The following is a 137,750-nucleotide window of genomic DNA, read 5'->3' as shown; positions in this document are numbered from 1 at the left end:
CGATTGTCCCTGACCACATTTGCAAAGCAGTTCCAGCCTTGCTGAGGGCTCAAAATGGGGTTGAAGCCAGTGTAAATCATTGCAAAGGTGAGAGCTGAAGTGCCTGTTCCAGGATAGGGTGAAGGCAGAAGAGCAGCTGGCCCACCAAGGCCAGTTCTGGAAAAACAAAACCAAAACAACAAACAAACAAAACCCCAAAAACTTATTTGCACAGAAAATGCCCATGTCAACAAAGTCAGCATCCTTACCAGTGTTAAAATCATATTTAGAGCAAAAAGAAATCCTCACTCTGTCTCTGAAGAAGAAGCAGCAACCCCTGATAAGTGAGGAGGGAGGGGAAGAGCAGTTTATGTTCTCATGGCTCCTTGGCTCACTCCAGCACTGTTTGATTAACTGGGAGCAAGATTTATGTGCTATGAAGTGCTCTTGGGAGGTTGCTGATGCCAAAGCTTTGCACCTGGGTTTTGAGAGCTTCTCTAAAGTGACGAGAATATCTGTATATTCTCATCTAGGAAAAGAAAGGCGCCCTGAAAACCAAAAATTACTACTGCTTTTTGGCAGAAGAATGGGAGAGTACGATTTCACCTAGAAGGGAGATTTGCAAAGATACCAACAACCACTAAACGCTTTGGTCCCACAGAAATTGGATGTAAGCTAGCATTTCATGTCCATTTACCCCTGGGGAGAGATGTCCCCTTACCCCTGATTAGTTTGGATTCTTCCATACAAGGAAGATTAAAGAAATATCCCATTAAAAGATTTCAAGATTGTTATTTTTTTTTTTAATCTTAAATTATTCTACCCAGTATAATCCCATGGAAACTTGCTTCAGAAGACAAAGGAGCTCAGTGTCTCTTAATGATTAGTGAAGTCACATTTTTATGTGACATCTGTCTCTAATATGATTACTTGAGATTGAGCATGCCAGCAGGACTAGCAGAGCAACCAGGGATGTTATCAGCCTCTTAACAGACTCGGAAACTGATTTTCATCAAGTATTGTTTAAAACTGTATTGTGCTCAGCGTTGAAATTGGCCCGTCTTACGAATAATTATGCTGTGCTGATGATGTTTTCACCCCTCTCCAGAAGCCATCAACAGTCTTCAATATCTGGCTGTTGTGCAGTTTTTGCCTGGAAATCGCATCCAGTCTGCATGACTTCTGGAAGCTCTGACCAGGAGGAGGCTTCTTGAGGCGACGTGTTAGCACCGATTCCCAATGAGCAAGGTTTACTTCAGAAATGTGCTGCTGCCTACCACCAGTTAACACCAGTTAACACCACATGTGATTGGAGTCCTCATTTGATTTGATTCCTTTTTCAGGTCTGAGTGCCATGGCCTGGGTTCAATTCTACAGTCTACAAGAGCTGTGGTGACTGCAGATCAACAATGAATGAAATGGGAAAGGAGAAGAGGTGTCTGCATCTCAACAAATGGGAGAAACAGCAGAAGGAAAATAGCCTTGATGAGAGGAAGCTGAGAAAAACTGGATGCCCAGGCTCATCTCATCTCTGCCACCGCTGAGACCAAGAAGACTTCAGCAAACTCTGGAGAGCAGTGGCCTTGGGCAGAGAGAGGGAAGGGAGAGATTATACTTTAAATGGAAGAGATGCATCCCAGGGCTTTCCTTGCCCTCTCAGTCGTGTCTCTGCCTCTGTGCCTCCACGTCACTGTTCAGTATTACAATTTTAGCATCCCATGCCTGGGTGGCTGTGGGGCATAGCCTGTCCTCATGCACTCCAGGAGTGAAGATGGCACCCAAGGACATGGCTGTTGAGTGTCAGAGTACTGAGAAAGGCAGAGGGTTCAAGACGTGAGAAGATGCCTTGGAAGAGATGAGGGCCTTTGAATTTGGGGTGGAAAACAAAATTATTTTTTAAAAATCATTTGGGGTGTCACTTCTGGCCCTGCAGTGTCTGAGGCAGTCACAGAATCACAGAATCACAGAATCACAGAATCGACTGGGTTGGAAGAGACCTCAGAGATCATCGAGTCCAACCCTTGGTCCAACTCTAGTCCGTTTACTAGATCATGGCACTAAGTGCCATGTCCAATCTCAGTTTAAAAACCTCTAGGGACGGCGAGTCCACCACCTCCCTGGGCAGCCATTCCAATGCCTGATCACTCTCTCTGTAAAGAATTTCTTTCTAATATCCAGCCTAAATTTCCCCTGGTAGAGTTTAAGCCCATGCCCCCTTGTCCTATTGCTGACTGCCTGGGAGAAGAGACCAATCCCCACCTGGCTATAACTTCCCTTCAGGTAGTTATAGAGAGTGATGAAGTCACCTCTAAGCCTCCTCTTCTCCAGACTAAACAACCCCAGCTCCCTCAGCCTCTCCTCATAGGTCTTATGTTCAAGTCCCTTCACCAGTCGTGTTGCTCTTCTCTGGACCCGCTCCAGCACTTCAATGTCTTTCCTGAACTGAGGGGCCCAGAACTGAACACAATACTCCAGGTGTGGCCTCACCAATGCAGAGTACAGGGGAAGGATCACTTCCCTTGTCCTGCTGACCACGCTGTTTTTGATACAGGACAGGATACCGTTGGCCTTCTTGGCCACCTGGGCACACTGTTGGCTCATGTTGAGCTTCCTGTCAATTAGCACCCCCAGGTCCCTTTCTGTCTGACTGCTCTCCAGCCACTCTGCGCCCAGCCTGTAGCACTGCAGGGGGTTGTTGTGACCAAAGTGCAGCACCCGGCATTTGGCCTTATTGAACTTCATCCCATTGGAATCAGCCCATTTTTCCAGTCTATCCAGATCCCTCTGCAGAGCCCTCCTGCCTTCCAGCAGGTTGACACTCCCTCCCAGCTTGGTGTCATCAGCAAATTTGCTGATGATGGTCTCAATCCCCTCATCTAAATCATCAATAAAGATATTAAACAGGACGGGACCCAACACTGACCCCTGGGGAACACCACTAGTGACTGGCCGCCAGCTGGATGCAGCCCCATTCACCAGCACTCTCTGGGCCCGGCCCTCAAGCCAGTTCTTAACCCAGCGTAGAGTACACTTGTCCAAGCCATGGTCCTTGGACCATGACAACAAATCCTGCAATAGCAACGAGCAAGACTTTTTCCCTTCTGTACTTTTTGTGGCAAGGCACTGCCATTAATTGCTATTGATCCCTCAGACAGACAGGCAGTGATGCCCTAGGTACCTGTCACCTTCATACTCATGAGAAGCCCTTCAACCACACAAGGTACATGCACAAAATTTGCATTCAGTCTTTGAAGCAAAAACAGTATCTCAAGGGCTGCATGTGGATCAGGTCATCAGACTCCTCCTGTTGGACAGGAGCTCTCCGAAGAGATGCAAGGAAGAAAATGCTGTTTTGTCTGACTTTGAAAGAAGTCAAGAGCCATGTTATCTAACTCCCACTTGATCCCTCCAATTCCTCAACCTGGTTCAAATATAGAGAGGACTCGAGGAAAAGAGAGGCTATGATTCTGCATGCAAGCTGAAGAGACCTTCAAACCAAGAGGTATTTGAAAAAGTGAGCATGGCGATATGGCTGGTCCACCAACACCTGCAGTGCCTGTCTTGTTTCTGAGTGTCCAGGCTTCCTGGGACTCGATGTTCATGTTAACAATGAGTACATAAATTCTTCAAATGCCAGGCACTTCCTGGCACTTAAGTGTACTGGATGCCTTGTTCTCACTGCACAGCTCACTGCTAAATGATGCTTATGCCTTTGGAAATGTCTGCAGCCACCTCCAGCCTATTATCCAAAGGTGTGATAGTCACCTCACCTGTCATCTGAAATGTTTTCCTGGAGAGGTGGTTCACCATTGTTCAAAGGCATGATGGAGGAGAAAAGAGAACCATGTTTACCACAAGTAGCTCAAGACCTTTGCAAGTTCTCCTCATAAGAGCAGAGCTAAATTAGCAGCAGTATCACAAGTACTGGTAGACTCCATGGAAAAAAAATCACAGTCTTGTTAACACTGGCACTGCTGTTTTGTTTTCTATCCAAAATGGTTCTCCAGCACAGAGCTTGTTCTCCAGTCTTTGGAGGTATCAACTGTCCTCTTTCTGATCCTGAAGAAAGGCCGATTTTTTAATTTCTTATGGTGCTGTGCATATACCTCAGGACCATTTTTACACATAAGTGGTCCATCTCATTCTGAAATTCAAAGTAGATAACTGTACATGTAGAAGGACTTTTCTAGGTTCATATGTAACCAGCTGCTAAACTGCAATGATCCAATACAACACTATCCCATAACCATGAAGTCTGAGGAGTTAAACGTGCTTTAAGAGATGACTGATCTGGGGAACAGACATTTCTGATGATGAGCTGATGGAGCCAGTAGGCCAATTTGGTCCTATGATGCTCTTCTTCTGTCAACATGTTAGTCATTAAACTGTATCCACATCCATACACACACTTTAGGACATGTATGTGTATTAATCTCCCATTTGGTCCGTAAAAGGGATGAAGGTACTATCTAAAAATGGGACATAGTGCATACTGGGGAGTGCAGGGATTTTATCTGGAGGCTTATTTCTAAAAAGATGACATTTAAATTAAAATGCAGTTCTTGTTTTTTGTAATCTGGATCCCCAGCTGGGGACAGATTGTAGTGGTACTGCTGATGGCAATGGAGCTTCAGCAGCACAGATCAGCAGAGGACCCAACCCATGCAGAATAATATAAACACCAATTCCTCTGTTTTCTTGTTTCCTTGTGAACATTGGTGTGATTTCTCTCTATGATGAAGTGGCAAACCTGTCTTCCAGGATACCAGCTGGAGTAGTGTAAGTCTGTACATTGTTCTCCCTTGATGGTAATTTATGAAACTTTCACAAGAGGGGTTTTAACTTGTGCTGGAGACCTTGATTTCTTGAAGTTCAAATAAAATCTACACACATCCAGAGAAGGCAGGCTATAAATAATCTTATAGTGTTTTATAAACTATTCTAAGTAGCAAATATCATCTGTTAAACTTATTTGCAGTTGGTACATCACACAGCTAAGGGAAACAAATGAACTGCTGCTGAATTAATTTGCAGCCCATCCAGAAACTTTTTTGCACTTTGTCTGGAGATCTTCCAGGCAGTGGAGCAGCTGGCATGCAAAAAGTGAGTGGCTTCCTAGGAAAGAGGGTTGGCTTATTTTCTTTTAATATAATTTGTTTATAAAAATAGCCACCTTTGGTCAGATTTAATTCTGCCAACCTGCCTGGAAGAGACAATTTTAGAAGGAACACGTTGAGTCAAACTTTGTCTATCTCTGATGGGGCAACCCATCTTTCTCCTCTCCCACATATGAGACCTAAGCAACTCCCTTAAACTAAGAGCTTGAATTTTTCACAGTCCCTGGGAGAGCAGAAGGATTGCATGGTACTTTTGGGGGGTTGCTGGTGGCTAATGGTGAAGCTGGACTCAGCGTGTCTCTCCCATGGGCCAGCGGTCAAACCTCTTCTGGGCTACGGGCAGAGGTAAATCTCTCTAGAGGAGAGTTTTATAAGTAAACTCCCTTTTTTCTAGGAACCTGCCCAGCTTCTTATGACAGCTGCTCCACTGTGTTTGGGCTCATTTCTGAGGTGAATGTGAAGGATTTGCCCCCCTGACACGTGTCCCCAGAGGCAAAGAAGTGCCAGGCAGAGCGCTGGTCCCATGATGCCCACAGAAGTGAAAAGTGTATAAGAGAAATAACAAATTCTTTTTCTAACTCCTTCCCCAAAAAACACTTCCAAAAATGCAGCTACCAGAAATGCTCCTTCATCTCTCCCATGTGGGTTTGTTTGCTGTTGCTGGTCTGGGCGCAGGCTGCAGGATGTCACCCTGATCCTTTCTGCTTCCATGGCCCTGAGCTCACACGCGTTTCAGCGATAATAACAATGCTGGCAATAAGGATAATGACTGCAGAGCTGTAAGAGTGTATCTGATGCTTTCACAGGTGACGTAACTTTTTGTGATATGTAGATACTGCTCAAAACCCTTCAGCTATACTTTTTATTACACTCTATTTTCTTTTATCAACCTTCCCCCCCGCCCCCCCTTTTTTTTTCCCTTTAAATAGCATTCTGATTCTGGTGTAAAACAGCTGACACACACATATACAGACAAGTTTCCACAAGCAATTAAAACTTTGGATGCAGACACTAGTGTCCTATAACTGACATTTCTTTTGAGGAAGGGAGGAAACACAATGGGAAAGAAACTGTTTTAACTTTTAAAACAACAACAATAAAAGTTTGAAGTAATTTCCGAGAAGAGAAAACAATTAAAAGCCAAATCACCACATTAAATACGATATAAATCCTTCATCGGTAATAAAAATCAAACAAAATATCTTGAAAACCCTGGGAGGATAAACAGACCCTCAGCTGTGTGAGGATGAAGATGGCGCCAGAGGGAAGAAGGCGCGGTTGCCATGCGTGATCCTCTCCTGGTGCCAAGGTGCGCTGCAGCCCTGCTATTGAGGCTGCTTGGAAATGTGTTAGGCTAAAGTGTGATCTCAGTTACAGCAGCACAGAGCTGGAGCAGCTCCATTGACTTCAGCTACAAATGCTACTCCAAAATTTCTCGAGCAGGAGCCCATACTGTAACACATCACCTGCTGCCTCTAAAGAAATAAGAGGAACATGCACGTTCTGCAAGTTTTTATGAATGTTGATGAGACACCAATTTTCGTGACCTCATGAGGTCAAAGATTTGGATATTTGATCAAAAAGGTTTGCACTGAGATCTTTCGCTTTCAGAATTGGAAACAAAACAAAATCTTTATTCTGTCACCTATAGAAAGAAATATGCTCCCGAGGAGCTGCTGGAGGGAGTAACACAGAGTAGAATCCCTTCCCATTTGGACCCAGGGGTAAGGCTGAAGTGGCCGCTCTGAAACTAACAAGATGATTCCATGTCATCCTAGGATGAAGGAGAGCCAGCTCGGAGCTCCAGCCTGCTGAGATGTCCACCAAGGCGACTGCCCTTGGGTCTGTACCTCGGAGCCCGAGCCTCTTTGGGGATGTGCCACACACCTTTCATAAAACCATAGAATCATTTCAGTTGGAAGAGACCCTCAGGATCACCAAGTCCAAACATAACCTGACTCTACCATTTAACCATGTCCCTAAGAACCTCGTCTAAACACCTTTTAAACCCCTCCAGGGATGGTGACTGCACCACTTCCCTGGGCAGCCTTTTCCAATGCCTAACAACCCTTTCCATGAAGAATTTTTTCCTGATACCCATCTGAACCCTCCACGGCACAACTTGAGGCCATTTCCTCTCGTCATATCACTTGCTACTTGGGAGAAGAGTCCATCCCCTGGGAGCCCCCGGGGGATTGCACCCGCTGTTTGGCACCATTGCTGGTGCTTGCAGGAAGTGCTCGAGACAGCGTGGGCAGGCGGCACGGGCCGGCACAGGAGGGAAGGTATGGCCCCCACAGAAAAGGCTGGAAAGGTGCCCTGGCATGTTGGGTCTGGGCATGCCAGCTCCCTGCCGGGCTGGGGCTTGCTGAGGGCCATGGGGGCTCCTGGGAAACCCCATGGGAAGTGCTACGCCACCACCACACCATGCTGGACCAAAGCAACCATATGTTCAACCTCCACATTTCCACGGAGGGGGACATTTAACAGCTTTGCATGGTGCTCTGCCTGTTCACAAAAGCCTGACTCTTTCCCTGGTTCAGTGTTCACCCCAGGTAGAGCCTGAGCATTGCAGCTGTGGCAATGAGCTGAGCAGAGGCAACCCATGTCCCTGCCTCACCAAGGGACGCTGTGGCCATCCCTTGGACATCATGTCACCCCGCACCAGCATGTGCGACTGCTACCAGCATTGCTTGGGCCTCACTCAGAAGCAGCCAAACCTGTGCCCTGAGGGAGCCCATTCCTCCTGTGAGCTCCAGCCAGCTGAGTAACCCCGCAGGAATCAGGCACCGGGATGTCGGCAGAGCTGCCGGGCACGCGCCGGTGCCCTGCCAGCACCGCGGTGTGCAGGGCCCCTCCCAGGCACCCAAGAGCTGCGGAGAGGATGTCCCCATGAGAGCCAAGAGTGAATACCAGAGGCATGAATCCTGTCCTAACAGCTCTGGGTTTGTAGAGCTTAATTAAAATGATAAAACAGCTGCAAGGCCGGGCAGGCTCGCTGGCAGGCGGCTGGCGGCAGCGTCGGAGTGATTGGCTTGGCTGGTTTCTCGCCGCCAAGGGGTAAGAGTTGGAGAAGGTCTGCTCGTGCCTGCTCCTCTGATGTGCATGTCTCTGGAAGGAGCTCATCTCCCAGTGACAGAGAAGGGTTCACCCAGTGCTCAGTTCTCAAACTTGCCCAGAGCTCGTCTGAACAGATATTATGGGTTTAGCCCTGTTTCTATAAATGCATCTTTGCTCACATGCACATCTATTTGAGAGATCCACTGTGGTCTTCACCAAGGAACACCATTGTCATTTTTCTCTTCACTTTAGGAATGGCCAACTTTTGATGTTGCAGGTGCAGGCCATTGTTGTGGAGGACAATGCATCTGAGGGATTTGCCTTTTTGCTCATCCAACACCCACGGCTCCGCTGACTGAAGGGATTCAGCTCATCTCCCTTTGGTTTAGAAAAGCCTTAAGATCCACCTCTCCCCTTCCACCCAACCCATCTGCTACACTCACAGAGGTCCTACCCTTACACACTGTGCCTCCAGTCCCCCAGGAGAGACCCCTTCCCTGGCCATGGCCTCCACAGCCAGGAGCAGCTCCTCTCAAGTTCGATGGCTCTCCCACATCCGAGCTTAAACTCACAGCCTGTTGCATGCACAAATACTTCTGTCCACACAAAATACCCACAAAGTAGTCCCAAGGAAGAGAAACCTTTCACAAATCTGAGTGCACATTGCCACCAGGTGAAGGTGCTCCTCTTCCACCTTTCCCATAGGAACTCCCCTCCCCTCTTCTCATCCACGCTCATTTGTAGGTTTAGGAAATCAGGAGTAGATGCCATAGGAAGCATGCTCATGTGGCCAGAATATCTCTGTGAGTCCTCAGTGACTACTCTCTTTGCTGCCTGTCTATAAGAATAAATGTTATTAAAATGCAGGTGATTTGCAAAGAGCTTGAATTGTTACTCATTTTGTGTCTGGATCCTTTGCCGTTCTTAAAACTTGACTGTCTTTCTAACATCTAGCAAGATGTCACAGGAACCACAAAAGCACACATTTCAGTTTCCTGGAACTCACTATCTCTTACAGTGCCCTCAGATATTCTTGCTGATCTTCCTCCTTGGGGACATAGCTAAGCCGCTTCAAGGACAAAGATTCCAATTATAGATAAAGCAGAGAGCTCTGAGAGGCAGGTGTTAACATTTAGCTTATAGCTCTGACTTTTCCAGTGCCTCTTTTGAGTTTTCTAGGCAGCAGATATAATCCCCTCCAATTTCTGTCTGCAGGTCTCCTGGTGTTCTGAACACACATCGCTGTCACCTCCTGGTAAAATGGGAAACACCCAAATGACACCTCTGCAACATGAGAGAGGAGACAGAGACATGATAGGTGTGTGGAGCACCCCAAGTTCACAGGAGAGCAGGGGTGGACACCCCAAAACCAGCCACCAGCTGAAATAATGATAGGATTGCAAAGCTGGCAGCTGGGCAGTGCAGCCAGGGGACTTGCTCTTTGTCTCCTTCTCAGCTGCCACATAACATTCCTGCAGCACTGGTCTCCACTCTGCCACAGATGAGACAGAATACCATGGATTTAGCACTCCTACCTATGGGACAGCAATAGGATCTATTAATGCATCAAACACTGTTGCAATGAATCTCCCATCCTCTGCAGGTAACTACCATTTCTCAGTGACAGAAGAGAGAAGATCAAAATGGTATAAACCTGTTTTCATGGAGCAGAGAAGCATAAGGATTAGTTCCTCTATAATAACTACTTCTGTAAATAGGCATCAAGTAAAAGCCATTATCATTCATCAGTAACATTCTGTTCTGCCGTATTTTTCAGTTAACTTTTTCCACAGCCAGGAATAACAGAGCATCAGAACTGAGTGGACAACATATCAGACACGGAATGGGAGATCAAGAGAGCCAGTTGCAGTTTTAATGCTATGACCTCAGGTAAATCTCTTATCTGCCCCACTGTTTATCCTTCCACACTTTGTCTGTCTGTCTGTCCAGACTCCAAGTGCTTTGGGACAGACACCACCTCTCAAAATGTGTTTGCAACGATTTCCCTTGGAGGGCAACGGAGAACATAATAAGTGCTTAATATACCATAAAAATATTTAGTAAATAACAGGCAATTGTGAGTCACTGGCCTGTAACTCTGTGTCTGGTTCTTGGTAAGTATTTTTATACACAATTAAGAGATGTAAGGACCTACACCTCCTCTTCAAAAGAAGTAACCTAAGAGTCTTGACTCACGTGGAGTTAAAAGTGCAACGGCTGAGGCAGACAGACATCCTGCTCAGCCTCTGCAGCAGGAACACCTGTCTTGGATGGGAACATGAAGAGGACACTGGGGAGCAGTTCCTGGATTCAGGGGTCCCATTGTGTAGTGGTAACCACAAGACCCTGAGCTCCCATTATCTCAATCTTTTGAGTCACTTCTGAAAACATAGCTTCATTTCTTGACACTTAAGAATTTACTGGTCTCTTGGCATTAAAATATGTACTTATTTTGATGTGTTTTTTTCACCTTGGTTCTTTACCAGCATGTATGCAGGACTTTGTCTTCTTTACAGTCTTCTTGAAAAACACCCAGCTGTGGGGACAGCTTCATCTGTCATCACCTCGTAAGGGAAGAGTCCCATTGCCCCTTCCTTTCTTCACCTGCTGCTCAACTTCCTTCATGAAGCTACCTGCTGCTTTCTCTTTATTTCTCTACAGGATCATCTGGCTCAGCAATACTGCAGAGGACGTACAACTGGTACAGTCATGCCAGCTTCGGTGCTCCTGACCCATGCAAAGGAGAGCTCATATTGTTGAGGATGTGGCTCCCCACCTCCAAGCCCATCCACCCCTCCACTGCTTTGACTGCTGGTCAAGTTTTTTCATAGCCCAGTGAAAAATCTCATGCAAACTTGTCAAATGCACATCACAATAAGTTGGATGAGGCCCAGATGTGTCAGAAAGACTGTGCGGGTACAGCTGATCTTTGGGTTTGACGTGCTCAAGAGCCGTTTCCATACCTGATAATGTTGTTGGGTCTGTAGCTCCTGCTATCAGGTCTCTTTTCCTTTGGTTGTCTCAGCAGTGCAAGTGAAACTGCTGCCAGCTGAGACAGCAGGAGGTGGTGTAAAGCAGCAGGGACTTTGGTTTGTCTTGATAAGCACAAAGATCTGATGAGTGTAGCAGCTGGATCAGCCAGATGTTTAATCAGGTTCGGGGGATCAGTAGAAGAAGTGCGATGAGAAAACAGTATGTTCTTTCTTAAAAGAGCTTTGCATGTATCCCCACAGATAAGGGAGCAGTATTAAGCATTTACCTGTGATAATCTTGTCTGGTCAATAAAACCAACCACTAGTTTTTGTGTCCCCCGCTAGGAACTTCATTGAAATGAGGACATCTGTGAACTGTGCCAGCAGGAGGAGAAAAGTCACTACTGCTTCTTAGAAATGCATGGAAACCTATGATCCAGTGAAAAAAAAACAAGGGTATTCAGAAAGGGCCTGAATCCAGGAGAAAGCATGTGCTTCCTAGATCTGATCTGTACTTTGTCCTCCAAATATCCATGACATCAAATCTTTGATGTAGACCAGTCCATAGGGACGAATTTAAGAGAAAAATACTGCCTATTGCAGGTCTCTGCTTCTCTGTGATCCCCTTGCAAAAATGTTTGCAGAGAAAACTACAGATCCTGGGCCATCAGGTACATTTTATTCGGACAAAACCAACAGGGCTGTTCATCCTGGGTCCCAGTGTGTTCCTCCTGCTGCTTCTCCTTAAATGGCATCACCCACCTGGTCTGGTTGCGAACATGAACTAAGCAGCCTCGCGCTCACCCTTGCATAGCAACTGCTGAGTAGTGACAGATTTTAAGGGAATTGGTGGTTATCTGATACATAGTTGAGCAGCCACGTTCAAGGCTATAATTGATCCATGCTCTCCTTTCTTTGCCACAAGCCCACCTGCTAAACTGCAGCTCTTTCCATCAGGTTGTTCCCTAAAAAAAGGGATTAATCTTGTAGTGTAGCTCAAATTACACAGGAGTTGTTTGACAGTAATATCTGTGCACTGACCTAAAGAACTGACCTGGGAGTGAAAAATTAAGCAGGGCTGTTCTCTTAATGTTTAAAGCCTAGAGACTGGACTTAACTGGTGTAACAGAAGATACAGAGGGCAGATTGCATTTTTATTTTCATTTTCAAGGAGTTCTGTCATGCTGTGACGTGCTCCCGGCTAATGCTGCTTTACCTTAAACTGCTCCCCTTGGGTGAATTTAACAGCTAACAACTTACATGTTATTCCAGCTGTAGGTAAAATGTGTGGCACTGTGCTTTTTATTTGAAAGCCAAAGTCACATTGATGCAAATAAATGAGGCTGGAATCACTGATGTTGCTGATTATTTGCAGCTTGTGAAGTATATAAGGCTGAAAAAATACCTCATTTGTGAGCAGGTTGATGTGACGGTAAAGATGTGAAATAGAGTCATTTGCCATGTCCTATAGCTATGTTTGGTAATGTTTCTTGAATTACTCTTTCTAGAGATAAAAACACTGCATTCTTTTCTCCCTTTTCTGGTTTTACGATCACAGAATACATTAACATTTACTTTTTTTTTTTTGCACTTCTATAGTTGCCTTTGCATGTTTATGAACATTAGTACAAAGGTGCTTGGAGACAGAAACTCATTGATTTACCAGCTTAGAGATGAGTAAAATGACCTGGAGGTATATAGCAGGAAAGGAAAAAATGGCTGGAGGCAGCTGGGAATACCAAAGACTTGGAGGATACAACATACTTCACCGAGCTGCTGCCAGGATCTGCTGGTCACCAGCAACTGATCATGAACCCTGATGTCAGCACCAAGGGAAATCCTTTGTGAGAGAAAAGATCACGAAACCATGGCCTGGGGGGTCATAATTACTGCTGGGCTGCCAGTCCTGGCACACCCTGATGTCAGGGCAACACAACCAGGGGAAAAAATCCCTTTGGCTCTGGCTTGGACCACATTATTGCTCTGTGCCTCTGTTTCCCTATCTGTAGAATTCTTCTTTTCACAGGTTCTATCTCAGAATCTTAGTTAATACTCACAAGGGCAAATGAACCTGGAATAACAGTGACCCAGGTACAACACAAGGATAGCACTTTTTGAAGAAAAATGTACTTCCTTTTGACAACCTTACCAACAAATTCAGACCTGTTTGTTGGACAGGAGCTTGCAAACATTAGAGCCTGACGGTCATGAATATACAGGACACTGGTGCAGTTAATATCACCACAGTTCACAGCAATTGGAAAGTAAATTAGTTAAACCTCTGTTTGCAGAAGGGGCTGTGAATTTGCATGCCCCTATGAGCCAGGAAAATACCAGTTTTCCAGGTGGAGTAAATTACTACTGAAATGAGAAGAAAGAAAGTTGTTCCCATTCGGTGAGATTGCACACTAACGCTGTGGCTCAGCTGGTCAGCCCGGATCTGCAAGGTGGCATTACACAAAGCACCACTCCAGGGGAACCTTCTCCAGATTTTGAGGATTATTGCAGATCAGATCTGCCCAGAAGAAAGCAGAAGGGTGTGTGGTCTGAAACCCTGTCCTGAACACCCTCAACAAACCACCTACAGTCCACATCTGGCCATGGCAGCACCTTGCAGTAGGATGCATCAAGCACAACCGGGTTTTCACCTCCCTGCAATGGCATTCACAAACATTTGTGCAAAACAGTGATAGAGCAATGTGACTGGACAGGTTTTAGGTGGCAGAGCATCCCCATGGCATCAAAATGCACATGGCATAAGCAGCATTTATGCATTATCCATCATTTGTGGATTTTTTTTTTCTAACATTCCTTTTTTCTTTTTTTTTCAACTTCATTAAGTAATTTATGCATGTGTGAAGAGACAGACATTTAATAGTATGTTGGAAAAAGGGAATTAAAAATTTCAGCAAGGAAAGTCATCTGGAAAGTTACATTTAATCTTTTAATTGAGACAAATGGTGAGAAATTAAGAGATGTCAAGTGATGGTGTGAGGCTGACAGGGAAGTGAAGGTAAAAGCACTTAAATATCACATAAAGTTTTACAGATTTGCTTTTCTTTGAAAAAAGAAAATACTGGATTTTTTTCAAGTTTAAGATAATTTCCTGATAAATGTAATGCCTGATTTAGCTTTAGAGTTTTTTATAGTCTGCACCAGGCTTTGAGATAAAAGGTGTTGCTGATTCATGTGTTGGGTTCCCCCACTGGTCATTGCAGCAGCGCAGCCTGTGATGTTGTATATGCTACATCGCAGAACTCATCTGCTTCACGGTCTATGAAAAATTCACTTGTGACTGCTTGGAGGTTGTTCTTGCTTAGAACATTCTCTTATCATTTGTAAAGTACCCAACTACATCCTGGAGAATTTTAGAGAAGTATTGTCTATAATTTTGCTAAATCTGATTTGTAATTTTTTTGCTTAAAATGACCTTTCTGCCCTAAATTTAGAATTTCCATGTAAAGTTTTAGATTTTCCTAAATACAATATTTCTCAAAAAAAAAAATCTCATTTTCTGAGAAATGTGGACTTTTGGGTTTAATTTTTTTTCTTTCAAATTATAGCTTTTTTAGGTTTATTAATTCTTTTCTCCATTTAAGTCTGGTACCACGCAGTTATCTGGAAGTGACAGATGATGGGACTTGTCACCCTCTTTCTTCACTGTCTTAGAGGTAGATGTCTAGTGGAAGCTAAGCTCAGCCTTTTGCCCCTTCCTAGAGAGTATGGGATAGACTGCCAGCTGGGTCTCTCTCTGCCTTTGGTAAAATGAGCCCAGAAGATGAGCTCAAATAAGTAGCTAACTCTCAAATGGCTAAAATTGCGTCAGATGATTTGCACCCAGAGTGACTAGAAGAGAAATGTGACACGGGCAAACAGATGATTGTAAGAAAGCTGAAAAGAAAATACAGCCTCAGATATCATAAAATCTATGTGACATTGAGTGACAAGCAAGGAACAAAGGCAATTGGAATGAAGAGTAAAAGGGGAAAAATAAGGAAAAAGTTGTACAAGCATTCTAATAGATCAATATCAGTATTTTAAGTGACATATTATTTTCAATACAAAACTCAATATTTCTTATAGGTCTATCTTCATCATTTTGTGTCTCATTTCTAGTTTTTTCCAAACTCTTACATTTGTTGCTAAAGAAAGGAAACTCCTGTGTCTAGCAGAATAGATTCTGGCCAGCACAAAACACTTCCCCCATCTTTCTCTGCTTCCCTTTTCCAGCTTCCGCTGTTATCATCTGCCTTCACACACACTATCTGCTGCTTTTCCTAATTCCAGATGGCCAGAGAGAAGAGACTCGGCCAACACAGTGTGGGCTCTATAGAAGAGACAATCCATTTTTACCTTTCTGGGATCGCCCTGTTACGTGTCTCCTGACCATGCAGGACAGGGTGGCATGGTGTAGCTGGTACTGATCCTTATATGAGGAATTACATGGATAACACTGTCCTACTGCTTATTCCTACCATGCCCTCTCTTTGCAGCATGGAGCATGGTCCCATATACTTGGCTTCTTACCAGGACGCGCAATGCATAACCTCCATTGCAACCATTTCTTGGTTTCCCTAAGGTTGCAGTAGATTTTCAGGAAGTCACACCATTTGGAAGGGTCGTAGGAGTAAATGTTCAACTTGTAGATCTATATTCAAGTCTGGAAGACTCCTAGGCCCATATGGAAAATGTGAGCAAGATGGACATGATTTCATGTTGTGCCAACAAGAAAGAAAAATCCCCCATTGGCGTTCTGACTTGCTGTCCTTCACAATACAATGAATTTGGAAGCTGAAAGAAAAATAGGGAACTTTGGAAATCACTAATAGCTGTTATGGGACGTGGTATAGCTGTAGTCAAACATATGTGTCCAAGTTCCAACATTCTCATGTAGTTTGTGATTTTTCTAGAAGAGCCAAGAGAAAATAATCAAAATCAAGTTTTATTTTCTGTTGTTCCTTTCTATCGATTCTAGAAATATCTGCAGAAAACCCACTAAACCCAGCTACATACCCACACAGAGAGCTGTATTGGAGGTTTACTTAAAAATACTGCAAGTCAACCCACAGGTTACATTGCACTATGATATCTCCTACAGACACGAAAATTGGGCACATTGGTGTAGCCCTTCAATAAGTGTGTGTTGAAAATCAGTGCTTGTGCCACACAACTGGCAGCCCCAGTGCCCAAGAAAATCTAAATGTGGGAAAGGATTAAGAAGCAGTGTCCAAACAGGAGGCAGACAGTGTAAAGAGATTAAAACAAAATTCTAGTCTTAATACACTGGGCTAAATTGCCTACTCTTATATTGGTGTTATATGCCAGTCTGACATAGAGTGCTTTATCCACATCTTCTTGCCTTTGAAATGGATATAAACCCAAGTATCAATGGACCCCTGCAAAGGATCTTGAGGTGTTTATGCTGGTTTAGTAGCTTCTTCTGATGTATCAATGAGAGCAGTGCATGACTGGTTTGATTTGGTGCTAACACGTTGCCACGACTTTTAGTTTCTCAAACTCTTTTCTTCTTTTCCCAAAGTCAAATATGGAAAAGCTGTGACAGCAGCATGAGCAAAAGGATATTGGAAATAATCCTCTTCATTCGGCTTGCATGCAAGATTTAGTGGTGCGGTAGCATTGCAAGGATGATTTCCACGCATCTGATAACACTGTGACACCCTATAATAAAACGTATACCTTCTGTTTCATTTTATCCATTTAAGCCCTTTGAGCAACCAGCAGTTGTTGAGTTCCCCACTCCTACTATTAATAGTCAGGGCAGACCATGTCTGCCTACTTAGATTTATTACATTTTAACTAATCTTGATTGAAGTCTTGGTGTGTATAGGCTCCAGAGCAGTCAGTCACCAGGGTTACACACAACATACACACACACTGTTTTTCCTGAAATTAGCTCAGTAGATCTCACGTAAAAACCATTTAATAAGGAAAAAAAAAATAAAATAAAAATATTCCCTCTTTTGCTTGTGAAACCTGGACAACTGAACACAAGAATCATCTCTTTCACCATTATGGATGAATTCTGAGCTCTCATCCATGTGAAAATTCCACTGAAGTCTATTGGGAGATTTCCCTGAGCACGGAAACTCGTGCGACTCCACAAGTTTTGCCTTTACTGAGCAGCCATGATTCAAAAGAGATTACATGTGAGAAGACAGACACATCTTTTTCTGAATATTTTCAATAATAGACTTCATGTTGAGGGATTTGTCAATGACATGTGAAAATCTGCCCAGGGGAAAATTTGTGATGCAGGTTCTCAGCTGCAAGTATGAGCTCTAACAAGCCCCATGTACACGTTGCACAGGGGTGTTGCAAAGGGCAGTGCTCTCCTTATGGCTGAGAGAAGGAGATTTGGAGGCTGCCATGTCCCTGTGTTCCTCTTTCGTCCCACAGGCCTGCAAAAGTAAGCTGGGTGCCTGGCTGAAAAAGGATGTCTGAAGACACTGAACAATTTCGTTTAAAGGCAACCTTGCAATCCCTGTAAGTCAAAGTATTTTGTTTAATTTTCATATTTTGGTTTCTATTACTCTGATAAAAAAGCCAGTCATGCACACTTCCTAAATGATATGTCACTTCAAACAATTATCTGAAAAATGTCCAAAACCTAAAACTAAATTAAAATAAAAATACTCCCAATTCTGTGAGGGAGCAATGTCATTCGACCTACCATGAGTGGTTCAGGAACTGAATTTTACGGTGAACAAGCTCTGGATGATCTGGGCAACACTGGAAGCTCCTGCCCTGGGAGAAAAGGCAGTGTCCCTTTCGTAATCCATCAGCTACCATTTTTTTTTTGCTTGAAGGTGATAAGCCCTCAGGGCAGATGTAGGTGCAGCTGCTGCTGTGCACGGTGTTGGATGAGAGCAGGGTGTCAGCGCCCAGACCCATGGAGGAACCGTGGAGCCATCTCCTGTTCCCCAGACAAGGGAATACTCAACTGAGCAGGACATCTTGCTGCAGAGATCAAAAGTTTCCTGAGGCAAAATTCCGGGAAATCTGATGCCTTCAGCACACAGGGAGATTCCTGAACATGTACAAATCTCCTTTACTATTTGTGCACAGCAGCTCCAACGTGTCCAGGTTGCACACAACACATTCACTACGTGCAGCATGTACAGCTTGAAGGTGACCAAGGCTAGCCCGTGGGATCTGGGGTTGCTGTCAGGACACTGCAGGGCCCTATGAGAGGGTGCATATGGACTGCAAAGACCTTCTTACCTATTTTTGGAAACCATGGGGAGAAACTGGGCTATCACCAATACTCTGCATTTGGGGAGGGGCAGCAAGAGACTGATAAGATGTTGTTTTTCTTTCTAGTTCAGTGAAAATCCCATGGTGAATGATAATCAGGGATGGGCTTGGGCAGCCTGAGGTTTGTTAATAGATGTGTCTTGGAAGGGACATTTCCACCTATTAAAGCCCTCCTACTGTCTGGGCCCAGGACAGAGGTGATAACGGGTTTCCTCTTGTTTCCTTCCTCTGGCATGTTTGGGTTCCTAGTCTTCCACTGGACACATGTTTTGGGTATTGAGGACAGCCTTGACTGTGCTTCATGGCTGGGGCATGGACAGGTGGTACTACAGAGCTGAATGATGCTCATGCAATTGTGGAGGCTGGACTAGATGGTCCCAAATGCCTTCCCATCCTGTGTTGGGTGACCTCCTCTGCTTTGGACATTTGCTTTGACCTGCGAGCTGAGGGGTGAACCTTTGTGCTGCTCTGATGTGGCAGAGAGGTCCCTGATTGTGTAAGGTGCCTCTGCCTGCCTAGCCTGAGGAGTGTTTCAGGAAGAACTGGTGGCAGGTGGCATTTATCTTCAAGAAAAAAGTAAAAGGGAGATGAGAGAGTCAGTGTTAGGTGTGGAAAGGTGATGTGGTCGTTGTTCCAACTCTAGCATGGATTCTTTAGAGAAAGCAACTTGGTGGTTCAGTGATTTCTGCCAGGAGTAGTACAGTGTGTTTGGCTTGTGACAATGGCACATACCATATGTAGCTAAATGGACCTCTGCAAACCCACTTGAATCTTAAAAACATCAACTGCATTTAATGTCTTTCTTGGCTCAAACAGATGAACAACTCACCACCATCAGGGAAACCTAAACACTTCTATAAGCGATTTAATAAAAAGATGCTTCTCTGAGCCCACATACAACAGAAGCTGGAACATGGAGATACAACACAGTGAGGAATCCATCCATCACCAGCAATGTATTTGAGACATTTCATGTCTTTTTCTGCCTCACACACTTCTTGAAAAACACTGTATTTAATCAGTTGTACTAAACAGTGTCCAGATTTACTCTGTAAATAATGTTTAATTCACAGCCATCACTTTGTTGCTGCTAACGACATTATTCACAAGACATTTTTATAAGTACCAGCAACTTGACATATATATATAATATATATATATATATATTTTCCAGGGAAAAACTAAGTGAACAGCAGATGAAAACGTGGAGATTAAAATGCCATTTTAAGAATACTGAGGCACAAAAGTGGAAGAAAGTGAGAAGCTCTCAGTGACTGTTTCAGAGTAAAGACTTGGGGCTGTGACTGTGTTCCCTGATGGGGATGCCATGCTGGGGAATGAGCTTTGCTGTTTTCAGCTGTCCAGGAAACCCTCTCCTTTTCCCTTGGTATGGATTATCCTGAAGCAAGCCTTTGTGAATACAATCTGTTCTCCCAGGTGTTTGCATCGAAGGCGGGAGCCCATGAAGTGATGCTGGCACTGCAGCCCTTCCCCAGCTAATGGGCTGCCCCTGGACCCAGTTTGGGACCAAGTGACCACCCCGACCCCAGCCTGCAGGGACTCAGAGCAGCACAGAGCCCATGGGCAAGCCAGACCTTGCTCAGGGCTGAGCTCAGCGAAAGCCCTGCCTGGAGGTACATTCCCAGGCTGACCTCAGCACACAGTAAGGAGATGTGCCTGGAAAAGCAGAAAGGAAAGGGAGCCTACCTGTGAGGAAGGGGAGAGGCTGAGAAAGCAAAATCTGGGAACACCAAGAGCCTGAAGGAAGAGCCCCACTGGGAAGTGGTGGGAACTGAAGTGCGTAGGCAGGACCAGATCCTGCAGACGCCACCAGGGAAACCCTGTCACAACCCAGGGAAAAGTCCGCCAAGACCTGGCAGAAGTGTTGGCTCGAGCCATGCTTCTCTGACACTGCTATGGCCAAAGTGCATAGAAATAAAAAATCTCATTTAAAAAAAAGCAAAGGGTTTAACAGAGCGTATCAATTCGGAAATAACAACACTTACAAAACCCTCCACTCTCTGCTGGCCTCCAATGCCTTGCTTAGTTATGAGCAATTAGTGCATTTTGCTTTCTAAGTAGCAAGAGTCTGTCACAGAAAGCAAACTTGGGGCTGTTTCTTGGGAGAAGCCAATACAGAATGAACCAAAAGCTCAATTGCTGAAACCCCTGCCATGACCCAGCACATTGGGGAATGAAAGCATTTCACTCAGCTTCTCCTCCCGGGAACCATTTCAGAGGAAGCCTTCATCACGAAGCCGGAGCGTGCCCCCAGCTTGGGCCTGCTCTTTTTGCACGTCACCTCTTTCCCCAGGCTTTGCAGTGGGGCCGGGTGGGCTCAGCTGGGCCCGGCATGACAGGAATTCCTTAAAAAAATGATCTGCATGCCTTCCTTGAGCCTCCTCATGCTCCCCCAGCCCTGGGGAGGCAGAAGGACTTTGTGAGGCTGCCGTGGTCCAGACAGACTTGAAGCAGCCCCACAGGCGTGATTGATGGGCACTCTGGTGATGGGAGTGCCGAAAATAATCCCAACACATGTTTCCCAGTAGCACCTGGCAGCCAACCAGAAGACAGCACTAGCATTTCCTAAATACTGAAAAAATGACTGTCACCGCAGATGCCTCACTAAATATAACCCTGGTGAGGTGGCAGCCTGTGAAAGGTTGGAGAGGGGCAGCTACCCGGGATGTACGTACAACTTTGGTCTCATCTGAGCCCTGGCTATCATCCCTGGGCTGTGAGATCTTCAGCACCGTTTGCTGCACCATCTTTGAAGACCCAGGCTTGACAGGAAAGTGTCTCTCAAGGAGCAGGTCCCAATAGAATGTTGAAAATTGGAAATCTGGAGATGTCTGAGGAGATAAGGCTTTTATTGTCCATGGGCAGGAGACAGGATTCTGGGTGTCCCTGCATCTCTGGGGCCCTCTGGGAGGCGGTTTCCCTGTTTGACACCAGGCACTTGGGGCAATGGGGCAAGTGGTCCTCCATGGCACTTGCTCTCTGTTTCTGCAGAGACCCAGGCAAGCCCCTTCACATGGCACCTAGCTAAGAGCTGGGGGAGCTTGCACACTTAAAATTTCACAGTTTTTGTGAATGTTTCACAAAGTACAACCTGTTGTTGGACCAGTGGAACATAGCTTTTAATTTTTAAAGGAGATGGGGATTATTCTTCTCAGTGTGCCCCTCTCCCTGTTGCCCTCTGTCCTGTCCTCAAGGATTAGTTTACCAGCAGAGTCCAGTGGTTCCTCAGGTGACGGCACTGCAGAGCATCAGTCCTCAGAGCTGCTCTTTATTGTGTTACAGGGGGAGTCAAGGCATAGTGCTGCCAGTGTTTGCTTTAGCAGATTGCTGGGCCACAAAATGCATCCAGATATGTGGTTCTGACTTCAATACATGTGCCATTTTCCAAAATCACCTTTTGCAAGGGCAGTAGGGTTGAATGGACCTCTCAGGTAATTCTTAAAATCTGGTCTCTGGCACAAAGCTGTTTCATGCTTCTGGGACTCAACTGTATAATTTTAAGAGCCAAACTGTTAATTAATGTGCCTACATTCATGTTTCTAATACAGAAGAGTTTGTTTTCAGAAGTTTCACTTACTCTTCAGCCTACTATCACCCACCAGCGTGAAGTGCATAAGATCAGCCCTGGGCACAGCTGCTCATCTGCAGACACAACCTTAAGGGGTTGTGTCATGACTTCTACCAGGACACAGCCAAAGGGCAGAAATGAGAATTTTAAACAAGTGGTATTTTTCTTTGCCTCTTATTACCTCCATGGGGTTTGTGAGCCATGTGGACTGACAAGTGGAGGAGAGCCTTCAAATCAGGTATCACAGAAAACCCCTGCTAAGGAGGAGATATTAGCCAAGACATGAAAGCCTGGTTGAGGCCACAGATCAAGGCAGTCACTGTAACATGCCCAGTTTGTTTTCATCTAACTAGTAGGGGAAATCAGACAATGAAAACACCATGGCCCTTCTTTTACCTGTTAGGTGTCCAGCAGTTTTTTCCTCCTGTTACTTGCACTTGACAAAGCTTATGTCATGGGCTCCTTGCTAGAGATGTTCTAGCAGTGTACTAACGTGTGCAGCAGTCATAGTTCATCCTGCTGTGTGGGAAGACCCACAGATAAGGCAAAATAACATAACCCATTAGAAAAGTATTTTTCTGATCTTGTATTCTATGAAGACGTCTCTTCAGGAAGTGACAGGAACAAGCTTACTAGACACTAAGTCAAATCTTCTAGCAAGCATAGCCCAAGAAGAATCCTCTGCCAGACAAGAGAAGGGCTAAACAGCATGTTTCCCATCTAGATGCTGTAGTCCAGGTTGGCCTCCTTGGTACAGGCAATAGGCATTTGTCTGTTGACTGAAGAAGGTGACACCAATATTAGGTGCTACTGCTAGAGTGTTTGCTGGTGCAGCAAACTTTGGTTGCTTTTAAGATGTCTGCTGTTTGGCATTTAAAACTACCAGAATCTGAGCTTCATGTTGGACCTCAGTTTAGTTTCAGCAATGAGGAAGTAGTGTCCAAGTGGGAGACTTGTTTTTTTGGGTTTGGGCTTGCCCTTGGATTCTGAGCTGTGTGAAGCTGCAAGCAACCTTTTCCCAGCTCTTATTCATGAACAGAATAAAAAAGAATAATGAGCAGCATAGAATAAATAGCCCGTCTTGTGAAGTTACTGTAAACGCTGGGCTATGTCCTTTCCATGTGTTTGCATAGTGCCTGCTACAGCAAGCCCAGGGGTCCTGGAAATTTATCACCAGACAGGTTGTTAACAATGGAAGGCAACTGAAGACTTTAATTTCAAATCTGTTACATAACATGCTGGTAGGAGGGAATTTTGGAAATGGTTATCTGAAGCTGCCACCTTCTACATGCAACTCCACATATGCAGCTCCAAACTCCCTTTAAACTCTTGCTTGTCCCATTTTTTAAATGATGCAGGCTCCAGGCCATCAAGATGAACAATTAATTTCTGAACCAAGGAGCATGGGGTTTCAGACTTGCAGGTGTTCTCTCTAATAGGAGCTGTCATAGGAACGGTTCCTACAGCAGAGTAGGTAAACAAACAGATATAGAACATAGTCCTCCATCAGACAGCTGGCGAGAAAAGCTGTAAGGGCAGAAGTGTCGTTTAAACAAAAATATCTAATTTGGGATCTCTTGTACAGGATACAAGCCCTTATGAGTTGCCAGTGTTTGCCTATACTAGAGCATATGGTTGTAGCTGATCCATTTTGTCTCCAGCATTATCTGTACAACACAGGATGGAGCGTATTACTTTTTTTTTTTTAATGCAATACTTTTCAAGAAATGGGCAAAGCCAATCTCAGTAAAAGGGACATGCAGCTTCATTAGCACAGCATGCATTTCTTGGTTTCCTTTTTTTGCTGTGTGCTTCCCTCCAGTCTGGCTGTCTGTGTCCACCTGTTACTCCTGCTCTTATGTTTCGGTTGTAAGCGCTTTGGAATAGGAAGCATTATCTTCATGTGGGGCACTTGTGCTGGACCTGAGCTGCTGTCCTTAATGCTCTGACATTATACATAATGGCCTCCTATAGCACTATGGAAAGACTTAGGAACTTTCTGTGTTCTTAAGCCTATAAAGCTCTGTCTGTAGGTACGTATAAAAGTGTGTGCTCACATGCATGTGCAGTCTATGTGGGGTGACACTTTGTGACCCCCTTGGAAGATGGTGTGTGAGCACATGGGAAGTATTGAGGTAGGACCAACAGGCATGGAGGTTGAATGTGGAGGCTGCTGAAGCACCTGCATCCCAATGGGGGGAAGGGACACATCCTGTCCACAGTAACATCTCCTGGTTAACTCAGGGCTCAGCTGTGTGTCCATCCCTGGAGCATGGCACGGTAGCCCTGGGCAGGCTCTTAGGAGGCTTGCAGCATGTGGCAGCATGGGCATGTGGGGTACAGAGTCTGAAACTCCTGATTTGGAGTGAAGAGTAGGATCTTTGTGAATGAAACACTCATCTGAGGCATGAGTGAGGAAATTCAGTCCCCTTCCCAACATTTTCCAGGGTAAATCACCCTCTCAGGACCCTGCTCCCACCCTCCCATTTGTGTCTTTCTATCATTCATCTCATCTTCTTCCAGTGTCCACCTCCCAGGTTGTGTTTCACACCCATGTTTGTGGCATGTGGTGGAGAAATGGGGAGAGAAAGTGGTCCTTCAGCCTACCTTTTTGGTTCCTCACTGCCTCTTGCACAGCTCTTCTTCAGGCAATGGGAGCAAAAGCAAGTGACTCTGTCTCCTGGCAAGTTGTCGGGGCTTGATTCTTTGAGACTTCATTGCACCAAAGCTCATAACCTTTGGGAAGTTTCCCAGGATGGACCCTTGTATCAGCATGCTTGAGGATGCTCTCAGGTGGTTTTTGGAGAGAGCTCTGGGTGTTCTCCCTTCAGCTGCCCTGCAGCAGGATGCTGACTCTCAAGAAACATTAGAGGGCATGAGATAAAATCAACTTATCAAAGGCTCCCTAACTCCTCATAGTCATCTTCTTTAGGAACGCCCATTGTGTGTCTTCCATTCCATCCACACTAACAGGCACCTCAGAAGCCATTAAGATTTTAATATTCGTACACCCTCCTAATTGTTCACTTCCCAGAGCTTTTTCTTCCTGCCAGGAAATCTGCCTGAAGTCAGATTCCTCCAGCTCCCTGACTAATTTTCCTGCAAATTTTGTAGCAAAAGCAGTTGGTTGGTAGACCTGTCCAACACTTCAATGGTACCTAGGGTGAAATTCACCTCCCTAGCTCCAGGTACCTTCATCTAGCTGGCCACCATCTGGCCTACTGCTGTCTCTTTAGGGTCAATGGCTTCAAGCAGGATTCAAATCATGCTAAGCTAGATACCCAAATATCAATTACATCCATCCTTCTCTAGAACAAGTTACATAGTTGTGAAGGGAGCTCTGATGAGACAGTTGCATTGTCAATGTCTAAAATGCACTGAGATGAATCCTACTCTTGTGCTACAAACACTGTCTCCAGTAGTTAATGCTGGATAAACAAAGGAACATAAGGAACTAAGAAAAATCCATAGCTGCACTGAAAAAGCTATCAAAACCCCTTACTTCTTTCTAATTGCTCCAGATGAATAGTTACTACTACCTCCTAATCCCAAACATCCTCCTGAACCTCCAAATCTCAGTGACAGGCCCCAGTAAATTTATATGAAGCTCTCATAACAGCTTTCTGTGTGTATGCATACAATTTGTTATCTTATCTGTAATGAAGTGTCCCTTTCTGTAACTGAACTGTGGGTTTAGGTGCCAGAAAGAGCAGCTTTCCAGGCCTGTAGCTGTAAATTCAGTGCAGGCTGATGAGCTGTATATGTGCTTTGCACACCCACGCGCACAAGACAAAAATGGGTAAAAAGATCCTAAGTTGTCCTGAAAGCCTCCGGGTGAGGAGGAGAGAATGTTTCACTTTGATTGTGAATGCAGCGTTTTCTCTGTTCTTAGCCTCTATAAAAGTTTGTAGAGTATTTCATCTAACAGGACTTTGGCACATGCCAAAAGGCAGCCACCTAGTGAAACTCCCTGCTGAATAGAGACATGAAACACCAAGGCCCTTTAACGGAGCATTAGTGTTAATTTTAGGTCTTCAGGCAGAAGTTATGCTCTTGCCGTATGGTTGTTCAATGAACTGGAGAGTGCGAGTCTGCAGATACACACATGCACAGACACGCAACTGGTTTGCAAACTATCAATTACTGCACTTAAAAATAAATAAAAAAGTTCAATATCTGCTGAGACACCCAGTTGTACAGCAGAAAAAAAAAAATAAAAAATAAAAGCACAGAACTGGCAAAAGAACTGTCCAGAAGTAATAAGTGAAGTTTTTAAGCTGAGTTTGAAGACTAGCTGCAACTTGCCACACAGGAAAAAACAGAAGACAAAAGCACCATTATGCTTTCTTAAAAATGTAAGAGTACAGCACACACATTCCCTGACAAGGTCATTAAACATCGGTTCAGAGACCCACAGCAGCATATGCCTGGGTACAATGGGTGTTTACTCTTTGATTCAGCGAGGTGCTGGTATGCATAGGGGTTGTTGTCGCCTGAAGAACATGGTTTTTGGCCCCGTGTGGATCATAACTGCTTGGTTTGGTTAGTGTGCAGAAAGGCAGCTGAACCCACCTCTTCAGATTGCTAATTTGTTTGGAATGACAGGCATGTCCTGACTAAAAATTAATTCTGCCAGGTGATATGACTTGTTTGAATTTGCAGGAATTTGCCGTTTGGAAAAAGGAAAAAAGAAAAACATTTAATTAGAGATTGGGCTAAAGCAGCTAATTTGATATTTCAATGGAAAAAAATAAATTACAGGTTAAAAATGAAGATTATGTGCTCTGGATGAAGCACGCTCCCTCCTTTCAGGTATGCTTTGATGAGGCTTCTTCCCCTGCTAAGAAATGCAGTGCACCTTTCTTTCGAAGTGATGGCAGCAAAAAACTTGTTGCGTTGTTTGTCGCATTCCTGTCTCTGCCCCCGAGCAGATGACCCAGCCATGCCAGGGGTTTATCTGGGGAGTTTTTCTCTGCCATTCAGCCCTTTGCACCATGCGGCACATCACCCACAAGGAAGGAAGAACATGGTTGGCTGCTGTGGCCATGCAGAGCAAACCTGCCTCTCCAGGGCTTTCTATCCCAAGCTCTGTCCCAGCTCAGCCTGTCCCCTCTGCTTCCCGGGAAGGAGAGTCCATACAGCCCTTCCTGGGCACTCCCTTTTATCCATGCTGTTTTATTCCACCAAAACCCTGTGGCACAGCCCTGGCAGCAGGAATGGTGTGGTGGGGAGCCAGAGTTGGGTGAGTACAGTGCCACTGAGGTCTGAGCTGGCCTGAGCACGGTCATGAGACCACTGCCCACGGCTTTGCTGTGCTCCGGAGAGACCTGGAGGAGCAGTCGGGTTTGCCACATCACCAAAGCCACCTCAGCCCCTGTCCAGGTGCAAAACTAGCCTTGTAGTTGGGACTGACCTCAAGCCCGCAGAAACTTGGACAGATTTCCCATTGACTTCAGCACTGCAGATTAACAGCACCCGGGATACGTCCCAGCAGCAATGGCTTTTGGGCTTCCTTCTCTCAGGACAGGTTTGGGACTCCATCACTCCTGCTGTCTCCTCTGGGACACCCAGCCCAGGAGCATGATTCACGAGAGCTTCAGAGCCCATGTCGGAGTTGTCTGAATGCAGATGGGTTCAGACCCTCCCTTCCCGTGGCCAAGAGCAGATGGTCTAGACTACTCTAACCACATTTTCTGGAAGTAGGTTCTCAGATGGAGTCACTTCCTGACAGAGCTCTTTGTCTTTTATCAGGAGGAGCATAATCAGAAAAAAAAGGCTAATTATTTACTGCAGGGATTTTTTTTTTTAATCTTTTCTCTTTTCTTATTAGTGTCCTTCCAGTTTATTACTCATCTGTGGCTTTTTTACAAGTTGTCTTTCAGGTGAGGCACAGTGAAGTGGTGTTACATTCCATACATGTAGGGGCTTAGCTGCAGTTTCATTGTGTATTCAACCCTATAATTAAGACTCAGATGGAAGACTTTATGCCTTTAAAGCAGAGAAATTCTAGGTTTCTTGGCAAAACATTTGGCTGAGTACATAGAGAGCACCTTAAGTACTTAAATGGTCTCTACGTGAGGAAACCCGATGCCAGAAACAATGTACCTTAAAGGCAGGCTGTTGGGAAAAAGCAAACAAACCAACGCTAAAATGCTTGATGTCTTGAGGTGCATTTTTCCTGTGTATTATTTTTTTCTTGGAAGACGCTCTGTGAGAGGGATTATATTCTCAAAAAATGACTCGTTGCTGTCACCCGATCACTATTAATGCGAGCCACATAAGGCGTGGGAGTCAGCAAAAACCACCCGGCTGCTTTTCAATAAATTATGAAGGACCCGACTATTGCCTTTAAGCAAATCAATACAGTGCTGCTGCAGTGTGCCAGCAGACAGAAGGACTCAATGGGAGGAAGACAGCACCTTTCTTAGGGCATTACCAAGCATGGCCACCGCTCCTAGCTCCTCGGAGGGGAAGGACAGCTGGAGCAAGGCATGGTGGCCGTGGGACCATGGGATGAGGCACGAGGCAGGTCAGGTTTTCGGATGAGTGTGGGGTGTTGGCACAGGAGGGTTTTACCCATGATAAAACCTCTGTGGGGAAGAAGAGCAGAGTGCCTCCTCCAGCCCGCAGCTCTGCAAGGGACACCCAAGGGCTGTGCCTCTGCCTGAGGCAGCCATGGGTGGGAGGAGATGCTCTGCTCTTGCCCATGGTGTTTTCCCATCTGGGTATGTGCCCATCATTTTCCTCTGCCTCTCTTCTCCACATGCTGCTCTGCAGCCTTTGCTGCATCCCTCGGGATCTGCTGATGAGTGACCTGCACCCAGCTCTGGAAGAAAAGCTTCAGAGATGGAGGTCAGCAGAGCAGCCCTGTGACCGACCCCTCCATGGGGAGCACAGAGCAGTTGGTCTTTTGTTTGTTTGTCTCCTGCTGGAAGGCAGCGAAGATCAGTGCAGACTGTGGAGCTGGAAAGAGAAAGAAGAACACAGTCATTAGACTCAGGATAAGCAGCGCAGGTCACATCCCCCCATGCAAACACGATCACTCTGCTTTTGAAAACGGAGTGTGTGTGCTCAAACACCACATGGTGCAGCATGGGATAGCAGTGTTAATAGCCACCACAGCTGTAATAAAAGGCAATAAGAGTATTAATGCTAATGGTAATGGTGTGCAGTTCAGGCAGCTCTTTTTCCAGCAGTCAATCTCAAAATACTCCAAAAAGGGATCAATAACATTTTTTTTATAGATGAAGAAACAGTGGCACAGATCAGTGACCTTGTCACTGTCACCCGGCTGGCCAGCAGCAGAGTTAAATTCACAACCCATGCTTTTCTCAGCTTAAACCAAACTCAGCTTTGCCATTTTGACTTTTCAGTGCCATTCTAAAATTTGGCAGAGAAAGGTGCATGTAATCTCCACTCACCTCCCCTGTGTTTGGGGCCTATCAAGTGCTAAATGAAATGGCAGAACCAGGGCAATAAAGATTTCTATCAATGAGGGACCTCCCACTGCACAAGGAATGTATTTATTTTGACCTTCAAAAGTAATTTGCCAAAAGTCAGCCCAAGCTTTTTAGGGATATCTGTGCTTCTTTCAAGGAGATGGTCTACGTATCAGATGAGCCAGAATCATTTGGGATGTGAAAATTACAACAGTCTAATTTTCTTTCTTTTTTTCTTTTTTTTTTTTTTTTTTGCTATTAAGTATCAGAATAAATAAGTATAAGCCCTACACGGAGCATCTTGTTGGGGCATACATTGTATATGCTCCAGGGCACAAATATTTTACACGCCCTCCCCTTTGATTTTTTTTAATGGAATATGCAAATTGTGCATGTTTCAGCTGGGATTGTCTCTCTTTGATCTGACTGTTCTCCATCCTGGAATTTCTTGCACTGGGGAGAAACCAAACCGAGGCGTGCAGCAAAAGGGAATTTCACCCTGCACTTTCTCCAAACCCATCAGGGGCCAGAAAACTCACTACAAAGACCTTGGATTATGGCAACAGGTTTGGAATAAAGTGTCTCCAAAGTAAGGGCCAGAGGGCACCATCCCAGGCCATTGCAAAGGGTGAGCAGAAGGGCTTGAGTGCCTCCCTCCCTGCAAGGATTCACCTGCAAAGGGGATAGTTACATGAAAGAACGTCATAATTTCCTTTTAATTGCAATGCATGTCCTCAGAGTGAGATAGTGGAGGCACCGATAGCTGGGTCCTGCAAGAGTGATGGGTGCATGTTCACGTGCAGCAGGATGGAGAGCAGCATGTGGCTTTCCTGCCCAAGCAAAGACCCACAGCAGGCAAAGCCCTTGCAGCACTGGCCTTTAGTGTTGTTATTGGACTGCTGCCTTTGCCCAGCACCTCTTGGCCCAGCAGGGTCTTCAAAATAACGCAGGGTACAAACCACCTGTTGGCAGAATCTTCCACTGTCCTGCTAACCAGGACAGGAGCTGCTTCATCTGCAAGCAAGTCACAAGAAAATGGCTTTAAAAAAATGCACCAGTTGGGGGAAAGGCTGGCGTGAGAGACACCTGCATCCAGCAAGGAGGCCAGGGCAGGCGGCGCCGAAGAGGTCAGCTGAAACAACAAGCGGTGCCTAGGCTACACTGCCAAAACAGCTCGCGCCAGGGCTTGAATTACCGCCTTTGTGCAAACACCCCGCGTGGCTGCCGTGAGCAGCTCCCTTTCTTTGATGAAGCAGATAGATAGGGCCGAAAGGAAAACAGAACGGGGAGAGAAAGCAACATATGGTGATACGGGTGGATTTGATGGGCAAAACGTGCTCCAGCTCCTGCTGGAGCTGGGAGAAGTTTTGCCTCTGACTCCAGTGACAGCAAAAGTGGAGCTCACTGGAGCAGAGGAGTGTTTTGGCACACACGGAGATTAGCTGCCGATCGGGGACATATCCATTGCCAGGAAGACCAGTCGCCTGCATGCCAGGATGTGCTGCAGCAAACCAAGCATGATCAGGAGTTTGCACGTATTCAGAGAGAACGATTTGAGCTGTCTGGAGAAAATTACACTAATACTGGGGAAAAAAGGGAGGGAGATAAGGTGTCATGCCTGAATTTGGAAAGTATTCCCATTTATTTCTGCTTGCCTGTGTGGGAGAGGGCAGCGTAATGAATCATCTCAGCCACATAAAGAGCACAGCTAGGATTTTACCTGAGCAAGAAGAAAGCTTTTTCAAGGCTCATAAATGATTATTGATTTGTCCTTTTCTATTTGTGTGCCTCTGCATTTTCAGGAGTGCAAGTGGAAAGAAAACATCTCTGAAAAAAAACACAACAAAAATAGAACCTCTATTAGCAGAGGTCTGACCCTCAGTCCCTTGACAGCGATGAAGCTGTTTGCCTCCAGCAATAGATTCGGTCCATCCCTTGCTCACAAGAGCAAACGAGCCCTGGTGTGTGGAGACCCTGGCCCGTAACAGTGCCCCCCTGTGCTCCCAGGTGCCTCTCACCTGCGCGCATTCGCCTTTTGGGCAAGCCCAGGACACTGCCAGGGGTGAGCTGGGGGGTAGCCAAGAGTTTGGCCTGCTGTGTCTTGGTCCTTATCAATAGACTGTTGTTCAGCCCAGGATTCCTGAACTCCTTAGTCAGGTCTTTGCAGGTAACTATAAATCACCTTCTGCAGCGCTTGGGGTTTTGCAATACTTGGCCCTTTGCAATTTTACCTCTTCTGCAAATAACAGGAGTGGCCATTTTTTTCTCTGCTTAAGCCAGGCTTTCAAGTTTAAGGTTCTGGGTTCATGATGAATTAGTTGGCCTGATTCTGCTTCCTTGCCAAAGTTACTAAATTTCATTAGAAGCGGCTAGAAACACATTAAGTTCCTCTATGATCTTGTTTTTCCACATAAGGAATTATTGCCACTGGGCTGGAAAATTGGCAAAAGCATCTATAAAAGGACCTGTAAACAAGCTCAGGTAAAAGACTGTGAAGGGATCACATACCTGGTCAAATTCACATCTCTGGTTCTGGACCTCCACTGGTGGGTGGCCTTTCTCCACATGAGCTCAATGTCATTTGCTGGCTGAAACCCTCCTGCTGTCACAGTGACTGTGATCAGCTGGGCAGAGGCAGGTAACTTCTGGGCTCCACATTTCCTCCCATTAAATCCCAGCCATGGGTGATGGATTTTCAGAGGACAAACTTTGTACTTGTGCTCTTCCCCTCTATTTCACGCTGTGCAGTTTCACAGTGCAGCAGTTTGGCTGGGAGCACGGCTGTAGGGATACACCTGCATGGCTAAATGTAGGTCCTGGGGTAGCATCGACTGATGGCTTAGGAGTGCTGTGCCTATGGCAGGGCCCTGCATGGGGCAGGGTGCCCTGCCACCATGCCCAAATGTGCTTTGGGACCAAGGGGACGTGCTGCCTGGGGAGCCAAAGCTGAGCTGATTTGCACCAGCCGTGACATCCCCCAGCCTTGGGTGCCAGTAAAACCACCCCAGGAGCACTTGATCAGGCTCACAGCCTGTACATTGCTGCATGGGATTTTACCACCTGTGTGGGGTTTGGCTCTGAGGCAGCTCATGCAATGGTAAATTATTCTCACTCCCTCAGCCCTGAGCTAATTAGGACAGAAACAAGTGCATTGCAGGCTTTAACATTTACTGCCTTGTTTTTCGCACAGGCTCTATCCCTTACTTGGCAGTTGCTAAAATCACGGATAAACCCCACGCTACTGCAGCAAACCATCAGCATGGCTGTCGTGTCTCTGTCTCATGTCTGGTCAGCTCTGCCCATGAAAGCAGCTGCTGCATCAGCTGCTGAGGCTGCTCAGGGTTGCATTTTAAATTATTTCTGTTTATTATGGGAATAGATTTGATTTTTCAACTTTTCAGGTTCACTCGCCCTCTCGTTGGTGTCTTTCCCTATCTCTGAGCTCACTTAATAATGCATGACAAGGATCACAGGCTGCTTGCTCTACCACAGCAGCAATAATGCAGCCCATACTCGGTCCGTGCGGGGTCAGGTTTCTACCACTCGGGAATTCGACAGATGGAAACGCTGGGATTCTTTCCATGGCCCTCCTGCCTCCCGGGCCCCCAGGATAGCAGAAGATTATCAGGGGCATATCCCAGCGCAGTCACCAGCATGGGAAAGGGAGGACCTATAGTGAGGGCTGGGGGCAGGGAGAGGTGGTAGAAGTAATTATTTTAATGAAACTGCTGAAGATGCTCTGGCAGGGGGATTGGACTGGATGATCTTTTGAGGTCCCTTCCAATCCCTGACATTATGTGATTCTGTGATGAGAGTCTTTCCTCTGTCCAGGAAGTCAATGCATTCATATCTGTATTACTAATAAGATCAGTTTGGCTGCTTTAAACAGATTTTGTTCTCACCGTCATGACTCAACTAATTAAAAAATTCAGAAACAAGGTCCCCTCACTTCCACCCCCAAATCGATGCTGGTGTTTCCTCTACTTAGTTTTCTCTGCACCAAGTCAGAAGTTCTCTGTTTCAAAGGAGCCTGAAGAAGATGCCCAGACACTGGGGTCTGCTCAGACTCCATCACCCAGCAGGGATGAGGCCCTGGATACAAGCCTGAGTGCTTTTACATAAACATCATGTTGCTGCCCCTGAGCCACTGCTGCTTCTAGATGCCCTCTTCTAGAGATGCAGGGACTGGCCCAGACGATCAGTCCCTTCCCCTGTTTGTGCTGGGGTCTTTGCTTTCATATTAGTCCCATTTGTCCGTAGGTGCCAGCACTGTACAGCTGAGGAGGAAAATGAATTTTGGAAACTGGCCTGGTGGGTAGAGCAATATATATCTGAATTCCCTTATCTCTGTTGTCTGTGAGAACAAGGGTCTTCAGGTGATAGAAGATGGGACAGAAAAACCTGGAATAGGAAGAGCAAAAATGTACATGAGGTCACTGAAAGAGGAGCAACTGAAAAGGTGTCATAGACAAAGCTAAAAAAGAACAAAATAAGACAGCTTATTTGGGCAGGTTTGTTCAGAAAACAAAACACCAATGGTTGTTTTCTGGGTCATGTATCTCTGTATCTTCTTCACACTGAGAAACACGGATGGCAGCAGCAGGGTGCACAGGCCAGGGATCTGGGGGTTTGAGGATTGAGAGTCAGGCCTGCTGATGTATATGCAGGTGAGGCCATCCTGAGAAACGGGCTGAAATCTGCACTCAGCCTTCAGCCCTGGGGCTTGTTCGGCTGCCGCCCATCACTTCTCACATTCATCGGCATTGTGGCACAATGATGTCCAAATTTGTCCTCAGTCCCTTCTATACAGGGAAAGACCTGGGCTTCTTTGTCCCCAGGAGTCACCTTCCCTTCCAAAAAAAAACCCACCTACCTTCCGGATTTCGTTCCAGATCAAATGGCTTCTTGTTTCAGCAAGAGCCATCTGCACTGTAACAAAAATATTCACCTTACTTTTAGAGTATAAAACATTGCAGAAGTCAAAGATGGTTATACTTTGCAGTCAAGGCAGAGCTGGCTGGAGCAGTCTCACAGAAATGGTGCTGTTGTCAGAAATGATTGCTGGAATATGAAAATATAGGTGTGGCAGATATTGTGAAGTCTGGGGGACCATTCAACTGCCTCTACAGTTGCTTCCAATGGAGAAAGTATTAAATAGGAACGCATTACCTAATGCCATGCAATATCAGTATGTACCTGGGATGCTCCAGAAGCTGCAGCTCCCAGGCTTCCTGGAGGGCACATGCTGTGCTCCTCCTGCATTTGCTACCCTCGTTTCATCTCCTCGCACTGCTCTGCACAGTGACAACACGTCTAAATGTGGGATTTAGACATATTCATAGTGTGAAGACATTGATTTGTGTCTTGGTTGGTGCTCTGGCGGATATGGGAGCAAAGCAAGCAGAAGTTGTGATGTTCCTGGGTACTTGGGAGGGCTGGTGCAGCCCCAACCCCTGAGGCCGGGAGAGCAAGAGGGGGGAAGGAGGATATGTGTCAGGTTTTCCCATCCTCAGTGCCCCGTCGGGGCAGCAGGGAGTAGGTGGTGTGGCCTCTTGCCGGCGGTGGGTGCCGGACAGCTGGTGGGCAGGGGAATCACCGTGGGCATGGCGAGCATCCCCTTGGCTCCGGGGAGGAGAGGCATGGTGAAACGCGAAACATCAGGCAGGGATATCGTTTGACTTTATCCCTTTGCGAGGCCACTCTGTGGTCTCTGTCAATCCCAGATGACAAGATATGTAGATGGAAGCCAGCATTTGCTCCGTCTCAGTTTGCCTGGTCCAGTCGTGCATGGAGGTTTAAAGCGCCATGAGAACAGGGACAAAGACAGCTCCCACACCAAAATATGTCACTGCTAGCTGACGCAATCCAGGCAGGAGACAAGGGGACTTAAGACTGCTCGTGAAAAAAATGCTATTAGACTCGCCTTTAAACCTTGCCTTCAGGCTTTCCGACTTAAAAATAACACACACCGTTGGCCATTTATGTTTAGCTCACTGAGAGCTTTCTTTCCTGCAGGAATGCGAGGATTAGTTGGTCTTCTCCGCTTGTGCAGTGACTCCACCAGTGCCCTGCGAAGCGATCATGTTATCTTCTCCTAAAGCCTAGGCTGGATTGGCAGCAGTGGTGCAACAGCAGATGCATGAATGAGATTCCAGCACCCTGCGTCCCATCCAGGCGGGAAGGAGGGGACTGCTCTGCAGGACAGACTCTGTGGTGGGCTGGAGGAGGATCTTCAAGCCAAACAAGGACTCCAAGAAAAACGTGCATGGCGTTCAGCTCCATTTTATAGGCAATGAAACCTACTGATTGTAATGTCCTGATTTCTTAGGGTCAGATCCAGCTGCCCGGTTGAAATTGGTGACAAGCTGCTTGCAGGTTTCAGTGGAGTAAAGTGACTGCAAATGACGGTAGGAAGTGTCTGCAGGGGGTTATTAATCTAGAAAGTGTTAGGAAGGCAGGTACTTAGCAGGATGCACCAAAATCATCAGAGTAGAGAGGTACAACAGGGTGCAGCAGTTGGCTCTAGGACTGGAGCTGTGGCTGGGGATGTGTGGGGTTCAAAACCCAAGTGTGTTCTCAGCTGTCTTGAGCGAGACTTGTGTCTTCATCCCTTGGCAGACAGATGAGTGGTGGAGCAGTGTCACAAAGCAAACCTGCTATCCCTGGAGACTGTCTTACAGATGCAGGGAGTCAAATATGCTTCAGAAGGAATTTCCCTAGCAGGGACATTGATATAGGACAAAGTGCTGACTGCCAGGTTGGGTATTGCTGAGCTTTCCCTGGGCAGTACCAGCCCTCTGTCCTCCTGGAGGAGCAGTCCAGACAGACAGACGGAGGGAGGTGACAGCAGACACAGTCTGTGCACTCAGGATATGATTCACAGAGGCACTGGGCTTCCCCAGAGCTGAGGAAGCGGTTTCAGCCCAGATAACGCAACACCTCCCCATCCGTCACAGCACATCAGGATGTCTGAGCGACGCGTCGCCTGTCAGAGGCAGCTGAGGTTGTCATGACTTCCCCCTTCAGACAGTCTCAGGCTTTCCTAGTGCCTTCTTGTTCAGTCATTTCATCTGTTTTGGGGTCTAGCTGAAATACTTCTGTGTGCCTCTTAACACATTGCATCTCCAGCTGATCTCCAGCCACACAAGAAGAGCTGATGCCGTTACCTTTGTTCTACAGAGCTTCCTAAGGTGCACTGCTTTTGGAGGCTCTGTTGTGGTATCACTTCACATGGGTAATAGACACCTCCAAAATTGCTTGAGCCTATGATCTTTACAGAGCAATTTGTTATGTTAGGTGTAGGACATAGCACAGGACATCAAGGGCAGCGGTCCTTACAATATGCTTGTTAGAGAAGGAACATTTGCAAAGGTGAATTGGAGTTAAGAAGAGCACATAGCTTAGATGTCAAATGCCAGACTTTTTCAGTGGTTTGGTGGTGAAATAAAGATTGGGAAATCCTCTTGTGGTGGCTGGTTTAAGAGATTGATTAGTGCCTTCAGGCTAACTGTAAAACTGTGGAACATCTAAAGACACATGGGGGCTACTGAAAGAGAAAAGTGGTGCGTGATCATTCATACCAATCTAATAACACTGGCAATAATTGGAAACAAATTAGTGGTGGAAAACAGAGTGTAAAAAAAATACTAGGAAAGAACAATCTGTAGGTATTGCTAATATTTCTTGTCCTGTATGAGCAAAATTTTTTCCTTGTGAAAACTGGACTCTTCAGCCAAGTGAAAATGTGTAATTATAATTCATGTGGAGAAAAAACTGTTGGCTGTCATCATTAGTGATATTAGTACTGGATATTCTGATGAGGGCCTTCTGTGGTCAAGTGAACATGCCTGCCGGGCTTAGCTACAGTCTCTTGCTTTTAGAGTGCACTTAATTACATCTAGAGAGACCCATTGTACCTTTAACCAAGACAAATTATCATTGTTATTCTTCTGACACTAGAGTTACCTATCTGCTGAGCAGCGGTAGAGATCAGGAGACTTGGTAGCTGGTTCCTTAGTAAAGTAGAAATCACCACCACCATCTGAGTATGTCATTAATGTATTTTATTTCTGCATACCTGCCCATCTGCTGGGTCTGAGCTGGCCACATGATACACATGATTTGCTTTTCTTCTGAGCTCCCAGCCCATTGCCAAGATGCAGTTCCTAAGAGGCAAAACACCAGGAGATGGACTACCACAACCACTGACCCAGCTATTGGGATGAAAGGAGGTAGACCACCCAGCAGGTCTTTATGTTACTGAACACACTATGGAGATTCATTGAAAAGCCTATGTCCAACCATTGCACCTCTGGACAACTCCAGAGGTATTCATCAGAGCACGTTCTCCACTGTCAAGGGGGAGAGATCATCTCTGCATTATGGGTCCTTTGCAGAAACAGCAAAAACTCCTGGTGATCCTTCTGTATTAATGCAAATTAACTCTTAGTGGGGGGAAAAAAAAAAAAAGTCAAACTTGGGAGTAATTTTTCTAGTGACCTTTCTGATTTGCAGCTACAGTGTTTTATGCACTGGTACCTATTAAAATGTTTCTTAAGAGCCGTTGGGGTGGCACTGTTTGGACAGGCCAAGAAGCATTCACAGAAGCAAACTGGCTCTGTCAATGTAAATGAGCCCTCTGAGATAGCTGGAAAGCTCTTTCTTGTGGGCTGTGCTAAATACCGTGGCCAAACAGGCCGTTATTTGCTCCTTTGTGCTGACTGTACATGCTGGGTGCACACCCTGGCATGACATGATGCTGTTTGTCTGGACTGCAGGTTGGGCATCAAAACTAAATAGGTGCAGATGCACTGAGCTTGCTAAAACAAGGCATTCAGACAACATTTCCAGCTGTGCATCAAGTCACACAGATATAGAATCATAGAATAGTTTGTGTTGGAACGGGGCTTCAAAGTTCATCTAGTCCAACCTCCCTGCACTGATCAGGGACATCTTCAGCTAGACCGGGTTGCTTGGAGCCACGTCCAGCCTGGCCTGGGATGTCTCCAGGGATGGGGCATTCACCACCCCTCTGGGCAACCTGGGATGGTGTTTCACCACCTTCGTTGTAAAAAATTTCTTCCTCATGCCCAGCCTGAATCTCCCCTCCTTTAGTTTAAAACCATCAGCACGTGTCCTATCGCAACAGGCCCTGCTGAAAAGTCTGTCCCCATCTTTCTTATTGGCCCCTTTAAAGTAATGAAAGGCTGCAGATATGGAACTTGCTTGGGCTGCATTTGCCCTTGTTTGCTACTGGCACAGCACTGATGACTTCACTGCCATATGAAGAGGGTAAAATCACATGGTGTCTATATGTGTACAGTAGGACTTGAATATACAATACTGGTGCGATATGTCTGTCTCCAAAATCAGGTGTGTTTCCTTCAAGCATCTGCATAGAAGAGACCAGAGAGGCACAGTTCTGAGTGGATATGGTACTCTCTGTTCTCATCTGCTGCTGGAACAGCAGCTAAGCCAACTAAAAAGCACCAGAAAACTCTTAGCTCACTTAAAAGGAAAGTGATAATCCCTCAATGGCAAGGAAAATCAGTCAGGCAAGGCCCTGTGGGTGAGGTCCCAGTTCAGAAAAGCCTTCCCCCGTGGGTCAGCACACGCTCTACCCTAAAATGCCAATACAAGCCTGGCAATGATGTGCGTGACTTTGAGCACGTTGGTTTGCCCAGCTCAGTGCCCATGTGAATGAACAGTCCCACAAAATAAAAATAAAAATAAAAATAAAAATAAAAATAAAAATAAAAATAAAAATAAAAATAAAAATAAAAATAAAAATAAAAAAACCCACCAAACAAACATTGCTGAATGTTCCTCAGGCTTGCTCATCCTGAGCCAGTAAGGACTGCACTGGTAAGGCTCAAGTCAGCCTGCTGGCCAGACTCTGGTCTTGCAGCCAAGCTAACAAAGCCCAGACCACACATGCCAAGCTTCAGAGAGCTCCTCGGCACACATTTCTGCTGGACAAGACAGTCAGGCAGTGGTGATTTGGGGGTTAGCTCAGGGTGTGCAGGACCACCACACTGGAGCAATTGTGACATCTGTGGTGGAGCTGTGAAGAGCTGGTGGAGTGAAGAACATTTCCATTGCCATGAGTTTCAGCTGCCCTATAGCATCTGAGCGCAAATCACACATTGGCAAAGAGACATTCTCTGCACTCAGCTGCTTTTTGTCATATTTTCAGTATTGGTTCACATCCTGTTCTCTTTTCACTGTACCTTTGAAATCAATGCTCTGCCTTGCCAGGACATTTTCTTGGGAAATCTCCCTGCCCCGGGTCCCTGAGCGAGCCGCTTGCACAGGACGAGGGTACACAGTGATGTTTATTTGCTACAGGGTAGCAGGGCTTGTGGCTCTGGTTTGCTCCTGCTTGCCTGCACATTCCTGCCAGGGATAACAGTATTGTCTCAAGGAGCAGCAGGCGTAGGTATGGAATCAGGAAACTTGTTTGGTCATGCCATAATCACAGCAGGAACTCTCTTATCTGCTGTTATCGTGCAGTGCTACGGAGCGGCTTCCCTAATGCGGAGGTCGCTCCGAGGCCTGGCCAGCGCCAAGGGGTCCCACAGTGTGGGACCAGGGACTTGAGCATAGCAGAGCTACTCAGAAATCACTCAGGCTATTCTTGCTGTGGTGATGGTCACATTTTTGTTCCTCAGGAATCCCATAAAAGCACAGAGGGAGGAGAAAGAGTGCCAGGGTAACCTGTGTGTTCATCGCAGCTTCCCCTCAGCTGGCCACTGCTCCAAGGATGGGGCCAGCCCCTTCCTTGCAAGCAGCGCTGTGTACAGATGCTGCACCTGGTCAGGTTGTAAACCCCAATGAAGTGGGTTTTTACTACCCATGAGCCTGTACAGGAGGCATCAGGGCCCCCAGGAAGAATTTCTTGGCATTGGGCACTTTACTCGAAAGAGCACCCATCAGACAGGAGGTGCCTTATCCGTGCTACAGCCAGCTTTCCTGTGCCCTTCTTACCTGCTTATGGGTGAGCTTTGAGAAAGCTAAGCCCAGGTTTTGGGCAGCTTGAGGTGTCCAAAACAAGATATAAACCTTAGCACAGTGTTTGCCACCCCTCCAAAGCCCAACTGGTGCTGTCTGATTAGGAGTGAAGGCAAGTGCCAGGTCTGCTTTGCACCGCAGCCCTTTGCACAGGGGGTGGCCTGTTTCAGGCAGCAGCAACCAGGAGCAGCTAATTAACCCTGGTCTTATTTGAAATAATTGCTATGCAAAACAGATGCACACTGGGCTGGTTAATGCATGCCCTGCTCTGCGGTCGGTTGTCTCCTGGTTCTCCTGGATGGTCGGGGTTTGATGATCATTTCTCTGGACCTCTCCTCTGGAAGGGTTTCTTTCATATAGAGAGTGAAAATCCACACCCTGAGAGATGCCCTGTGTATCCCTGCTGTCTGCCCCACACACATGTGACATTATGAGGCAAGAAAACAGAACAGGAGTGGGGATTTCTGATGGCATTTGAGCAGAAGGAGGGACTGGTCTTTAGAGACCTTGGATTCAGGCTTGTTTCTGCGCTGCATGTTCAGAGGAAGCGTCTCCAGAATTTTCCAAGCCTGTTAAAAAAAAAGCTGGTGAGCTTAGCAGCCATATTTCAGTGTTTTGTCTCAGACCTTTCTCACCCTGAAAGTAAATCCAAAAATACAGGGGTGATCCAGCAGTCGCAAGCCTTAGGAGGCTTTGAGTCAGGTCCAAACGTGGGCAAATCAACCCTGGGCTGCTGCTGTCACAGCACCAATTCTCTCTTCCTCACTTTGGTGCCATTTGGGCTGCTGTAGCTGACAGCATCTTTACCATCCTTCCCCAAATACAAGAACAGAAAGAGCTTTTCCATCATTCAAAGACTGCCATGATTTATTACAGAATAATCTACCAAAAGCAGGTAGAGGAACTGAGCAGGACTGGGGGGGTCACGATGGCCTGGGCAGAGGCTGAAAACAAATAGGACAAGAGGCTTCAGTGCAGAGCTGAGACATTGAAACAGTACAGATGCAACGTGAAAACATTAGGTTCAGCAAAGAAAGCGATTGACTTCAGTTTTGGGCTGCATGATTGAACCCAATGAAATTAAAATATTGCAGAGGAACGGGCAAAGACTGTTGCAGAAAGTAAAGCACAATTGTTTATTTGCTTTTCCCCCAATTCGCTACAAGGAGCATTAGCAGCTAAGCAGCATCTCATGGGTTTGTCCTGCATGTTAGGCATTGCCAGCATCTACAGGCCCTTCTTGTACATTATTTTACAATAAATCACAGATCTTCCCCCCAGTGGAAATGTCTGTTTGTTCTTGGATTTAGCAGGGGGAGGCTCGCCAGGGGTTGGAGGGGCCATGGCTGAATGTGTTTGCACATTCCCTCCCCTTATAGGATTGAATCCCTGTCAGCCCAGTGATGGATGCACTGCTGAGCCAGTATATCTGATAACCAGAATCATTAACTGAATTGTTGGAGGGTCAGGGGTTGAAGGGCCAAACACTGCTCCTGCTCCCGGTTTTACAAGGTTCCTTTGTCGCATTGTGTGCAAGCGTGTGTTGTGTACACAGGGACAGCAACCGCAGAGCTCAGCGACCCTGGCCGAGCTGCGCCAGGAGGTGGTGAGCAAGGGACAAGCTCTTTGTAGAGGGGACAGGGAGAAAATCACAGGGGCTCAGGTCAGTCAGACACTGGATCTGCTGTATCTTTGGAAACCAACATGCAATTTCCCCACGCTCACAGCTTCGTTAGAGAACGGCGTTTGCCTTTCCTCTTTGCAGAAGGAGAAACAGCACGGTGGTGGCACCAGCTTCCCCCACCCATCTTCCTCGCCGCACTCCCCCTCCTCCTCCTCCAGGAAAAGCCATTTATGGGACGCAGCCTCTCTCCCTGCTCCGTCAGGGCCTCCCTGCAATTTCGAGCTGTCACACACAAGCCCAGCAACTTTTCTGGAAAATTGCCCTCCTTTTACTTACACCTTATGCACAAATGCTTGCAGATCTTACTTTCCCAGGCAGATATCTCCAAATGTTAAAAAAATAATCAGCTTCAAGCTGAGATGCTCCTATTCATCCTGGGGGGCAAATTGCAGTGGAAAGAAAGGGACGTGCCCATCCCCATCTCTTTATGGAGGGTATGATGCTTAAGAGACTGTTGAACCAGATTCAATGCACCACTGAGGCATCTAACAGGGGATTTAGGGACTTCAAGTTTGCCTGGGGGCACTGATACACATTTTGTGAATAAATGGCTGTGGTCCCTGATAGGTTATCAGGCTGCCAAAAAGAGAGGGAAGAAACAATCAGCTCACGCTGGGTCAGACAAGAGGGAATGGGATGAGATGGCAGCAGGAGATGCAGATGGGCCCAAAACAGGGAGCAAAATCCCCAGGACAAAATTCCCGAGCAGAGACGTGCGATGCCCTACAGATTTGGGAAACACGCTGGGAAAAATGTAGAGGGAAAATGTGTGATATGAAGTACATCCACTTCAGTGACCAAAAATACTTTTGATCATCCTTCAGTGTCACAAGAAGACATTTTTGAAATAGCTTATTTAGACAGCTCCTTGCAAATATTCAAGTTGAGTACCTTTCTGCCTGGAAAAAAAAAAAAAAAGAAAGAAAGAAAAGTTTATTTAAAAAATTGAAACTTTCTGTGGGAACATAGAACTTTTAACCACAAGTCACTTTGCAAGAACTTACACGGGCACTTTCCTGCCAGTCAAGGTCAAGACATCCTCTCAGTTTTTTCCAAGGGCCTCTTTCCTTTTTGCTGCTTTTTTTCCTGCATTTTATTTTTCTGTTTTGAAACAACGTTTCATTAATTTTTAATGCATGTTCTATTACCAACAGCAGAACAGTTCAGAAAATACTAATGCTGGAATGAGGGACATTGATTGTATTGATGGAGAATGTTCTTCCGCCATTTGAAGTCGCACTTGTTCCTCTGGAAGCAGTTCAAACGTTTTTTTTTTATTATGTTTTGGTTTGGAACCAATTTTTCAAACTCAGATAAGTTTCAAAATCACATAAATTCCCCCCCCCGAAAGGAAATTCTCGTCCTGTGTATCTTTACTCACTTCCCCCGCAGACCTGCAAAATGTGTCATCACCAGAGCTGGCATAAAGCCACTTATGGGCTGTGGGGAATGGAAAAGCCTGCAAGAAAAAAGAATCCATCAACCACCTCAAAATGGGGATGTCCTTAAATCAAAAACACAGAGCACAGGGGATCTTGCCTCTGGTGCAAATATGTCGATATCCACTTGACTCAGCATCAAAACAATTGCAGAGAAAATTTATTGGAGAACATCTGTGAGGAGCGTGGAGGGCAGTGGGGTGTAGTGACCCTGTGGCATTCCCCAGCAAGGGGGCTGCTGCAGGCAGCACAACAAGGACCTTCTTTGATTTCAGTCCAAATAGTGCCCAATGGTGTCTGTGGCCTGGGTTCTGGACCAGGAGGGCTGTGCTCCAGATTTGTGAACCCTACTTGCTACTGATCTTTGAAAGGAGACAACCTGGCTGCAGTCCCTGGCCAGGTACAGGCAGAAATGGAAATGGGATGGCTGGAGATGGACCTCAGGTGATACCCAGATTCTTGACATGCCACACTGAGGAGAAAAAAACAAATCACTGAAAAGCAGAATGTTCAGAGATGCTTTTCTTCTGCTGCTCTTGGCACAACTCCACTCCCATAGATGTCACAGGGGCATCGGGAAGCCCCTCTGCAGACTCCACAACATGGTGACAGAGTTTCAAGAAAGAAGACTCTCTGCAGAGGGTTTAAGAGCCACAGGACCAGTGTGGGCATGCAGTGGAGATCAGATTAGAGGGGACCCAAATTCCTGGGCTGTGGAGCACTTGCCAAACAGGTTCTCTCACCTGTACCACCAGAATTTGAGGGTTTCTGTGGACACGGTGGCTGCACACCACAATGTTTGTGGAAAGTGATGATGCACGGCTACAGCCCATGCCAGAGGCTGGTCCCACACCAGCAGCACTGAGCTGGGTTGCTGGGCATGCTCTGCAGTCAAAGACAGGCTGGGGATCCCTCCCCCATGGCTGGCTCCAGACACAAACACAAGCCCAGACCCAAGGAGCAAGCCTGGGAGCGTCTCTGTGTATGTGCGGAAACCAAGCAGGTGCTCTCAGAAGGTCTCATTGACCCTCCATCAAGTAACTCAGCTTCTGGATACATGAGGGAAAGGCAGAAGAAAGAAGCTGCACTAAAGACTGGCCTCATACAGTAAGTTTTTTGCACATTTTCGTCTCCTATGACATTTTCCATTTTGGGTGAGATCCTGCACAAAAAGCCCTTCGGCTGGGTTACTCGACAGGAGATTTACAACTGGACGGTGTCCCAGTCCCATTGCAGATGTATGGGCTCCAAATTCTCCACACTTGACTCGCCATTTGGGAAAGCACTTTGAGTTCACTTGGGAAATATGGTACCTTGAGGTTTCAAAACTGTAGCTGACTCAGAGGCGTTGTTGAAGCTGCTGCCATGAACTTGGTTTCTGAGATGACCGCACACATCATCTCTGACACAAGAGCTGATTAATGCCATCTAGGCCATTGCCGGAGCGTTTGCTGAATCATTGCACTCCTCTCTCTGAGATGTGTTTATTTTATTGTTTATTAGTCACCAGGAAGACAGGTTTCTTGTCTTTGCAAGCCATGGACTGCTCTATAGCATTCAGTTGGCTTTGCAGGAGAAGGCTTCTTGGTCTCTTGTCCAGATTAAATGCAACAAATATTAAATGTTTTTTCTTCTGAGGACTGAATAATTTACACCAGCATATTAGAAAGGTGTGAGTATTCCTAGGGTGCAAAAAGACTTTACTTTTTAAAAAGGGAATTATTTGATAACCAAATAGACTCCGTGCTCTGACCCCTTTTAGTGACATTATTGTGTGGATCAGTGGATGAAATGGTAAATTGCCCATCTCTAGAGTCAGCCAGCTGTGGGCAAATGATTCTTAAATTGTCATCTGAGATGCAACACTGCACAGAGGGGAAGAAAACGCTTACTTCCAACTGAGCTAATAATTCCCAGCAAGGAATTTGTTTGGTGAACATGAGTGAGGTCCCTGCAAATTTCTTGGAACTATTTGACTATGGGACTGGGTTTTTCTTGGTGGGTTGTGGCTGGGAAGTTTTGTTGGGGTTTTTTTGCTCATTGTTGGAATTTCAGGTGCATTCTGATGGGAAATGTCAGCTGTGGTATATTTTTCTACCCTCTGATGAACTGAATAAAACTGCAAAGTATCTGCATTAAGAGAGGACTTTCTGCAGCAGTAAAGACAATTCAGGGGGGATCAATAATTGTACCCAGGGAACAGAAAAGAGGGATGAACTGAGCTGTTTGGGGACCTGGTGGAAGAATAAAAAGAGACAAAGAATAAAATAATAATAATAACACAATCAGCATAGTTTCTCAGGCAGTCTTGTATTTTTGTATGAAGTCACTCTGTGTCAAAACTGACAAGCCATGCATTTGATCTGCCTCATGGTCCTCTGGTAAAATAAATATTAATATTACTGTGGCTCAAGTGAGGACTTGGTTCTTACCTCTGGCTCCAGGATGTTGAGAGGTCATTTCGACAGGACACTACCATGTCATTTCTTCACGTTGTTAGCATGTCATTGATCTAGGACATTGACATGCAGTTGCTCCAGGAGGTTAGCATATCATTGCTTCAGGATGTTCAGATGTCACTACTACTGCTCACAACCACTCTGGAGGCCAAGGGAACAGGGAGCTGTGCCATTTGCTTCCTTGGAGGTAAAGGAAAAAGCAGACCTGAAAAGCATAACAGGTTCTTGTCTGAACATCATGAAGTGAGAAAAGCCCAACAGGCTGATTTCAAGTGAGTGTTAATGGGGTACACAGGCTCTGGAGTATGTTTCTGTCCTGTGATGAACTAAACCCACGCTGGGGAAGGAGTTGCAGCTGAACAGTGATTCCCATGGACAGAAGGACAATTCCAGAAGTGTGGCAGGTACAGATCCAATGTACTCTTTGTCCGTTTTCTTACCTCTAAAACTGGAGGAGAGACCATGTGTGGCCAAATCCTGGGCCCAGACTGGGAACCCAGGAGCTCTTTGACCTCCAGTTTTAATGTCCTAATGGGTACCAGGTCAGGCACTTGCTAGCTGGGGAGTGACTGGGTTTTCTCCCTGTCCCTGCTGCAAACCACAGATCCTCTTGGCTCTTCTCCACCTGAGGCAAAGCCAAGGACATGGCAGGGTGAGCACAGCTCTTGGGCTTGGCCCTGGCAGGGAGAGAAAGGAAGAAGGTGGATGTCCACTCTGGATCTCACAGCTTGAAGGCAGAGGGAAAGCTGCATGGGAGTCTTCAGCAGAGGAAAGACACGGACCTGTTGGAGAGGGTTCAGTGAATGCCACAAAAATTATCACCTCTCCAGTGAGGACAGGCTGAGAGAGTTAGAATTGTTCAGCCTGGAGAAAAGAAGGCTCCAAAGATAACTCATTGAGGCTTTTTGGTACTTAAAAGCAGCCTATAAGAAAGATGGGGACAGATTTTTTTAGCAGGGCCTGTTACAATAGGACAAGGGCTGACGGTTTTAAACTAAAAGAGGGGAGACTCAGGCTAGACATGAGGAGGACATTTTTTAAAACAAGGGTGGGAAAACTCTGTCCCAGGTTGCCCCGAGAGGTGGTGGATGCCCCATCTCTGGAGACATCCCAGGCCAGGCTGGACATGGCTCTGAGCAACCTGATCTGGGTGAAGATGTCCCTGCTCATGGCAGAGGTTGGACTGGATGAGCTTTGAAGGTCCCTTCCAAGCCAAACCATTCTATGATGCTATGAGGGGATTTCTTTGGGTCCTGAGCTAAAAAAAAACACATCATAAAAAGGAAACTTCTTTCTTCAATGAGCAGCTCTGGCAGTCAAGGTCTTACATCCTGAACTCCTTGCCCCAGCCTTCTCTCAGAGCTTTGGGACCTAAAATCATCGTCACAACCTGCCATAAATAGTCTAGTTTTCAGACTGAATCATTTTTCCTATGATGTTTGGGTGCTATTGGTGTTTTTCTCCTTTTCAAGGCCATTTAAAAAGCCCCTATGCTAACAACTTGATACTGCTTCTCTTTCAGTGTTTGAGTCAACACCTTTCCTTGAGCATGTGATGAACTCAAAACACTACTGATCACTTATCACAGCACTATCATCGGACCTGTCCCAGCTGGTCAAGGATTCCTCTGGGATGACAACCCTCATGTCCAGTGCAGTACCACCCCCATCAGCTTTATCAAGTCATGCTATCTCTGAACAGCAATTGGGTATTTTGTCAGGCTTCACCTCAATAAGAGGCTATTTTTCCCTCTTCTAAAACCTGTTGTTTGTTCTCTATTCATTCTGCTGATTCAATCTGCTGCAGAAATGAGCTGTTTCATGGTGGCTCCTCTGAGCTTCTGGAAGAGCCATGCACTTGGGCAAGGTGCAACCATGCCCCACACTGTCCTGCAGAAACCATCAGCTCCTTATTCAGCATCAGCCGACCCCATGGAGGTGCCTTCACAGGACCTGCTGCTGGGAGGATCTCAGCCACAGAGGGGTCTTCAGTTAAACTCGTCCCAAAGTGCCTGGTTTGGTCACAAGGCCTTTCCAGAGCTTGAGGAAAAATGAAACATACTCAGTTTTGGAAACTGATGGTGTGATACTAGTTTTCTGATGCAGAATAGGGGGAATGTTAATTATCTGTCATGGACATAACCGCCATGGCAGTAATACGAGAATAGGGGAGGAGGGCAGACCTCAGAGACAGTCTCTTAAGAAGCTGAGCCTTTCCTTGTTTTTACCAAAGGACTGAGAGACAGCTTAATGTGCATGCTTCGAAGAGGTGAACATATTCAGTGCTGAGATCTTTCACATTACCAAAGTCATAGGTGGTTTGAGAGCTAACGACAAGCATATTAAACCAGAAGGAAAGAGCACAACTGACTGATGGTGACCAGTTATTGGGACAAAGAGACACTCCATCTCCAGGTATCTTCAGAGCAATGTAGACTTCAGAGAAACAAGTTACTGAGCTCAAACAACTCAGCTCAGTGATCTGGATAAATCCAGATTTAGCAATTACTTCTGGTCATAAAAGTTACAATCCTGCTTGTTCTCACAGTTTATCAGTGGGAAAGGGCTGAATTTGGTAGAATCAGACATAAATGTTGTGTGCTATATTCATACAAACCAGTGCTGTGTTCTCCTTGTAGGAGAACAGCCCCATCCCTGCATAGCAGCAGTCACTCATTGAAGGGCAGCAGCAGGTCTGGGATGAAGACCACCCTCCAGGAGGGCAGCTGGAAGCTGTCCATGGCCATTCCAGGGCAGTGGTGATGTTGGCATCACAGACTGGCTTCTCTGCTCCCAGGGAAATGCGAAGGCAGAGAGGGAGTATTTTGCGCACCCAGAAGGCACCTCTGAGGGGTCCAGCATTGGTAGCAGCCTGAAGCACCCAGACAGAAGCCTAATACAGACAGGAGTGCTGCTCCTGAAGATGTCAGATAAACAGCATCTGCATTGCTGTGACCAGATCTGGTGATGGTCTGCTTCATCCTGCATCCATGTAAATGCAATTCTCTGAACAAACAGATAGACCTCAGCTTTACCATCCAACCACCATAGCCCCAGCCCACCCATCCCTGCAATAACAAAAAATCAAATGAGTTAAAACAGTAAAAGAAACATAAGCTTTGTAACTCTGCAAACTCAGTTTGGTTACAAGGTGTTGCTCTTGCAAGTCCAAGGACAATTTGTATTTTTTTTCCTGGAAGGCAACTTCATCTCTTGTGCAGAAACCCCTGGCACCAGCCCTGCATTCCCCCGCAGGGCACGCACATGGGTGACCAGAACCGCTACCCCAAGCCCAAAGTTGAGCTTGTGCACTAGATTTTTGCAAGGCTTGTGGTATTAACAAGGCCTCCTATGAAAGGATCTTAAACAAAGAGGGAAATGCAGGGAGCAGTGTGAAACCCATGGGGGAGAGTAACCAGAGCAGCGGCATCGCTATGGCAATGGAGATAAGGGACAGCCACACACCGCGGCTGATGAGTGACATGTTTTCTAGCCCTTTCAATGCCTTGAAGTGTTTTTCTTCTTGACTCAAACTAGAAGTAGCACAACTTAAAAACAATTAATGTCCCCTTGGAGAAAAAAAAAAAGCCAACAATTTTCCCTTCTATTTTTAAGTCTCACTTCACCACAATAGCTCCAATATTTCACTCCTGACTCAAAGGCGAAGTCTGAGGGAGCAGGATATGCTGTAGGGTATCTCTCTTGCCACACTATTCGTGTTATTTTCAAGTTCCTCTCTCCCGGGTTGATCTTGGCAGCAGATCACAGCACCGGTGCAGCACAATGTAAACCGGAGCTATTGTTACTCCATCTCCCTCTCCTCATTGCTGCAACAACATTTCCCCACACGCCTCCTAGCAAATTGTTGCTGTGTCCCGGCCCGCTTCTCCCCCACCTCCAAAATCTATTAGTCTGCTACAGTTCAGGTATTCATCTAGCCCCCTCAGAGGCACCAAATTAAAACGGTTTCCCTTTGTCAGCTGGTATTACACAGGGCTTTGGCAAATGGTCCCAGTGACAGTGGTAGGTGACTGTGCTGCAGGGCTGGCCGATATCTCATGTCATGTACACCAAGTGGGCAAAAAAGGGCAGTAGAGAAGCAGGCAGCTATTAAATGGCCTTAAATCTCTTCATCCCCTTCCCTCACCTGGCAAAGGCACAGTGGTGGGTCTGATCAAGGGTCTGGGAGGTAAATCCTTCACCTGGGGTTGGCCCACTGTGCCATTCAAGAAGTATACCACGGTATGGACCAGAGGCTTTTGCTGATGGAGCCAGAACTGAGAACGAGTTGTGATATCAACAGAGAGAGGAGGGCCTCACTCTTCTTCAGTAAGGAGCAGACAATGGCACCAGACGTTGTCTGCTGGGGTTATTGCTTACAAATTGGTGGCTAATGAGGCCTTGATATACATAAATACGATGTATTATACATATGTGTATGCATGTGGGCTCACTCCTTTAACAATACAGACCAAAGGGCACCACACAGCATCTGCAGGGTGCTGAACCTAAGCTCACCCACCTTGCTTTTCATGGGTGCACATGGCCCTGGTCACAGCAGCTGCAGCAGAAGGATGCTCGGTCAGCAAAGCCAGGCCCGTCCCTGCCGACATCCCCGCGGCCACACTCTGCCCAGGCTGGCGGTGCATGATACCCAAGATGGGCTGTGAGCAGCGATAAAAGTAACGTCCATGGGAGTTCACCACCGACTTTAGTGAAACAAGATCAACTCTTCTGTCACTTGACAACCCCCTTTATCAGCGTGAACTTGTATCTCTCTCTGCTGCTGTTTTTCCAAGGGCTATTCATGGTTCAAAGCTGTAGACAATACCGTTCCTTTCTTCACTCACTGCCACCTAGTTATCTCTGGCAGAGTGTAACTCTGGAGAGAAGCAATTTGGGAGAGGAAATACATTGGAGATGGAAATAGCATGGAAGATACAACAAGGACTTGACTTTCTTGTTTCTCTCTTATTCAAGATTATATTTCCTGACTGCACTCCCAAAGTCATTCAAGTTGTTCTAAAAACTATAAAAGGAACATAAAGTTTTTTTCATGCACATTGCAGAAAATCCAGAATGATTCTGCTGACTTTCATGGTGTGGAAGTGGGAAACGGGGGTTGGCACTTGTCTAAAACATGAAATACGGAAAGAACCAGGGGCACTGAAGAAAGAAATGCTGTGCGCCAATCAGGCACCTACATGGGAATATTTCTGTCATCATCCCAGCTTGTAGTCCATTGGAAAACCCATCTTGGTCTCTTTATGACATTCAATGTCATAAAAATTGAGTAAGTGGAAAAAAAAAAATCAAAATGGAAAATTCTCCATGTCCTACTTTAGTAGGGCAGGTTTAGTTTGGAGAACTGACTGATGAAACCCAAAGTCATGGGTGACAAATCTTGGGTGACAAATCTTCCTGGAAGTATGCTGGATCAGTTCACCTGTATGGCAAGGAAGTTTGTCCTGTCATCCTGGGTTTAGCCCGAGTTTCCTAAGTTTACACTGGAAATTCGCTAAGCAGCTCTCACAAATTTCATTCACGTGAAGGTGAAGCGAAACAAGTGCACAAAAACACAGAACAATTTGTATAGTAAGGGTTTTACAATCTCAACAAAACTTTCCTTGAAAGGCTAAAGTTATCCTCCCATGGGTAAATCTGATCTGGTTGATTTGATCTTCTGAAAAAATGCGCACAGAGACATCAGTTTTAATGAATTAGCAAAAAGGCATAATGAAGAATAAACAGAATAGAAAGAAAATGACAGGAAAGCTGTAAAAAAAATAACCTTGAGAAACAAAAAAAAAACAATTAGATTTTTCCCCACTTAGCTGACCTGCAACAATGAAGGCTAAAAGGTCAGCTAAGCCCCAGAGGACAGACACTGTGGCTTTGCTTGGAGGGGTCCCCAGGGAGTCACCCCATGGGGCAGAGCTCAGGACCCCCAGCACCGCCCAGGACAACGGTCTGCAAGGTGGCACTGGGACATGAGCTTCTCCCCTCTGTAGGTCTGGGGCCATGTGTTGGAAAGTGTCACTGAGAGAGGGGTTCTGAAGAGATCCCAGGCTGCCAAAACGCCCAAACTGAAACTTGCTGCATGTTTGGATCAAACCCAGCTTTATCGCAAAGCATTTTCCTGCCTGATGTCAAATGGGTTTATAGGCAGGGAAATTCATGAGAAATAAACAGCTACAGTTAAATAAACACTTGCAGGCCTCTGGCTATCCTGGTAGAAAGAAAAGAAAAAAAAAAACAACGAGAAACCTGACAGCAAATATTAGCATCAGATTTTTAATTTTAACAGGTGGAGAAATTATTGTATGTATCTAGGAAAGAAAACAAAACAGGCACTCCTAAATCACCAGCGCTGATTTAAACATGAGCTTTTAAATATAGTGTGTGAGCAGCAAATGAGTTCTAATTGATGAAAGCTTGTAAACAAACAACAGCTTTCATCTGCAGCATCACACGCGATGCAGGCTTTGCTCTGCGGGCTGGCCCGTGCTGCCAAAGGCCAGGCCTGGCAGAGAAGGTGGCTACGGGCTCTAATTTTCTTAATGAATTTCAAGGCAGAAGTGTCCTGGAGCAATGAGGAACTCAATCTGGACTCATACTTCTCAGAATCTGGATGAGCAAGGGGAGCAGCATCAGGCACACGTGAGGATCCCGTGGCTGCTCTGTCTCATCCAGGTGCTGCAGGGAACCAGAGCAATATCTGAAGACAACCTTGGAGCAGTCAGCCCACTATGAAAGTCGTTTTTAAAGACCACCTTTGAGAGATGTTGTTTACTTAGAGGTGAGAAAGTTGAGGACTCTTCCCAGCACCCATGTGTATGTGTGGGCATGTTGTCCTTGCCATGTTCACTCTTCATCTTGTGCTGTGGGCAAAGTCTTGCGTCAACATCCAACATATATCAAGCAGCGTGAAGAAGTATCTGAGGAGCAATCTGGGAAAGTGGGAGCAGCAGAAAGGAGGGGATGTGGCTGGAAGCAAGCCTCAAAAACATAGTCAGGGCTGTGGTCAAGAAAGGTTGGTCTGTTGCAGCAAAGCACGAGAAGTTAATGCTCAGCCTGTGATGCAAGAGCAGGGGAGATGCAGCGTGTCAGGAAACATCCAAGTGGCGCAGATACAATCAGGCTGAAAACACACAGAGAATGCCAAGGAAGTAACCTTGAATGTCCGCTGGTGTTTTATTCTGGAAAGCAACAACAGGATATTATAAAGGGACGGAAACATGGACATGGTTGCCAGTGCTTACCTAGATACATAAATTACCTGCCTTGGAAAGAAGCATGAGAGGGAGAAGTGTTTATGCCAGGTTCCAGACCAGGGCTCCTTAAAAGGCAAGTGCTGGCTCTGCTGGCAGTGATGCCGGGCTGGGCTGTCGCAGCCAGCTGGAGGGTTTGATGGCTTGATGGTTGCATTCAGCCTTGGAAATCAGTGTCCCCACTGTGTCTGCAAGGGACAGGCCATGAAAAATGCTCCCATTGCAAGAGAGATGAACCACAGCGGCTGAGCTGTGCGTGCATCAGGCGTCTGCTGCTAGGAAAGAGTAGTCTGCCTTCATTCAGCTTTTATTTCCAGAAGTTTTAATCACTGTCTGCTCCAATAAATGATTAATCACTCCGATCAGCTGAACCAGAAACTGGCAAATCAAAGTTGCTCTTGTCTTGAAAACTCTTTACCCACAAACCCTAGTTTAGCACCATAACCCACAGCAGGAGAAACACAAACCCAAGCAGAATATAGCACCCGCACCTACCAACCCAAGTACCCAAATTTAGGCATGTAGATAGAGCAGCTTAACCCTGAGGATTGCTGGGACCCATATAGACCACCAGAGTCAAGGGAAGCAGCAGGTGCTTGGAAACACTGCAAATCAAAGCGCTCATTTAGGGGACTAAATATAGAGCAAAATTTAAACACCCAGGCTGGAAAATGTTGGCCATGTAGTCTCTCTACTGCATTTTGCTGTGGGTCCTGTGCATCTAGGCTGCTGCTGCACTGTGCCCCTAGAAGGTGCTGGGTCTTCGTTCCCACCACTGCTTCTCATTAACAGGTTTTTATCCACAGTGACACAGTGCAAAGTAGGTTCTCCTCCTCGCATTTTTAGAGGATATTGCTGCACTTGAGATAACCTCAACAGTTTATCTGTACTGAAAGCGATGTCAGCGGGCTGTCAGAACACCTCCCGACCACTTGTGGCGCCTCAGGACATGTGTGAGGGTTGTCCCTGTGCCACCATGCCAGGGACCTTCACCAGGCTGAGGTTTGTATCCCATCCAGGCAACCCCAGCTGGGGTCCAGGGAGCCAAAGCAGCGTCCTCACAGGGCACACTCAAGGCTTTCACAAAAGAGCAGAGCTCTTTGCTACCAATTTTTTTTACTCTGTGTTTTCTTTTTATTTTGGCTATCATTTTATCAACAACAACAGCAACATGGAGAGGAAGCAGAGAGGAGAGCCTGCTGATCCATACTCACCTTTTAACTCACCCCAATATTCGACCCCAGCAATGCCTTATTTTGCCTCCTGTTGAGAAGCTGCTGCACTCACCGTTTCCATATTTTCATTTGCTTTTGAGAAGTGGAGATTAGAAAATGCAGCTGCAGATAAACCTTTGTCATCCTGTCTGGGGGAGCTTGGGGAGTTTCAGCCCCATGGAAGGCAGGCCAGGCCAGGGATGTTACCTTGGCCAGAGCAAGGGCTGGGTTGCACATCTCCTGCGCAGCCTGACCTGGGGTTTCAGCACCAAACAGCCCTTTTTCCTACCCCTTTACACCTCCTTGTAAGTAATGCAGGGAGGATTTTGGAGTGCAGCCCAGTCACAGAGACATACATATGCAAAGGGACCACCACAGAGGGAAGAAGTAGATAAGCCATGTGGCAAAAGGGGAAACGGGTACAAAATGTTCCTGAATTTCTAATCCATAGCAAGGTCAGGTCCTACATCTAATAAGGGTACAAAAGGAGGAACAATCTCCCCTCTCCCCAACAGCTATCATATACTATTTATAAATGATGCAACACTTATAACAGTATATAAAATTATAGCTCCTAAATATACAAAGCAGCAATTCTGAGCTATTTCTGAACGGAGTTTGTCTGTGTTCCTGCTTTTTCCAGCACTGGTGGGTACCACGACCTAGAAAAGCCCTTTTTCTCTGCTCCTAAAACAACAAGCTGCCTGCAGCAGTTATTGCACGTGGGCAAGCTCTTAATACAGGTAGCCCAGCGACAAACAGAAGCTGCCACTCTGCTGGATATCAGTGTGGATGCTGCTCTCCTGGCTTGAGCAACCCCATGTCTGCCCAGGGCTGGGCACAGGGAAACAGCCACCCAAACCCTTATTCCTTCTCTCTTTTGCCTCTCCAATAGCAAAGCATGAGTGTTGGTGGTAGAGCATGAACACATCTTGGCCACACTTGGGGACCATGGGGCTGTGGACACGGCGCTTTTGAGAAAGACTCTGTCAGCCATGACTCACTGCACAGGTCTTCAGCAGCAGATAAATAGAAGAGGGATCAACCAGTGTGATGTGGAACTTACCTAACCCTCATCTCTGGATGTTACTGATGTAGCGTTCCCCAAAACACAGTCCTCTTCCACACTCACTGATGGCCACATCCTTTTCAGCCTCCTCCCTGCTGGGGAGGCTGAAGGATTAGTTCTACCAGCCTTGCATGCACGAGGCCAGGGCACTGCCACATTCTCCCACCAAACAAATGGGATCAGAATGCCTAGGCCTGGCCTGGGCCCCCTCACCCCAGTTCCTAGTGCTGCTCCTTGCAGATGATCATGGGGAGAGTGAGTTTCTCCAGAGACCTCAGCACTCAAAGTGGTGGGATTTGGACAGCTTTGCACCCTTGGCCTGACAAGAATCCTCACATGCTGAACCAAGGCATGAAGGAACCACCTCCATTTTCTCATCGGTCTTGAAGCCAGCAGGGGCCAAAAAGTAACCAGCCCACGAGGGCCGGTCAAGAGAGGATTTGAATGAAGCAGAGCACAGTGCTGGCCTGCATGGGGTGCCCATGCATCTGATGCTGTTGGGTTTGGTCATCCTCACTCAAAAGAGGCAGAGAATATTTTGGAAAGGCACAGAGCTCATAAAGGAGAAACATCTGGAGACGTAGAACAACGTCTCTGCAAGTGGAGGGAGAACAGACTGGGACTCTGAATCCTGAGACTTAGGGAAAGAGGGTTGTCTGCACTGTAAATGCCAGAAATTGTGGAGACGGCGGAGAGGGAACAACTGCTCACTCTATTCACATCACCTTATCAAGGATCAAGTTCACAACAAACAGAAGGAAGCACTTTTCCACCCAATTAATGGTGCAGTTGTGGAACTCAATACCACAGGATGCTGTGGAGGCCTAAGACACAAAACAGATGAGATGATGCCATGGAGAAGAAGTGCCTATCTAACATGTCTGGCTCAGGAAGCTGCTAAACCACTGATGAACAGAAGCTGGGTGGGTATGAGAAGGACTCTCGTTGCCATTTGCTGCTTCCTTGCGCTTTGTCTAAGTATGTTCCACTGGCCACTGCAGAATGCAGTATACTAGAATAGTTAGACCTTTGATCTGCACCAGGACGGCTGCTGTCTGAATCAACTTCCACCCACAGGTAGGACTTTGTTAATTAATAGATGGGGTTATACCCAGGGTTATGCCGCCAGGCAGATGGCTGAGCCTTCAAAGGATCTTACGTGTGCCGCTGCCACAGCAGTTTCCAAACCTGCTCCACAGCTCCCTGCTCAACCTTCTTTCATATCAGCAGGGCCAATCTGCTGCAGGAAGACGTCCGCTCCAACCCAAGCCTCCTTCAGATGGGTGGGAGAAAAGATAGGATGGCCACTAAGAAAGATCTACAAGTTAACAAGGATGGAAGATATGAATTTGGTGCGGTGGTTGGGTTTGATTTCTTTTTTTGACAGAACACTTAAAAGCAATAACCTCTCTTGGGAACCCATGGGCCATAAAGCAGGGTGACCCCCTAGTCAGTCTTGCATCCTTACACACTTGTCAGATTTAGACCTGCAAAGTGATCCTTCTGTCTTATCCACCACAGAAAAAAAAACACACCCTTAGTTTGGTGTTCAGAAAAGCACACATTCTTTGTCTCTTTGTACTTATAAAGAGTAATATGGATGGAATATCATTAATATGAACAAAAGCGTAATGCCTCCTAAACATTACCTGTTTAAGGTTCCCACTTTTTGTTTTGTTTTTGTATTTTTTGTTTGTTTGCTTTTGTTTTCCCGCCTAGAAATTTTTGAAGCAGCTTTATTGCCACAGAAAGAAATTGAAGTTCCTCCTTTGAGTTTCTAAAGACCCAGTCATTCTTCACTCAAGCTCATTGATTTTCATATTCCTCGCATAAAGGTATTAGAAAGTGCCCTTTGAGAAGGACATGCTCCATCTGCATAGTTGTAGGAACAGGTTATAGGTACAAATGTGGGACTTGTTATTGGCCGCAAGAACCATCAAGATGGCACTGCTCGACCTGCGGGAAATTACGTGCCTTGTGCAAATCACGTCAATTCTCTGCAAATAACCTGGATTTGTTCACTTTGAGGCAGGACAGTTGGGTCCGTGTCCAGCTCATTTGTAAGACTGGCTTGGTGCTATGAATAGACACTGCCCAGTTCCAGCTCTATTTCTTCTTGCTACAGAAGGAGTACATATGGTGCAAAAAGGAGATTCATACAAACCACCCAGATTTTACTGGCTTTTGCAAGGGAAAAGGTGACCCAATGGACTATGAAACCTAAATGATGCTTGCAGGAAAAAAAGAGATCCTATTTAAGAACATTACCTATGACATTGCAATCAGATGTTTATAAATGAAACAGACATTTACAATCAAGTGCGTGAAGAAAAGCTATTTTTGCTCTTCAACTAAATCCCTACCATGCTGAAAGAAAACACTTGTAAAAGCAAAAAGTTCCACATATCCATATAGAAGCATCTTGCGCATGAGAATGGGTGCTTTAAAATGGCTGAAAATGGAAAGGACTTAGTCATACCTCATTCCCAAGGGGACCTTTTGTTCCTTCACTGTTTTAAAAACCTATTCTTTACTCCACCATCTGTGATGAATAACAAGAAGCAGCTCGTCAGGGACTGCTTTGCAGCCTTGAACAGAGCAAGTCTGAGATTTGCATAATTTTTCCAAGGCAAGAGCAAGATTACTACAAAGAATGACTCAAACCCCTACTTTACTGTTGAGAAAGGAGAAAAGCAAAGCCAACCTCCACTGTCAACCCTCACACAGGTCACAGCTGCACTGGCTAACAGAAGGGATGCTACTGCCCAGGAAGGCTCAGAGGGTCCCTGAACTCTCCTTCAGGCTCATCCTTTCTCTGGTGCATCCAAAGGACTGTGGTAGCCACTCAGCACTCAACAAGAAGACAGGGAGAGCCCGCACGTGTGACTGGACTGCACCAACCCAAATTCCTGTGTGAGGTAATTCCATGCTACCCCAATCCCTTATTGTCCAAGCTGCCTCAGAACTAGCGTTGCAACTTGTGTTCCCTGAGGCTTTCAGGGCAGTGACTAAAATGCCTTTCAACTTTCAGGTTGTTCCTGGAAAAGAGTATGGGGCAGCAGTGATTTTTTGCTATATGAACTAACTTTTCATCCAAACACAGTTCGATGTGGAGAGGACTAATTGCATGGCCTGATGGAAAGCAAAGCAGGTAACAGGTTAACATCAGATCCTGAAAAGAGCAGATATGAAAAAAATAATCTGGAATTACTCATTGCTTAGAAAAATCCCAAGAAAAAGCCCATTTACTAATTTTCCTCATTACACAATTGTAAAAGATTTGATTCTGGAAGTAACACGGTACTTAGCACATGTGCATGGGTAAGAAGTTGCAATGTATGAGTTCAATATTTCATGTAAAAATACGACAAAAAGAAACAGAACTACTGAATAAAATGATGTGGAACAAGTGGAGAAGGCATACAATTTCAGAGCAGCATAGAAATAAAATCTGTATGAAACAGATAAAGGTTAAACTGGGCAAGTCAAAATGTTGACTTTCTGTTCATGCTCCTCTTTTATTCATCTTGTTTCACACACCTCAGTCTACGTAACTCGCCCTCAGTCATCACATGAAGGTGGCATAAAATAATTCCTGGTTTTGGCAGAAAAAAACACTACCGAGTTGAACAACTTGTTGGTGTTGGTTTTGTGAATCCTCAGGGGAACAAGTATCAGATGTGATATCAGCCATCAGGAAACACTCTCAGCCTTTGCTTAGAACAGTGGGTGATGACTACTGTTGGGACCCTGTTACTTTATATATAATTTCAAATAAAATAAAGATGTAGAAATGGCACCTTCAGGAGCAGTGAGCCAGCTCAATACCGCACAACAGAACAGCATTACTCTATATGTACATAAAAATCAATTTCTCTTTTGCCTACAGCAGCAACACCCACCGCATTTATTTGTATTCATGGAAAGCCTCCAACCAGGAACATTCTCTCAGCTATTTCAAGAAATACATTGTGACTATCAGAAATCATTCTCTGCAGCAGGTACTCAACAAATACTGTGGTCTCTGGGAGCACTGCATCTTTTAAAAAGACCTTTTTCTATCCTGGCACTGTTCTGAATGGTTATAGCATTGCTCCCCCAATTTCTGAGCAGCTACTGGCAACCACTAAGTTTCCCCAAGGCACCACAGAGCTGAATTTAGAAAGACATCACTGAAAAAGTGTTGGCTCCCTTCTCTCAGCATTGAATTTCCCATCTCCCATCAGCCTTTTCATCAAGGGCAGGAGGTGGTTGAAAAGCGGAAATCAAAGATAACAGTTGAATTTTATTATTTGAGAACTTAGAAACAGCTCTCACCAAAATAAAAGACAAAAGTCCAAGGGAAATAATACCACAGTAACTGTACAATAACTGGAATAAAACACTCTGCTACAATCTAGAATTCTGCTTTGAAGGTTGATAGCTACAGGAAAAACGCAACTTTATATTCCATATTACTTTATGTAAGAGTTCACCTTCTAGTACAGAAAATAGTCTGTACAAAAGCCATTCAAATCACCGTAACAAACAGGCATAGACCTACTAAACTGAAACTGGAGCAAGACAAGGTCTGAATGGCTGTAGAACAGAGGACAAAGGTATTACTCAAAAAATCCAACTCAACCCAGCAAGAAAACGTCAAGCCCCTGCATGCTCAAAAAGCTTCTTATCACCTGAGGAAGCAAAACGATGCTGCTTGACAAGCCTCTGCTCAGCACCTGGGAGGGAGCCACCTCAAACAAGGCACATCCTACACATGGTCAGCTAAAACCAGATGCGGTGCTCTGCAAAGAGGCAGCACAGGGAGAGTCCCAGTTCGGGTATGGAAGGTGTCCATGCCGCTGGACCAGCTGTGGGGCCAGGAACCACTTGTGGTGCCCCAGGGGACAGGGGACATCGATGATGAGCCGGTGTGGGGGGCATCAGCACGGGGATGCAGGAGGTATTGGCACCGGGATGCTGGGGGCACTGGGATGTGGGGAGCAGTGCGCACAGAATCTGCGCTTTCACTCCTCATACTGTCAGAACTCCCAGCACTCAGAAAGCAAACACAATCTGAAGTATCTTACACACAATGAGGGAATCATTTTATTAGATTATGGAAGACAGCAGCATTACAGTACAAAAAGTTACAAGAGTAGCAGAAAAAAAGTGTTTTTGGTTTAAATACTCAGGATTATACTGGGGAACATGAGAAGGATAGTACCCTTTTCTAAACTAACTCCTAACCAGGTTATCAAAATAAGTTTTGAATATTTAGCACAAGTAAAAAAGTTACAACAAATATCATTATAAAATGCTTTAATAAATAGTTTCTTTTCTGAAAGGTTTTTTTTATTTTTTTTTTTTAAGAACATGTCAAACAAAAATGTACTAAAACAGAAGATCCTGCAAAGCAAATCCTGCGTTCCTGTATAAAATAACTAGTTTCAAAACATTCACGTTTACATTGTTCATGGGCCAGAGTTTATACTCTCAGACATCCGCTCCTCTCACTGGTAGGGTAGCTAGGTGTATGTAGTGTTATGCTTCTTCGGTAATTAAAATAAACTTAGTTTGCCCAGGTAACAGCAATAATAGAGCCTTAAAAAAAAGCACGCATAAGCCTTCCATTACAAATAACCATTTCTCATGAGGTACTCTCATTTTCTGAGCTCACCAGCCTTTTTTCTTTAGAGCAAAATATGAATAAAGCACAACAGAAACAAGATTGAGCAAAATATTGTTCCCTTCATTAGGCCTGTATTTAAACGCAAAAAAAGTAATACCACATGTAATTAACATATTCACAAAAGAAAAAAAAAAACAATGCCTCGCTATGTTGGTTCTGTACAGTAGATGCACCCATTAGTGTTCTTGAGATGGGCTGAACGTGGGGATAAACAAACATTTCTGGATCTATTTACACGTAAGTGGTTATGTTCCGTAAATACAAATGACCAACAGATTGCTAACATTGATTGTATTAACATCATTTTCTAATCTGGACATAATACCAAAAAAAAGTCTTATAAACTGCCATAAAACCTCCTTTTCTGCAACATAAATTAAAAGGAATGACACGTAAAAAAAAAGACCAAAATATTTAAGTTATTAAATCAAATATACAGAGTGATTCATTTAATATGTACATATTTACAAAAAAAGCACTTTCACTATTAGAAAATAAACTGTGTCAGTTGGGGAACCTAGAGTTCTCACAATTTTACTATATTGATATGGCAGTCTTTGACAGTTGCTATAGAAAAAGTTTAATCTCAAGGCACTTGTCACATGCTTCAATACTGCAATTCTAAAGGAATTTAACAGAAATTAAAAGGCCACTTTTAAACCACAGTTGAAAGATCTCTATATTTTCTTTTTGTTCCTATTACAAAGTGTGTAAGGCAAATTTGGAAAACATATTACAGAAGCTACTAACGTAACAAGTGCAGTGAGCTGCCATTAATAGAGATTCAAAGTCAAGAAAGCAGTTTAAAGTTCACACAATGTCCTCAACCAGGAGGTTTTAAAGCCACCATTAAATTAGAGCAAGTAATAAAAAGAAATACATTCTGTAAACAGTGTACAGTCTTTTGTAATAAACTTTACACATATTGAAAATACAACCTCTCCTCTGCCACACAGCGAGTGTATTATAAGTAAACTTTACAAAAATAGCAACTATCAAAGATTACTCACTTTTTTTCATCTGACAGTAATTGAATAATTTATACAAGGCTAAAGAAACAAAATAAATTTTATTTATTATTATTTTTATTTATTTTTTTTTTACGCAAAATAAAGAAACTATGAACATTTGACTCCAGATATTTTTAGTCCTTGATGCAAAGTGGAGATGTCAACTTTTCCCCTCCCCAGTAAGCACAGGCGCAGTCTGCCTACATTCCAAATACAGGTTAGTCTCTACTGCCTTCAAAGTTTGACGCATTCACATTTTTTACAGATCTGTTGTCCATTTTGCCTATTTGATGGGATTTCTTTACTGGACTGCTCTCTGATGTGTCAGGCGCCTTTGTCGGCAAAGGCTTTGTGAGTTTGTGAGAGAGGAATTTGTCCATTTCCTCGTCTCTTTCCTCCTCTTCATCCTCCTCTTCCTCATACTCTACATACTCCTCTACTGCATCACAAGTCCTTTTTTGAGGAGATATGAAGTTCTTGCATTCATAACGAATGTCTTTGTTACTGTAAGATCTGTCTATAGGGTTTCGTATGGGATTTAAAGGCGCCCACTGGTTATTGGCACCCTCTTCTCTGGGAGGACGACTTCTCTCTCTCTCTTTTCTTCTCTTCCGAGTCCACCACACGCAGATGATTATACAAGTCAGCCACACAATGCTAAATACCACACAAAGAATTGGAACCAAATAATCTAGAGGGCAAACAAAAAACAAAATAAAGCCTTGAGTTAACAAAACTAGATATATAGCACTGGACATCTGCAAGAGAACTATCCACAGATAACTATAGGTTAGACCTAGAAAGCTTTTCAGGAGAAAGAAAGTAAGATGTCATTACAGAATGTGATAGCTGTCTGAACACACTAGTCCATCTAGAAATGCTCTTTGCTAGTTTAAAATACATTAGAGTTTTCTGTGCTTAAAGATAGGGGCTGAAATGCTACATCTGAGATGCTTTTTCCCCCTCCAACAGACAAACTGGTTATACAAGCAACATCTCTTTCTCAAGCACCTAAGCTAAGCTGACCTAGAAAGCCTACAATGACTCTTATGGCAATAAATAAAATCTACCCTTGTAGGAGGCAGTCCCTCCAAAAGTACTGGCACTTGCATCAGAAATATGTCATGCATTTACTATCAAAAATAAGAGTCCTTTACCATCAAGGCCATAGACATTTTTGTATCAACTATCTCAAAAGCATTCAGGTTAGACCTATGTAGCTAAATCCATCACGCATTCTTCAGGATGTTCCAGTTTCACTTCAGAGTAAAACACTAGAATATTGTCACTAGAGATAAGAGTCTTCAGTGCTCAATGAATAAACAAAAGGAGTTGAGACAATTGCTTGACTCCACATTCCCAATCACAAATCCCACTAGCGCTCTCCCAGCCACACCAGCCCCAGATTACTTCTCTAGGAAACAATTCCTGAAAACGTTATGTATATTTGGACTTTTTTCCCCCTCCTCAAGAGTTATACTGCTAGGACAGAAAAACAACATTTTCATACTCTTCTTGATAAACAAGAATTCACAGGTGTTAAGAGGCAGTAAGACATGAGGCGCTTTGCTTTTTGTAGAGACAGGAGGACTGTTCAAAATCTCTGCAGACAAATGCTGTCAACCTACAACAAACCTGTGATCCAAAAGTAAATTCCATCTGCAGTTTTAAGAAAACTGCTTAGAGAAAAACCTACACATGGCTGTATAAAAACAACTGACTGCTTCGTACCACTGTCATTCATTCTAACACTGAAGTGTCTTCTGAACATATTGTTATGTGAAAGATGAAACATCCTCAAACATTTCCTTCTAGTAAAGGAGGATGAATAAACAGCAAACATGGTTGGCCTCAAGGTATCTAAATATCATATTTTAGCAGTTTTGGGAAGGAATGCACTTCTAGAAGTAACTGCTATTCTCTCTCATTTTTCATAAGCAATCTAATACTAAACCATTAAGGGGCAGGGGGAGAGGGAATACTGCAAGGGAAGAGGAGCTCTTCATACCAGCTTCTCCAAGATTAGAATAGAAAGCTTGTATTCTCATGACTGTCACATCTATTATTTAGTCCTACGACTGTGGATCCAAGTTAACTTAATAAAAGGTTATTACAGAGAGAACTGTCTATATGGAGATGCCAAATATAGTTTTTCCTTAAAGCTAGAGGAAATTAATGAAGTGTCTAATGATGATCTCCATCTAGACACTTGAGTGTCCCACAGAAATGAGATTCTCACTACAGACAGGGCTTTACACCACAGTTTGTGATAGGTTTCCATCTATCTCATTCAATTAAGGGTAACAGTAACACAAACCAATTCAAAGGCCATGAAAGTCCAAGTACCAGTTTACTTCTTCAAAACAACTCCAGCTAAAGGACTATGGGGCAGTGGTCAATACTGAGCATTCATATTAAAATGAGGAGTCTGGAAACCATTCTCTAGCACTAGCCACAAGAGAAGTCAAAGTCTACCCACTTTCTTAGAGAATCTTTGAATCTTATTGAGGCGAGAGGCAAAGTAATCCCCATCCCTCTTGCCCTAGCATTTAACATATGATCAGAAGAGGAAGAGGCTGAGGTACATCGGAACTTCAGCTCGATTCTTTATAATTTATGCCATTTCTGTTCCAGACAAGAACAAAGCTGGTACACTCCTTCAAGAGAGCTGAGAAAATAGTACATTTGCCAAGGCTTTAACAGATGAAAGCCATTCCCTAAGAAGGGAAATGCAAGGGAAGTAGAACCACATGATTTACTGATCATCTGGACTACAGGTGGAAGATCTTCCAGAATATTATGTTGAGGAGGTCTAAGAAAAAGTTCTGAGAGCCTCCTACCATTGTGAGACTTCCACTTCGGGCTTAGTTGGACTGGAGCCTACCAGGGGTCTTCCACAAGACTTTCTCCTGCCTCTCCAAGGCAGGAACACAGGCATGCAAATCTTCAACTGTTTGTTTTGGTGTAGCTCTTGGAGAGCCAATATTCAGAGATTAAGATCTCTCCAATCACATCACATCCTCATTAAGAGGAATGTTACATTTTAAACCAGCTGTGCACTGGTGAGAAACACATATTGAAGAAGGGAGTGAAGTGTTACATTATCACAGCCAAGATACATGAAAGATGCTAAACATCTTAGCTCTTGTTAAATTAATTAATACATAAGCACTTCAGAAGAGACTTAGTATCAACACTGTGTGTCTTGCCCCTCCTCATATTTTCATTACCTTACAACCTCAGTTTCTACAGTGCAGCAGCATCAAGGGCTGAGGTTGGGTTAAAGCTAATGTAGGAGAATCAGCAAGGAACTGAACAGCACACGAGAAGAACTCGTGACCTTGTGAAAGATGTGCTTAGACGGGAAAACGGGGTTGGAAGTCAAAGCCAAAACAGTGGCAAGGGTAGATGGGGGGGGATATTACACTAGGGATGAGGTTCAGTTTAAACTAGGACAACAAGTACAGAAACCTGATTTTAAAGCCACTTTCTCTTCAGTTAGTGATAGCAATTGAAGAAACAACCCAATGTATTGTTTTCCCCAACATGTCACAATAAGACAAGACTGACAGTAGGGGAACAGCAAATGCTTGCACACACAGAACGCATGCATTGAGAACCTTACCTGATGATGAATTCCCAACAACTATGGTCTCTACTTGGACTTCAGTTACTGCCAACATAACAGTGCTGTTTTGCCGCTTAGTGATTGCATTTACTATTGTATTAGCAGCATTCTGTATGAGACTATTATCTTGTTCATCTCGATGAGGGACAAAAGACTAAAGGGAGTGAAGGAGAAAAATTTAAAAACGTTACTACAATCACCTAATCATAGAAATCTACTTTTTAAAGGCAACTACGTCTTAGTTGAGTTCACTGGGTTGAATTTACCTGAAAGTAGTTACAAACAATACAAAGTTTACGGTAGCAACAGCACAGCTTGGTCTATCTGAAGTGCAGATGCAATGCCAGACTTGGTGGGTAACACACCTACTTGCTAATCTAGCGTACCTCAAATAAGAGGCAGCTGACTTCCACATTACTTACACTGCCGAGCTAAACTTAGTCATACTTTGGAGCACTTCAAGACATGTGGATTATCTAGATAGAAACTTGGACTAATAACAGTCTGCTCTATTTATACCCTACACTTTGCTTCCTGCATCATGGCTCAGCATGTTCTTTACAGTACTGGTAGAGACAGACAGTCCAGCTTCTGCCTGGATAAACACTTCACTATGAACATTAATTCTTTACTTGGAAACTAAGCAATACACAAGCACCAAGTGATTGGGCTGTAAAGCCTCTAAAGCAAGTTTTTAAGCTCAGTAGAGCAACAGTTAGTTTCATCTACTTAACTTGCACCTTTTTCCACTTCCCATTTAGTGCTTGTGTATTTAATGACCATCCTGAAGCAGCCATATTTTAAATGCATAGCAGAAGCTTCTTTACATCAAAAAGATGCAATCCAGCCACCCGCAACTATATCTCCTCACTGAGAAGGTCAATCGCCCAGGATTTCCAACAGAACAGGTAGGCACTTGTTCACTAATTTGAGCCGGACTAGTCTTCAGAGTAATTTATCAGGAGATTGTTGTAGCCTTCTGTCATTAATGAAACCTGCAGTTTCAGCTATCTAGCATTATAGGAAATTGTGAGATCACAAACATCGCTTTGAAGTCAGGCTAAGCCACAGACTGCAGTATCTGCATTGAAGTGAAACAAGCTTAAACAACCTCTTCCCCAGCTCAAACTAATAAGAAAAGATTCTCCCATATATAATAACACAAGTCTCATACTTACAATAGCAACTTCCACTGCATTTTCTGTGGAGTAAGACAGATCACATAAAATTATCAGAGTTCTGTCCCTAGAAACAGTCTTAGTAGCTGGTAAATACCGAATTTCAGAACAGATATTTTCAGTTGTAGTGCCCTGTTAGAAGCAAGGGAGATGGTATGACTTTAGTTCAAGTAAAAGATAGTACATAAAAATAAAACTCTGATAAGTTTTTGCAGTTACTGAGACCTGATAAAGGTGGCAAAGAGGACAGCAAGAAATGGCAGAAAAGTGAAGAGTAGGGTTTTGGAACGAAGGGTGAGAAACCGAGCTTGCATGACTATCATAGGACAGTCTGAACATATCTTGAAATTTAAGAAGATTCAGTTCTTTAAGATTTAAAAACCAAAATATTCAGTACAAACCCTAATTCTGCCCTGCCCTTTAGACAAAGCACAATTACTAGCAACAGATGAGTCTAAAAATAAAATTTGCAAGCTTACGACAGCAAGAAGTCATATTAGAAATATTAATCTTCCATGCTCTGACATGGAATATATTCCTACATATATTGCCATACTTCATTAATAATTCTGTTCTCACCTGGGGAACTTTGTCTCCATTAAAAATTAAAGTAATTCTAGCACAGTCATTGTCCAAGTATCCAGAATTAGGCAGACACTTGATATTGGCAGGCAGAGGTTCAGAAGCACTGCATTCGCCCCATTCCGTGCATGGTGGCTGGAAACATTTCATATACTTCTCCTGGCATTCTTGACCCATGGGACACTGGTTATTTGAATTATCCCAGTGTCTGTGTAACAAACAAGGTTTTTTCCCACACCACACCTAGAAATTAAAAAGAACAAAGTACTGTTACATTTAATTGCTCTTATGCATCAAATCAAAATAAACAATTCACATAAGATGGTCACGATCTACTACCGGCTATAAAAAAAAATAAAAAGTACAGATTCCGATACTGCTGTTGTCCCAGTACTAGATGGAGTTGCTCTTCCACAAAACAGGGCCATTTTGTATAGACAAAAGAGTAAATACTGTAAAAAGACTACCCAAGACATCAGTGACCGGGCATGTCTTCTTAGAGACTGAGTTACATAGAACTTCTGGCATTTATTTTAAACTAGTCATTTATGCTTCTGTAATCTAGAAACACCTTCACAATAATTAATTTCTCTTCAATATTTACACTGAAATCCTTGCCACAGAATGCTGAAGGTATTAAGAGCTGATGCATGTTTGTGATAAGAACCGTTCACTTCAACCACTCTACCAAAAGAAAACAGTATGCTGATGCCTCAAGTGCAACAAGCTTCCAAGAACAGCTCAATTTCATGGTGGACCCTTTAAGATTCTATATAATACTACACAGCTATTGGTTGAGGAATTTATGGATTTCTTAAACCACAGTTGTCAGCAAGATCATTTTGTTCCCTTATGCATAAAAGAACCAAACACCATACACAGTTAAGTTGCATTTACTGCACCACCATTTCTGAGATTCTAGTTATCATCATGCACTGTTATCTTTTGAAGACGTTTCAAACTTGAAACTGTAACACCATAAAGGGTCTAAAAAGTGCACTTCTAAGTGAGTAAGTGCAAGAATAAGTTATTTCTTTGCATACAGTACATACCTAGCTAAACAAAGTAAGATTAAGGCTGCATAGATTAAGACAACCAAGAGGTTTTTTAAGTGGTACTTCCAGTGAGACGTGGGAGACAGACTGCAGTGTGAGGCAATATTTTTAGTAATATTAGTGCCCATCTGAAGCCATCCACCTAGCCCTACAGCTTGTAAGGAGCACCGATCTTGTCCCTCGCCAGCTGTGATCTAGAGCCACACAGGTAATACAAATTCACTGAGAAATTATATCTTGGAAGGGCTGAAAGGCCTGGTGGACATACATTAGCATGTTCAACCTGTATTTAGGCTAGTCCTATTTTTAATAAGTCACAACCACCAGGATATAGTCCATAATAAATACATAAAGGTTGTAGTTTGACAATTCGTGAACATACTGAAAGGCAACACAAAGTGGTAATTATTACCCACTGAAGAATCTTTTCTTCCTACATATCCTTTACTTTGAAACTGATGTTTCACAAAATTAGGAGCTCTAAAACTCTGTTTGCAAAACTTTGGCAGAGTGATTTATCTATCATTCCAAGATTCATTATGTCACCCCAGTTCATGTTTCCTTTTCTGCAGAAAGTGTCTGCCTGCTTCTAGAGAGCTTGTTCTAGCAGGTAGAGAGCAGGACAATAGCTTAGGATTATAAAGACAATCCTTAAGTATTTTTAAAGGAAGTTATTAGGCTTTTTTCTAAACAAAAGGCAGTTTTTGAGGGAGACCTATGCAAGAGTCTAGATGGAAAAAAAAACAAAGATTAACTTGTGCATGAGAAGAACAATAAGCTTCAGTCAGAAGGATTTAAGAAAATAGGTCAAAATGCCTACCTTGGTGCAGTCAATACGACCATCCAAACAGTGGCAGTGGTTGCATTCTTGATCCCACCTGCTGCCATGGGGAAAGGTAATTCCTTTAAGCCAGCAAGGCTTTCCAATTCCAATCACTAAGAAAAAAAAGCACATTCAGACACTTCAACTCTTCAAGCTACCGAAGCTATACAAATTTAAATAAAAAACTATTAGCTACAGCATCAAAACTACTAGCTACAGCATGTGTGACCTTACACATCAAAACTATACTGGCTACATTGTACACTAGTGATTTTTGGGTAAAAGTTCACAGAAGATATAGAAATACCTTCTTGGCACCTAGGACCAATTCTTCCAGGGGGACAAGTGCATCGGTATCCATTTATTTCATCTATACAAGTGGCACCATATCCACACGGGGAAGACTGGCATTCATCAATATCTAGACAGAAAATAGATAAAACTCAGTAACAGGAACATAAAACACTGTAATTAAACATTTGAGATGTAATCTGACAATTTCTGCTTTTCTAGTAAGAAATGGGCAGTTTGGCTTTAGAATTAATTTCCTAATTGGACAGTTCTATCATTTCAGCAGTCACCTCTAACGTATTTCTCATAATTGCACCCTAACTGAAGTACTGGTGATCAAAGAAGTGGTCAAATGTTGACTCATCTCACAGAGCAGAGGTGTTGGACAGCTGAGGGTGGTAATTCAGCTATAGAACTCAAATCCCACATCCTGTTCTGGTGCTAATTTAAGACATTTAGGCTTCCTAGAAAAGCACATGCTTTCAGGAAGTTATCAGAGTGCAAGAACTGAACAATGAATTTGCTCAACAGTACTAGAAAAAAGTGACTTACTGTGATACAATTTGCCATAAGGAAGAAGAGTAATAGCTTAGTTTGTCACAAACGTTTGATGTAACTTAAATAACCTCAGAAAACAGTGAGTAGATGAATCTAGTACATACACAGGACAAAAACCTCTCGAAAGAACAACCTTGAAGGATTCAAAGACTTAGCCATAGAAGTCTATTGAAAAAGGCAAGAGCACAGTCCATTCAGATGCACAACAACATATTATTTGTTATCCTGGGGAAGTGACCAAAGGCAACAGAAACCAACCTGCCAAGTTGTGAGCCATGGGCAACAACTGCTTCATTTTCAACCATAACTATCCTCTTTCAAAGCATCTTTCAAAAGCTCTCCTGCCATTGAAAATGAGTGCCCACTCCAATCCCTCAGAAAAAATATTTAAACACCAATCCCTGACTGATGCACAGTATCAGCTCATCTTCTGCGCTTAAAGAACAAAACTTAGAAAGTAAATGTGATAAATAGTAGTTGTGAGACTGTCACCCGTGTGGGCAATAGAAAATGCCAAAAGGATGTTGAAGGGCTTTTGGTTTTACTCTAGCTTCCTTCAAAAGTATCTAAAATGCTACAGGGCTGAACTACTATTTCCTCCTCTCTTCAAGCTACATTGGTGTAAGATTTTTCCATTCTCTACATGCTGAGAAAAGTGACTTAACACTGTTTCTGTTATCAGCAGAGCTGAGTTTTTGTCCGAGCTACTCCCATTGTCTATATCAGTCTAAACAAGGAAAAAAAAAAGTCTGCAGTCCTATAACAAATGCACAGTATTTGCCTTTGTCTCCTAACAGTCCTCTCTGCATTTCTTGTCTGGAAAAGGAGAATTCAATATTCCCTCACTGCACGTCTGGATCTAGATACAGGATTACCTGCCATCCCTGGTTCTATATCCAGAGATCACAAAGCTGATGCTACCACAAGTGCTACAGTCACTGACTAGAGGTGTTGGCTCATTTACTGTTGCCAGGCTGAAGAAGAAATCTCAACTTGAAAGCAGATCACCATACTGATGGAGTGAAAAGACAAAGTGCAATGGCCTTGAGGCTGCAAAAGACTCAAAGTCTGATCTTCCAAAGAGGGAGAAATAAAATCAGGAAAAAATAAGGTACCACATTCAAGTCAAAATGCTAAGATTCCATTAAAAACAACAACAAAAAAAACAATACAAAACAAACCAAACACACAAGAACAAAACTACTCTTCTACAACACTTCAATGCAGTTTTAGGGTCTTTTCAGTTTCTATCCTTCAGGATAATTGCAGTGTAACAGGTTTGTTTCATAGCTTTGAAAGACATTTATCATAGTTCTCTGTGCTATTCATATGCTGGCACTGCACCTCTGATGTTTTTCTTCTCTTTTGTGACGTCTCAGTAGCTTTCTGTTTCTAATGCTAAACACTCAATCTTTAAGTTGTTTATCAAGAAAAATATTTAAAACTTAATAAAATTCTAGGAAGCCAACAGCCCAGAACCTTCAGAAATGACTGAAAAATCCAACAGCCAAGTCTTTGAGTATAATTTAAGCCAACTCATTTCAGTTCCACATAATGAAACAACGAGAAGAACATAAATTGCCATTATTTAAAAGGTATCACTACCCAGCTGGCTGACAGGTGGCTTCTGTTTCGTTGTTTGGAATTCAGCTAACCAAATGCAAAAATGGTCACAGTGTGTTCTGACTTGTGCATCAGAATGGTACAACCTTTCTGGTCTTTACCCACACAGGTACTTACTAATTCTGCAGTCAGGACCAGCAAAGCCAGGTGCACATTCACATCGAAACCAGTTCACACCATCAACGCAGATGCCTCCGTTGTAACTGCAAAAATAACAAACCCATCATTACAACGAGAGTTCTCAGGATAGATTCACTAGTCTAAAGATGAGTAAAAACCACAGGTCTCGCACAGTGTGTTCTCATGCAAATTTCTGTTGTCTCTGCTCGTGGTACTTTCTCACTATTCAACAATGCAGAATTAAAAAGTGCTGGCTAATTCATAATACGAGCCTACTTAATAACACATCTACACTGTTTCATTCGTCTCTAATTAAAGCTTTGTTAATTAAACCCTCTGTTGCTTTTTCGGGGGATGATCTGCTCCCACCAACAGAGAAGGTGTACTGTTAAGATAAACAATATTGCTTAGTAAGTCACCTGTTAAAACAGCAACGTACTACACAAGTGTGTGCATGTGTGGGAAACTGTATCAACAGAACTCAAGCAGCACTGTAAAGTGAATACGGAGAAAGCCAACTCTTTTGCAAGGCGTGCTTTTAATATACGAACTACATGTTATTGCATCAAAATGGACAACAGAGAAAGATAAGGTAGATAGTTTGCTTCAAACACACATCAGTATTTTTCCGCTTCAACCATAAATATCAACCTCTATTTTGAATACTCCCACTGTATCTTCCAAAAAATATTTTTGTTTTTAAAACACATTTATACATAGTATTTGATCCAACAGGGCATTTTTATATTATCTAAAATTATTTACTGTAAACTAACAGATTTCAATTTCTCATTTTTTATCCTAAAATTCAATTGTAGATGCCAATTCATATCACAATAATTCACTAGTCAGTTCTGGCCCAAAGATTACACTAACATACTTTTATCTGTTCATATATGAATCAACTCAGGATTGTTTTATGGTCTTCGTTGCTATCAAGGAATAGGTAAGGCATATAAAAAAGTTGTTTTAAGATTTTTAAGGAGGCTGGCTTTAATTACTTTATGGTATAATTAGTTCTAATCTGGAATGGAAATCCGTATTTCTGTGCTCACTTTCAATTCACGATAGGTACAGAACGGGAGTCTGCATACTTACCATGGGTGAGGGTTGCAGTCATTGGTATCTGTAGACAAAGAAATAGAGATTAGTGTAACCAGTGGCATATTTATTTTCTAACATGTAATATTATAGTTCAAGAGACATTATATTTCGTAAGGAAAAGAAAGGAAAGAAAAATAATACAGAACTGAACACTTTCTTCCACACTTGCAAAAAAAGTTCAATTACAACTAACACACCAAAGAAATACCTTAAATTTTATGAATATACTGACAAATGCAATATTTACAAATTCAGTGTATTTTGATACATCAACAGCACAGACTGAGATGAGATGCAGCATGAAGGCAACATAACAGAATGAAGACAGGGTATTGCCTGCAACCAGGCTCTAAAAACTTTCTCAAGGATTACTACTACTTTGGCACTTCATGTGTATTTGTTAGCATTTATACTAGCACTGTCAGCTTTAGAACAGCTAATTAAGTCATACATCAATACAACAGTAATTCCACAGTAGAGTTAAAAACAGAGCTCAAATTTAGATATAGTTTTTTTCCTCTGCATTACACCTTGGTATAAAATAAAAAAAAAAAAATAAATCAAAGCTGCAGGCTTTACTCCTCCTAACCAATTCATTGTATTGGTATGTCAAATTAGTTAACTCTATCCTCAGAGAAAATAATAGAATATACACTACTGCCTGCCTTTCCACATACTTTTCATTATTAAAGTATTTCTATGAGGGTGCACATGTTCATAAATAATATATTTCTATAGAAGGTTAAAAGTCTTCTTTTGGTAGAGACTAGATACAAAAAAAACATGGCAAGCTCCTCATTCATTGCTCAAGCATCATTTTCTTTATCTACCTCCCACCCTGAATGATTCAGATATTTTGGCATAGGAACTCCATAAACTTGTTTTGTTTCGGTAAATAGTTCTGTGACAGACACTCCTAATATCCCAGGGTAATGCAGGGGAAGGAAGGAGAAAAACCTTACTCTGTGTGCATGTACGTCCTTCCCATCCTTCTTTGCAGATACAAGAAAAGGAATCTCCACTGCCAACACATGTTCCACCATTCATGCAAGGGTTTGGAATACAGCTGCTGTTTTTAGCTTTAAAAACAGAAAAGGTCTCTATTTAGCACAGAAAACAAAGTATTTATCATCTGAATACGTCAACATCACAATCATGAACTGCACTTAAATCAACAGCGTGAAACTTCCAAGAAGGCCAAAAGACTCCAAAAATAGTCACATCGCACGATATAGTCTCTCACCTACCTTCCCCACCACCCCAATTCAATTGTTTTAATCACAAAGTTTTATTTTAAAAAAAGAAATATCTAAATTTTTCCTATCTTTGTAAACATTCTTCAAATACTGCTAAATTCCTACTTTGGCAGTGAGTTACCCAGGTCATGAGGTGTACTTCATAATAAACCACTAGTTATTTCAAGTTCAGGTTTTGATTAAATGCTGCAATTGTATCTAAAAAGTAGAAAAACTAGACTAAATTACCTTCATCCAACTTCTTGGTTATAAATGGAAGCTTCATATTCAGAAAAAGGCACCATGAAGATTACATTAAATCCCCAAAAGCTCAAGAGTAGCTCCCTACGGTAGGCAGTAACCCTGCAAATCTCCCCTTGGAAGAACCACTTCATTTTTCCTGAGTATGTCTGCTCATACACCTCTCAATCACAAAGTTAATCACATTATGAACCTTCAAGCAACACGCCAGGGGGATAAGTTCCCAAGAAAACTCTGCAAAGACTAACAAGACGACAGAAGACCAAAGTGTTCCAAATCTGCTTAGGAGAAGCTGTCCAAGAGCATGTAAGCAGCCTGCAGAGAAAAATCTTCCAAAAACTCAGTATCATTTCAGGTAAGTAAAAGAAATCATTCTAAACTTCATTTTCCAGCCACCTGGAACAGCTTTGAACTAGCCAGCTGGAAGAACAGTGTGCCTGTTTACTAAACAGCTAAGTATTATTTAAACACTTCTCTACTTCTTCCGGCTGTATCTGTAGACAACAAACTTACCAGTGTTGCAAGTACTTCCTATCCATTCTGGAGGACACGAACAGCGGAATGTATCTCCATCATCATAGCATGTTCCACCATTGCTACAAGTATTCGCATCACATTGGTATTCACCTATACATCACAATAAAACAGTTTTAATTTTCATTGGGCTTGCTAAATTTTAAGACCAGGTACTTTTTAATCACAAAATTACTATTTAAACGCAACAGTACTAGAAATGCATAGTTCCACTTGCTGTATTACAGTAAGCAACAAAAGCAATGGAATTTAAGGGCATCTCTTACAACACTATTGCACTACATGAAGGAATAAATTTTTTAAATGTTCCATTTCGTTGCTGGGAAACTGGGAGAGGTAATGAAAATATGCCTATTATTTCACTGCAATTGTGTTATTTTAAATTTCAGGAACTCTAGCCTCATGAGAAGAAAGAAAACAAAACTTTGGGTAAACTAAAGATCAAAGTAAAGAACACTTACGTGAATGGCAAGTTTTGCCTTTCCAGTCATTCTTACACTCACAATAGAAGTCATTTACCAAATCAATGCATCGGCCACCATTGTGACATGGGTTAGGAGAACAGTCATTGAAATCTAGAGAAAGAGTTATTCAAATTAGATGATCTAGCCTAGCCAAGCCCATGAGAAAGTATAAAATAGTTCTTTATAAAGGAAATAAACCATATACTACTTAGGAAGACAGTGTTCTTAACTGTTACATAAGACAAAACTTTCTAGTAGGGACCTACAATGTTCTGAGAAGAATCCCCAACCCAGGACACCCACATGAGACAGTCAAGGCTCCCTCTCCTGCTTTATGTCTCAAAACAGAGTTAAAGCCTTCAGATGTCTTAACCATATATATACACATACATTTAGTGCCAGAGTTAAGTTATGGTTGAGACTTGATGACCATGAGGCTCTCTTCCAACCAAAATGATTCTATGATTCTATCTATATGTGTGTACACCCAGTAAACATATACCTAAACATACATGATTTTTAGAGAAAGTTCTTTCTACTGGAGACAAACATTTTAACAGCTATAACAATATTCCAGACTGAACTTCATCTAGGCCACACAAAAAGCGCTTTTGACAGAGACAGATGCCAAAGGTTTCTCAGTCTTTATTTCACATCTTAATTGGTGCATGTCCTGTAATAAGTCTCAAAGTCCTTGCTGTCACATTTTAGAAGGAGCTTCAATCAGAGTAGAAAAAGAACCAACTGCAGTTTCCTCTAAGGTAACTTAACCATGAACTAGCCTAGTACACTGCTTTGTCAGCTAAAGCCCAACATGTCTCAAGCCAAGGCAGCAAAAGTAAAGAGCTGCTCTCACTGAATCCAGAATACCAAACACCGACAAGTATAAATTCAGGCTTCAGCAGTTCTTTCCTTACTAAAGAAACAGATATTAAATTTACAAATCCCTTCAATAAGGCAGAAGAACGTTACAGTTTGCACTGGCTTAAAGCTAAAAGCTTTTCAAGTTTGACAACTACTATGTATGAGTAGGTTTGTTAAGGGACAAACTTATGTACAGTAACTATGCTAAGAAATACATATAGCAATAAAAGCTACATAACGAGTAGATTCCCAAACAAGGTATATTCACTTTTGCTTTTCCTCAGCAGAAAAATAGGTTCTCTCCTCCCAAGATATGCGCTATACTACACCAAAGAACTTGACTATAGTCCTATTAAAGCAACTAAGTCTCCAGAGCTGCTACACAAAAATCTTCTTGAAAATACTTCTGCAAACACCACTGGGTAGATGTGTGATGATAAAACAGAGAAACTACCCCATTATTTTTAACCACACACCAACCATCACTAACTATTACAACAAAGCTGCAATATTTCACCCTGCAACACTTAGTAGTACTCACTTGTGTCACACAATTCTCCTTCCCAGCCACTTGAGCAGAAACATCTAAATGAGTCAACTTCATCGATGCATGTCCCACCATTCTTGCAAGGTTTCCCCAGACAATCATTGATATCTGTAACAAAAAGTCAACAATTATTGCTCAAGCTGTTCTCATCTACCTAGAGGAGTGATCTACACTTGTGTCTCTAGAAAAGCAGCGCAAAGTTACATTCCATTTGTACATATGTCAGAACAGCTCAAACATCAGTTTTCAAGCCTGGTAAAGTTTCTAGATGCATTCTCTCATATATATACCAAGTCAAACCGCAGCATTAAGTTTACCTGGCAAAAATATCTATGTGTTAAAAAAAAACCAACACCAAAATACCCAGAACAGCAATACACATGCTCCTAAACCGTGCTGTCAATGTGTCTGTCCCTTCTTTATCATTCCCATGTTGGAATAATCCATGGCTTCTTGTAAGACTATACCTAGAAGTAGCAGGTACTGACATTCACACTGAAGCTGGAAGTGCGAACCACTACAAAGACAACTGTTACCGCAAGAAACTGGATTTCGAGCAGTTCACCTGCAACAATGCTCTACACAACTTAAAATAAAACTTTCAGGTTTTAATAATGTTGTAAAGCTTCAAAACAAAAACTTCAAGAAAATAATTTAGAAGAAACTCCTACTTACTTTCATGACAGTATATTCCAGTAAAACCTCTTTCACAGGCACAAGTAAAATTCCCTCCTGGTTGACTGATACACCGTCCATGAGGCCCACAAACATTAGATGAAATGAAACGGATTCCTTCTTGGGTAGCATTAGTGAAGACTTCTATTGTACAGCTGTCTATTACTAAGAATGAGAAGTATATCATCAGACTCATAATCTGCATCACCAGTTTTCTGTTTTAAAAAAGTTATCCAGAAATAAAGGCTAATCACAATTTAAAAGTTACATTGACTACCCTGTTTCCCCCCAAATAAGACAGGATCTTATATTTTAGCTCCAAAACTTGTTACTTTTTTACATGTATAACTGCCTGAACACTATTTAAATTGATTTTTTTAATGAACTGTAACTAAGGCTTATTTTTGGAGTAGGGCTTATATTTCAAGCATCCTCAAAAAAACCTGAAAAATCATGTAGGTTTTATTTTTGGGGTAGGTCTTATTTTTGGGGAAATGGTATAAGTTACCCTCCACCTCTTTATAAATACGGATTGTTATGAACATTTCTTCTCACTGTCTCACTATTTCATAAAGTCTAAGTGAGTATAATAAAAGTGTCTCTGCATTATGCTATTCTCAGAAATACTACTTTTCACTTTTAATGTGCCACCAGCATGTTAAGACAAGTTCCTGGACAACAGCAGGTACCTTTACAAGAATTGTTCTTGCAGTGGTCCTTGAGATGAGAACAATTCTTTCCATCATAGTCATCAGGGCAGGCACAGTAATAATCTCCTCCCAGATCATAACATTTAGCCCCATTCTGGCAAGGGTTAGGTTCACAGAAATCAATATCCATCTGTAAGAAAGACCATAGTTAGCAGCAGCTGCTTCATTTCCCTGGAGTAAGCAGCATTATCTCTGTTGCCAAAGACACAGATGAAGCTAATGTACAAGGAACCTCAAGTTTTAAAAAGGTTTATGAATCATACATATTACATTCCATATTGCAACACGGACAAACTTCAGGTTACTTGAGCCAATCCTAACACAGAGCATTTCTGATACTGCTAAAAGCTATTCCTTTGCAGGAGGCTAAATAAGCACATGTGCAATAGTTAGCAAAGAACAAGCCATTAAGAGATTCTTACTGTGACTATTCTGGATCATTTTAAGTCACTTCTCTGTCCTTCACACCCACATACTAAGTAGTTACACTGCAAGTTAAATACCGGTGCACTTTTTACCATTGTGTCTGCAAGACACTTAAAATACACAGAACTTTTAAAAAAATCTCATTCTCTAGAGCAACTTCTTTTCCCATCTCAATTAAGACATAGAATTTATTATAGAACCAACATGGCTTGGAAGGGACCTCTAGAGGTCAGCTACTCCCCAGCCTCCCGCTCAAAGTAGGACTAGTTACACCAGGCTGCTCACAGCCTTATTCTTACAAATACTATCACCATGGCAATTTACACACAAAAGTACTAGGTATATTTTGAACACTTCTTAAGCAAAATTTAAACCTAGCTTTCATAATAAAACCCTTAACACAGCCAAATTGCTGTAGAAAGGTAATTCTGTTTCTTCTGCATCTCAGACTGGTGCATAAGAACTGGTGAAGCCCCAAATTGGCCTCGAAATCCACAAAGTAGCCTCAAAAGGGATACTGATACACCACAGCATTTTTCCTCCAAATTGTTATTCTCAAGTCTTGCTTTCCTCCCATTCAAGTGAGCTTTTCCCCCCTCACATCTCTCTTGTGAGAAAGGCAGCTTTCTCAACCTTACAGACAAAATTCAGTCCAACGGTGGATGTGGTCAATATTTTTAGTAGTTCTGTAGTTAAACAGGAAAAAAAATTCAAAGCTAACTAAGACAGAAGGAGGGCAGATAGTGTTAAGTATTTAAATTCAGAGAAGCATGTTGAATTCCAGTTGCAACACAGATATTTTTCAGCAAGCTATTTTGTTCTCGTATGGAACATTCAAAGCAAACTACAAAACATAAGTAATGTCTGAGAAAGATTCTCAGATCTCCTCTATCAGATGTCTCCATTTGTTTCCTTCCATTAGTGTAAATTTCCCCTTCCCAATGCAAGTTCAGTAGCTGGTACTTTAGCATCTGGAATCAATGGTACATATTTCCTGCAACACACAAGGCAAGCAGCCAAGTCCCCCCTATTATTCAAACAGATATGCTAAAACTTTAATTACACAGTATGCTATGAATCAGCGAAGAGTAGAGCACTCGAGCTATGATCCTTATGTAGAAATAGTGCATCAGCTATTAGCTACTACAGTGGCTTTATTAAACTGGTCAGTATCTGCAACCCTTTTTAACTTTCAATAAAAGGAGAACATTGTTTCTTGAATAACACAAATAATATAGAATAAAATTACTTCAGCATTTAAAAGAGATCACTTCAATGCCATCCATGAAAATTTCTGGAGCAAATCCAACAAAATGCTAACCCAACATTTCCAGCTGATGCTGTCTTGCTAACCATAATACTTACATGAATTTGGCTACCAGTGAAAGCTAGAAATACATACTTCAGGCAATATAATTTTACATTGAAACGCATAATGTCCTCCTTAGAAAGAGGGAGATCATCTTTATCATGGAGTACTTTATGAATTATCACTAGCACTTCTGTATTTAAAATCTGAATCCGTATTTAAGAACTAGAACTACGTGTTCCTAAAATGATCTCAGAGAAAAAGATGACTTGCAGATCTGCCTGCCTTTAATTATGTGGACACTCCTACCAACAACAGTAGGACGACTTGAAAAGTAATTCAGTTATGTACTTCAGAGTTATTAGAATGAAGATCTAAAACATTCTGGTGTAATAAAAGGACACAAATCCTGAGAATGGCAAAGGAAAATGTTTCAAGCTTAAAGAATACTTGCAGCCTTAACACATTTAGGAGAGCCAACACCTACGTGCAACAATTTGCAGTTTATCAGGCTGCAAATTCAAGTGTTACAGCTACTATGACAGCACTGCACAACAAATTGGCTTAATTCAGAGTATCAAGTAACAGCTATGTTAGTCAGTAATGCTCTAGAGCCTTGGGTCACTCCCATTTAAACACAGAGGCATGTTTCTTTCAACAATTCGATCCAAGTATTGCAGTAATGTCACTACCACCCTCACCTCACAGAAGACTCCCGAGAAGCCCTGTGAACACAGGCAACTGAATCCGTTCACCAGGTCCTTGCAACGGCCCCCGTTTTGGCACGGGTTGCTTTCACAGTCATTTGTTTCTATCTCACAGTTTTTTCCTGTGAAACCACGAGGGCATAAGCAGTGGTAACCATTCACTTCATCCTTCACAGAGGGGGGAAAAGAGGAAAACACAAAAGCAAAAGCAGAAAGATTTGTTTATACGTTGCACAGAAGAATTCAGGTTATTTCTGTATTCTGGATTTGCAAACAACAGTAGCACCCCATAATTTTTTTTTTTTGTGAAACAGTGCAAGAATCTGCAAGTGTGACACTATACTTTTAACATTTAGACTCATTCAACCAACCTGTAATTCCAAACTATAGAATTCGTAACTAGCTATAACAAGATTAAATTTCAACATAGCATGTAATAAATAAGAGTTACCTTACAAGTCCCTCCATGTTGACATTGTCCATGACAGTCATTAATATCTATGGATAAAATATGCAAGACATCAGAATTTCTACTAGAAGACTAAGCTGTAAAATACAGGTCTAGCACAAAAATGGAAATAAATTACTTTCAGAAAGGAATTTACTAAATGTTTCAATGAAAACATTGATGCTTGATGTCTAAAGATATTCTTATTTTTAAAATTATATAACAGAAATATCAAATCCTATACTTCTGTTAATATTATAGTGTAATAATAGTAATTAAATGTTATCAGCTAATTTCATATCTAACATTTCAGCTAAAACATATTACAAATTGAATCAGTACATGACATAATTCAGAATCAGGGATAAGTGAGATTTTTTTAGAGTTACATAACTGTATATCTAAGCTCATTTTAATACCAATTAAATCTCTAAATTTTCAAACAATATTTTCAATTTACATTGCTGAAAGCAAGAAAAATCCTGACAACAGGTATCTTTTCTTGTACACGTGTACTATCATTCATCATAAAACTTTTTTTAAAGAATAAAACATCCTATGGTCAACATACATACTAAAGAAATACTAACTGATATGACAATTTACTCCTGTCCATCCTGGAATGCAGTCACAGTAATATCCACCAATGAGATTTTTGCAAGAGTAAGCATTAACACAGGGTTTCCCCTCACACTCATTAGCATCTGTGAAAGAAGATAAAAGAAAGAAGAGAATAAAGAACAAACCAAGAAACAGATTACCACCGCACCAAGCAAAGTTTCCATGCAATCCAAGCATCAGAAGCTCATATTACACATTGGTAGGGTGCTAAAACAATTTAACATACCACAGGTTTTTAATGCACACTTGTCTATAGTAGCACATGCATGTTATCTTACTTTTCTGTTTGCCAAAACTCAAAAAGGTAATATGTTAGTCATGGCAAATCCCTTCATTGCTTCCATAAGCTTATAGTCACTGTTCTGCCACCACGAAGAAGGAGCTACCATCACCAATGCTGTATTTTGAAACAGAAACGTTATCGGGCATTCTAGAGGAACTATTGTAAGTAAGCTTAAGTTGGGGCTTAAAAAGTCACAAGTTCACTTGAAACTCCTGGCTTTAGGATCTACTAAAGAAGAGTTAAGATATCAATAGCAACACACATCTTCAATGTTCTTCAATAAATAAGCCAGAAACACACTCACGCAGAGTAACTAATTATTTGCAAATAACCTCCAGTGGTCTTCAAAACTTTAGAAAATAATTACTTACCAAGCTGACACGTTGCTCCAATCCACTGTTGTGGACATATACACTCAAATGCATTAACACCATCAATACAGGTCCCTCCTTGAGCACAAGGGTTAGATGCACATTCGTCAATATCTGGAAAGTCAAAGTGTGCCTTCCATTACATGGGTTAAAACTTGGCTTAACCTGTGCTACGGGGATGCGTCTTTTTGTTCGTTTTCTGTGGTTGTATGTTTGTCTTTTTTAAAAGTTAATTCAAGATGAAAGGGGAGAACGTACAAATAAGCTTAGGAACATTTCTAACCTAATTTTTACTTGGGCTTTTCTCACACCTTTGAGATATGGGAGTGAGGAACTCAGAAATCTTCTGTCTGCAAACAGCAAGAAGATTCAGTTAATCTGCGCAATGATGAACACATTAATTGGTAGTCAGGTTCCTAGATCACAACAAGTTTAGCCAGTAGATATATATTTTTTTAACATAGCTGCTGTCAAAAAACAGATACAAAAGCCCATGATCCAAATCACAGGCAACATGCAACCCAATTGCATGGGTCCACGATACATTTCAACTACATCCCTGTCTTCCAAACCAGACACTTAGGCAGCATTTGAGTAATCTACTCTTCCACTCCTCTAAGAGGTAGAGGACCTTTCACATTCACATTTATATTTCTCAAATCCATTTTGCTTTAGACCAGCTAAAGAGTCAGAAATTGTCCTACAAGCTTTGGCAAAAGGGCATTTCTCTGGATGCATTCCAGCTGTGCTTTTGATAACCTGCAGATCTCAGCTGCAGCAAACAGACACTGCTGGCTGCACAGTACCTTTAATCTTTTTTTTTTAGAGTCTCCCAACACATAGCTGTTAAAAGATGGTAAGAATACCACTAAATTTCACACCCACAGAACATGATATTATCAAGCAAGCTGTATCAACCCTTCCAACCTAATGGGTCAGTCACCAGCAAATGCATACGCACCAATAGCACATGTTGGTCCACTCCACCCTGATGGGCAATGACACTTGAAGCCTGATGAAATTTCATGACAAATTCCACCATTTGCACAGGGGTTAGATACACAAGCATGCTCCGCTGGGAAAAAAGAGGGAAAGAAATTCTTGCTCAATACTCTTCTAGTATCAGTTAAGGGAACTTTTACAGTTAGAAATTGCGTTCTGATTTAAAGTGACTAAGAGCATGAGCAGTGGAGAGGAACCTGTAGAGAAGCCTGAAGCCTCCCTCTCCCAGCTGTAGAGAAGAAAATTCCCAGTAGCAGGCTGAAGCAAGATTTTACTGAAGGTGCATCATCCTTCATATCTACTGGCTAAAAAGCCTAAAGGTAGACAGGTCACTATCTCATTATCCCAGGAGCTGGAGAGGTTCCCCATTAACCTACTGCTTCCAGCCATGCACTCCCACCTCTGGAGTGCTCCAGCACTTTTTTTTCCTCCTTCACTGACACAAAACAGATACGCTGTATGCAGAGGTCTGAACAGTAGTAGTAGTTGAAGTATCAAAGGTCTGTTTAGCTTCATTCTAATACTGTTCCTTGGAAACAGCAAAGAATAGAGCTACTTGCAATTATAGGCAGTGCTGCTTGTTGCCGCTCCATGTAGGGCTGTAACTTGCAGAAGCTGCACTAAGTAACAATCAAGTTGAGGAGGGGCAAGGTGCATGCTATCACTTCTGACATTTTCCCTCTCAGAAACCAAGGAAGCTTTTGGAAAGAATAGAACAATCCCATTACTAGGTAAAACCTTCTAATCACTGCTAGCATTTATATTTTGGAATCTTGCTTTCAGTGATGTTACCCAGTTTACAAACTAAATGTACATTGTCTAGGATATTAGGTACTACTACCTAAAGCAGCTCACATACCAATCTACTGACAATAATCAGCACAGAACTTGTCAGTTGTATGGCTCACTTTACCCGTCTCCTCATCTGAAGAGCCAAGGTGCTTCCCCACAAATTTTGGGGCAAGCTAAAACAAGATTTCATCCATTTTAGCCAAAACTTTGCATCACATTCTAACAGCTGAAGTAAAATTGAAGTTTTGATAGTACGATTAATATCATATAGCACTTTATAGAAATTAAAAGGTCTACATCCTGATAAATGTAAAAACCTTCTGCCAATAATAGTTTAGTGAACTCAAAGACAAACAGTTGAAAGAAAAAAAGGGTTCTTTCCATCTGCACTTAACTATCAAGGAACAGCAAAATCAGAGTGAGAAGACTGGAAATATCACATTAAAAAAAAAAAAGGATTTAACCATCCATCATGGCAAAGAAAGTCACTGCAGAACATCCAACTGAACACGACATATGAAAAGGTTGAACTGAAAGCTTTTATTTTTCTATAAACATCAAATCTTTAAAGCAAAATAGGAAAGAAACAGAAATTGTGCACTTGCCCCTTTATCTCCAGAGACAGAATAATCAGGAAAAGTCTCCAAATATCCAAATGTCTCCAGCACATGAAAATTTTGGTCTTTGTGTAACACATACACATATAAAGATAAGAAGCACTTTTTCATCTTGGACAGGCACAGATCTGTCAAACTCTAGTCAAGAAGGTTTACTTCATCAGAAACATGATTTAAAAGCTTTCCTCTGTTTTGCCAATGGGAACAGGGAAGGAACTTTTTCTTTAGACTGCTCAAGGTGACCCTGTAAGAGGGCTTGAGCACATTTCCATAGCAGTTAACATCAGCATTATTATGTACTAACAGTCCTATATGACAGTATGATTTTAAAAATCGTTTCAGAAACCAAACTAGCTTTTGGAAAGGAGAACACAGCTCCTTTACTCTACAAAAATACACAACAATGAGCATATAAAGATGCCACCTGGCTAACTAGAATGTAGCCATGCCTAAAACAGTTTCCAGTTTCTGAAATACATGCAATATCCAGAGGTTTACCAATTTCACAGTTCTTTCCAGAGTAGCCATCTGGGCAAGCACAGCGATATTCATCTGGTTCAGTATTCATACAGGTTCCACCGTTCAGGCAGGGATGGTGATTTCCACAGTAATTTAGATCTGGACAAAGAAAAGTGTCAATTAACATGGAACACAGATGTCATCATTTTAAACCCTAGTCAGACATACAAATGCCTTTCTGGCTTGAACATCATCTACCCACATCATCCCCATATTCCATTAGCTAGCCTGTCACCTGGTAACTATCCACGGAACAGAAAAGGATGAGCAAGAGAAAAGTGTAGGAGTTAGAAGAATCAGGACCATTCCAAGTCCTTTGTCTTAAACTTCCTATACTTGTGGTATTTAGGCACCACCTGCCATAAAAGAATTAGGTACAGAAATACTCAGGTAGCTGCACACCAGCAGAAAAAAAAAATGTTAATAAGTTATCAGTTAATCATGCAACTTTACTTATTTTTCCTGTACATTAGCGTTAAGTACCTTTGTTACAGAGCAGGCCACCCCAGTTGGTTTCACAATTACACTGCCATGGTTCATTACAGCTCCCATGAGCACAGCCTGGGTAGCGGACACACTCATCACAGAACTGTCCTTGCCAACCATAATGACACCTAAGATGTAAGTTCACATGTTAAAAGTTAGCGACATGATGTTTTAATTATCAGCATTACAGGTATTTAGAACACTACACTTACCATTCTCAACAAGATCAACTGTTCAATGTGCAACCGGTAACAAAACTTTTTATCCTGTTTAGAAGGGACGTACTAGTCCTGCTGAACATCCTTACTGGAATTCATCTCGCTCAACCATATCATATACCATGGCAACAAACTACACCAAGCACTGAGTTATGACAACTGTACATAAAGTAGTTGTTCTTTCACAAAAAGTTCCATCTTCACAAAATCATCTCACATCATTTGGTTTTGTTTGTGGTGGGGTTTTTTTGTTTGGTTGGGTTTTTGTCCTTTCTTTTGTTAAACATATATTTCCCACGCATTTTAATAAAAAATAATAGTAAGCTTGCTCTTTTGGGCCAACAAAAAAATGCGAACAAACAAAAAACCAAACACATTCTGCCTGTTATTTTAAGAGTATTTCTTATAAACAATCTAAGAGCCATTGTAGCAAAGAGATGCATACAAACACGCTGAATGGGAGTTGGGCACATGTGTGCTGGTGGAGAAGTAACGCCTAGGGAAAAAAAAGCATTAGAAAAGAAACTGTACTTTTTATATACTCAACACCACCATTTTATTATCCACATGCTTTGAATACCATAAAAGAACAGAAATTAATTTATTAAGTCTTTGGGGTGTGGTGAGAGAAGACAAGGAAAAGCAGTACAAACAAGGAGTTTGGGTTCCCTGCGAATCGATCCACTTCTACTGTTCCACAGTGAGCTCCATCAGTCCCCAGAGGCACAGAACAGGTTACATGGCAGCGTATTAGGGCAGAAGAAATCCAGGTGCAGATCTTTGCAAAACAGCTTTTTATAATATAAAGTTTTAGACCTGTGAGTTCTTAGTCCCAGTATCTGCCCCTCTCAGCTGGGGGATCCCTAAGAATCAGAAGCCTGGGGAACACAGGTATGTCAGAAGCAGCTTTCTTTTGCTGTAGTAGCAGTAAGAGGAAATAAATACTGCTCCTGCTAAATTTGATCTCTTCCTTCCTCCTCAAGGACAGAAAAATCTTTTCAGGGGCTGGTAATAAACAATAATAAAAAAAAAAAAGCACTGCAACTCACTTTACTGGCCCCAACCCAAATCTCCATCCTTGCCAAAGCTGGCACTACTGCCAGTGATTCACCATGGCTATCCCAGCAAAAGCCAACTCCCCACCCACACCTAACAAGTATTTTCAAGGGCTGAAAGTCTGCATCACACAGCAAACAATCGCAATAACTCAATTTGTTTCCTATACCCAACAGATAATAAGTTCTTGTTAACACTGCACTGGTGAAAAAGAGTGCAAAGAAAAATCCAGCCACCTTCTTAGAACTTGAAGGCATCTTAAGTACCTACGTGAGTTTGTATGCTTGGCCGCATTAAAGTTAATTTGGCAAAAAAAGGATTGGTGCTTTTTCATGATATCCACCACAGTCAAATTTACTGCTAGAGTTACCACCAAGCCTGAGGGAAATCATTTCTAGAAGCTAAAAGCAGCCCAAAGGAACACAGTGTTTACAAGTCAAAAGGTTACTATGTGGTAAGCTGATCAGCCTTTAGTTTACAAGGAAGAGTAAATTAGGATTTCCTCTTGAACAGGAAGTCTGGTTGCATCCTACACTAGCAGGTGCTAGAGCAGCTTTAATCCCACTTCCTTCTAAAAAGATAATGTTTGCATGGATCTCAGATCACCCCTAGAGCAAGATGCGATCAATAAAGTCAACTCAGAAAGTCATGTTGTCATTTACGAGAACAGTATCAAGCCAAACACAAGGATGAAATAAGGTTAATGATCCACCATGAGAAGCCCAAATGATACAGATACAAAGCAACACCTTCTATAAAAAGAACCAAACTAAAATACCCTTTCAAGTAACAACCACTCGTGTAACAGCCAAGAGGAAACTGCTAGTACGGTTAATGGTGGGATAAAGTTACTTCTTCCCTGCCTCCCCTCAATTGAGAATAATTCACTATAAGTTTCTGCAATCCTAAATTTCACACATCTGACTTAATGAGAAAGCCAAATTTAGAGAATTCATAAGGATTCCCATTGTTCAACAGACAAAGAAAATCCTTATTGGAATCAAGATTCTACTTCCTTTGTCCTTCCCCTCTGCTGACTTCATTGGCTCTAGCGCAGCTTTACAACCAAACACACGCAAGACAAAATCAGAGATGGCTTAATCTTAGCCCGTGCTGGGTTATTAGCAGTACAAAAGAAGCTACCATAAATAGATTGTTACAGTTTAGTAACTTCCTGATGGAAGGTTGAAGTACAGGCATCTGCTCCCAGAGCAAAGCGTCCTTTCAGGTCAGGATTAACGCCAGGAGAGTTCAATTGGAATAGAAGAACAATTGCTAGTTATCTTGAAACCAATAACTTGCAGAAAAGATCCTGATAATTCTACAGACACGCTTCACAGCTTCCATTTTCCTCAGATGCGAGTCTGGCGGCAATAGAAAATAAGAATTTAAATACAAAGCTGGAGGAAGGGGAGGTGGCAGGAGTTAACATTAGCAAAGCTTCTGGATAACATTTCAGTCTTGAGATTAGAGAAACTGCAACTGTGCAGGAAAAATACTGCTGTCATTGACAAGCAGATAAAGCCACAATAATTCAACTCATAGCGTGTATTTGGTTACAATAAGCAAGTGGGGCTTCAAGGAGCTAAACTCCATGACAAGGAAGAAACACCTTCTGAAGTAAGTCTCATTTGTTTAAGTAAGTAAATTCAGTATCAAGGAATCCTACAAAAGCACCCATCACTATGCACAATTCAAAGATACATACGTACTCTGAGACAGGAGTCAGGGGAAGAGGGGAAAGAAGAATGAATTATTTATTTTTGTTGCTTTTCCTGGAACTATTAAAAAATCTAAACTGGTCAAGTTCAATAAAATAGAGATTTTTTTTTCTTTTTTTTCTACAGAACTAAACTTAACCCTGTGTTCTTCTGAAACAGTTATAGTTAAGGAAAAAGCCAATACTGCTATCTGCTTTCCTATGAGGAATTATTTAGTGAAACTAGGTTTAAATCAAGCATTTCCAATTCAGATGGCACAAGGTGTTCAAAAGATCACATTTTGCCATGGGTAAACAGATATGTTACTTGTGAGGATAAGGCCCTGAGCAATCTGGTCCTTTGGGCAGGAGGTGGGACTAGATGACCGTGGAGGTCCTTTCCAAACTCCATGATTTTATGACAAATCCTACAACAGCAGTGATGGAAGTGATGTGGAAAGGTGAGGAGATGTACCCAGATCCTGATGGTCTGTAACCACATAAATAAATCAGCACCTTGCTTGATTAACTCCTTCTCCAAAAGGGAGGTGCATGTAACATACCAAAAAGTGAGGGTGCTCTCAATGGTCAATTTAGCTGCTTTGTGCTATCTTCACACATGGTTTACTCTCCTGGTTCAAATCACTTCTGGTTATTTGGGAGTCCTGAACTTTTCTATGCAGTAAGCTCACCTAAGAAACTTCGTATCTAGGTCTCAACCAATCACTAATCTACTCTGGTTAACCTTACAAAAAGGTTTGCAATACAAGAGAATGAGAGGATACCTAAATGAAGCATATTCTACCCCTAGCTACAGAGCTTTGTCACAGCCTTTAACGTGTAAGTACACATAAACCACCAATGTGAAGGAAATCAAAACTGATCTACTCCCAAAATCTAGGTCAAAACACGAGGCCTAAAAATAAATTTAAAAAATCTTAGGGAGGATGTAGGCAATTTGGTACAAACCTTTAATTACCAAAGGTTACACCTTACTGATATCTTGCACATCCTACAAAGGCCACAGTAAAGATCATTGTGATATATTTACACATCATTTTTTAAGCAGGCTTTTTGGAGAGAGCTTCTCCCACTCATATTTCAATTGGAAGCTGTGGCCAAAAAACTCAACACAGGAAAACGAAGCAAACAGTGACATTAAGAGCAGAAGCAAAATGCATCATTCAGGGGTGGGGGAGAAATAACCCTCTTAAATGGAAAACCACTAAATTTTCTAATGACGTGAACAGGATGGCGTTGCATAGGCCAGAACAATAGCTTTATATTAGTTATTTACTTAAAATAACTATAAGAAAGTCTGTTTAATCTTTCAAGAGATTAATTGTTGCACAGCAGGCAGCAATATGGTCCAGCTGTTAGATCCTACAACGCTGAGCATCCAGATTTGATGTTATAGCTAGTAGACTACTCACTCACTAAGATTTGTCACAGAAGTGTTTTCTTCACATTCCTATCTTTGAAATAGGCATGACAGTTTTATGAAAAGGGAATGAAAAAAAATGCTCATTAATGAACTCAATTTAAATACCTGAAAGCCTGTCATCTTTTCCTTCTCACCCCCAGCATTCTTACTAGACTAAAAGATACAAACCTTTCCCTACAAACTTCTTTCTCCTCTAATAAAGGAAGTTATTGAAAGCTAACGTTCTCACTCCAGTACTTTATTTAGAGTTTTGTGAAGGAGCTGATGGAGGGGGTGGTTCAAAATTGTTTACCCAGAACATATGTGGAAAGGTTGCCCAGTAAACTTGCAGTAAGTGGCTCTCAGGGTGTGTCTATATTTGCATTAGTTCTCACCAGGAGCATGCTTTTTCAGTGAACTGCCTGATCATTCCTGTTGATGGTGCGTTGGTTCATATCACAGAGCTGTTTTGGAACAAAGCAACTGGATTCCTTTTAGGTTAAACTAAGGTAATGTAAGACAACATATGCCAGGAGCACACCTAATGTGTTCCAGCTGCAAACATGCATTCAGCCCACAAGAACAGACTAGAGCTCGTCTAAAATTTCAAAAAAAGAAGCGTTTTTAGTATGGATATTGGGTTCTCAACGCTGCTTTGATCTACTATTTTAATTTGTCTGCACTACCTGCTATTGTAGACACAGTTGAGAAGTACTACATGTGTTTATTTCCTGAACATATTCTCCTGGAAGCAGCATCTACCTTTTTAATATATTCTGTGCCTTCCTACCCACTAACTATCCAAAGAAATGAGTGCAGAATGCACCTCAGTTCCTTGACCAATAAAGAAACAAAACATGGGATTCTTTTTTGATTAAGTTAATATATTCACTTGTGAAATACTTGTCAATGATTCCAAGATGCTTACCTCTAGGACACAAAAAAACATAATAAAAGCATACTGGTTATGACAACAGGCAAGAGAACTTATGAGACACAGAGCAATTGTAATAATTCTGCAAGTTCTTTGAAACTCGAAGCTGTGATACAACATCTTGCAAAGACAAGACAGGAGAAGATGTCCAGGTACCAGTACCAAGTGCATTCCTCAGGGCCAAACAACAGCCCTACACTCCCTAGGGACTATAGCTAGTCCAAGATGGCATGAGTTGAAATGGTACAATCCATAGCAGAGAGCACACTGCTCAAAACAAACAAGACTTTTTCTATTTTACTGTTCAGAGCAGCTTATGAGATATCTTATAATTCCCTCCTGGAACAGCTATGGAAGAAAGCCATATTGATCTGGCTGATCGATCTAGCTGGTATGGAAGTTCCCCATCTCTTACCTTCTCCCGATATTTAGAAGCAGGAATTGCATTTCCTTCTGTTTTTCAGTCCTCTAAGATTTTTTTGTTAGTCCTCTACAGACTTTCAATACCAGTCTGTTTTGAGATGCCTCACCATATCCCCTTGTACCCAAGAATGAGTTTACAAGAATACAGCAGCTTTTTTTCTTTAAGTTCAGACAGAGTTCCCCAATGCTGCTGTTAACCATGATATCCACCTAACTGTCATGAAAACAAGTGAGACATTAGTGATGCTGGTCAGCCTCCTACTGAACAGCACAGGAAGCCTATGCAAGCCTTTAACATTTAACAAAGGATCTCTAGAACACTATTACATCCCCAGCACTCCAGGTAGCTGTAGCTCATTTTGCAATCCAAGCTTTTGTTCCTGCATCTCTATAAAGAAAGTACTAAATAATAGTTGAGCAGGTTTGGCCCTCAGTGACAGATTAAGGGAGCAAAATCACTTGGGAGAGGCCTAAAGCATCTGCAGGCATTGCTGGACACAAGAAAAAAGCCTCACAAGCCAGGCTTAAGTGGAATATAAGGACTACCAAAGTCATGGCACTGGACAGGAAGCTTGAGAAATCTGTTTCAACAGCAGAAACATAAGATATGTGATTAAAATTTAAAAAAATAAATAACCCCAACAAAACCCATAAACAAAATCACCAACACTGTAAAACCAAAATTTTGACACATACAGTTCAAAAGTAATTCTAGAGTAAGATAGTTTAAAGCACACAGATTAAACAATTAAATTACTTTAAAATTTTAAGAGCTATACGTTTGCTTTGTTCACCTTTCAAGAATTCACATTAGAATACTATTAACAGTCCCATTTCTAATTCATTTCAGTTAGTCTAGACACTCTATATAAATCTTTGTATCACAGTTGTTTGAAGCAAGACGTGCATTTCCCAGGACATAACCTGGGTCCTACTGCTGAACACGAGCTGAGCAGTGTTGGGGATTTGATCCCTTTTGTTTTGCTTTGCAAGATATATTCAAACATTCAAAGGCAGCAGGAAAAGTAGAAAAACTTCTGAAAAATACCATTATCCTAACAGGAACTTGACAATGTAGCCCAAATATGAGGCATATCTGAACTTCTGCCAAACCCATACCACTCTGGATCAAAAGGAAGTAAAAGATTAAGCCATTAAGCCCACTGACAGTATATGGCTCGTACCAAACATACTCAAGTCAGCAGTTTTAACCAAGGAAGGGGACTGTCACTTGTGGTTTCTTTATATTCACTTTGATAACTTCGTAACGTGATTGATCCTAAGCCATTTTTAAGCTATCAGATCAAACTTGATTCTTCTCTAGACAGTTTAATGGAATTTAACAAAGTAGTTCAAGCAATGCAAAAATATACAAAGAACACTGATCACCGTGCCTTGGCAGCATTGCGACTTTGACAAACCTTTCTACTACTTTGGGCTGGTGAAGTCAATCAAGGTTGGCTTTGCTTTTATTTTAAGAAGATTCCAATTTCCCATCTTTGCAAGATCCAGTTAAGCTGCTTTTGTTTTCCTCAAGGATGTAATTTTGCTCATTATTCAGTAAATTATTACTTTTTCTGAACTGCCTCCACAATGGCAAAAATTTAACACCTGAGTCAAGACATACCACAAAATCGCTTCCAACATCAGGTCATTTTGAGACATCAGGTAGTTTCCTACTTATTTTCCATTTATTTGACGAGAGCTCAACAAAAGAAATGCCAAACTTTATAACACTTAAGCTTCCTCACAACAAGGGGTACATGAACCTGCCCAACAGATGATGCACAGTTACTGTCAATGGCAGTCTTCAGTCATTTAGCTACTTTTAAGATGTTTTTCGCATAAAGAACAGCTCTAAATTACTTTGGAACATCAAAGCATGGAGGATAGAACCTTGCTATGAGATTTAGGCCTCAGAGCCATTGCTTAAGTTACCTGCACATTCATACAAGTTGAAGACAAACTGCTTTCCAACTTTTCTGTTTATAAATGCCACTGCAGATATGGGCACCAAACTACCTATTGGCACCACTTACAATCATGTTTTTCTCACATTTTCATTTTCTTTCTGAATTAAAAAAGGGACATTGTTTTCACCTGTTAAATGACAGTGGCAACTGTCCAAAAACAAGGATGAAGGAATCTAGATTATAATTCAATAGCACCAAACATAGTTTCTTTTAAATAACAGCTTCCTTTGTACAGCTGAAGACAGAGGTCACGTCTGCAAGCCTTGCTTATTTATAGTTCAGCATTATTTTTCTACAGAAAGTATTATCCATTTGGGTTACAAGCAACATTTCTAATGTAGCCTAATAACTATTGCAGAATACAAGCTAAAGATACCTGGGTGAACAAGCTCAAACTACCAAATCTCATTTAAAGAGGTAGCAGAGAACCTTCTGCATTACTGGAAACAGAGTAGCCATACATAGAAAGGCCACTGTTTTCCTTCAACCTGCTGATCACAGATCTATCACTTCAGCAGGTGTTAAGAAACAAGGTAAAGAGCACATGATCCACCTGAAACATTAAGTCCCTTATTCCTTTAGCCAGTACTTTCTCTCAGATGAGAGAATCCACCAAACAAAATAACAAGGTTTCTGGTCAGAGCCCTTCAACGGACTCAGTGTTATTTTTGTGGGCTTTATTTAGCTGGGCAGGTTTGAAGGGGACACCTCAGTTTACATTAGATGCTTTGTCACATCAGTGACATGCTGTAAGGAGAAGCATGGCTCCTGTGACACTACCTATTGACAGACACCTTAGGAAAAGGTACCACAGCTACCCAACCCCCCACCTTCAAAAAGGTTCGTATTCCCTTCTTTAAACTTTACTCCTCCTCCCCAACTTCTGTGTTCCCAGACACAACTGGTATCACAGAGAAACGAAAGCTAAAAAGGAAACAGCACTACTCCCTCTTCCCCCAAAAAGGGTACTGTTTCGCATTTGTCTGAATCTCTTGTTTTTTTCACCTTTATTCAAAGGCTCTTTGCTTTCAAGTTCAAACGTTCCTAGGGCGCTCCTTTGATACCTACAGAGCTCCAGAACCCTTATGTGTATCAAAATTCATTAGAGTAGGTTCTCAAGGGGAAAAACGTATTCTCAGAAGGCTCAAGGGAAGGAGGGCTTCTTACTCAGGCAGAAGTGATACTTGCCCAGCTCTCAACCACAATCTCTGCTTGTAACCTAAAATACCACCAGCAACAGCAGGGCCACACTACACTTGAAACCACAAGCAAAATACTTAATGATATGAAAAGTTCCCAAAGAACGTTAAACAGAAGTATTCTTTCTTAGAAAAAGGAAGCCATGGTTTAAACATCTGCATTGAAAAAAAAAATTGAATGGATGTTTTATAGCTCTCCAGAAGCGAAATTGCACATGCACTGAAGCACTGCACTTCACAGACTGGAATTTACAGTTTTCAGTTGGATTTGAGAGCTACAACACACCAAATCTTCCAAAAGTCAGAAGTTTTGGGATGGTATGAAACTAGCCTGTGGTGCAATGACTTCAGACTAACTTTGTTGTCTGCTATACCCCACTGTCAAAACTTCAGGCTGTCCAGCAGGATGTAGCTGTCACAGCTAAGACCAGCACTTCAGTCCCAGCTTAGCTCCAAGTCCAGCAAAGCTAAGTGACCTACATCCCACTCCTGCCATTTCTGTGGTAGTTGTAGTAGCTACTAATAGAAGGATGCAGCAGAACTGCCTTGAACTATCACAGCATCCCACAAATGGTATTTGTCAGCTCTCAGGGGTTCTGGCAGCCAGTTCAGTTTCACATCATTACAAACAAGCATGTTCCATACAGCTTACAAAGGAACCACTGCTCAAATCCAGTCTCACATTGATACGTATAACTCTGACCACAGAACTCAGTAACTTACACGGGATCCCAAACTTGCAGGTAGATCTGTCCCATTTCTTCAACAGCCAGTGTAAAAATAACACACATTTCCCCTTGACCTACTATGCTGAGTTCCTGAACTTTCACAAGAAAACAATGAACTCCTCTTGCTATCATGGAGTCTGTTTCAGCCCAATCACAAAGTTAAGGGAACATTCTCAGGCTCTGTTCTCTCATGCTTAGGGGCCAAAAACCATTTCCTTGCAGTAGAAAGCTTAGGTTTGGGTTGCTACTGCTATCTCCATTGCTACAAAAAAAAGCCCTTTTTTTCCTTGGAAAAGCTAAGGTTACTATATTTTGATGATCAAATATATATATTGAGCATTCTAGGACTGTGAGTATTTCCTAGTGATAATAGTCCAAAAAGCAAGTTCCCCTTTTTATTTGAGGGGAATAATATGTAGAGATAAAAGCTCCTACAGATTTTTAAAAGAAATAAAAAAACCCAAAAACAAACAAACAAAAAAACCCCAACATTATTGTCATTTGATAAAGGTATAGTTTTGGATTACATGAAGCAAATCTGTTCCATCCTAGATATGCAAAAAAATACAATAGGATGGCAAAGCAGTATGAAGTATATGCAGTTTTTACACATGTGCAATCTACTTCAGATCTATTTCCATCCTTTTTTTTGTATACATATTTTTCCATTTTAAAGTAGACTTTTTAAAAGTAGCAACATACATGGAAAACACTGGAAAGATCAGTAATCTTAAAAAAGAGACACTCAAGCTTGCAGACTTACTTGCATTCCCCAGGTACACTGCAACCTCCATGGAGCAAATTACATCCTTGTTTACATACAGCTGTAAATAGAAAAAGGTTTAGGCATCAGTCTGGGCAGTTACATATCCACTAGTACAGCAGCAACTGGAACTGTTCAGGCAGGGCGTCTGTCATTTAGTCTATTTGTTGGTTGTGCAAAGCTGACTGTCTTACCACGTTCCAATAGTTGTTGCTTCCAGCTTGCGATTTCACAAAACAGAACAACACCACAAAGCTTTAGGAAAAGTAACTTAAGGTAACTCATTGTAAAAGTTACTGTCAAATAGGTTTGCAGCAAGATTGTCAGCACTGAAACATTTATCGAATACAGTTATTTTTTAAACCTGTCATTAGACTGCTATTATGCTGGAAATCCCAAGCTTCAAAAGAGACACATGACTTTGAGTAAGCCCTAAAAAAAAATGGTCTCCCTTTACTGAAAAGGAACAGAAATCAAAACCAAGCAGCCCTCAACAGAAAGAAGAGTATGTCGAGCAACTTTAGCACTAATTACTTCCCAAGACTGAAGGCAAAATGCAAAGAGATTTGACTGAGTGGCACATTAAAAAGGATGACTATACTTGAATTTCTGTTCACATTAAAAGCTATCAAAAAGCTTTCAGCTTTGCATACGTTACAAGTAAAACTTCCTAATTTGTTAAAATAGTGTTACAAGGACATTTTTACAGTCTACAGTATCACTGATATCATCAATGTTCAATAAAATATTACATTAACACATGTAAAATATCATTTTGCTGTGAAGTAACACTACCATTGAATGAAGTCCATTAGTAAAAAGATGCTGCACTATTTCAAATCCTAAATTCGTTGTGGAGCCTCCAAAGCACACACCTTAAGCAACACCATATCCTGACCTGTGCTCCACTCCTCACAGAAGATGTTTCTTCTGTGGTGTTTAACTGCCACCAGTTTCCAAATTCATTTCAAAAGGAAGTACCAAGATGAAGTTATAATTACACTTTGACAAAGACTTTGAAGAGGATAAAGTCTGTATTTGTTAAAATTAATATGCTACAGCATTGACACTACAGCAATACCTCCTGCAGTTCATACCTATTATATACACATTAGAGCTAATCTAAAAAGCAGCAAACAATACTACCTTGTTTGCACTCTTCTCCCATCCAACCTTCCATGCAGGCTTTGTTTCCATTTTGATCACATGTGTAATGACCAACAAAATCATCTCGAGGGCCACAAAATTTATTGCACAGAGCACTGTAGTAATTTTCATCACACTTCACTCTTATTTGTACTTCAAAATGGGCAACAGGACCATTAAACTGTAGTGTCTTCCATCGATCTTCTGGGTTGATCATGCCAGCATGTGCCACTCGTTCTATTAACAAGTCTTCACCTTTAAAAGAAAAAGGTACATTCAACAGGTGATAAGTCTCATAGCACACAAGAGCATATAAAATCAGATCAAAAAGTATTCAACTGGTTAAGAGAAAATCTAGTAAAGAAAATGTTAAGATGATAAAGATCTACTGTATAACTGAGCTTTCCTTTGCCTTGCAAAGTTCATTACAGGAAGGCCAATTTTAAAAAGTGTCCCAAAGGAAATATTAAAAAACCCTGGAACATAATCCATAGGAAATAGCTAATTTTTCAAGGCAGCCAACATACCACACCCACACGCTGACAACCAGCAGCTTTATCTTGATCTGAGGCTCTTTTTGCTTCCCTTTTGTTCTTATAAAATTGCAAAATCTGCATAACATAGTAGATGAGCTATTAAAGTTCTCTCGTGCAAGTTTAATTTTAAAAATAAAGCAAAACACAATCAGTTTGCTGCAAAATTACTAAGCAATGGTAAATGCTCTGGTAGGCTTGCATTATGTATATAAACTAGCTCATTTCGATTTTACCATTCTCCCTATAGAAAAGGCAAAACATCTTTAGGAAGCATTTAATAGAATATTTTGTGCAGCTCTTATTTGACATTTTGAGAAGAAATATACAAGTGAACCTGGGCTCATCAAGGGGCCATTCTGAACACAGTATCCTGCTTATCCTTATCCTCAGTGGAACTACTGATAGTTATGATCGCTGTTGCCATACACTCTACAAGCATCCTGCCTTACCCTGCTACTGCCAGGCTCCATTAACTGAGACCAAATGTACACAAAGCATTAGCAGCCACATGGGACTAGAGGATTCTAGTACATGAGATTATGGAATTGGCAACACAAAGTATTTTCATTTTTATGAATATCCATTTTGTATTTTTATCTATTTTATTATTGGTATAGAAGCTTCAGTACTAGGACGTGAGGCACAATTGTAGTCAGTACAATGAAATCATACAATTGCTTCAGTAAATGTTAAGAATAAGAGCAATGCAGTAAGGGTAAGGGTAGACAGTGAGTAACCCCAGTGATAAGTTTTCAAACGTTTTCACTATTCCAGCCTGGTAAAATCCCACTGCAAGACTTTCTAGGTGACTCTGCAAGGTGCAGCTGGAACTCCAAGCACTATTTAAGGACAAAATAGCGCTCCATTTGTATGCATGAATTTCATACCCATTTATGAACTTGCTAGAATATTGCCAGCTCAGAGCTTCAGTGTCCATTTTCTTTAAATACTAAAAAGATGATTTAACATGCATGTTAAAAGAAGAACCAAACTCTTGCACACAGCAAGATGCTGTAATGATAGAAACATAAACTCTAAACTTCAGATTCTTAATAATACAAAACACACTAAGCTGGTAGCAACCAACACTATCGTTTTCAGCAAATGTGTTTCACCTACTTACTTTCTAGAATTCATTAACCTAGTATGTTTAGGAAATGAAACCAAAAAGTGACTGTTTCTCACCTAGGAAGTTACTGACAGCACAGAGGCATCTTGTGCATCTCTCACCAGAGCTGCACTTCCCTCTCAGCACATAAGAGGACTTCAGCAGCAATTTTCAGTCACTCCAATACTTAATGAAAAGGAAATCTATAGAAGCAGTGGGCTCTGCAATGCATTTTGTCATCTTAATGTCTTTCTTTCAAGTTTGTTTCTACCATAAAAATTTTTCCTCTTAAAGTTAAGGTATACTGAACTAAAAATTTTTTTAAAAAGCTGTTTTAATTAAACATTGAAAGGTTCTCCAATTATTAAGAACTCAAAGTATCTCTGTGCTTCAACACTAAAAGTGGTATTGCCAGGTACAGGCCACAATTCATGCTTGTCTGGACTAGTCTGCATAAAACATACTATATAGTTAGACAAGACACATTAAAGTCTCTGCTCTTTAACTCTCAAATTCCTATAGGTGAACTCTGTCATCCAGCAGCATGTGGTCAGCAGCAGAGTGGACAAGAAACCTTCAAGCTAGAAAAGACTGCCTGCATTTTAGTTTTGACTAAACAGGATATATAATACCACCAGTCACCATTAAAAGCTTCATGATTAGATTCAACATCTTTTCATAACCTCATTCTTCTCTAATGGCTATTGATCTGAAAACCTTGACGAAAAACTCTAAAGGAAAAATGCTGCATCATTGTATGGTCAAGGGATTGAAAGAAACAGCAAATATGCATTACAGAGTTACTTTCCAGCTATAAGCAACACAAGCTCATTAAAAATGGCTGCAACAGCCACTGCTATGAAAGCATTTCCTCAGAGTGCATCAGATGGACTGAAGAACAGGTCTTGAGATTAGAGGAGTGGCTTATATAATAAAAGTCTTATCAAGCATCTTCAGGTTCATGCAGATTCATCAGACACAGTTAAACAACTGGAACAAGCATTACAGCTATTGCAAATATGCCTATGAAGAACAATCCTCTTAATATCTCAGGTCAAGAGCAGGGGAAATAACCCAATAGCACCTTCCATGTTTAAACACTCAAACTTTATCTCACAAACTCCTGAAATAAAGAAGTCATATTCTGAGTCTGAAGAGCTTTTCCTCTAGCTTGTATCAGTGAAAGTAGGGCTTAACAGCCTAAATAAGCAAGCCAAATAATCTAACATGAATCACAACAAGCATCAGGAAATCAGCTGCAAGACATTTAGTTTCTAATACTAAGTTCTTAAGTACCAGTGTAAGTATGAGAACCCTGCTTTACTTCAAATTTAAAACTGATCCCAAATAGAAGGTGCATCTTCCAAACCATCTGTAATCACAGGCAGGAACGTGTTTGTCAAGGTTCCTCCTTCCTCCCCCACAATACCAAAAGGTTTCTGAATATATTCAGTCTCTCACATTTAACTGTTTTGATGAAAGGAGTCTGCTCCCTGCATTTGGTTTCCCATTAAAATTCACCTTAGGAACTCATACACATTACTTATAGTCCTCAGTAAAGACACCGAGCTGCATAACTGAATTTCTCTGGTTATTGGTCAAAAAAGCACTATACGCTACTCAAACCTCCCCACACACACACCTCAGAAGCAATAAAGCTTCTTGGTTACTAATAAGTTTTCTATAAGCCTTTCTAGAAAAGCACAAAGTGGCACAGATATTTTCATAAAAGGAGCTGAGGGCTAAAAGGTGTTTCTTAAATCTACGTTTTGAAAGCATCTGATTTGAGCCATGACTACACTTAAATAAGAACACTTCTTATCAACACCCTAACTTTTAGCAGAGGTCAGACATGCCCAACAAGCCACTCACAGGGCAATACAAAAGGTGACACTGGTCGCTGTTCACCAGGAAACACACACAGCAGCACATGGACTTCATGCCCAAAGGAACAGGAGGTGACCACCTCAGGAAGCACACTCTCTTCAGCCTTTTTCAAGTAACCATTTCAAAAAGCCATAGGGACAGATTAGTCTCCTACAGACTGACATGAGGGAGGAAGACAACCACTGCATCTCTGCAGTACACATGTAGTCAAATGAAAAGTTACTTTACATGTGAAGATTTAAATAGTCTCGCTTCATGATGGCAGCACTGGGTTAGGCGTTGCCAAGACCCCTGCTACACAACCCAAAGTTTGCCAAGTCAAACGACTTACCTGGAAAGCAGCACTAACAGCTGTGACAGATGACAGAGCACAGGCCCCTCACAGTGACTCTGTATCTGAGGCAGTTTCCTCTCCTCCTCCTCCACCCTCACAAAGCAAACAAGCGGTAACACAAACTGCCACAACCTTCCCTCTGAGCCAAACCCGCTGCACATGGGAGAGGGAAAAAGTGCAGGAGTCATTCTGCGAATTGAGGTCTGAGCAGCTCCTCTTAAAGTTTGCAGTTTGAGGTGAGCACTGGGGAAGCATTTGCCCTGCAGAATTGTTGTTGCGATGGGTCCATCACAGATCTGCTCTGAGCACCTTTGCCTTGCTTTCCATGGGTGCAAGGGAGAACAGAGGATGCTAGGACACAGAGGGAAGAATGACAACTGTTCTAAAGCCTTCAAATTGTTCAATGAAAACTCCTCCTTTACAGGTTTCAGGGTTTTATTTCACAGAATCACAGAATGTCAGGGATTGGAAGGGACCTTAAAACATCATCCAGTCCAATCCCACTGCCAGAGCAGGAACACCCAGACGAGGTTACAGGGGAATGTGTCCAGGCTGGTTTTGAATGTCTCCAGAGAAGGAGACTCCACAACCCCCCTGGGCAGCCTGTTCCAGTGCTCTGTCATCCTCACCCTTCTGTCACATGAAGAAGTTTCTTCTCATATTTAAGTGGAACCTCCTGTGTTCCAGTGTGAACCCACTGCCCCTTGTCCTATCATTGGCTGTCACCGAGAAGAGCCTGGCTCCATCCTCCTGACACTCACCCTTTACATATTTACAAACATGACTGAGGTCACCCCTCAGTCTCCTCTTCTCCAAGCTAAAGAGCCCCAGCTCCCTCAGCCTTTCCTCATAAGGGAGATGCTCCACTCCATCATCTTTGTTGCCCTACGCTGGACTCTCTCCAGCAGTTCCCTGTCCTTCTGGAACTGAGGGGCCCAGAACTGGGCACAATATTCCAGATGCGGCCTCACTAAGGCACAGTGGTTGTTTGTTGGTTTGTTTGGGGTTTTGTTTGTTTTAAATATCCACTTCAAAGTCCAAGTGGGAACAGATGACCTGCATTAAACTTTTAGCCTTACTCATCCCCATTAAAGGAAAGCAAAACCTGACTCTGGAACTAATTAATCAGCTTATAGACATACTCTAGCAATTACTTTGATTAATCTTTCTTACAGTAGCAAAAGAAGACACATGTAACCTGATCCAGAGATGAACTCAGTGTTCAGGATATGAGAGGGAGTTCAGCTTTCCACAGATATTCTCTTTGCCCCTCCAGGATGCAGGTATTGTTTGTCTTTTCTCTGGAGGAGTTGCCATATTCCCCTTCCTATTCTCTCACATACGAGTTTTACTGATCTGTTCCTGTTTGGCAGTTCAGTAGTCCTTGCAGAAACAAAAGGGAAGCATCTTTGCATTTTGACCGATTCACAAGGCAAAACTTATTGGAACAAGACCACTCAAAAGAGGAGGAAAAAAAACCACACACACACCAAAAAAACAACAACAACAAAACAAAAAAAACCCAAACAAACAAAAAACCCCACAACAACACACCCACATACCACACATGAACACATGATACCTTCAGCATTAAGCAATTCTTCCTAGGAATCCTATGTAACTCTAAATTGGAGCAGGTCTCAATCGTGAAATCGGTAAACAGACTACAGAAATATTTTACCAAGACAAACTAGTCTTCTGCTGAATTATAAGCCAAGAAAGCCTTTCTAAAGTCATGTGAGAAGCCTTTGAGGTTTCAGATGCAATATCTGGCAGCCCATATTAAAGGGAAGCTATCATTCCATTAGTAGTTTCTCATGAACACTAAACTGTAACTTGACTCCCCTAGTCCATGGAAACTGTTAAATTAAGGAGATGGCCCACTGGGCCTCCAGAATACACTATATAACCTGTTGGCCTGAAGTTCAGGGAAAAAAAAATGACACCAATGCAAGCAAACAGATTTGTTAGGGCATGTTAAACTAAAAAGCATAAGAAAGACTTAACGTAAGCCTAAATGACTGTTCCCTTATCAAGTATATTTAAAATGAAACCTGGGTTTTAAACCTAAAGGTTTGCAAGAGGATTCTGCAGATTCTAAGACATAAACATAGCAAGTTACAAGACGATTATTTCTTAAGTAGCTTATTAAAAAACAAATTTCAGCACTTAAATGCATACAGATCTGTTTTGAAAGATAGGTTCCTCATATTCATCCCCTTCTACACCATCTCATGTTCTGTCATCTAGAACTAGGGCATGAATATTTCAATATTTGCTGCATTAACTGCCCCTAGGTAAATTATTCCCAAGCTGGAAACTCTTTAAAGGAATTAACTTCATGTAGTACTTTTTGGTTGAAGTATTCAAGAGGATGCCTCTGATTTGTTGCTATGTAGGATATGTAAGATTCAGGCATACTCCACTCAGCACACAAGACCTCATTTTGAATACCATGTCCAGCTTTTGGAAGTGCCATTCAAGAAGGCTATAAACCAACCGAAGGGTTGCAGCAACATGAATTACCAGAGTTCTAAAGAAAACATACCTATTAGAAAAGGTTGAAGGAGCTGTTAAGCATGAAATAAGAAGCTTAACTCTAAGAGAGGGTGGGCTCAGGAACAAAGTACAAACTCATCATTACTTTGTCTATCATTGGAGATAGAGTGTGTCACAAAAACCTCTAAGTTAGGAAACTCTGTCAGGAAATGCAAGTGGGACTGATTCAAATACTTCAAAGAAAAGTACCCTGAAACTCTAATGTAGCCTTAATATCAGTATCAATCGAGCTTTGCCAATTTTTTATGCTTCATGCTTGATAAGGATGGTCAGAGACACAGCATAGAATCGAACCTATAATTAAAAACTGATGATGATTTGGGACAAACATTTGTTATCTTAATATTGAAGCCCTTATATTCCTCTATATTGATCCCAGGCAAGATTAAATGGTCCATCATTAACCACAATGAAAGTCTGAAATTCACTTAACACTTATAGCGAAAATATCATTTTAGACAGGTTTGTAAATCATTACCAAAGAGTAGATTCAAAAGCCGGAGTCCTACTTGAGCAGCAACATGGCAACCAGCACCTTCATATGACTTTGAAGTATTTATGCAATAATCTTGCTTTTTCTTCATATCAATAGCCCTGCTCTGCTACTGAGCATTAGCATTCACAGACCAGAAATGCAAGGTAACTTTCAGTACTTGAGAAGAAACAAATGAAGAAGGAATCATACCATGATATAGAACACTTCCATCAAAAACATCAGGTATGGTTTCTTTACGGGGAGAAGAATGCTTATTTATTTACCTGATCATGATAAGTGTTGCACAACGTGGTTTTGTGAAAACTGAGGAGAACTTAAAATGCAATTCTACACCACAGACTATTTTCCTTTTCAAAAAAAATAATGAACAGGCCTACCATGATTTTTAAACATTATTTAACACTAATGATTAGGAGTCATGTATTACAACCTTCGCTTACTACTGTTCGTCCTTTTTACTATCAGCAACAATTTTTCAGAGCTCCTAACCCAATATTCATTGCCTGGATTAGTACATGCCCTTTACTTAAATAGCAGGCTTACATTCAGACTGATATAGAGGAATGGCTAATTGCAGCAGCATACCAATCCCCCTCAATCTCCGCAACTTGTGTACAAACAGCACAGAGCAAATGAAAACTGCAAGTTTCACATACATACTCACCAGATTTTGTGTCATTATCCCAATCCCACGCTTCTAGTATTAATGTGAACGATCTCTGAAAAGAAACAAAACACCAGTTAGATAGTAATAAACTAATGCTACACATCAGACACAAGCAGTGATTTGCAATTATTAGGTTGGTGCAAAAATAATTGCAGTTTTTTACCTTGAATTTTAAATAATTATAAATAGTCTCAAACACATCTTTAATCAAAATAGGAACCATTACAATCAACACATTTTTGCCAACAAGAAATTAGTTTGTTTATTCCTGCAGCATAAAAATCCATGCTTCAGGATACAACGAACTGTTGGAAGCATTTTCTGCATCCTGCTGGGTGTGGAAACATTTTCCCTGCAAAAAGTTCTCAAAATGCTTGAAGTAGTAGTCAGCTGGCAAAAGGTCAGGTGAATATGGCGAATAAGGCAAAACTTCATAGCCCAATTTGTTCAACTTTTGAAGTGTTGGTTGTGTGACATGTGGTCAGGTGTTGTTATGGGGAAGAATTGAGCCCTTTCTGTTGACCAGTGCTGGCTGCAGGCATTAGAGTTTCCAATGCATCTCATTGATTTGCTGAGCAGACTTCTCAGATGGAATGGTTTCACCGGGATTCAGAAAGTTGTAGTGGATCAGATTGACAGCAGAGCACCAAACAGTGACCATGACTTTTTTTTTGGTACAAATTTGGCTGTGGGAAGTGCATTGGAGGTTCTTGGTCCAACCACAGAGCTGGTTATTGTCATATAAAAATCCACTGTTCATGGCACGTCCCAATCTGGTCAAGAAATGGTTCACTGTTGTTGGGTGGAATAAAAGATGACACTTCAAAGCAACAACTCATTTGATTTTTGGTCAGCTCATGAGACACTCACTTATTGAGCTTTTTCACCTTTCCAATTTGCTTCAACTGTCAGATGACCATAGAATGGTCAATGTTGAGTTCTTTGGCAACTTCTCATGTAGTTGTAAGAGGATCAGCTTCAATGACTGCCCTCAACTAGTCATTGTCAACTTCCAACAGCCGGCCACTACACTCATCTTCAAGGCTCTCATCTCCTTTGTGAAGCTTCTTGAACCACCACTGCTGCCTGTTCATGGGCAGTTCCTGGGCCAAATGTGTTATTGTTGTGAGTTGTCTCTGCTGCTTTACGACCCATTTGAACTTGAATAAGACAACTGCTTTAATTTGCTTTTTGTCTACCATAATTTCCATAGTCTAAAATAAATGTAAGATAAATAGCAAGTAATAAGTCAGCAGCAAAAAAAAAAAAAAACAACCCACAAAGTGAGAAAAGCACATTAAAATGACGTATAACACAACCACATTTATTTCAGAATGTATTCCAATACCCGACGCTAAATTTCAACAACGCAAAAACTGCAATTCCTTTTGCACCAACGTAATAGCAAACATTGCTGCTACAAGAAAGCCAACTGAAAGCAGTTTAAATTTTACTTCTCTGCTGTCATGTGAAAGCCCTTGAAGGCATCTTCTCAAAAGCATGAAATAACAGCATTAAAAACTGTGGGGTGAAGCATGCTAACAGCAAAACAAAAACATCCCTCCCCACACAGCAAGGACTGAATTATTATTCCCTTCCCACTGCATCTAATTTTCAGCTTTGCTTCGCCACAGAAATCCTTTTCAGAAGTAGCCCTAAAAGGTTTGAATGAAGTGAGGGGTTCTGAAGATTGGGAAACAGCCAGGATATTTAAGACTTAAGCAACTGAAGACCATTAAAAAAAGGAATAAAATCAGAGTCATCCCTTTGGAAGTGCATAAAAAACCCCAGTCTATATAACAGATCATTTTGCTGTTTTGTAGGAAAAAAAAACATCTCTAAAGAATAAACACACAAAAATCCACGATGCATCTATCAAGAATTTAGACTTCTTTCTCATGAAAGGGGTAGGGTGAAACACAGACCTGGAAAAGACACAGCATAAACATAATTGCTAAAGGAAGCACACTTGGTAGTATACCTTCCCCTGAGGAAAGAAGTTTTAAAATGATTTGGAAAAAGCATGAAGGCTTTACTTCACTAAAGCAAGGCTTCAGGTGTTTTTCTTGGTTTTATGACCAAATATGTAGGATAGATAGATAGATATTCAAATACTAAACTTTTTTAGGAAAAAGTTACTTTATGCATACATGTAATGTTTACCTGTTGAGTTTAACAAGAGCAGGTGTCAAACCCTTCAGCTTTGACAGTTTCCAGCTTGACCAAGTTAATGTTGAGATTCTCACACACATTTAAAGCCAAGGAAAAAACCTCTAAGAACAAAAACTTCTCGCACCACTATCAAAAAACCCCTCATGTATACATCTTTATGCTTAGAGGCAAGCCACGCCAAAAACTGAAGCTCATTAAACACAGCAGAGCCAAGCCTTGATGTGCACAGAATTCACAGGCTAATAATCTATGAATTCACATGGACTTGGGGACATTCGGCCAACAAATTGAGAGCACCGTCTTAGGAAGAGGATTATTGAAGAATTCAGCTGCCCTTCACAGGGTGCTTAGGACCATTTTGCTGTTACATACAGACTCTCCCCACCAAGGAGGGTTGATCGCAACACTGAAATATCCCTATTTTAGAACAGAAGCAGCAACAACAAAAAGGTAAGTGCGGCACCCTAAGTTTGCCTGAGGTCCTTCATGACTACAGCAAGGGACCAGTCTACTCAGAAATGAACTTAACTGAGTGCATATTTTTCTATTACTTAGTTACATTAACATATAAACCACAAACTATGCTTTTGAAATACTTTTCCGTACTTGCAGCTTCAGACATATACCAAGGAAGATAATCTTCTATCATTGAAACAGATAAAGGTTGAGTGGTAAATAGATTACACTCAAGGAAGGAGGGAAGAAAGAAGCTCAGCAGTGACAACACTGGACAGAGGCATATTTGAACTCCTTTGGAAAAGGACAACTGAGAGACCAGCTGAGACAGTAAAAACCTCTGCTTCTGAGGTACGACAACATCACAGAACTCACAACTCCACAATTATTTTGAAAACAAAAGTTAGTGGAACATTGCAGTAGCTTCACCCTTCAACTGCCCACTCTCCCCTGTCCCCCAACCTCAGCATTGAGGGAAGCAGGATAGCATCCTCCTGTATTCTGAAAACACTACCTGGTACCCATCTCCTAAAATAGTATCTGAAAAAGAAAATAAGCCCTGAAGTTTGACTCTGGCAATTGCAAGTGTCCTTATTTGGGGTCAAAATTAAGAGTGCTAACCTAGGCAGGATTCTGCAAATCAGTGCGTGATCCAAAGCTCTGTTATCCACTACCCCTGCTTTTAACAACCAATCTTCTAACATCGGTTTTCCTGTGTTCCATTGATTTGTCTTAGAAGTACAAAATAGTGCTCAAGTGCTTCCAGATGTCCACTTACTCATCTTATATAAGTGCTGCTCTTTCCTCCTGCAAACTGGCTGCTGCATCTGACTGCCCACACAGGCTAATACAGGGCAAGAAACAAAAGAAATAATTAAGCTGGACTTGCTGCCTTCAGAAACATATTGGTCAACTATGATTTCCCAACATTCCACCTCAAAGCAGATTTGTATCTTTGCTTAGGATGCTAGAGAAGTTTTGTGGGTAAAAGAACTCCATGCAATGCGCTGCTCCAGCACACACATGCTGGAAGGTGTGAATAGGGATAAAGAGGCATTCTACCAATTTTTACATGCTTACAGTTCCATAGCTCCAGTGGCAAATCTGACCATCTAAGCCAGCACAGACTCTGGAGTTGAAAAGATTACTACCTTATAGAAACTTAACAGTACATAACAAGTAACCATGACTCTGGCGCACAAGTCTTCTTTCAAGATGTGGAACAACCAAATTTCTGGGCAAATAACCGACCCTGCAGCCCACGCAGCTCGTGCTGCCTCCCGGTGGCAGGCAGGGCAAGAACATGGCTCTGCAAGCCCCAGCTTACACAGGCCTGGTGTCAAGCATTTGCTTCTACCCTCCTCCCACTGGTGACCACCAAGAACTATAAGCCCATCTATAAAAAACTTAAACATGCGCAACAAAGACAAGACCGACACTATTGAATCCTTTCACTTACTGGCATCCCATTGCCTCACTTGCCCCGTGTCTACTTCTGGTCTAACAGTCAAGCACTTGGCCATTTACACATGAGCAACAATGCAGAGTGTAACATTTTAGGAAGAACTCAGTCACACTTTAAGAAATGAGAGATGTTATTCAAATGGCAGTAAATGGTATTGATAGACAAATGCACATTTACTGGAAAAATCAGTTTCAGCTGGGACAGTTCTCAGTTGTGCAACTTCCTGCTCTCTACTGACAGTTACAGTCACCCTTAAAAACCCCCAACAGACACAGCAGGAACATAACCAGAAAAACTGATTTTGTGGCTATCCTGCCTCTAGAGAAGACAATTGTTACCAACCCAACCTGGCACCTCTTAGCACCTCCAGCTAGTCAATAACTACAAAGAGGAATTCCTCTCCACAGTAGTGTGAGGGATAATCACATTATAGTTTCTACACCTCAAAACCAGAAACAGATCCTTAATCTACTGGTTAAAAAAAAAAAAACCAAGCAAACAAACAAACAAACACACACACACCAAACACACACCTCTCCTGCCTGCCCCAAAGTACCAAGTCTTGCAAAATATCTGCTCAAGTTGTTATAAAAAGAAATGCAAAATTCAAAAGAACAGCTGAAAACTTACAAAGAAGCACCACTGCTACCAAATATGTTCATGGTATGCAGCACTGAGAGCTTTCCAGTTATTGCTCAACTATCAGCAACATTTGTTTGACTACCAGAAACATTTATTAGTGAAAACTTCAATATCCATACACTCACCCATACTATAACCCTGTCCAATAACCACAGTAAGAGCTGTAAGCTGAATGACACTAATGGATACGAGTTCTGAAGAACACTTTTAGCTTACGTAATGGACATACTCATTTTATAAAAGCTCTGCCATTGACTTGCATTAGTCGCGTCTCTGCTCTCCAACAGAAAGTCTAACATAGGCAACCCAGCACGACCTGCAAGCAACTCTTCTACAGCACAGATGCTTATACCAGACATCTTTCTTAAATCATGTTTCCAGAAAACAATTACAGAACTTGCATTAACTTAGCTCTTGTCCAGAACCTAAGGTCAACCCATACTGTGGATCTTTAAACCCCTCACATCACCAGCAGTGTACCAGCTCTTTGACATATCATGAGTAAGAAGGGGCTAGCTTATAAGCTATTTAAGGTAAAAAGTTATCCACAGGGGTTGTTGATTAACATAGATGTGCGTTTAAGTGCCAGCATAAATTTAACAGACAACTCTATTTTTCCAGCAAGCACCCCAAGAATGTCTCAAATTCATGAGTATTTTATGCATAATACACACAAAGGGGTGAATACAGAGCACTGAAAACATACTTGATTCTACAGACTTTGGTGGCTAGTTTATCCTCCATAGAGAATTAAACACAAGACAGCACTTGCGCTCATCAAATCAAACCCCAGATGATGTTAAAGGCTACAAGTCAGAAGAGAAACACCAGCACACTTCTGCAGAAAAGCTCAGCTTTGTGAGGGAACCATTTTGTAGGAGTTAATTAAATAGATACACCAGGCACTTTGGAAAGATAGAAATTAAGCCTGTTTATCCTGGTTATGCTGTTTCAGTTGTGTTCTTCTCAGGATTGGTGTTGACAAAAGCAACTTCAAAGCATTATTCCACTGTTTACATTAAACAAAACACTCCCCATACTATCCCAGTTACCTCCTTTCTGGGGAGGGGGGGAAACAAGACCTGCAATATCTGTTTGGCATTTTTCTTTACGTGAACTATTACTACTACCTTGATATTTACAAATCAACATTCAAAAGTGGTGTTTTTTGGTTTTTGTTTGTTTTGGTTGTTTTTGACAAAACAGACATGTCAGACTTTTTAGCCCAAGAACGATGATTGATCTGCTGACAGCATTTTCCGTCAGGTATAGAACTTCTGTGCTGCGACTCAAAGCCTGAAAACTGCACAAAGTTAAGGTTGAGGTTAAATCAACGGTTGATATTTTCTGCATCAATAACAAGCTATTGTGTATTAAAATACTTCCACTCTAAACAAAGAATCACCACTTCTGTGTGAATAAATGGACTTTGACTGGAGTTTCTACGTGGAAAAACCTCAGAAAAAAATCAGGAACTGGCTATGAATTAGAAATAAGTGTGGCTCTTCAGTAAATCCAGAGCCCAGATTATCTTCCTGTTCCAGTCACACAGTAAACACAAGGCCTCATCACCAGTCCATACCATTTCCTTTCAAATCTCAATCAAGGATATGCAACAGTTCTATTTGAACATTTCAACAGTAAAAAAAAACAGGTCAAAAGCCAGCAGCACATCATTACTCCTACTGCAGATATTACAAAAATTATACTAGTAATAACTCATCACCAGTATTCCTTGCAACCAAGCACATTAAGTCTTGATCAGCACAGTCAACACTCAGATTTGCTTTCCTAAGAAGCTTCTAGACAAGTCAGACAAACACAGGTTTGAGGGCTTCCCCCCCAGCACCTCTCTCCCTCCCCCAAGCAGGATGTTTGCCATGGAAAAAGCTGACCTGAAGGCAGGCATATTCTGTTTCCTTGCCCAGGCGCCCTGCAGCTAGGCAAGTTCTTACAGCTTCCTCATGAATAAGCCAGAAGTGCAAAGAGAATAAGGGAGAAATGAAGAAACACTCCAAAAAGGTCGAGGACTCACTGTCAACACAGCTTTAAAGGCAGACAGATGGAAAAAGCCTGCAGGTTGGTCTTTTAGAAGCAGACATTATAAAGACACAACTGAGACCTATACTGAAGGAATAAATGTTCCCCATTTGTGCGGGGAAAGATGTTCTTTGAAACCTGAAGGATGTTTCAGCCATGCAAGAACTCATCTGCTGAACGCAAAGGCCATTCCATCACACAAAATAAAGGCACCCATCCTCTAAACCCTCATTTTTCATTTGAGAAGTAAGCGCCATTGGCACAATGAGTCCTAAACAAAAGCCACCCCTTTGGAAACCAGGGCCAAAAAAGAAAACAACAAACAAAAAAAACCAAGTGTTATGAGTGCTGTGGAAGGCCAGGTTAAAATACTGCAAACAGCAGAGAGGAGAAAACAGTTGAGCAACCTGCAGCTTTCTGTTTGAGAGCAATTACTGCAGTTATACTCCTCTTGGCCCAGGCACAAAAGCAGGACAGTGTTTACAAGCTTTGGAGCCCTCCTGTTGTTTGAGGGGATCTCTTCATGAATTAGCCCCACCTGACAGTCTTTAGGAAGCCTGCAAAACCGGGGAGGGAGAGGGGGGGTATTTTTTGCCACAGTTAACAGCCAGCAAGCTGATATCTCTCCGCCTACATGAATTTGAACACTTCATTCCACTCCTCCCCCAAACTAAGCAAAGTCAAAACTGGAGGAGTGTGTATGTGTGTACACATATGGGGGTGGCAAAGGGGAATATCTAGATGTCTAGACTATTAAGACTCATTTCATTGCAAAAGGAGCACAAATCAAAACAACAGGTGAATAACGCAGTCCGTCTCAGAGTTAATATATCAAATTTAACACCCAGGTAGAGACTAACCTCCCATTAAATAAAATTACTCAGGAACTGGGTGGAAAAATCCTACCAACAACCAGCCGCATGCATCTAGAAGATAAAACAACTTCAAGGAGGAACTCAAAGAGGTATTACAACATCTATCTGGCAGTGCCTAGCGCTTTGTGAAACAGGAGCAGAAAGTGATTCTCTCCAAGGGGATCAAACTATCAGATCGTTACATACTTTACCAGATTATATAATTTTAGGAAGATCTTCAAGTGAAAGTTTGAAGATACTCTGATCCTGCTGCTATGGCATAATGCAACAGGAGTTTCTTGATATGAGGGTGTCTTGGGACAGCAAACATTTTAACTGTGGATTTCTAAAAAACACCTGAAGTCACATATTAGCTTTAGCTTATGCCTGTAGAAACAATGACTCATTTTCAGGTAGCTCACAAGAGGCAAAAATGCCATGCCTCTGACTAGAGCTCCTCAAGGGAAGCATTAATGCAGCCACCTCAGACCACATACAGAGCAAGGAGAAAGCTCTCTGGAGATCCACCTACATACGAGAAGCTAAACTATCAGAACACAGACTCCCAAAGCTTCTTGTAACTTGGCACCCTGGGCAAACTCAAAGCAAATCTCAGCCGATTCAACCCCGTGACAAATGAAAGGTCTTACAGACATGCACATTTGCTCCCAGTACCTCAGTACTGGCTCTGACCTTTGGTCCCAGCCTCTGTCAGACAGCTGCTGCAGACAGAGCAGCATCCTCCTTCAGTAAATAGGAAGCATCCACCTCACAGTTTTCACAGTGCCAGGAGCAAATCACTAGCTGCTTAACTCCGAAAAGCTGTGGGAGACCTGACCAGGCAGTAGTTATGTCAGAAGAAAAGCTGATCTGCCAGCTACTCCCAGAACACTAAAAGGTTCTATTAGAGAAGAGCTCAACCCTATTTTAAAGCAGTGCCTTTCACCATTACACACACAGCAGAAATGCTAGTGCTGAGGAACAGAAGTAATTCCTGCCTCTGCTTTTTATAGCTGTCTGCTGTCCATCCCCGCCCTGCCCACCCCCTCCCAACTCCCGCACATACACGTCTCTGTACATGGGGAGATCAAGTTCCTACTCTGAAGTCCAAGCTGTCAGCTGGGGCCACTTAAATTTAAACAAACACCACAGGATTGGCTTCCAAATCATTTATTTCCCTCATACTTCCAGAACTAAACAAACAAAACAAAACAAAAAAAAACATGCCAGTGAAAACATAGCTACTTATCCTTTGCTGCAATTTTCCAGTAAGAAATGAGACTAATATCAATGGGTAATACCAATGCAAGCTATCAGCTACCCCATTTACCAGTTTTATTGAAACACACACTTTACTGCAGATACCTTCTGCTTATGCCACCTCTAGACACCTCCTATGAACCACAAGTCTCAAGAAAAGTATATCAAAAACACAGAATCAACTGGGTTGGAAAAGACCTCAGAGATCATCAAGTTCAACCCTTGAAGTTATCAATACATCAAGGATGACATAGGTGAATATTTTTGTTTTGCCTACCAGATGAGCAAGCATAATGCTCATAAAAAAAATAATCTTTTTAATCTTAGGTGAACTATTAGTAACTAGAACTTTACTGTAGTGACTAGAATAGTAGCATTCCAGGAGGTCTTTAAACCAGTTCTTTAATATATACACAGTTTAATCTCACCAATTATTTCTCTTTCCATGGTATCTTTAAGAATTCTTTGTACAGTATTTCAAATATTGTTATTTAAACATCCAACCTTGATGAATATGAACTAATTTTCAGAGAGCCTCATATAACCCTAAGTTAATGACACCTGTGACTGTTCTTCTGCGCAAGCTTTCATTGATAAAGCAAGTTAGCACAAAATATGTCTTGTGACTTGTCAATTCCATAAACAGCTGGTCCTTTGACCCACCAAAGGCAGCTTGTTTCTCACTAAGCAAGTTGCCTTCACAAGCTTCACCCAAGTTCTTTGATCTGACCACAGTAACACTCTCATCCATGTCTTGATTACTTAATATTCAGAAGTCAGTTGAGAAAGTGCGCCCTGGCTAGATGGGATGCTTGAGAATGGGGTGGAAAACAGGGATTCTGTAAATGCAGGTGAAAGGAAGCAGTGTGGGAGGGACAGCATCCCCTGAAAGAGGGATGTTAGAAATCAAAGGTCCAAAGAAAGCAACAAGAAGGAAGAAAGAATCAAATTATTTCCATGAGAGGAATTCAAGACTTGACCAAAACTCCACATGGGAGACAGACACCTGGAGTATGCAATAGAAGTTTGCAACATTACAAAAGACCCTGGAGAGGTTCTCGTTCTTGACAAAAACTTCAGTTTTTTAGGGCATCAAATCAAGATAACAGGAACCACAGTCAGAAGAAAAGAAATTAGATGGCACTTTATGTAAAGTTTGGAAAAATGTAACACAGGTTGCCCAGGGGCAGAGTGGTTTTAAGAGCTTTGTGGATCCAAGGGCAGACTGGCAGAGATACTGAGCAGAGACCCATCAGCTAGTTCAGAAGTTCCCCGGTTGAAAACAAAAGTTGGGAGAATTAAAATAAATTTTCTATATTCTTGCTCTTAACCTTCCATGAGCATTTGCTTATGTTGCCTGGACTCTGGTTTCAGTACAGGTGCTTTCTGAAACAAGTATTCCAGTTTTTCTGATGGCTGACATTAAAACAAGAGAGTACATAAAAAAAACTCAGTTACACTGTAGAATCTTGCATGCCTGCCTGAGTATGCATCCCAGGGTAATCAAAATAACAACCAAGGAATGTTTGGAGAAAAAAAATGTAAGCCAGGAGAAAGAAAACACAGTTCTGAATTAGGTTTATAATTTTCCCAGAACACCTCTTTGAAAGCCACGTCAGAGGTCATAACTGAAAAACCTAATCAAGATTCTTCTTTCTGCCATACTGAAATGTCACATGAAATAATTGAAAACAAATCACCAAACCATGTATGCCATGTACCTGCTGCAGTAGATGCAACAAATGCTATTCAGAGAAAAGACAAGCTGAGCTAAAACATTTAACTGGGAGATCTTACTATTTGGAATAAAGATTTAGAGGACTATAAGCTTTTCTGAAACTTCCCCTAAGGAACAGCTAATCACTCTTAAAAGACTGTCTGGATTAATTCAGGTAGCACAAAGCAGAACATACTGTCATCCAAGGCAAGATAAGAGAAATGCACAAATACAACAAGATTGACAAGTGTCAAGTGAAATACTAAGCTTACTGATTTAATAGCAATTTTTCAACATAAAAATTTATCAGCACATTTGTGATACAGATCCTGGTGTAACTATTAAAAAACAGTATTTGTCTTGGGGAAAACTAAACTGAGGTTTACACAGAAAGGTAACCAAAATAACTAGGCAATTAATCTTCAAACTTTAGTTATTATACATATAGTAGTCAAAACAAGCCCCTATTGGCTTCTACACAACATAGATGAAGGCTGGTGCTATTCATAGTTACTCTTACTCCACTAGAAGTGATGCTGCACTGTCTATATATGTCACTGAGCCAAATATCACAGGTCTAGACAGACATGTTCTTCCACACTATCTGAAGAATACCTCTCCCATTAAAAGCCAGACCTCTCAGTCACTCAGAAACCAGTCTCACTAAGACGGAACAAAACAGCTTTCAAAACACCACCTATACTCTCACTCTCCAGGGGAAATAAGGGGAAGAAGCAAACAGGCATGGTGAATATTGGGTTAGCATAACCAGCACAAATGCTGTGAAGGCAAGAGCACCTGTGACAGGCTGGAAATACCAACTATGAAGAAATAAGACGTGTTAGATCTCTAAAGCCAGAAAGGGGGGAAAAATTAAATTTAAAAAAAGTCATAGACTTACTGCAGAAGTTTCCCTAACTTAACTGAACCACCTCAAAAGCAACACTGCTATCTATAAAACTTATCATCAAATATTGTAAGGAAGTATTGTCAGCACTCAAGACACAGTCTACATGAAGAAGATCCAGTCTCTTCAGAGCCAGACTGATTGCTTAGGTTTCTAGAAGATGCTCCTTGACACTCCGAATGGCTATGCTAAGTACTCCTGATAAAGGGAAACAGTATATCTGCTTAGCTGCTGCAGCAGATCCAAAGGGCTATGGACTTGACAGTCACTATAGGCTCAGCTCAGTCCAGGACTCAGACAACACAGATCTAGAATTTGAGCCAAGATCAGAATCGTTAGTGACCTCAGGAAACATGTTTTAGACCAAAAGGAACAGGGGTTCTATCACAGGCCTTTTGAGGCCACACCTATGGAGGTCAACCTATTTCAGGTAAAGTTTTTGATTTGAACTTTTGCACACTGTCCAGGAGGGAAAACATGCCTTACACATCTTGGTCAGTACGCACAGAACACAACCTCCTTCAGGTCTCTAACCAGTCATGGCAAAAGACTTCCAGAACCTCAGTAAAACTGCTTTTCTTGTACAAAAAGGAAGCCCACCCCACCACACACATTCCAATCTGCAAAGAGCACGGCAGATTTTGCCTGCATCTTGGAGATGGATCGTTAGATCTGCTGGACACAGGCCCACCTAGAACCCCTCAAATAGCTTTAGGCACATGTAAAACAGGCCTCAAAAAAGACACCTTTTCCCAACTCTGGACAGCTCTTCCAGATGCCAGAGCACTGCTAAGCTCTTCTTGCTCATACACGACCCACTGCGGAAGAACAAACTGCACTATAAAGAAGGATGATATGCACACAGACTAAAATCCGACGGAAAAGAGTCTTAACAAATCATTTTGCTTGTCACTTATCTTTGTTTCAGTAGCTGATCAGGAGGTAATGATGAGCACAAAACATGAAAGAGTTAACACAACCAGCAAATACCAGTGCTCAGAAGCAGCATTAGTGACCACTTCCTACTGCCACAGCTCCCCTCTGCTACTTAATTTACCTAACACAACTATATACGCTAAACCTTTAGACAATCTGATTAAAAGTTAACCAATCTTTAAATATCCTTTGATATAGGTGTTAATATGTCTTGCTCCACCAAGGTTTTCTGGAAAGCAAACTGGGATATAAAATAGCATCAGCAAGCTTTCCTTCCATACCGTAGAAGAATTCAGTATAACAGAAAAGCCAGTCAATTACCAAAACAAAACTATTTTAAACAAAACAGCTACCAAAGCAATAGAATTTGGTGTTCTATACTACAACCATACAAAAAGAAGAGACAACATCCAGTAGTTTGCCCAAAGGTAGTCAAACAAGTGCCACAGTTTCTATTGTACCTGTCTCTCAAATGGGAGAACCCAGTGTAACCTCCACAGGTTTTGTTTCTCATCCTGACAGTTCTAGAGCAGAAACAGCACAAAGGAAAATGAAATGAAACCCCACATGCATCAAGACTGCAAACACACCAGAACCTCAGGTTCTAGCCTTCCCTTCCATCCTTTTCAAGTAGAACACAGGGTGTTGATTTTTGATTGCGATTTAATCAGAAGTTATCTACAAGAGAAGAGTAGCAATTCCAGTAGATGTTTCTCCGTGAGTATCCAATTCTAGGGGACAAAAATAGTCAGAAACCTATCAGAAAACACTGTTTTAAACAGTCACAGGATTAAGTTTCAACAGCCATTTTGCCTGATCATTTCATAAAAGGAAACAAACAAGCTATTTACATCATGGATACTGTCATGAGTTCACAGCTAGTAAGACAGTCCTCTCTACCACCACGGGGGCCAGTACCAACAGTTTCCAGAAGTCCACTAAGTTAATCTGACAGCAAAGAACAGAAGAAAGTATTGATGAAATTAGAGAACAGAGGAAAAAAATCTTTTAGGAAGAGATGTACAACACCATGCAGACAGTTGGGTACCATCTTAACATCATTTTATTAGATTTAAGCAGGAGCTTTCAGCCTTGCTACCACCTTTGAACTGTTTCAGACAAACTTGATATTAACCAAGTATCCATGCCCTCCTCTTCTCCTAAAGTTTTGGAAGAAGTCCAAGATAAATTAAACCCATTATATGTACTCTTTCTTGTTGCATTAATGAAAATGTAGCTAGATTGCCTCTTTTGAAGTGTATGTAACAATCATGAAGACCCATTAATGGTTAGTGCAAGACTTGTTTTATGCTAATATTTAGAATTCAAAGATGAACTGGTAATTAATACTGCTTTTCCCCTCCCCTCCACGCTCCATGTGGCATGGATATTAGTGTCCTCTGGGCACTTCAAGCCATGCATCATTATAATTTCAACTTGAAGTCTAGAGGGAATTAAACTAACTATGTAATAACAGACGTTAATTATTGTTCTAAACACAGAACACCTGCATGCACTCTCTTTTGAATCGGAAATATGCATACTAAGAAGGTAGGCAAATATGGAAAAAAAAAAATATATGCCTCAAAGTTCTATGTATGCAAATTTCCCAGGAAGAGAAAGTAGTGTTTTAATCTTCACCCTTTTAAATTATGTTAGCTGTTGATAGCACTGCAGTCTCTCTTTGTTTTTGAAAAAGCAAATGCCCACAAAACCAAGTCAAGCTAATGAGCCTGGATGTCTTGCCCTAGGAAGAGGAGAGGCCCATACTCAACCTCTGTTCCTAAGGGAGCACTGTTTTTCTAAATCCTCTTCAACTCTCTCATCAGTCCTACCCAAATGAGTCAACTCTAGAGCTAGTTGGGCAGCATCCACCACATTTGAAACACGACACACAAGGCAAAGGCTTCGCTGGCCCACAGTGATGGCAGCAGCTGACTGACCGAACATTTGTGTAGCTCCAAACAAGATGCATCACTTTTCTCCAATGGCGTTGGCTCTGAGCACATCATACACCTTCTCACTATAAAGGAACATGAATGTCTAAGTTTTATTGCTACATGAGTTGCACAACCATTTAGGTCAATTTGAATTTTGCATTTTCACAAGAAACTTATCAAATAGATTGTACATTTCCTTACAACTAATAACATGTCATTAATCCAAAAAAAGTGGATACTGCCATTAAGTTGCCCTTCATTTTAGCCCCAGACTGAACACCAGCTCAGTTTTGAATTTCCATACATGCTAGAGGCTCACAGAGAAACAAACAGAAGGAGAATGCCTTATTTCAACTTCATGGACAGCTGCTCACCTTCCCGTACAACCTCCTCCACTCTCTGAACCAGAACATGGCAGACACAACCAAAGCTATATCCATATCTTCCTGTTCTCCATAAATCTACAGGAATAAGCTGAGAAATAAGAGTCACCACTATAAGAGATGGTGCAAGTTCTTTTATCAAGACATGCAAGAAGCTTGAATAAAGGATTAAACAGGGATTCTGCACAGACATGTGTACTTAGTTAAATATATATGGAAGCACCAGAGTTTAGTTGAGAAAAAACTTGATCGTCATGTTCCCGAAACAAATGCTTGTATCGTATTCCAGCAGCAGAACTGAATCTTCTGAACAGTACTTTGTGGCTACAGTAAATTTTTATCACATGCTTGCAGCACTAAGCACTACACTGTATTTAATTACCATTAAAAATGAACTGCTTGCAGCAGCAAATAAACACAGTGTACAATAGTGTATGTAGCCTACATTTCCAAGGTACCTATTGGAATATATGTCAACAAAGACTTGATCAATCCCACCATAACTAAGCAGCATCAGAACTTTAATATCAAACTCTGTCTTTCAGATTAATGTGAACTGGAGGGGATCTGACCCCTACTGACTTCTCTGGTGGGCACCAGTGTTACAGCTTTCCTCATAAGGATGAGTATCAATGGAGAAATAGAATGAAGACACGTAAAGAAAACTAACAATAGAAAACCTGGAGACTAATTCTGCTAGTCTAAAGCTGGACTCACAATTCAAGAATGCGTATTAATGAATACTTTTCAATTTATTTGGTCCTTCATATGCCACCGACTCTTTCACTGTTCTGTCTTCTCCAGATTCTTTGGCAAGCTGAAACTTCACGGATTACCAAATCTTGAAAATCCATCCTAAGGGTTTAGGAACAAACAAATTATCACTGAACAGCAAGCTGCCACAAGTCAGACTATCTTTTCCTGCAGCTAAAGCTTATTTTATATACCTTACATCTGTGGTGATCTGGGAGTAGATATGAACAGCTTGTGAAGACCTGTTGATATGCAACAGTTTGTTTTTCCAAGGCATGTGACAATTAGGTTCTGACAGTCCACATTTTAAGCCCAGGACATGCAGTGTTAGAAAAAAAAAGAGATTTAAGTTCTGGGAATCAACTTCTACAGAATTGCCACCAGCTGGGTTTGAGCAACCACTTCACCCCTCACCTCTCACAGAGCAAGAGGAGATGTGCAGTGACTACAAGCTATAAATCATACAACCCTGAAGTTATCACAGCTTAACACCAAACATCAGAAGGTACTGCAGGAGCACAAACTATTTGACAGCCAACATCTTAAGTATGTATGCAAGTCTAAACATTTAAGTTTCTCTACTTCCTTCCCTTCCTCACCTTCTGACAAAAGAAAGCATTGGTCGGTGTGGATGAATCATGGAAACAATACTCTGTTCTACAAAGGTCTACAATAGCCAACTACAACACTAAAAAATTTTGGGCCTATTTATAAACATATGGTTTAAACAACAGTTTATAACCAACACAGGAAGTGTAAAAACTCCATGTTGTGATACAAGGAAAATCATGTTATTGTAAAGTAAAAGGTAACTAGAAATACCAAAAGTACCTAAAACAATTTTTTGTACATTAAGAAACTGCCACTAAAACATATTAGGCAGCAGCACAGGTGCAATGCTATTAAAACTGTCCTCAACCAATAGGAATAACAGTAAATGGTACCAAAAATGGCACACCCTAAAGTACTTCTTCCTCAGTCTTGGAGCAGATCAATAATTAAGCCATTTACATTTTTCTTAACTTACTGCTTAAAGTAAGTGTCAGTCAAGACTTCCAAGTATGAACAAGCTCCCTAATCAGAACTTCAGTTCTCCAGCTGGAATCCTGGACCTTCAAAGTGCAGATTGTGTTTTAAAGCAGATATTTCAACGTTACAAATGCTATAAACAGAATTATACATATTCAGGGAAAAAGAGACTGAAATAATCCTATTTGATGTGTTAGATTAATTATCATCTCATACAATATTTCACTATAATTTGCACATACAGAACTGCTTTGGAAGGAGCAAGGAAAGCTAGCTCTACCTGAAACAAGCGTTTTCTACCAACTGTAAGATACTGCACCAATACTAATACTAATTCCAATTTGAACATTAGATGCTTAAAGTTATTTAAGCTGGTTTGTTCGAAGTACTAGAATGCATAGGAGAAACTAGAGGCCTAGTGGACTAGCTGGAAGTAGACGAGGCATTGCAAAAACAATTTAAGTGGAATAGCAATCAAATAGTAATGCACTGAACAGAAAAGACCAGAAACACATGCTGCTAGGAACAAGATATACGTAATCGGGACTTTCAAGCCCAAAGCAGGATGCAAACAGATTGCAGTTTATGTACTAATACTCCAGTCTTATCTCAGATTTAGAAAAAAAAACTTCAGAGAATGAGCACCTGTGCATCTGTCCAAGGGGCATATAATTGGTTACTCAAGGACTATTAGGCTGTTTCTTAGCAACCTCTGCAAGCTCTAATCAAGTAAGACTAAGATTGTCATTTAGCCTTGAAACGCCTGGCCCTTTGCATCTAATATAGCATTCTAACTGCTACTGAGGAGCAAACAGTTATTTCAACCACAGATAAAATCCGTGATTACTATGCGTTTCAGCTGAGGGTACCTCTTATCATTTGCTATCAGGGGATCTTCATGTCAAATATGCTTTTTACACTTAATTTAGTGTCCGAAACAGCAATTCATTAAATAAACCTTTAAATTTCTTCCTTTTTATACAAAATAAAGGCTAACTACAACTCAAAAAAAAAGTGACCTTGGGAATAAAGTTTAATATGTGAGTAGAAGCTATAGCTCAACTCTTACACAACATTTTAACGGTAAAACATTCTCCAAATATAATTACAAGAAAAAAAAGCTTAATATCAAAAGCAGCAGTAGAGACATTTTAGGTAAATAACAAGCATTTATCTCAGAGCTCAGTGGTATTTAAATCTTTGGTGATGCTAAAATGTATCTACACATTGGATTCCTAAAACCAAGTATCTTTGAGCAAAACTCTGGCCATCAGACCAGGAAAAATAAAAAAGCCAGAGGCATCTGAGTAAATGAAAAATAAACTAATCTGTACAGTGTCATTGCTCACCTATAGTATCTATGGTCATATGATAGTCTCCACTTAAGACAGCAGTCTTAAGTTTTATGTATTTTTCCTTATACCGTAAGCAAAGGCACCAAAAGTCTACAGTTAAACCAGGACAGTCGCTCCTCCCTGACACAAGATCATCTACCCGAGAACTATCTATTGCACAGCTCTTCCAGCTCTCCCCCTCCCAACAGGTCTCCAAGGTTGTACAGCAAGGGAAGGCAGCAGCTCTAAGAGGGTCCCACCACTCCATAAGGAGGCACAAGTTCAGCAGGTGCCCAGCAGGACCTACCACAGAGGGTCTTAGCCATCCATACCGCTTCATTCTGCAACCCTGGGGGCAGTGGACAGGGTTCGTGTCCACCTCCTGCTCACACGGCACCTCAACAGGGAGCTCCAAAGCCACCAACTGGACATGGCAGATAGTAAGGCCAGCTGTCACCTCCAGCCAAAGATGGATAAACTTTAGACACTAACCAGAAGCCACAGCAGCTTTCTAGCAAGAAGCCCAAAGGCATATCCAAGTGCTGGAGAGGTAAAGAACAGTGGAGTCACTGCCAAGGAACAGCAGCAACTATCCTTTGGGTAGGCATCTGGCTAACCATTAAGCAGCCAAAGCAATGCCTGTATACCCTTATTCCTTGCTTCTTGAAGTAGCTTCTCTCCTCCCAAATTGCTGCTCCCAAGCTGCTTCTAGATCAGAGGATTACTAGCAGCTAGAGTTGGAGAGGACCAAGGAAAGTACACAATGTGCTAGCAGGAAAGCGCCCTCCCTTTTTAGTCTCTTCAGTAGGCTGAGAAGCTGTGAACTAGAGCAAGCAATGAAAACAGGACCCACACAGAGTTGACAAAACATGGGCTTTGTTTTCAGAAGAGGAGGGAGGGAAGCTTTCAGGCACAGAGCAATTTAAAGCTTCTGCAGATGAGTAAGGATCCTATGTGATCATAGCTGCTTTATTAACTTAATAAAAGAGTTTCTAAAGTACATTCATAGCGTGTATTTCAGAGCCAACACTTGCAGAAAGCTACACCTACAGGGACAACAAGTGAAGGAGTCAGACTGCACAGGAAGGACGGATTCCACTCCTCTCACCTACAGGTGTTGCTCAAGAGGGGCCAGGCAGCTACTGGCCCACAGAGACGAGACAAACGAAAGCCATTTTAAAAGTTAAAGACAAAATCATCATCATTTACCTTGCACATCTGTCTCAAATACAGTCCTTCTCATACAATAAAAACTTTGTTACAACTGATTAATGACAAACAGATTAAAAATGCACTACACTATTTCTGGCATTTTTTTTATACCCAGGAAGCAGTTGGGTTACATCATTTATTTTTTGACAGAAACATGGTTTTTTTTGCAGCTTTTGTGCTGACAGTGAACTCAGTAACTCAGAGCGAGCTGGAGTTGAACAAGGAACACAAGCAGCACCATCAAACACATAAAGCGGCTTTTACAACACAAAGCTTCCCAGCATCTACCCCACCAGATTTCCTTGAACTTCACAGGACCGCTCAGAAAGCCTACAGTGCAGTGGGAACACGGCCCAATTAGGCCAAACATCACAAGTCTGATATAAACACAACCAATTATGGTTTTACCCCAAGCAACTATGTTAAAGATAAACCTGATTGTTTTAAGATTAAAGCTACAAGGAGTCATGTTTTTAGCAGACCCTTCATATGCAGACTTTTTTTTTTTTTTTGAGAAAAACATGTTTGAAACATCTTCAAACAGCCCAAAGAGAGTGCTACGGAGCCTTCATCATGTTGCGGTGAAGGGAACATGCTCTGTTTCTACCTCGCCCTGTTCTCCAGCTCACATCTCAAGTGTAATCCTCACAGCTTTAGTACCTATTCCCTTTTCAGTCATATATTTAATGCCCACACCAGCTGTGTGGCTAGGAGGGCAGTACTTATTGATTGGCAGGAGTACCTTCTGGAATAGAGATTAGAAAGATGATAAGAGGTGTATAAGCATACCACTCTCAGTGTCTGGGAGGTAAGGTTATTTGTTTGCACGTTTTCAGTTCAGCCTCAGTGTTTCTAATAAATAAGCAAGTATTTATTTAAGGAAGCTTTGAAGGAGTATAAATAGAAATGTTCTTTACTATCTGACCATCCCTGTGACATTCAAAAACCTCTCAGAACTTTAAGGTATAAAAGCTTAAATAGTTAGCAAAATACTGTCCTCCGAGGCCTATTTATTTCAAAGACATAAGAAATTCTAGATCTAGTGACATCAATGTATGAAAGATTAGGAGTGCAAAGAATATTTCTGCTTAAAATTAGAAGGCAGATTTTCTATAGTTACATGAAACTTAAGTCTTTAGGCTTTCTATTCTAGGCAAGCTGCAAATAGTTGCTGGCACACAGAGCATGCCAATAATAAATCCCTTTTTCAAAGGGTGGTTCTGAAGTGCTCACCATGAAGGCCTTGATTCTTTTTTAGAGGTGACACCTGCAGCTGCTATTGAAATCAACTGGAGTTGTCACTAAGCAGCATTGCTAAAGTCAGTCTCTAAAACATCACCCAATCATCATCTTTTAAGAAAGAGCATAACAAAACCTGCAAGCTACTCTTTGCATTTGTGTAACTTGAAAATAAGGGATATTATTTATATAACAAGCCATTCTCCCAATCTCAGCCTTTTGTTTCTGATCAAAAGAAGTCTGAAGGCAAAGACAGCACTGAGCAGCCGAAAGACAATTCCCTGATCTACTAGGAAACACGGATCCATGTCTTCTGATCCACAATATATTTGTCTGTGAACTGCAACAGGCAGGGAAAGGTTTTATGAGCACAAGGGCTACAGGTGGTTTCTCAAAATAAAGCAACAGTTTGGCATGCCAGCCACCACAGCAGTCCTGGGGTCCACTGACAAGGCAATGGGGAAGAGTCCATGAGCAAGCACCAAGTTTGGGGCATGAGGTGTGTCAGGGAGAGCAGTCAGGTATGAAAAAGTAAGCTTTGTACTATCAGCAGAGCCTTCCACCCGGGGAAAAAGAAGTTAAGCTGCAGGCAAATAAGACATTAAACATCTACATAGTTCATATATGGCTATCAACTACATGTTTGTTTTGTTGGTTTTTCTTCCCTGCTGACTTCCTCTGCTAAGGAGGTGTGATGTGTGTGCATTATAACCCATCACTACACCAGGTGAATTTTACATTTTGGTATAAGGTCTTGCTCTCAGTTATTATTCCCTGTCCTTGGGTCTTGCTTGGGACATGTGGTTGTATGCACTGATTTATTTTAAAGGGAGTCTCAATGGAGCAAAGAACAATCATTTAGAGGTGAAGCTTCCTGCGTACCACTTGAGAATGCTTCATTTGTAAAATTCTGATTTTTTTCATTAGAAAAGTATACATACTGTTCCTCAGGTACAACTGCGTACAAATACCTTTTTCAGTGCTAAATGGCTTAACTTTAAGCATATCTGTCACAGTGGATTGTCATTCAAGCTGACAGGATGCACATTTTCTCTTTTGGGAAGCACAAAGTAATCTAATCTGGGATGTTTTCATTACAGTGCCTGAAGATCCTGATCAGAGAGTAGCAATGGCTGTGCTACGTCAGAAGACAGACCTACTGCAGACCTACCAGCCACACAAAAATAGACATGAACATATCCTACGGTGAGGCTACCTAGTTCCCTACAGGCACCAAGGATCCCAGATGACGTGCTTCAAGGCTAAATGCCTTCAAGGGCCTAACCACCTTCATAATATACAGTTTTTTTCAAATTAAAAGGATTGAAAGAGATTGATGCAGAGTCCTAAACTGAAGTAGACAACATCTGAAAGAGCCAAAGAGAACACTGTACCCATTAAGTAATAAAAGCTATAAGGTCAAGTATTCCGGCTCAGGTTTTGGCAGGGGAGGGGCTGCTTTCTAAGAAATTCAACATTTATTGCTGCAGCCAAGTCATCCTCTCAACAGCTTTACATATTTTATGGTTCGCGCTCCTGTGTATGTTTTAGATCAAGACTGAACCCTTCCAGGCATTTGGATGAGACTCACATATGGACTGCACGTGGATGAAACTCACACAGAACCTGGATACTAAGTTTATATACTTCCACATATTTTTATCTACCTGAAAGCTAACAGTACTTCGGAAGTTTAGAAAAGGGTGCCACAATCACGCTCTAAATAGGAAAAACGTAAGATCAGTGCTTAAAAATAAATAAAATCAGATGCTCGCATTCTAGTGCAGAAGGCACCTTTTACCCAAGCAAGCTGTGAGGGCTGCCTGAACCTCTCCTACCCCTTCTTCAGACAGACACACAGAGCCCAGCTAAGCACCAAGGAAAAAGTGAAATTTCTGGTTTCTGCTACTTATCTCCAAGGCCTTGAACTCTGAAGTTCACCTGCGGAGCTCAGAGTATATTGTCCTCGTAAGTGCACTGAACCCTCAGTCGCACTAGAATCACAAGAACAGAGGGGCTGAGGGGAGATGATGCATGCTATAACACAGGATTTCAACATCCACGACTAGTCAGAACAATTCCTCTATATGACTAATTAACTGAAGTAATGGATGCCATACTTGTACTTATGGTGCAGGAAGAAGCTGTGAATTCCCTGAGGGAAGGAACAGGGTGGAGGGAAAAACCACACACGCACAACTCCATTTCATGCCACCTTGCAAAGGAGTACGAAAAACGTTTCCACACAACACATCCAGCAGAATTCCTGCAACTTTAAAACCTCTTCTTCAGAAGCAGCCTTCAAAGTAATCCCTCTTTTATTGAGCCCAACTCTAAAATTCTGCCAATAACCTGTTATTGATAAATATTGCTGTGCAAGGTACTTCTGAAGCTTCAGTGTCTGAATTAACAGCTTTGTGATAGGAAGAACGAAAAACAAATAACAAACCAAACACGTTCAAGTCTAATGAACCTGAACTGTATAAGTGATAAGAATTAACTCTTCAAAGCTACTTGTTGGGTTTTTTTTTTTGTTTCAAAGTCGCACAAATTTTAATTGCATCATTTGTTAACAATCTCAAATGAGCGTTAAACTTCAAGTTTTACAGCAGGAGGTAAAGAAAAAAAATGTGAGGTAGGTGGGTGAAGAAGACAGCTGTATTGTTCTAGCTGTTCCTCGGTCTCTCCCACTGCCAGATTTCTGTGGATGATATATCCCAAGGTAGCAATTTTAAGAACTTTTTGGCAATACCCCAAGCTCCTCTTCCAAATCAGAGATCAGACTAATGACATTAAAAAAGACAGGAAATATGAATAAACTGGATAAGTGACACTGTATCAAACGGTGGAAGCTACTGAACTCTGGTACTGCAGTTTTACACAAGACACACTTGTCCAAATTTAAATTAAAATTAAAAAAAAAAAATTAAAGTAAAATTAAAAAAAAAAAATCAGTATAGCAAAGCCAAGGCCAAAAAACCCCACCTTTCAAGATACTGCTTGCCTTAGAGCTACTGTTAACTTAAGACACTGCAATATCAAACAGACATCAAGAAAACCTCCCTCGAGCAATTTAAACATTAATGCATTAGTCTCCTTAAGTGAGGGCGTTATTCAGATGAGGCTCAGTAAGAAGCCCACATATACCAGTGCTGGCTTTCACTAGGGATGGATTTCTCAGTCCTGAAAATCCAGTCTAGAACTACTGAAGTAACTCCTTTGCTCACTGCCAGCACCTGGGCAAATTTGTTTAATAACCAAAGGACACACTTTCTGATTCTCTTCAGTCTCGTCCCATCCCAGCATATTAAATAAAGGAATGTTAATTTCATTACTGTTGCATAGCAAAAGAAAAAGTCTATGAAAAGACTATGTCTGACTGTTGGTTCTTGTTTGCAAACTTGAGTAGAGAGAATATTACTTGAGAATAATTTTGAAATTACTGCAGGGAGTTGAAACTTAGCCCAGGAACTGAGTCTCCTTCAAAAAACCCTTGCATAAAACTAGCATTAAAGTTAAGCCTCTCCTTCCAGAATCTGTACAGCTTATGTACAGTTGTGACAAAGATGCCGTGTTCCCCATGAACAGACTGAACATCCAGAGTTCAAAATGCTTTTACAACACACAGGAGAGACTCCTTTCCATGAGCGCATCCACGGACTGCAATACAGGGGCTGTTTTTAAAAGTACAACTACTCCACAGCTTATTTTTAGAATCAAAGGTGGGCAGGGAGAGTATTCAGTAAACCTTCCGAAAATCAGCCAGCCACCCACTGAACTGCAGTGGTACCGTTTAAATAAATTACAGGCTGCTTTGCAACAGCTGCAAAAAAATCGCCATAAAGAAAGACCAAAGACTTCCAACCCTTTAAAATGCTGGAGGCAATGACACAAGAAACAAGAGCAGACGGGGCACTGTATGCTAGAGACACTGTGGTGATTTACCTGCAAGAGGTAGGTCAAACAGGCCTTTCTTAGGACTTGATGAGCATAGAACAACAATATCCGGCAGCTGCAAGGTAGGAATGTGCTTATTCCAACAGAGAAAAACCAAAGAAGGCTGGGCTTAGGGACCTGCATTGCAAGGATTATCAAACTCTCCTCTTGTTTCAAGTAGCAATACCAGAAACTGGCAAAATACAAGTGTGAGTCAAGTTAACCTTTACTTCCTCATGCAGATAACATATTTTTGAGGTGCTAACGTTACTGAAATCTCTTACTGAAGAGTTTATTATTTCATAAAGCCTGTATTAAATGGTCAATTAAAAGGAGAAAGAAGCTTAATTTTCCCTTTGATCTTTTAACTTAAGAGCGGAGTTCTAAATACCCTGTTTTTATAGTATTGGATATACCTCTTAACAGGAACCTTTCTGTGTCCAACAGGTCACAGGACCAACAAAAGCAATCAAAACACCCCAACTTGGCAAACAGAACCTGAGTGCCTCTGTGCAGAGAAATTTACCATTGTACTATTCTTTTTGTATTTTTTTAACCATCTAACTCCAGCAAAAACCCAACCCCAAATAGCATTCAGTTCTTAATTTGAGGTACGGGTGCGTCAGGTTGGAGCTCAGAAAGTTAAGAGATTTACGTGGACTAGAAACGCAAACGAGCAGTTTTGTTCATGACTATTCCTAGGAGCAGTTTTCCAGCAACAAAGCTATGTCTCTCAAGAGGTCAGTTAGTCACCAGGTGCCAAATACGACCCACAGGTACCGGGGCTCCCGATCCCCATCTCGGGCATTGCACCATCCCCATTCCTCGGCGCCTCACGACTTGCCGCTTCCACCCCGTGCCCCACTTGGAAGAGCCCGGAGCAACAGCTGCGAAACTCCCGGCAGGATCCTACCTGCCCGCTGCCGGGCAGCCAGCCCGGCCGGCCCTCCCGCCCACCGCTCCCGGACCGGCCCCGAGAGGCACGTGGAGCGCCCCATCCTCCGAGGCCGAGCGCAGCGCACGGGGAGGTGGGGGATGGATGAGGGCGCGGGTCAGACACCCCCGAGATCCTGCGGGGAGGGACGGGCAGAGGTGCTCGCACGCCCACGGCTCCCGCCACCACAGAGCCGAGGCAGGGGTCCGTTTTCGGACAAGATCAGTGCAGCGCTCCGCTTCGGGCGCTCCCCCCCATTAGTGTGCCCGGAGGAGAGCAGCCCCAGCCGCCCTTGGCCCCTCGGGGGACGCGAACCCGCGCCCGCCCCCGCGCAGGTGCGGGCCCCGCTGCGCTCGGGAGGCCCCTCCCGCCCACCGGCGGCGCCTCCCGCCCCGCAGCCCCCGCGCGCCGCCGAGCGGCCCCGCCCGCGCCCCAGGAGGGGCGGCAGCTCGCGCCCTTCGCGAGCCGCGGCACGCGCCCTGCGCCGCGCCCCCACCTGCGCCGCGCGCCCGCCCGGCGGCGCCCCCTGCCGGGGACAGCCCCGCGCTGCGCGGAGCGGGGGAGGGGGCGCTCCGCGGCCCCGGGGTGCGCTGCTACCGTCGGGCTGCGGCTGTCGGGCGGGTCTTCACAGCCTTGTTACTGATTTCTTACGCTTCCGCGCACAAGCCGCACAGAGCCGCACCTGCGGCCGGTACGGGAGCCCCTCACGCGGTCCGCCCGCAGCCGCTCCCCGGCACCCCCGGGCGCTCCTCACCAGCAAACCCCTGCGAGGCTGTCGCGGCCCCCACGCCCCTCGGCGGGGCGAGGGGTGGGCACAGCCCCCGCATCCCCCTCCGCCACCCGTGCCCCGCAGCTCCGAGAGGCGACCGGCCCCGCCCGGGCCGCGCACCGGCAGCTCTCCCGGCTTTCTAACGGAGGAGCGGGCAGCTGCTGCAGAACCGACCGGGGTGGCGAGGGGGGGAACAAAAAAAAGGGGCGATAACAAAAACGCGATCATCAACCTACCGGCCATGCAAACTGAAAGGGAATAACAATCCTGCCCGTCTCGGGGGTTCTGCCTTGATGGGAGTATCTGTTGTTATTCAAATAGAAAATATTTCCACCGAGAACGGGGGTAGATCCGAATCCGTAGTTGCAGGGTCCGACCGGAGTGATCTTGGCCTGATATTCCTTGAGGCAGACTTTCACGTAAGTGTCGCACTCGTCCCGGGTACAGTCCTGGTTCTGGGGGCTTTTCATGCCATCGCAGCATTCCCCATTGAACAACTCGCCGTTTACATTCCGCACCGAGTTAAGCTGCAGCTCGAAATAGCCCGTGGACCGGGACACCTAAAAATAAAAATCAAGGGGGAGACAGCCTCGTTACTACCGCGGCCAGGGGCAGCGCCGGGAGCGCGGGGCTACGGCGAAGCGCTCCGCGGTTCTCCCCCCCGCAACTTTCGCCAGCTGCGGGTTTAACCCCACCGCGCCAGCATATATATATATATATAAGATATGCGCAAGGTGGAAGCGCGGACGGGAGGAGGGAGCCGCGCCGCCAGCAGCAGCGCCCCGCGGACGGGAGCGGAGCCCCCCGCGCCCCCCTACCTGCACGCAGGAGGCGAGGAGCAGCGCCAGGCCGAGCGCGGCGGCGCGGGGGGCCCGGCTCCGCCGGCCGGCGCCCCGCATGCCTGCTGCTCCGCGCGGCCGCCTCAGAGGAGCCCGCCGAGCCCACCGGCCACGGACCGGCGGCCGCTCGCGGCATGGGCGGCGGGGGAGCCGCCCGCAGCGCGCCGGGGGGCGCAGGGCATGAGCTGCCGGCGGGGCCGCCTGGAGCGCTCCGCCGCCGCTCCCCTCCCGCGGGCTCCGCTCGCCCTCTGTGCGCCTCGGCTCCGCGGACACCCAACAAGTAGGTGCCGGAGTGACAGCTTCATTACCCATTCGCCGCCGCTGCCGCCGCCTTCATATTAATGAGGGGGACGGCCCGGCCCCGCGGCCGGCGGGTGGGGCCAGCGCCGCTCCCGCCGCGGCTCTTAAAGGGCGGCGGGCGGCGGTCCCCGTCTTGCCTTGCCTTGCCGCGCCGGTAGCGGGGGGTCTTGCCAGCCCCAGGTGGTGCAGGACAGGGGAGCAAGGCTGGAGAAGCATGAGTGAGGTATGTGCACCCATGCGGGGTGGGAGCGCCCACAGCCGCGGAGGAGCACTTAAGGTGCGTGTGCCCACCCTTGCGTGTAAGTGGATGAGGGTGTGTGTGCATGTGCTGCCATGGAGGACTGCACAGGGTGCATGCACACACACTGTTGGAGAAACACGCGTGGGATATGTGCACCCACGGCTGTGGAGGAGTGTGTAGGGTGGATGCATCCCTGGCCATAGAGGAGCATATGGGGTATTTGCACCCACACTAATGTAGAGCTACACAGCGTGTGTGCACATATAGGTGTGGAAGAGCACGTGTTGCAAGCACACTCACCCAGTCAGGGAGAAGTGTTTGGGGTGGGATCACCCCAGCAACAGAGGAGCATGCACCCACAGCTGTGGATGGGTGCACAGGGTGGGAGCATCTCCAGCTGTGGAGGAGCACATGGGGTGGAATTGCCCACAGCTGTGGAGGAGCACATGTGATGTATGCACTCACAGTCACGGAGAATTGAGCTGGTTGGGAGTGCCCACATCCATGTAGGAGCACACGTGGTGCATGCACATATAGCTGTGGAGATGAACACAGGGTGGAATCATCCACATCTGTGGAAGAGCATGCATGGTGCACGCACCCACAGCTGTGGGGGAGTGTATGGGGTGGGTTCACCCGTGGCTGTAGAGAAACACAAAGTGAGAGCACCCACAGCCCCACAGGAGTGTGTGGCGTGCATGTGCCAACAGCTGCGGAGGAGTACACGGGATGCATGCACCCACAGCCATGTAGAAGCACAAAGGGTGCATGCACCCACAGCCATGTAGAAGTTCACAGGATGGCTCACAGAGTTCTCTCAGTGACGTGCAGTACATGAACCAGATGGCCAAGTGGTGGGATCATGTCCTCCTCCAGTGGTGGATCAAGCAACTCTGAGAGTCACTGAGCAGAGATTTGTCCTTTAGTTTAAGCACCCTGTGATTTTGATCCCTGCTGACAACTATGAAAGCTATACATCCAGACAACTGCATGCTATGGATATGCTATCAAAGCCCAGATCTGCATTTAGGACTTAAGTTTTCCTTCTGTTTCTCTCCCTCCCCTCCCAGTCCCCATTTTAACTCTTTAGTACTGATCATCCACTGGACTGGACAACTGAAGAACAAACGGCTCAGAAATCAAAGGGCTGTCATGTTCCCCTGTGTGGAAAACCCTTCACAGAGCCTCCCCCTGCCTTTTCAGCGCCCCGGCTGCCTCCCATCCCTCCAGCAGCCAGCCGGCACGCTGCTCCTCTGCTATTCATGGCCAGCGTGCAGCTGCAGCTACTCTCCTAGGCTGACACAGCAGCAGCTGCTATATGTGTGCCAGCTGGCTAGCTGCTCTCCAAAATCCTCTTGTCCGCCCCACTCCCCTTGCTTTCCTGCTTCCCCACCTACAGACCTGCTTCTCCTTCCCCACCCACATCTCCCACTCACCACAATCTGCTCTGTTTTCCTACCTCCCCCCTGTCCTGAGCCTACCCCTCTGCTGTCCTGATTCACCTCACTTGCTCTCAGGACGCATCCCCTACTTTCCCTCTCATCCCTCCTGAGCTCAAACAGGAGCTCTCTCAAGTGGAGTGGTGAATATTGATTTTAATTATTTGATGTGTCCTCTCTTTTAAACTGTGCCTTCCAACATAAGTGCATTCAAGCATTTTTTTTGTTAAGGTAACCTCTGGTATAACCACCTTTAGAAGGCGACAAAGGAAAAGCAGGGGAAACTGAGGGATGGCCAATACATCGGTTTAATGTGTTATTTTAAAGTTTTGCTAATTTTGCTTCCAAAGGGATAGACAAATGCTCTTTAGTTTTTAATTACTTTTTCTGATGGCTGAAGGGAAGGAGTTTCTTAGACTTGCTTTCTGCCTAATGATTACTTTGTGGTGGATGGCAGCCAAAATATTTTGCAAGACAGGTATTTTGTTTGCATATATCATCATAAACAAACATAAAACCTCATAATCTACCTTCAGCATTATGTGGTCAGTATGCCTGTGGAGGAAGACATGTATTTTTATCACCAAGCTAAGCAAATGTAATACAGAAGAAAGATGATCCAGTAGTTACAGCATATGCTCAGTCTCTACAGAGCCAAGCTCGGTTACCTGCTGTATCACAGAATTTCTTTGTTACCTGGAGCACGCTGCATGCTCTTTTCATGCTTTGGTTCTGCCTTTGTAAATATTCTACAGTACTCAGAAACTCTGGTGCCATTTTAAAATGCCTTTTCTTGCTGTAACCTGACTTCACAGGAGCAGAGAGGGGAGGTGCAGCTATTTCCAGGCATTCTCTCTGCTCAGGGAAATTTTCATTTTATTCTTCTTGGTACTGCAGCCCCATTTTCAGCCTGAACTCCTTAGTTCTCTCACCGTGGTTATTATTTCTCAAGTGCCATGGACTTTCATTCTATTCTTCGGGTATGGAAAGTTGTTTCATTATAGCTATGCACAGGTAGTGATGGTTTTCAGGAAATGCAGCAGCAGCATTTCTTAACAGATGAACTCTGAGCTTTTAAACAAACCGGCTGGTCAGATCTGGAGGTGAATGCTGAGTGAGGGTAAGAGGAGCTGTTCCTCGCAGGTTGGACAGCCTGCACTGGACTGTCCCTGTGGGACTGCCCATGAAGGGGGACAGTCCAGCCTCCCATGTAGCCCCTGCCTTCCCGTGGGGGCTGCCTCCCGCTGGCATTTTGGAGGAGATGAGGTTAGGTAAGATGAAAAGCAAAAGGTCATCTGCAACCCTTGGGGTGCCTTGGATACTTCCAACAGGCCACCAAACTCTGCTGCATCCAGGGGTGCGGTGGCAGGATTTGCTCCTTTCTTGCTCTAGCGTTCCCCCACCCAGGGCAGATCATGGGACCAGGCTTTGCTGCTCTGAGCAAGCACGCTGGAGGTGCCGGGCTCCATAACTCATTCCCAATCAGCTGTGCTCTCCAAGGCCTGCTCAGTGCCCTGGCTGCCAAGTGTAACGTGTCTCCTCTTACAGGCACACCTGCAGCCCAGCTTGCTGTCACCCAGCTTGCTGTCACCCAACCCGCCGCCCTTCCCGGCCGTCCTGCAATTGGCTGCATCTTCCCTGGTGGGTGAGGCTGGGACCTTTCCTTCCCCGCTATAGAGTCATCGTCCCCTCACCTTCGCCACAGAAGGGTCCCTGTGCTGTCCATGCAGCCCCGTGCAGGCAGACACCTGCCTGCTGCTCAGGGGAAGTCAGTATGAATTTCTCCATGCCCAGCACAAGCTTTGAGCTGCTCTTCTCTCATTCCATCCACGACAAAGCAAGAGCTGTCAAGATCCGGATAAAAAAAAAAAACATAAATATCCTCCCATTGCTGCTCCTTCACTTCCTCCTGTTGCTCCTTCTCCTTTCTCCAGCAACCCCTGCTGAGGGTAGTGAGTGGGAATGGGGGCCGTGCATGAGAAAGGGGTGGAAATGGGGCTGAGGAAACTTGTGCCTGACTTCAACCGGGGTTTGAGCTTGCAGTCAGCAGTTACTCATCCTGCACAAGGGACGCGACTGGAGAACATCGGTCCCTCTGGCAGGGGAGGGACATGTTCACTGCCTGTGTCGGGCAGGGTGGAGTGCCGGCATCCCACACCTCCTTGTTCCCGGCCCTCTGGGCCAGGAGTTTTTGCTCTTGTGCTCTGGCTGCACGCTTGAGCTAAGTTAATGCCTATATGCAAATCCTTTGCAAGTATGCTCATTAAATCATTTGCCTAAAGTATCCCTGGAGGATCATAGCAGCTAGGAAGGGGCACGGTTTATCCCTTGCCTTAGAGACAGCAGAGGTATAGGGATGTCATTTATCAGTATGTGTGTGGATATGGACATATATCTCATTTACCCAGGCCAGAATGCATCCACTTGGGAAAGTTAAAGGCAAGAAGATCATTTTGGATGTTGTCCATCTGAAACTTGGCAGGATAGGAGTTAACCCTCCCTTTCTGGCCAGAAAGGCTACAGCTGCTTGTCCTGAGAGCAAGGCATTGCAGGACAGAACCAGCTGTGAAGAATTAATTTCTCTCCTTCCTCCTCCATGAGAAGCCTTGTGGGCCAGGGCTAACAGTGTGAATGGAGAAGACTGCTCAGGAAGAGAGCTAGAGGGTAACCAGAGGAGAAAGATTTTTTTCTCTATCTTTTTTTGTGGAACTTGGCTGGAGTAAGGTATTTTGAGCTTTGCTGTGGGCTTGGCAGGGTAAAGACATGTCTTCTCCCTTGACTTTGACTGAAGAGCCCTGTTGGATTTGTAATGGCTCATGTAATGTCTAGAACGAGTATATACATGCATACACATGCTCTTCATGGAAGCAAAGCAGACTTGAAATGCAAGGATGTTGTTTTAAAATATCTTCCAGTAAAAGGCCTGGGAGTGGTTTCTCTTAGTTTAGCATTGAGCTGCTAATACAGCCCAAGAGAAGACCAGGTGGAAAAGGCATAATGTAGTGCTTATATCCATCTTCCTTCCTGACTACTATGGTGAAAGTGAAGTTGCACTTGATGGAAGTCATGCCAGGAAAGGAGATGAGATCTTGGCACTACCCTTTCCTATTTCAGTGGTTGCCCAGCTCTGAGTTGGTGCTGGCCTCTGCGGGCTTTAGAGCAAGAAGTAGGTGGTTTCCTACTGTTTCAACTTCACTGCTTTCTGCTTTTGGGGTCTGGTCTTCTGCCAGCAGAAGCATATGCTGAGTCTGGCCTGAGAAGTCAGTTGGTCTCAGCTTGTACACCTTGGTACTAAAGGCCAGCAACATGAACAAAATGAAGGAGATGTACTGAAGACAGACTTTGAGAGTTCTTCTCAGCTGATCACCTCCTGTGTATCAAAGCCCTGCCTAAAATGTTGACACCTGGGATGAGGGTGGAGGTGTTAACTGGTCACTTGGGGGGAAAAAATTAGAAAACCAGCTCAGCTGATCAGACTACTGAGACCTGATCCACTCCATTAAGAGTGATGTTCATGCTCTCCTAGTGGCTTATCTTCTTGGTGGATTTTCAGAAGACAACCTGTCTGAGAAGCATTCTTAAAACAGACTGAACCATCCTGTATTTGTTAACCATAACTGGCTTTTCCTCTTCAGGTTTGTTGCAGTCATCCTCAAAGACACCTCTACCTATGACTTTCCTTGTGCATGAATCACAGAAAATAAGACCAGAAGG

At 42.9% G+C, this 137,750-nt stretch overlaps 1 protein-coding gene across 2 annotated transcripts; it reads right to left on the bottom strand.

The window, feature by feature from the left end:
• Positions 1-60,637: 60,637 nt before the first annotated feature.
• Positions 60,638-132,383, bottom strand: JAG2 (jagged canonical Notch ligand 2). Of its 2 annotated transcripts, XM_065063293.1 has the most exons (26): positions 132,036-132,383; positions 131,454-131,777; positions 105,237-105,291; positions 97,653-97,907; positions 96,507-96,567; positions 86,088-86,218; positions 85,584-85,703; positions 83,636-83,749; positions 82,675-82,788; positions 81,990-82,103; positions 81,403-81,449; positions 80,946-81,119; positions 78,489-78,639; positions 77,800-77,964; positions 77,119-77,232; positions 75,711-75,824; positions 75,229-75,342; positions 74,182-74,298; positions 73,214-73,241; positions 72,113-72,198; positions 69,831-69,944; positions 69,521-69,636; positions 67,643-67,888; positions 67,064-67,195; positions 65,883-66,039; positions 60,638-62,948 (listed from the first exon to the last, which is right to left on the bottom strand). In XM_065063293.1, exons 1-26 carry the CDS (start codon positions 132,366-132,368, stop codon positions 62,476-62,478), a joined length of 3,969 nt encoding a protein of 1,322 aa, XP_064919365.1. In that variant the 5' UTR covers positions 132,369-132,383; the 3' UTR covers positions 60,638-62,475. The 2 variants fall into 2 exon arrangements, with proteins under 2 accessions (XP_064919365.1, XP_064919366.1); XM_065063294.1 differs by lacking the exon at positions 81,990-82,103 and having other exon boundaries at positions 132,036-132,335.
• Positions 132,384-137,750: the final 5,367 nt, after the last annotated feature.

Source organism: Columba livia, chromosome 5 (assembly GCF_036013475.1).
Source record: "Columba livia isolate bColLiv1 breed racing homer chromosome 5, bColLiv1.pat.W.v2, whole genome shotgun sequence".
NCBI classification, from domain to species: Eukaryota; Metazoa; Chordata; class Aves; order Columbiformes; family Columbidae; genus Columba; species Columba livia.
This window is presented reverse-complemented; position numbering and strand designations above follow the sequence as displayed.

Bases quoted from the DNA above. Each gene is read 5' to 3' on its own strand.
- JAG2 (XM_065063293.1), bottom strand. From the start codon at position 132,368: ATGGGTAATGAAGCTGTCACTCCGGCACCTACTTGTTGGGTGTCCGCG. The intron at 82,104-82,674 runs GTAAGTAATTAT...CTTCTTTCACAG, and splicing joins TGGAGCAACGTGTCAGCTTG to ATGCTAATGAGTGTGAGGGG. The intron at 75,343-75,710 runs GTAAGTGTTCTT...TGTGATGTATAG, and splicing joins AGGCAAAACTTGCCATTCAC to GTGAATACCAATGTGATGCG.